Source organism: Lampris incognitus, chromosome 16, assembly GCF_029633865.1.
Source record: "Lampris incognitus isolate fLamInc1 chromosome 16, fLamInc1.hap2, whole genome shotgun sequence".
Lineage (NCBI taxonomy): Eukaryota > Metazoa > Chordata > Actinopteri > Lampriformes > Lampridae > Lampris > Lampris incognitus.
In genome coordinates, this window is record NC_079226.1 from 36,918,506 (window position 1) to 37,036,374 (window position 117,869).

The 117,869-nt window shown below is 45.1% G+C and overlaps 4 protein-coding genes across 5 annotated transcripts in view; 3 read left to right on the plus strand and 1 right to left on the minus strand.

Annotated features, from left to right (window-relative positions):
* Nucleotides 1-1,791: 1,791 nt before the first annotated feature.
* On the minus strand, nucleotides 1,792-33,279 carry ganc (glucosidase, alpha; neutral C). The gene is made up of 25 exons (XM_056295814.1): nucleotides 33,199-33,279; nucleotides 32,847-32,909; nucleotides 32,173-32,275; nucleotides 31,495-31,622; nucleotides 30,453-30,629; nucleotides 29,426-29,447; nucleotides 29,245-29,305; nucleotides 28,369-28,465; nucleotides 25,463-25,646; nucleotides 22,937-23,081; nucleotides 21,235-21,470; nucleotides 19,696-19,822; nucleotides 15,979-16,058; nucleotides 14,860-15,003; nucleotides 13,761-13,857; nucleotides 12,905-13,006; nucleotides 11,875-12,049; nucleotides 11,094-11,162; nucleotides 9,909-9,973; nucleotides 9,733-9,809; nucleotides 9,554-9,628; nucleotides 9,192-9,305; nucleotides 7,153-7,265; nucleotides 3,977-4,080; nucleotides 1,792-2,853 (listed from the first exon to the last, which is right to left on the minus strand). The coding sequence occupies exons 1-25, from the start codon at nucleotides 33,225-33,227 to the stop codon at nucleotides 2,741-2,743; spliced, it is 2,700 nt and encodes an 899-aa protein (XP_056151789.1). The 5' UTR covers nucleotides 33,228-33,279; the 3' UTR covers nucleotides 1,792-2,740.
* Nucleotides 33,280-33,439: 160 nt separating this feature from the next.
* LOC130126078 (transmembrane protein 87A-like) lies at nucleotides 33,440-66,517 on the plus strand. The gene is made up of 20 exons (XM_056295443.1): nucleotides 33,440-33,544; nucleotides 34,914-34,971; nucleotides 37,708-37,805; nucleotides 38,190-38,306; nucleotides 42,491-42,538; nucleotides 42,695-42,736; nucleotides 43,028-43,154; nucleotides 47,249-47,310; nucleotides 47,820-48,003; nucleotides 48,120-48,219; nucleotides 48,937-49,030; nucleotides 51,599-51,670; nucleotides 53,531-53,639; nucleotides 54,902-54,960; nucleotides 55,130-55,233; nucleotides 57,125-57,201; nucleotides 59,328-59,392; nucleotides 59,568-59,620; nucleotides 61,942-61,972; nucleotides 62,123-66,517. The coding sequence occupies exons 1-20, from the start codon at nucleotides 33,440-33,442 to the stop codon at nucleotides 62,162-62,164; spliced, it is 1,647 nt and encodes a 548-aa protein (XP_056151418.1). The 3' UTR covers nucleotides 62,165-66,517.
* A 146-nt stretch (nucleotides 66,518-66,663) lies between these two features.
* Nucleotides 66,664-108,002, plus strand: vps39 (VPS39 subunit of HOPS complex). Of its 2 annotated transcripts, none has more exons than XM_056295657.1 (24): nucleotides 66,664-67,217; nucleotides 67,389-67,454; nucleotides 67,576-67,640; nucleotides 68,158-68,200; nucleotides 68,711-68,805; nucleotides 69,239-69,337; nucleotides 69,467-69,559; nucleotides 70,517-70,700; nucleotides 73,213-73,333; nucleotides 74,166-74,286; nucleotides 74,574-74,703; nucleotides 76,029-76,171; nucleotides 78,898-79,038; nucleotides 80,013-80,154; nucleotides 82,065-82,151; nucleotides 82,810-82,883; nucleotides 83,291-83,507; nucleotides 89,929-90,057; nucleotides 91,514-91,616; nucleotides 92,131-92,176; nucleotides 92,899-93,048; nucleotides 99,899-100,033; nucleotides 105,831-105,922; nucleotides 106,289-108,002. In XM_056295657.1, the coding sequence occupies exons 1-24, from the start codon at nucleotides 67,145-67,147 to the stop codon at nucleotides 106,368-106,370; spliced, it is 2,631 nt and encodes an 876-aa protein (XP_056151632.1). In that variant the 5' UTR covers nucleotides 66,664-67,144; the 3' UTR covers nucleotides 106,371-108,002. The 2 variants fall into 2 exon arrangements, with proteins under 2 accessions (XP_056151632.1, XP_056151633.1); XM_056295658.1 differs by having other exon boundaries at nucleotides 74,577-74,703.
* A 7,344-nt stretch (nucleotides 108,003-115,346) lies between these two features.
* galnt16 (UDP-N-acetyl-alpha-D-galactosamine:polypeptide N-acetylgalactosaminyltransferase 16) overlaps nucleotides 115,347-117,869 on the plus strand; it is a 14,584-nt gene continuing 12,061 nt past the window's right edge. The window contains 2 exon segments of the mRNA XM_056295444.1: nucleotides 115,347-115,565; nucleotides 115,653-115,833. Of these exon segments, the coding sequence (XP_056151419.1) occupies nucleotides 115,347-115,565; nucleotides 115,653-115,833 (400 nt within the window).

Consider the following 117,869-nt stretch of genomic DNA (forward strand, 5'->3'; position numbering starts at 1 on the left):
GTCTATTATTCTGTCACCTACCAACACAGGGATCACCGGTTCGAATCCCCGTTACCTCCGGCTTGGTCAGGCGTCCCCACAGACACGATTGTCCGTGTCTGCGGGTGGGAAGCCGGATGCGGCTTGTGTCCTGGTCGCTGCACTAGCGCCTCCTCTGGTCAGTCGGGGCGTCTGTTCAGGGGGGAGGGGGAACTGGGGGGAAGAGCGTGATCCTCCCACGCACTGCGTCCCCCTGGCAAAACTCCTCACTGTCAGGTGAAAAGAAGCGGCTGGTGACTCAGAAGAGTGGGGTAATTGGCGAGATACAATTGGGGAGAAAAAGGGGGTGGGGGAGTCTCTAAAACAACCATGATATATCTCCTTTTCAAAAAGAGCAAGTCTACATGGGTTAACTTACAGAAAGATAACTAGCTAGCTAGTAACTTACCAGTGACAAAATGCTTTTCCCTCATTCTTCTACGTACCTCCATTGGCGCCTCTCTCCTCCAATCTGGATCAACATTTTTCTTCTCATTGGCTCCCTTGTTTTGCCTGGGAGTACAAAACAATTAATTTTGGGATTTTACGTTAGTAAGCCGTGGAGTCGACTGAACAACAGCTTTTAGGCTGTTGGTAAAACATCACATAATTTGTGAGTTCAGTTCCACGGAGTGAATGGCGTGAGCCGTGAGGGATGATGGAATTATATTCCTAGGTACGTCACACTGTGCAGTGTCGCATGAGATGACACACTGCGTAGTGAACGAGGCCCCATAGGAAATGAGTAAGACGCCTTTAGAGAGACAGGTATGTGGGGAAACATCTTACGTATTCATTATCCGATCTCTTGGCGGGGAGAAAAATCACAGCATACAACGTAGGATCTGCTAGTCCAGTTTAAAAACGGAATCAGGAACCATTTATTGTCATTTTTTTCGCGTACTTGCGTACACAGAAGAAACAAAATTCCGTTTCCCCCAGCCCACAGCAGTGCGACACAGACAACAAAAACACATCCCAAATTTCCCAAAAACATACAAAAACAGGGAACAAAGCAACAAACAAAAAAAACACAAACAGTTAACAACACAGACCACTCAGTGCAACACAGTCCACAAAATTCCACAGTCCAGACAACGAACGCCAGCCAGGATGACTGTTGGAACTGCCAGTCTGCATGGGCTAGCAGTTAGCTTAGCCTGCCCCACTCCCGGGTCCTGTCAGAACGCCCTCAGTGTTTCCTCCTCGGGCGCAGCTCCGGCAGGGCTGTGATCCCTGGGCCCACAGGATGCAGCAGACCAGACTCTCCCAGCCGATCCAACGCCAGCTGTCTCAGCCGGACACCTACGACACATCTCCCTCCACTCCACACGACGATACTAAAACACAATCCAGCTACGCAAGGCCACCCTCGGTGCTATCGGAACTGCTGCTCTGCATGGGCTAGCAGTTAGCTTAGCCTGCCCTGCTTCCGCATCCTGTCAGACCGCCCTTGGTGTTACCTCTTCGGGCTCAGCTCTGATCAGGGCCGTGGTCCCTGGGCCCACAGGACGCAGCAGGCCAAGCTCCCCCAGCCATTAAACGAAGACAAAACAAACTTAGATGCAGACGTGGACAAAGACACTGCATGGATGGTACCGGGTGAGGCCGCCGCAAATGTAAGTTCACGCCGCCATCTTCCCACACTGGAATTGGGTGAGGCCGCTGCAAACGTGAATTCGCGTCACCATCTTCCCACACCGGAAGCGGAATCATTAAACCTCTGGTCTAGGAAAAAGTTTGCTCAAGTCTATAGTTGTTGTTGGAAAAAAATGTATATGTGTTTGTCACTGCACAGCAATTTATGGGTAAATGTATTAAGGCTCTCTAATAACTTGCTACTTTTGAAGCAGATCATCAATGTACCTTTTATTTCCAAGCCATGGCTCTAAAGTATGAGAGACAGCCGTCACACAGCTACATTCAGAATCCAAACAAGGTGTTGATGGACATTTAGATGGATACACAACAAAATTTCACAAAAAATAGTCCTCTTTCAAATAAAAGCATAAAATTAGACTGCAGCACAATAAAATATTGCAATGTAGTCAGTAAACTCAGATTTGACTACACCCTGATAAAACAATACAGAACTTCATGAAACATCCAGTGGATGGACTGCTGAGCTGCAATTCTTCAGCTTCTCTTGCCCACAGCGACACAGGTATATTAATATACAGAACATTCAATTGAATTTTGCAATATATGGCTCATAGTTTATCCTTCACTGCTCCATTGTTTTTTACAGTCAGATGTCCTGTTGTTCATGTACAATGTGTATCAATGAGCACGTAGACAAGGAAACCAATAAAACGATTACTGGGAGTAATCGGTGAAAGGCAGTATTTCAGTTACAGGGTTAACATGGCTTGAAATAACCAGATTTCTCTGAAGCCCAGGAATAGCTGTTTGATATTCAAGTCTATGGCATGTCAGTTGTTGCAAGTTCCTGTTGTCACTGTATGATTGTATCAGTGACAGTCCTTGAGCAAGACTGTCCAATCATTTTTTCCAAAGTCTGTCTTGTTTTCATCCTTTTTCCATGTTACTACAAAACATCATAACACGAGTATTCCTACTTGCTAGGGCAGCGTCGCCATGATGGCTTCTCGAACGTTGACCACGCTTGGTGGTTTACCGTGATCCGACTTCTGACCGTGTCAACCTGACCGTTTCCTTCCATGAAGACCAACTCTTAAAGGGAAGGCAGTGAGTGATGTAACTAATATTCTAATTGAATCTGCCAGTCTGTTAGAACCTGAAGGTTGAGGTTCCCCACCATCAGTGCCTGGAGAGCCTCCTCATAGTGAAGGGCAGTAGCGATCTTCTTAGTACCTGCAAAGGGCAACAAAAGTTTTGACATCAGGGTACAATGTAATGGTGATTTCCCAAAATCTCTTTTTGTAATTATCGTAAATCAGCATGCCTACATGCCTTTTGTAGTGCTCTCTATTTCTTAGATGTAGTAACTCTGATACATTTACATGTGAGCTAATGCATATCATCTTATTGCATCCATCCATCCATCATCTTAACCACTTATCCTGCTCTCAGGGTCTTGGGGATGCTGGAGCCTATCCCAGCAGTCATTGGGCAGCAGGCGGGGAGATAACCTGGACAGGCCGCCAGGTCATCACAGGGCCCACACACACACACACACACCCACACACACTTTCACACCTAGGGACAATTTAGTACAGCCGATTCACCTGACCTACATGTGTTTGGACTGTGGGAGGAAACCGGAGCACCCAGACGAAACTCACGCAGACACGAGGAGAACATGCAAACTCCACACAGAGGACGACCCGGGACGACCCCCAAGGTTGGACTACCCCAGGGCTCGAACCCAGAACCTTCTTGCTGTGAGGCCACCGCGCTAACCACTGTGCCACCGTGCTGCCCAAATCCATTCCAATCCAATCAAATTGAATAGGAGAATGTAGAGGACTTGAAAATATTGGGTTATAAAAACAGACACCCCACTATTTCATTTTTTTAATTACTATTATTGATTATAATTATTATTATAAAATAATATATAAATGATATTATAGTATTCAATATAAAATATAACAGAAATCATGGCAATAATCATCTTATGATACATGTTAATGTGGGTGAATGTGTTTGATTTGATACATGTGATTGTAGGCTAACATGCAATACAATGCATGTGCTTGTATGTGTTTACAATTAGTACTTAATGTATGACGCATGCCAAATTTTGCTCTTTTCCCATAGGAGAACTTGTGTACGCATGTGTACATACTATACAATAGAAACCCACTATTTGCACAATGTGTCCGACTTGCAAACCTGTAGGGTATTTTTCCACTTTGTTAAGAAGAGAGCTATTCCTTATATATCTTTACCTCCGTCGCCTGCTTTGATCTTAATATTCTGGTAGCACATAGTGTATGTGAATGTAGCCTGTTTGGATGACATTGTTGCTCACCACTGTAGTGCACTGATATGGCGGACGGTTTGCTGGTTAATCCCAGAATAGTGACAGACTGCACCGCCCAGTCGCTCTCATACTCCCCCTCCTCACTGGCTCCCCTAAGGAAACACCAATAACAATAACATCAGCAACAGATAAAGGGATAGAGAAAGGCAGTGGTTCAGGGATATTCGTTTCTGGAGTCAGACTTTAGCTGGCCGACCTGATCTTGGCAGTGCCTGGGTTGTGCCATATTTTGTTCCATTAATTTAGAGCGGACTTCACAGTGCCCCTAGGAGGGTTCAAAGCTTTGCCAATCTTCTTACTGCTCCATCTTTTTGCTCTGTCTTTTTTACTCTGAGAAACTTCATCTCCATTTCCTTGGTATTCATGACAGCAGGACTGATCTAATCTGAGCCAATCTGCTGTTTTAGTGGTGAGCTCTCACAAAGTAGTGATATTTATTGTGCAATATGCAAATGAAGAAACGTGGACTCGGAATAGGTTCACTTTGTTAAATGTATTTAGTGTGAGGAATATACACCTGGCCCAGTCTAAGCTGTTAATTATCATTATCAATTATTATTATCAATTAAAGTGGCTATCAGCGATGTTAATTTAAAACACTTCATAACATTTGGTCAAATGGGCATCCGGGTGGCGTGGCTGTCTATTCTGTTGCCTACCAACATGGGGATCGCAGGTTGAAATCCCTGTATTACCTCCGGCTCGGTTGGGCGTCTCTACATGTGGGTATGTGTCCTGATCGCTGCAATAGATGAATATCACTTGTTTTTATATATTTGAAGTGTTTTTTCCGTTCGGGAACCGTCAATGGCGTTGATAAAAGTCCTCAACAAATGAGGAGCAGAATATTAAGATGGATTATATATATAAAATTATACATACACACACACACACAGATATATATATATATATATATATCTGTGTGTGTGTGTGTGTAATTTGGGTTTATTTTCTCCTTTATCTTCCTTGTCTTATGAAAACTAAGCCATATCACACTAGTGTATGTTCTTAGTCTGTTAATGATAGTGTTTGTGTATACTTGGATGCAATCCATCCGTCCATCCATCCACGTATGAGTGTTCTTGATATGTGTGTGTGTGTGTGTGTGTGTGTGTGTGTGCGTGTGTGTGTCTTGTGACTATGACTGACTCATTGTACTGCTGTAACATGGGTGTTTATGGGATGCATTGTTGTCGGGTGCTGTGCTGAACTGTGTCTCCGTCTCTTGCCATGTCTGGATGTATTGATAGATACGTACAAGTTGTGCACACCACATTGCTGTAAGAGGTTCCTGTAGCATGCTGCCTGGAGAATGCCACTTTTCAAGCTCTTTGAGAGTTTGTGGGCAATTCTCCTTCACATTCTCTTTCCAATTATATATTCTATCTTTCTTTTTTAAAATTTTCATATGTGTAAATAAAGAAACAAATACATACACACATACACACAGAAAAACCTGTGTCTTTCCTGCCATTATAAGACATTTGCGCAGTGCCCGAGTCGATTGAACGGGAAATATGTGTTACGATGTCTCCCAGTCAGTCATTTTACTGTCTCCCAGTTTAATTCAGTCAGTTATTTTCGGCAGTAGTTGTCTCCCACAGTTTGAGTCAGTTAGCCTGTTACATCCATCACTGTCTGTTGTAGCAGTGGTTAACCTGGACCTTGTTGCTCTTGCCTGCCCCTCGTCAGATCTGCTCGCCTGTTTGGACTGAAAACCCCGGTAGCTAGAACCTGACCTTTGTTTTAGCGTGGGAGGATCATGCAATTCCCCCCAGTTCCCCCTCCACCTGAACAGGTGCCCCGACCGACCAGAGGAAGTGCCTGATGTGTCTGTAGGGACGCCCGACCAAGCCAGAGGTAACACGGGGATTTGAACCGGCGGTTGGTAGGCAGTGGAATAGACCGCCACGCCATCTGGACGCCCACTAGAACTTGACCTTTGAACCTGTTTTGCCTGTCTGCCTGTCCCTTGTCAATCTGGTCACCTGTTGGACCCCTGCCTGCCCATGACCGTTAAACCGAGTGTTACTGTAAGTTCCCTGTCTTTGTGTCGTGTGTTTGGGTTCTTACCTGTCCGTTTCCCTTGGAAACGCAACAATATGGAGAAAAGTTGGCAGCGCTCAAGCTAAAAAAATCTACCTAATAAAATAAACGTTACCTGCCGGTTTGTGGACCCTCGCAAGAATGCAACCACTACGAAATTGCACTTTCCAAAAAGAAAAAAGTTCGCTATGCGATTATTTTGGTCTCACCCTGTCTTTATTTCTATAATAGGAAGTCCCCGGATTACAAACGAGCTGTTTTGGAGCCGGTTCATAAGTCGAATTTGTACGTAAGTCGAATTTGTACATAAGTCGAATTTGTACGTAAGTCGGAACAGATACATATAGTTCACATCTAGCGTCAATTAGTCAAACGTCTGTCTTAGTGTATAATATATATTTTACCTAAAACATAAATATAATAATGCAGTATTAATAGTAAATGTAACTACAGTAAAGTATTTATAATTGAGAGAGAGAACGTGTGATTTACACTTTAAAGCCACGATTACGAGGGTAAACACACGACCATTTTAAGTCAAAACACGAAACAACATTTACGCGAGCGGACGCAAAATGGTGACGTCGGCGTGGCGTTCTTCTCCTTCGGTCCGACGAACCGCCTAAAACGCGCAGCGTTCTGAGCGTCGCGCAAAGTAGTCCATCCGTTTGGTAGTACGGACTGTTGTGTGTAACTCGGGTTTTTTTTGTTTTTTTTAAATAATAGGCTCTACAAAGGTCGGTTCGTAAGTACGGGCGTTTGTAACCCGGGTCGTTCCGTATAACAAAGCTAGGTAAACCATTTACACGTCTACATTTGATTCAGATCAGACAGCGACAGAGGGCAGCGTTGGTCGAGCGAGCTAGAGGGTGAATGAGGAGAGAGAGCAGCAGCAGAGAGAACACACGTTTTTCAAAGGTTCTGAATCACCGCAACCACGAGAGAGAGAGGTTCTTCATCGTGCACTCATGACTGCACGAAAAAAAATTAGGCTGAGAGACCCAGTAGTTTATGAGATTAGCTGCGGACACACACACACACACACACACACAAACACACTATCCACCTGGCGGGGATAAAAAACGTGACTTTCTTTGGGCGCTGTGGGTTTGACTCACCGGCAGAGCAGCTGGCCTGCCAGCATGTGGAACTGGCGCAGGCGGAAGGCCTTTCGGTCTCGGTAACTGAGTGAGTGGCCGTCGTCCAAGTACAACTCACCAGCCGCAAGGCCCTGAGGAGCAAAGCCAGTGCAGTCAGGATGAATGTGACGACAGGTTTCAAAACTGCTGATGTAGTAGATGTCCTTCACGTGTCACACTCTGAAAGAGGATTCTTGACTTGATGATTCTTGAATCATTTTTAGAGATTTATTTCAAATTTTAGTTTAGGTAGTTTAATAGACAGGGTAGTGGGGAGAGATAGGACATATAGGGTGAAGAGAGAAAAAGGAAGACATGAAGAAAAGGTGTGGCGTAAGATTCAAAGGCCGAAGCCCATGTTGATATGTGCCCATGTGATATGTGCCTATGTGATATGTACCTATGTGATATGTGCCTGTGTGATATGTCTCCATGTGATATGTCTATGTGATATGTGCCCATGTGATATATCCCTATGTGATATGTGCCCATGTGATATGTGCCCATGTGATATGTGCCTATGTGATATGTGCCCATGTGATGTGTCTATGTGATATGTGTCTATGTGATATGTGATATGTGCCCATGTGATATGTCCCTATGTGATATGTGCCTTTGTGATATGTGTCCATGTGATATGTGCCTATGTGATATGTGCCCATGTGATATGTGTCTATGTGATATGTGCCTATGTGATATGTGCCCATGTGATATGTGCCTATGTGATATGTGCCTATGTGATATGTGCCTATGTGATATGTGCCCATGTGATATGTGCCTATGTGATATGTGCCCATGTGATATGTGCCTATGTGGCTGAGCCATCGGGACACCCCTCAATCACATGTCTGGATGAACTGTTGTGCAATAAAAAGCAACACATTGCAACGAAAAAAATCATCACATATCTATGTGACTTTTTCTGGGTAATAAATGAATTTTTACATTGAGGAAGGGCTAAATGGGAAATTAAGTAAAATGCTGTGAATTATACTTACATATATTCTTTATCACCCAGTTTACATTAACGTCAATGTCTGTATGTGTTGGGATGGGGAAAACAATGTGAACAAAGACTCCTTATTCAGCATTCTCTCTCCATCTCCCACACTGTATAATGTTCTGTAAGACCAACCAGTTTTACAGCAGCTGGATAGAAATGAAGACTGTTGATACGAGTATGTTTTAAAAAAAAATGTGTGATCTGGTTGGCATTTTGCTGAGGTTTTTTTGTACTTAATATTTTGTTTGGATTTTAGTTCATTGTTTGGTATATAAAACTGCAATGATGAGAGTAACTAAGTTAGTTTGTAAAGAAGGACATTATGTGGAATATGTAGGTCAACCCCGTTAAACCTGTCAGCCCATCTCTGGTAGGTGGAGTCAAATCCCCCTCCCCCTTTTTTTCTCTCCAATTGTACTTGGCCAATTACCCCATTCTTCTGAGCCGTCCCAGACGCTGCTCCAACCCCTCTGCCGATCTGGGGAGGGCTGCAGACTACCACATGCCTCCTCCAATACATGTGGAGTCGCCAGCCGCTTCTTTTCACCTGACAGTGAGGAGTTTCACCAGGGGGAGGCGCTAGTGCAGCGACCAGGACTTATACCCACATCTGGCTTCCCACCCGCAGAGACAGCCAATTGTGTCTGTAGGGACGCCCGACCAAGCCGGCGGTCACATGGGGATTCGAACCACCGATCCCTGTGTTGGTATGCAATGGAATAGACCGCTATGTTATCCGGACGGCCGAAAAGCCAATTTAAACAATAAATAACTTCCCTAGTTTTGCTAAATTACACCATGTGTAGGAGATTAATCTATATGTTTTACGTTGTTTTATGTGTGTGTACATTTGTATATATTTTTTTTCACATACTTGTTTTATTTTATTCTCTGTACCAACACTGCCAAGCTGAATTCCTAGTGCATGTAATGCACACGGCCATAAAAAGAATTTCTGATTCTGATTTCCCCTCTCCCGCCATAACAAACACAACCCTGCCCTGCAAGTGCTTACATCTGAGTCCAGAGCCACAGTGAGGGAGAGGGGAAATTGCTGGAGCTCGGCCGTACAGGAGCCACATCCTGTTGTCCTGGGGACCACCGTGCCCCCCCGCTGGAACACAGGCACCTGTAAACAGGAACAATACAGCAACCCTCTCAATGTGAATATCCACGACACAGACAACAAATATGGACTAAGTGAGGATAACTTGACTGGCGGTGCACCGATATGTGAGTTCCCACAAGGACAAATATTCAGTGGACACACTGTTATGATCATATTCACGGTCCACTTATTTGACCAGCTGTGATTAAACTGGGACGGCAGCTGTTCCATATCTCTCTCTACTGGTTGAACTAGGGTATAACACAAACTGTTTCCAGCGCCACAGGAAGACTCAGCGTCTGTCCTCCTTCATAAGCCCTCCAGGAATGGATGTCATACCACTTCTGCAACACAGAGACACGACAATATTACAACATGGGACAACCGCGGTCGTGTATCATAATGAGTATAAGCATGCTGAAAATATTTCTTAGTACTTGGGGCTCACCTGGCTAGATCCAGGAAGTAAAATGTTGACCTCTTCAGCCCCGGGTTCAGTTACAGGACAGGCCAACAAGGCTCCTCCTGCATACAATGAGAGGTGTACAGTGAAGACCAGCAGCAGTTATAAAGTGACATAGTAATATAAGTGATTACACGGTGGGAGTGGAATATGTTCATTACCGATCATAAACTGGGTGTCCACAGTAAAGGTGCTCTGTTCTCCCGGGAACTCTACCCACAGTGGTCTATAAAACCAATTAGAGAAATTACTCCATCACATCAGTTTTTCAATAAGCTGCCAGATAACAAGAACTATTGTACTATGAACAGTTTCAGATAGATAGCCTTATCTAGTCAAATATATATATATATATGTGTGTGTGTGTGTGTGTGTATATTTATTTATATATATGTATATATGTGTGTGTGTGTATATATATATATGTGTGTGTGTGTATACGTGTGTGTGTGTGTGTATATATATATATATATATATATGTGTGTATACGTGTGTGTGTGTGTGTATATATATATAGCGTTTTTTCCCGAAACCGTCAATGGTGTTGTTAGAAGTGCTCGACTAATGAGGAGCAGAATATCAGCTTGATATATATATATATATATATATATATATATGCCCATCCATCCATTATCCAAACCGCTTATCCTGCTCTCAGGGTCGAGGGGATGCTGGAGCCTATCCCAGCAGTCATTGGGCAGCAGGCAGGTAGACACCCTGGACAGGCTGCCAGTCCATCAAAGGGCCCACACACACACACACACACATTCACACCTAGGGACAATTTAGTACGGCCGATTCACCTGACCTACATGTCTTTGGACTGTGGGATGAAACCGGAGCACCCGGAGGAAATCCACGCAGACATAGGGAGAACATGCAAACTCCACACAGAGGACGACCCGGGACGACCCCAGGACCTTCTTGCTGTGAGGCGACCGCGCTAACCACTGCGCCACCGTGTCTATATCTACCCATCTTTCTAAACTGTATTTCACCTGGTCGGTCAAGAAAATAATGTTTTACAACAGAGTACATTGTATATTATTACATATATATCTAATATTGTGTATTACATAAGTCGTCATCATCATCATCAGTTCCGTAACCTCTGGAGGTCATAGAGCACAGCTGATGCCTCGACAAGAGGTTGAGTCATCATTGTGTTTCAGTAGGGGGAGTACCTGGTGGTCCCTATCTCCTTGACAGGTTTCGTTTTTTTAACATAAATAAAGCATGCATAACACTGCCCTTCCTCACATGACGAATTGACAGCTCATTCAGGACAATGTGGAGCGAAGCCAGAATTATTCTGAATTATTCTGATGGTATTTGGCAACACAAACCTGAGAGGGGTCAAGGCCGAGACATGAGCCTGGTAGAAGACGGAGTACCAGTAGGGCAGCAGGCAGTACCTGAGACACACAGGAGGCCTGTCAGGAACCACAACTCTTTAGGACCTCTCAGATGTTGAGATTACCCACTAAACAGACCAGTATTGCATCACAACGGCTTATTAACAAGACAGCCATGACCAAATCAGCAGCCAGCTTAGACGGACATCACAGTGAAACACCTCATTCACTTTGAGGGGTGGTGGGTTTGTATGGCAAATGGGCCGAGTGTGGATTTTTTCTTTCATCGCCAATGAAAAAAGGCACATAAAATGTTTTATATTGTGTTTAAAACAAGCGCGGTTTTTAACATGTGGGATTCATTTCAGTTCAAATAAAATTTATTTATTGAGCGCTTTTTCTTTTTTCTTTTTCTTTTTTACAAATGTGCGGAGTTTACAGAGTGGCTTCACAGAAAAGGACACAAAAAATAAAAAACAGGCTATTTGCACCATGGCAAATTAGCACCAACTGCCACTTAACTGCTATTAAATTGGGCCTGTGGCTGGCATGCGAGTGACCGGTGTTGGCAGGTTCATTTGCTAAACAATTTAACGGGCAGTGCGACAATTGCTGATGAATTCTGACACCCAGAAGGCGCCGTGGGCCAACAGCCATTCTCTTGCACAGCCAGTTAACACCAGCACCAAGTACCCCACCCCTCCTCCCGCTGCACTGCCGTCTGCCCGCCAAATGAACCCGGATTACGAAGCTGAAAGGTCCCTGGCAGTACCTCTGCTGGATGGCAGTGCGGATGGCGGCGGTCACCTCCTCTCCGAACAGCCAGGGCTCCCGGCGCTTGGTCACTTTGGCAGAGTGGCCCCGGAAGAAAGGCTGCAGGGCGCCGGCCTGGTACCAGCGAACCAACAACTCTGGCTCCGGGTCTTGCATAAAGCCCCCAACGTCCGCTGGAACGAAGACAGAAGCTGGTGATGTGGGTGGAATCTGAGGCGGGGTAGGACTGGGTGGCCTTCATCTTGTTAACTCATGTTACAGAATGCATTCAACTTACTGGCTCTGACCCGTTCAGCGAAAACAACACCTTTAGCATCAGTAAACAAAAATTCCCCCCTCCCCTTTTCTCCCCAACTGTACCCAGCTAATTACCCCACTCCTCCGAGCCGTCCTGGTCTCCGCTCCACCCCCTCTGCCGATCCGGGGAGGGCTGCAGACTACCACATGCCTCCTCTGATACATGTGGAGTCGCCAGCCGTTTCTTTTCCCCTGTCAGTGAGGAGTTTCGCCGCGGGGACGTAGCGCGTGGGAAGATCACGCTATTCCCCTCAGTTCCCCCTCCCCCCTGAACAGGTGCCCCTGACCGACCAGAGGAGGCGCTAGAGCAGGCAACCAGGACACATTCCCACATCCGGCTTCCAAACCCGCAGACACGGCCAACTGTGTCTGTAGGGACGCATGACCAAGCCGGAGGTTACACGGGGATTCGAACCACCGATTCCCATGTTGGTAGGCAACAGAATAGACCGCATAACCCCCCATTTTTAAAGGTACACAAACCATCAACTTAATATCTTAGCTGTAAGGTAGAAGATAGTATTTATTAACAGGCTTGTTCAGCAGCGCCCCCACAACATGTATCGAGATTCATTGTATGTGACAAGTCAAGTCAACAGCCACCGAGAGTGTGACTAAAATACTGAAAAAAGTTCCAACTTCTAGAGTTTAACTCTTGTGGACCTACAGGTACGTATATATTCATGTTCCTAACTTTCAATCACTAACGTCCCCCCATGTTGTACACACACCTCCACAGAAAGATATCCCACACAGACTGAGGCTCAGGAGCATTGGGATGGAGATCTTCAGGTACTCCCAGCTGGCAACGTTGTCCCCGGTCCACACAGCTCCTGCGCCACACATCGGACAAGTCAACAGCACACGCCAGTGAAAAAGCAGAAATGTGGCATAGACCTGCACTACTCGACGTAGGTTTGACTAAGATAAGGGGTTAGTTTGGAGATTTCTAAAACTTGTTTCCAAAACTAATATATCACACAAGGAACACATGGGCTGTTCTTATTCATTCATCCATCCATTATCCAAACCGCTTATCCTGGAGCCTATCCCAGCAGTCACTGGGCGGCAGGCGGGGAGACACCCTGGACAGGCCGCCAGTCCATCACAGGGCCCACACACACACACACACACATTCACACCTAGGGACAAGTCAGTACGGCCGATTCACCTGACCTATATGTCTTTGGACTGTGGGAGGAAACCGGAGCCTCCGGAGGAAACCCACGCAGACACAGGGAGAAGATGCAAACTCCACACAGAGGACAACACGGGACGACCCCCATGGTTGGACTACCCCGGGGCTCGAACCCAGGACCTTCTTGCTGTGGGGCAACCGCGCTAACCACTGCCCCACCGTGCCGCTATTCTTATCGGTTCAGACAAAATATGAATTTCACATAAATCCATTTTCTTGTGCGGTTAAAAAAAACAAAGAAACAAAAATGGGGGGACCGTTTTAAAATATAAACCACCTTAAATCAAATGATTGACAATGAAATATAAACCAACACACTGAGGGAAAGCTCTCATGAAAGGCTCTCGTGTTGTACATGGGTCGAAAAGAGAGGGAAAAAAACAACATACCGAGTCTCTGTGATCCAGCAAAGAAGGAGCGGGACAGAACAAAAGGTCTCTCCGAGCCGCCTGAGCGGGTGATCAGCCCCTCCACCGTAGCCATGTGCTGCCAGTCCACACACACGAAACCCCAACTCAGTTATTCCACTAGTCACACACTGACACCACAATGCCTACATCACTGCACTGACTGCATATGCAGTTGTTCTAAAACCACGATATATCTCGTTTTAGATATTATAATAATAATAATAATAATAATAATTACATTTATATAGTGCTTTTCTAGACACCCCAAAGTGCTTCACATTGAAGGGGGTAACTCACTGGGTGATGCACGGCAGCCATTTTGCACCAGAACGCTCAACACACATCAGCTTGAGGTGGAAAGGGAAGAACCATTGAGCCAATTACGTGGGGGGATGATGAGGTGGCCAGATGGAGAGAGCCAGGTTGGGAATTTTGTCAGGACACTGGGAAACCCCCTACTCTTTGCTGTAAGTGCCATGGGATCTTTAACGACCACAGTGCGTTAGGCTCTTGGTTTAACGTCTCAGCTGAAGGACGGCATCTCCTACAGCACAGTGCCCCCATCACTACAGTGGGGCATTGGGACCCCACCTGCCGCCCAGTGACTGCTGGGATGGGCTCTAGCATCCCCGCGACCCTGAGAGCAGGATAAGCGGTTTGGATGATGGACGGATGGATGTTTTTATTAGGACCAGAAACAAGACTGCCCCCTACTGGCCCACCAACAACACTTCCAGTAGCGACTCAAGGAGGTCTCCCATCCACGTACTAGCCAAGCCCATACCTGCTTAGTTTCCATCATTTGGCAGAGCCAGGGTACATACTGGTATGGCTGCCGGCATATCACATGTATCTTCATTTAGAATGTGTTTTGAACCAAACCCGCAATATATCAACTAACGGCTAAGTACTTTATCAAGGTGTCAGTCAACTCTCCTGATGTATTTGTATGTGCTGTGGTTCACGTATGTGTCAAAAATAAAAAGTTAGCATGTGCAGACGTTTACCACCTCATTGTCTCTCAGGGATGAATGAAGTTTACTGAATTTCACGGATGTGAACTAAATCCCCATCTTACCTGGTAAAAGCCATACAGGTTGTGTAAATCCCGGTGTTCCCAGCCTCCAGAATGCACCACGTCCTTTGGCATGGTCTGCTCTGGGCCCCCGAACACTGACGGTTCATTCATATCATTCCACACAAACAACGCCGGAGTTGATCCCTGAATAAAACATAAACATCAGAAACAACAACTGTGTCTAACAAAAAATACCCAGTGAATAATCATATATATATATATATATATATATATATATAATTTTTTTAAGATGATAATGTGGTCCATCTTAGTGTACAGAAGTACAGATCAATATTGGAGCTGAATAGGAAATGAAGAGTATTGTAAGATAAGATACTGCATATCTGTGTACACCATTTGAAATGTACTCCTCTGGCAAAAGTACTTGCAAGGAAGTAAAACCCAATTAACCACCTAAATTAAGTTCTGTCAAAATGATTCAAAAACGATGTACAAAAAACATTTTAGGAGATGCAAAGGCTGTAATTTTTATTTCATTATTTTCCCCTCTCTTTTTTCTCCCCAGTTGTACTTGGCCAATTACCCCGCTCTTCCGAGCTGTCCCGGTCGCTGCTCCACCCCCTCTGCCGATCCGGGGAGGGCTGCAGACTACCACATGCCTCCTCCCATACATGTGGAATCGCCAGCCACTTCTTTTCACCTGACAGTGAGGAGTTTCGCTAGGGGGGTGTACCACGTGGGAGACTCGTGCTATTCCCCTCAGCCCCCCCCCCCGAACAGGTTCCCCGACCAACCAGAGGAGGCGCTAGTGCAGTGACCAGTACACATACCCACATCCGGCTTCCCACCTGCAGACACGGCCAATTGTGTCTGTAGGGATGCCCGACCAAGCTGGAGGCAACACGGGGATTCGAACCGCCAACCATGTTGGTAGGCAATGGAATAGACCGCCACGCCACCGGACACCCCAAAGGCTTTAAATTTTGAAATGCTGAGCAAGCTTAACACAATTTGCCTTGCTCAGACTGTAAAATGGCGGTATAGTCACTTAGAATGAATCCCTGAGATGTCCAAACCCATGCGCAGCCAATGTAAGGGACTGGATAAATAAATTCACTATGTTGTATACATACATACATACATACATACAATACTCACTTTGTATTTATCCAGGGTGAAAAGTCTGGAGTACCAGGCGCGAGTGGCCGAGCTGCTGTAGTCGAGATAGCAGGACTCACCTGCGAAAGGTCAACAATTCACAACAAGCCATGGTGTACAGAGCAAAGCAATACACAACTGTTAAGGGACCGTCTCCATACCACAGGTATATGGGACTTAAATTACAGCTGCTATCTGCCACAGAGCTAGCTAGATCTGTTTTAAAACAATTAATCTATAAATAAGAGAAGTAAAGTCATTAAGATTTTCTCTATGAATTCATTGATTCAAGAAAGCTGAAAACTTCATCTCAGGAAAAAAAAAACCCATCTCAATTCTGATTTACTTATTTTCCCATCCTGTTTCTCTTACATGTTGTGGCCAGGTTGTTACAGGGATCAGAATCAGAATCAGAGTACTTTATTAACACCCGAGGGGAAACTGGCTCCTACTACACACACTCACGCTCTAGTAAAGAAAAATAACAAGATAAAAGATAACAAGAAAATAGAAATAGCAGATAAAATCCATCCATCCATCCAAACCGGTTTTCCTGCTCTCAGGGTCGTGGGGATGCTGGAGCCTATCCCAGCAGTCATTGGGCGGCAAGCGGGGAGACACCTTGGACAGGCCGTCAGGCCACCACAGGGCCGACACACACACACACACACACACACACACTTTGGATAATGGATGTATGTGCACCATGCTCCAGCACATAACACCCTATCTATACGCAAGGGTCAGCGTTGTTGGTTTTTACCGATTTTCCCCCGAAAAATACCCAGATTTTTAAACTGATTTTCACCCAGATTTTACGTTTCCACAGATCCAAAAGTTGTTCCTGTTTGTGTGAGGTTATGTAACAGTGTCCTCTTGTGGCGAAATTTGGCATGATGGGTGGCTTTGAAAAATAAAAACAAAACGCTGAGCCTTGTCTACACTGTATTACTGCAGCATGAAGCAAGCAGCACAAACCAACACCTGACCAGATAAAATATGTTGAAGGGCCAATCTAATGTCTATTGACTTGGAGTGTCTGACACTCTTGAGGGAGGAGTGGTAAAGTTTGATGGCCACAGGCAGGAATGACCACCTGTGGTGCTCTGTAGTGCATTTCAGCAGAATGAGTCTGTCACTAAAAATACTCCTGTGCCCGACAAGCACATCACGGAGTGGGTGGGAGACATTGTCCATGATGGCACACAACTTCAACAGCGTCCTCTCAGAAACCGCTGCCAGAGAGTCCAGCTCCACCCCCACAAAGTCACCGGCCTTGTGGATCAGCTTATTGAGCCTGTTTGCATCTGCTACCCTCAACCTTTACAGCGCAAACACATCCATAAAGTTTTGCAGCTGAGTGCAATTTGCCCTTGTTTTGCATCTTACTGCAACTATCCATTTGGCAAAGTATAAATGGTGGCTTTGCGGGTTCAACATCATCCTTGACGTCATCACGTATAGCAAGAATTGCTTGACCCGGCAACCTGAAGCCTATCTGCAAATGATTTGGGTCTCAGTTAAATCAAAAAGTGACATTCTTCTTTGAAATACCTGCTCACGAGCACGCCTGGTATGATGATGCCTTCGCCTGGCTGCAATCACTGCTGCCGTGATCTGTCTGGGCATCAGTTACCAGCATCTCCTTGAAGACGCTAATCGTTTTCACTCTAACTGCGTGTGGCTGTTAGCGCTGGTGTTTGCAGTGAGGCTCATTTCCATAGAAAGGGGCCAATGGACTGCAAGAGAGGGGCGGAAGGTGTTGGAGCATAACTTGTAGCAGGACTCCCATCACTTACCCGAACCTTAACCTCCCAACCTGATGTGGGCATGTGTTGCACTTTGGGGGCATGTCCTGTGTGTTACGCCCCTGTCTTGCAGTCTGCAGATGGATACGGGCAGCACGGTGGCCCAGTGGTTAGCACTATCACCTCACAGCAAGAAGGTCCTGGGTTTGAACCCCGGGGTTGTCCAACCTTGGGGGTCATCCCAGGTCGTCTTCTGTGTGGAGTTTGCATGTTCTCCCTGTGTCTGAAGTGGGTTTTCTCCGGGTGCTCCGGTTTCCCCCACCATCAAAAAGACATGCATGCTAGGGTTAACGCTCCTGTCTGTGCCCCTGACCAAGGCATGGCAAGACAAACTGGAGTTGGTCCCCGGGTGCTGCACGGTGGCTGCCCACTGCTCCTAGCTACACAGCTAGGATGGGTTAAATGCAGAGTGTAATTTCCCTACAGGGATCAATAAAGTATCTCAAAATCAAAAAAAATCAAAATTACCTAATTTAAATACATGCAAATAGCAGCAGAGCACCGAGATGCCATTCTCCAGGCATTGCAATTAGGGGTGCACTTCATCCTTTGTGGGTGCTTTGAGAAATAAACGGTTTGTTTTTGTCTTATTTGTGCAGGTTTAGTGGCTGCAAAGGCCGCACAACCCTTTTGTGAATTCCACAATGAGTGTTTTGTCAGAGTGAGTGTTATTTGGGGTGACACACAGGGTTCATCTGGACACGACGTTTACTGAGAGAGAAATGTTTCATCACTCATCTAAGATCCACTCCACCTTAGATGAGCGATGAAACAGTTCTCTCTCAGTAAACGTTGTTTCCAGATGAACCGATTCAACTTCCTGTGATTTTCTTACCTGGAGTATTGACAAGGCTCAGCGTTTTTGGTTTTTACCAATTTTCACAGAAAAATGCCCAGATTTTTAAACTGATTTTCACCCGGATTTTATGTTTCCACGGATCCAAAAGTTGTTCCTGTTTGTGTGAGCTTATGTAACAGTGTCCTCTTGTGGCGAAATTCAGCATCCTGGATGGCCTTGAAAAATAAAAACCGAAAACGCTGAGCCTCGAGTATTAAGCATGCATAAAGACATTATTTGGGGGGCTTTAACTACACACTCCCCCTCATGCCTCTCGGCATTCGCCCGACCAACTGTGTCGCTTAAGTGACATGGCTGGTCACCAGATCCAGCAGCCCAATCATGTGAAAGTGATCACTCAGTTAGTCACTTTAACCATGATCACTCAGTCAGCCAGTCAGTTAGTCAGTCAGTCAGTCAGGGACATTCGTGTTTGTAGGGCTGGCCTACCAGCCAGTCCACCCTACCAGGGTTGTAGGGAAAAGTGGGTTGATTAGGGGATGGAGGGGGAATGGTTGCGGTGGTGGAGAAGAGGGGCAGGCTGAGGCAGAGGGCAGACAGGCAGGTGAGTGAGGGAGTTGGCTGGCCGGCTAAGGCAGGGGGCAAATAGATGAGTGAGGGTGGAAAAAGGAGACACACTGGGGAAGAAGGCACCAGGGATCCTGGACACGGGAGAACACTGTTAGCGTACGGCACAAGGAAACACTGGGAATAAACTCGAGTACATAAAATACCAGAGTGGCCGAGAGAGCGATTACCATGGAGGTCAGCGGAACAATCTGGCGAGGAGTTGGTGAAGAGCCGGGGTTCTTATACTGCTGGGTTGATGAGCAAATTGAGAACAGGTGCGGAGGTGAAGCAGAAGCCAGGAGAGCGAGAGGGAGAGCCACACCTCACACACACACACACACTCTGACTGGCACAGAGAGACAGACAGGGGAGGTGGAGACACGAGGGAGGCAGGGAACACAGAAGAACACAAAGGAAAACCGGAGTGATGGCCGGTGCCGTGACAACTGTAGGCCGTTCACAAACATACATGTAAAATACAATAACCTCTTAAACACCTACCAGGCCAGCATAACCCGCGGTAGAGCTTCCCTTCTCTGTCTTTGACAAAATGGCCACCATCCCTGGCTTCACAATAGAGGGGCCATTCTGGATCAACCTTGATGTGGGGATCACTGATGACCACCATCTGTAAGACATGAATGATAAACAACCATAATTTGCAAAGACGGCAGCAGAAGTGTCTCTGTAAGTATACAGAGTAGTGTTAATACTGTCTTTATTGTAGACATGTTATATTACTGCTCATGAAAACAGAGTTTACTGTACATGTGCCAATATCATATGTATACAGAAATACACATAGCAGTGTATACAATCTATATTATACACATAGAATTCCCAACTAATTCTAACTCCAATTTTAGATCTTGGGGATTTTACACTTTAATCCAAATATCTGTACACAGCACACATTATAACCCCGTTATGCATTAAAATACCATTAACATGTACTATATGTATCAAAATCATAACATGATATCAAAGTTTCCGGTAAACAGCATGCCCACAAAAATTCTTTGGAGGTGAAATGCTTTCTCCACCAACTGTATGTGTAACACCGATCATGTAACAGTCAGACCAGATAAATAATGGGTAATGCTTTACATTAAGTGCATGTAATAAGTGTTAGTTAAAAGGTAATAAGGCCCTTACAAGTCCTTGTACAACGCTTGTGATGTGTTAATAAGACTATAATAAGCATTAGTTAATAGGTAATAAGGACCTTACAAGTCATAACGTTTGCATTTTGTGGACTATAAAAATTCTTTCAATAACTTTTAATCATGAGGGTCCTTAGATGCTACGTGCAAAGTTTTATGCAGATTGGACTTACAACCTAAGATAAGTGTGAAAAAGTAGGTTTTGCATATTTTGCACGCGCCACCTAGTGGCCAAACACGTTTATGACGCTATTATTAACACTTGTATAGTCTTTATTAACACATGATGATGTTAATAAGCATTTTATAAGGACTTATAAGGGCCTTATTACCTATCAATTAACACTTATTACACGCATTTAACATAAAATGTGTTATGATCCATGTCATCAGTCAATATAATGCACAGAATTCCAATAGGTGACTAAAATGTAAGAATGAAGCATCTGAATGCAAAATGCTTGTAAGTGAATATTTTAATGCTGCTTCATCTTTATTATTATCATTATTCCATCCATCCATCCATCCATCCATCCATCCATCCATCCATCCATCCATCCATCCATCCATCCATCCATCCATCCATTTTCCAAACCGCTTATCCTGCTCTCAGGGTAGCAGGGATGCTGGAGCCTATCCCAGCAGTCATTGGGCGGCAGGCGGGGAGACACCCGGGACAGGCCACCTGACCATCACAGGGCCAGGTAAAAAGTCTAAGAGCTCAAAACCCCATTTTAAGCAAACATTGCAAATAAATTGTTGACACACGGCACTGTGTAATTATAAATACTGAGAACACGGATCTGAATCTCACTGTGAAAAGTGTTAAAAGGACTAAAACGGATTAAGTTTGGGTTTGGTAAACCCAGCAACTTGCCTTCCTCTTCTTCTGCTCTAGGTGGCGCTGCAGGCCAACTGGATCAGGGAAGGAGACCGGGTCCCAGGTGAAGTAACGCTTCCCATCCGTGTGTTCGATGTCCAGCCAGATGACGTCATAAGGGATGCGGTGAAGGTCAAACCCCGCATCCACAGCCCTCACGTCGGCTTCGTCATCATAGTTCCACCGGCACTGGTGGTAGCCCAGGGAAAAGAGAGGGGGAAGGGCTTGATAGCCTGGCGTTACAAGAAAAGAGGAAGATTACTGTAGTGTGTAGTGTGTGTTGTACTGAAATATCACCCATATGCATGTTATCAGACTCACTAGCAGCCAGGGGCTGAACATGGGAGGAAAATTGACTATTGGACCAAGAGGAGATTAGTAACAAACCAATATCACTGTTCTTTTTATGTTTACATCAGATTTTAGATTGAATTTCTTCCTGTTGCCTAGGAGAAGGCTCTCATTTCTTGACTGACAGTTGGAGCGAGTTGATAACCACATTCATCAAGCTAGTTATCTGTGACAGCCAGTGATTGCTTTTTGTATAGCCGGGCTGCAGAGATAAGAAGAAGAAAGAAAGAAAGAAAGAAAGAAAGAAAGAAAGAAAGAAAGAAAGAAAGAAAGAAAGAAAGAAAGAAAGAAAGAAAGAAAGAAAGAAAGAAAGAAAGAAAGAAAGAAAGCCACTTTATTTCATCATTTTTGGTTACAATGAAACTTGTTTTCTGCATTTAACCCATCCTATTGTATAGGAGCAGTGGGCAGCTGCAACGCCCGGGGACCAACTCCAGTTCTTCTTTCCATTGCCTTGCTCAGGGGCACAGGCAGGAGTATTAACCCTAACATGTATGTCTTTGTGATGGTGGTAGGACATCAGAGCACTCAGAGGAAACCCACACAGATACGGGGAGAACATGCAAACTCCACACAGAAAGGACCTGGGACGGCCTGGGGTTCAAACCCAGGACCTTCTTGCTGTGAGGCAACAGTGCTAACCACTGGCTCACCGTGCCAATAACCTGACTGTGTGAAACTTCCTTTGTGAAATAGACCTTGGATCTAATCTTCATAAAGATCAGAATCTTTTTTTTGGCCCCTCTTTTTCTCCCCAGTTGTATCTGGCCAATCACCCCACTCTTCCAAGCCATCCCGCTCGCTAGCTCCACCCCCTCTGCCAATCTGGGGAGGGCTGCATATTACCACATGCCTCCTCCGATACATGTGGAGTCACCAGCTGCTACTTTCACCTGACAGTGAGGAGTTTCGCCAGGGGGGTGTAGTGCATGGGAAGATCATGCTATTTCCCCCAGTCCCCCCCCCCCCGAACAGGTGCTCCGACTGACCAGAGGAGGCACTAGTGCAGCGACCAGGACACATACCCACATCCGGCCTCCCACCCGCAGACTGTGTCTGTAGGGACACCCGATCAAGCCGGAGGTTAACACAGGGATTCGAACCAGCGATCCCTGTGTTGGTAGGCAAAGGAATAGATTGCTATGCTACCTGGACGCTCGGGAATCTATTTTATTAAATGGAGCCAGTTTACACGAGCATGTGGTTGTGGGTTTCTCACATATAAGACACAGTCACAACATGTAAGGTAAGTAGTAGGATCTCTAAGTAGACGAGGGGAGTGATGAAATTTGCATATTATTGTATTTTATCATAATGTGCAAATGAATGAAATCGTATGGACACAAACCCGTCAGCTGGGCGTACTGGGTGAAGAGCTGCTGAGGAGTGGGGCCAAGCAGAACCATGCAGTCAATCACGCCGCTCTCCGACAGCCATTGGACGTCCGTATAAGGAGGGACCCGTCTCCTTTTTGCAGGGGGTGAAGGGTTATCCTACAAGGGTTGGGTGAGGAGACAGGAGTGCAATGTGGTGATACCTGTGCATTTTTTGTCTTTCTGCAAATTTTTTTTTTTTTTGCATCTACTATTCATTCATTCATTCCTCCATTATACCCTCTGAATCCATTTCAGGGCCATGGAGAGGAAGGACGGGGGACACTTTAGACAAGTCTGCAGTCCATCACAGGGCCAACACACACACACAATCATTAACAGATCACTCATTCAGGGTTAACTGAGAGCCTCAAAACCAACATGAACACGGTGACAAAATACAAAGTTCAACAAACAGGAGCACTGGGATGAAACCAGGAATCTCTTATTAAGCCACCTTGCCGCTCCCTTCGTATAGTCATTATGTATCAAAGAAGGGCTTGTCTGAGCAAATATGCCCTTTTTCAGCACCATCACACTCCAAATGTGTCCAGTTACACACTTTATAACTGAGTATAATACAGTCATCTACTGCTGGCCACTGAGCAGCTCCATTACAACAAGTCTGTGTTAAGCGTCTTACACAAGGCAATCTCACTTATTAGGGACTGAAGAGTGTTTTGTCATTCAATATCCCGGCCAAATTTTCCTGAATCAGGCCTGGGAATTCAAACTCCCAAACTAATAATTTTTGTCTATTATTTTCATGTAAATTTGAAGTTGTATATATAACAAACGTTGACTAGAAAAACCGTATGAAATAAAAATCCTAAAATATGCTTGTGAAAACATGCAAGTGCTAGAAAAAGAAAAAGTTCTCCTTTATTTGATTTGAAATGAAAAATGATGCAGTCCATCCATCCATTATCCAAACCACTTATCCTGCTTAGGGTCACAGGATGGTGGAGCCTATCCCAGCAATCATTGGACAGCTGGCGGGAAGATACCCTGGACAGGCTGCCAGTCCATCACATGGCCGACCCATTCACATCTCAGGACAATTTAGTACCGTCGATTCACCTGACCTACATGTCTTTGGACTGTGAGAGGAAACCGGAGCACCTGGTAGAAACCCACGCAGACATGGGGAGAACATGCAAACTCCACACAGAGGACGACCCGGGATGACCCCCAGGGTTGGACTACCCCGGGGCTCGAACCCAGGACCTTCTTACTATAAGGCGACCGGACTAACCACTGCACCACCGTGCCACCCCGAGAACTTTTTGTCTTTTAAAATCTGAAACATAGCATGAAGTGTTGCCTCCGGCTTGGTCGGGCGTCCCTACAGACACAATTGGCCGTGTCTGCGGATGGGAAGCCGGATGTGGGTATGTGTCCTGGCTGCACTAGCGCCTCCTCTGGTCAGTCGGGGCACCTGTTCGGGGGGGAGGGGGAACTGGTGGGAATAGCGTGATCCTTCCACGTGCTACGTCCCCCTGGTGACACTCCTCACTGTCAGGTGAAAAGAAGCGGCTGGTGACTCCACGTGTATCGGAGGAGGCATGTGGTAGTCTGCAGCCCTCCCCGGATCAGCAGAGGGGGTGGAGCAGTGACCGGGACGGCTCGGAAGATTGGGGTAATTGGCCCGATACAATTAGGGAGAAAAAGGGGGGGGAAATCCACAAAAAACAAAAACAAAAAACAAAACTTTTTTTTACAAAAGGTTTTTACATTCACCCGAGGTGGAAAATAAATGGTGAAGTGATAAAGAGGTAATGTGATGAACTGATACTGGAAACTCAATTTTCCAACAAGAAACAAGAAATTCTTGGCAATTCTTCTCCAATCTCCACGTGGATGTTTCCGATTATGTTGATTTCACACATTTGAATCAGGGCGTTTTTGGTTTTTTTTACTCTCAATAAAACTGAAAAACTTAATGTCCTGATTCCCATTTTGATTTTTTCTTTTACTCTTACCAAATGTCTGCTTAACATCTGATATCATTCGAAATAGAAACATAGCCTCTGATGTGGCTCCACTCACAGACAAGATAAATCCATCCATCCATTATCCAAACCACTTATCCTGCTTAGGGCTGCCGGATGCTGGAGCCTATCCCAGCAGTCATTAGGCAGCTAGCGGGGAGACGCCCTGGACAGACCGCCAGTCCACCACAGGGCCGACCCATTCACACCTAGGGACAATTTAGTAAGGCCGATTCACTTGACCTACATGTCTTTGGACTGTGGGAGGAAACCGGATCACCCGGAGGAAACCCATGCAGACACGGGGAGAACATGCAAACTCCACACAGCGGACGACCCGGGACGACCCCCAAGGTTGGACTACCCTGGGGCTCGAACCCAGGACCTTCTTGCTGTGAGGCGACTGCGCTAACCACTGCGCCACCCACTAGATAAATCAACAGAGCAAATAAAACAGGAAAATTGAAAACAGCGTGAGATGTAGGGAGATATGACTATAATATGGATTACCTGCTCGTCGTGGTGGCTGTAATAAACATTCACAAACGTCTCTGATGCATTGAGCCAGAACACACCCACAGACCAGTCAGGTCTGTGGGCCACTAGTAGTGGCACAGACCCATACAAGCCATTGCGACTGTAAATGTCATAGGCAAACACATCCAGGTTGTACAGCCGATAAGGTCCGCCATCTCTGGGGGAGGAAATGGGAAAATAAGGTTAACATCTCTCCCTGCAAAATCATCCGTGAAACGAACCACAAATGTCAAGTTAACAATGTGCTTTGGAAAGCGAACAGAAAGCAAACATACCTCAAAATGAATTACAACCCGAAAAACCATGCGGCAAAAGATTACAGACATTAGGAAAATTAGATAAAAACAGCAGAATAGCGCAACATATACTGTAGCAAATTCCAGGGGTCAGCCCGGCCAGACCGTCACAGCCGGGACGCGAACCCGGGTCTTCCACACCATGGGCGACAACGTTAACCAGTCGACTAAAGGGTCCGACCCGTTAGCTAAGGGCTAACGTGTTAAATGGGCTAACGTTTTAAATGCAGCAAATTCAGGGGGGGCAGCTCAGGACGCCGCATCCAGGACGCAAACCTGTGACTCCCACACCGCAAGTGACTATGTTAACTAGTCGACTAAAGGGTCCAACCCATTAGCCAACGGCTACCGAGCCTATTCATCCGTGTGATCGTTACAATACCATGTCATATCAATATGATATGATATATTTTCACTAAACTTGTACGCTAAACTTAGTTTAGCAAGGAAGTTTAGTTTCCGCATCTGTCTGACAGGAGGCGGAAGTGGGGCAGGCTAAGCTAACTGCTAGCCCATTCAGAATGGCAGTGCTGGCAGTCAATCCTGGCTGGCGTTCACTGTTGGACCAGCGGCGTCGTAGTGGGGAGAGGGGGACCCACCAGGGCCCAGAAGGGGCGAGGGGTGGGAAGCCTGTTAAAAGTTTGTTTTGGTTTGCAAATTTTTATTTCTAACTAATTAGTGTCATAACTTCGTTTAAAATTTGCTCAGTCCATCGGTTGAGGGACTTAAAGAAAATAGTGGAGGCTCTCTGAGGCCCCTCTCACCCCTTACAAAAGGTGCAAAATGGTTTAGTCCACCTCTCACGAACATCTCTCAATGCAGCTCATCTAGACGTGTCGCGAGTGACTGCTGGTACAAGCACAAGCACAGAACCACGTCTTTCCCAAAGAAATCAGAATCTGGGTTCCAGAAAAGGAAAAGAAAAAAGGAAAGGGAGAGAAGGCAAAATAAGGGAAAACAACTTGAGTAATTTCTTCCTAAGGAAAGGTGAGCCAGGAGCTTCTAAAAGAAAGGTGGCTAGCTAAAGAGGAAAGCTATGATAGCGAACTGGCTGAAGAGGAAAGGGGCCTACAGAGCCTGCTTATGTATAGGGCCCAGAATTTTGCGCTACACGCCTGTCTTGGACAGTGAATTTTTTTAATGCATGTTGGATATATGTGTTTTTTTAGTTTTTTTAAATTTTTTGTAGTGCCTTACTTTGTAGTTTGGATATATGTGTTCTTGTAGGTTTTGGATGTGTTTTTGTCTTTGTGTTGCACTACTGTGGGCTCGGGGAAATGATATTTCGTTTCACTTCGTTGTACACAAGCACATGAAATGAACTTACAAATAAACGTTCCTGATTCCTGATAAACAAATCCGCGTAAGAGTGAGAAGCAGAGGAGGGTGTAGTTGCAGCTTGTGTCATATTTCGCAGCTACTCAGGGTATAAGTGCGTGTAGAAATTCTGCTCTTACTAAAGTTTATTTTGTCACCATTATCTAAAGTTCTCTAAAGTGATGTCTTCCATTAACTCCATTCACGTGGTTTTAAAGTCCATCCGGGAGATGTTAGGGTTGCATGGTTTGAATCGGTAAAATTGGGTCTACTGAACTTTGTCGAAGCGTCAGGGCCCTTTTCACATAAGCATCTACCATAGGGGGCGCTATTTTGGAAACCCTAATGACATGCCAAATCTCTTTACTCAAACACTGGGAGCAAATACCCTTACAAGGACCGGAACTCTCTACCATCATCCTAACACTATCGTCATGTGCTACAAAGTGCATCTGTAAACAAGAACAGTGGTATAATGTCAGATAAACCATCATAATAAAGGTAATTATTAATATTATCTTGAATTGTGCAGCAGTAGCTAGAATCAAAGAATTAAACAGAAAATGAGACAAACAGCAATAACAAACCACTTTGCAAACTATATAAAGTGTAGGAGTATGAGGGCATCCTTCAGACATAATGTCCTCACTGTTTAAGTAATGAACAAAACAGGAACAAATAAAAAAAATAAGGGTGTTCAGGTGGCGTGGCAGTCTATTCTGTTGCCTACCAACACGGGGGTCGCCAGTTCAAATCCCTGTGTTGCTTCTGGCTTGGTCGGGTGTCCCTACAGACACAATTGGCCGTGTCTGCGTGTGGGAAGCCGGATGTGGGTATGCGTCCTGGTCGCTGCACTAGTGTTTCCTCTGGTCGGTCGGGGCACCTGTTCAGAGGGGAGGGGGAACTGGGGGGAATAGCGTGATCCTCCCATGCACTTCGTCACCCTGAGGAAACTCCTCAGTCAGGTGAAAAGAAGCGGTTGGCGACTCCACATGTATCGGAGGAGGTACTATGTGGTAGTCTGCAGCCCTCCCTGGATCGGCAGAGGGGGGTGGAGCAGCGACCGGGACAGCTCGGAAGAGTGGGGTGATTGGTCGGATACAGTTGGGGTCAAAAAGGGAGAAAAATCCCCCCCAAAAATAAATAAATAAACAGACAAACACACAAAACTGAGAGCAAGAAGGTGATCTGGCTGGTCCCTGAATTATAGTTTCTATCTCTCTTCTATATTCATCACTCACACAAGAAATGTGTGCTTCTAGATACCTGGTGTCCTTGAGGAGAAGGCTGTCGGCGTGCTCTGGAAGGCCGTACACATGGCTAAACCCATGGAGACAGAGGTCTGCCCCTATACTGCTGGGACCTATAGGAATAGAACAAAAGGCTCGGGGTCAAGAACTATTTTCATGATCATGATATTACTCCTATTAGACAGCGCTGCACTATTCCTGTTCTGCTGAGTGGGCGTTCACGGAGCCAACCATGTGACACCGTGTTACCGCTGCCTGTCAAGGCCCACTTTGTGACTGCTGTGTTGAGTGCAACGCAAAGGAATAAATAATCATGGTAACTGCAAGGAAAATTCATTTTGTACGCCTCATCATAGACACAAGCAGCCATGGTACCCCGGTGTGCCATGATGCATAATTTTCCTAGCGATACACAAATGTAGTTCACCTATGACCTGGCTTGTCACTGACATCACGTTAATGAAAAAAAGAAAGATTCCAGCAACTCTTGCAGTTGTATTGAGAACAAAAGAAGTGCTGAATTGGTGGTCTCTACTGAGTCATGTTATTACCATAATGTCGTCCTATTGGCTGCTTTTTTAATTGCCCTGCAAATTCCATTGGTAGTGGTTATGCAGTGTTTCTTTTGAAATGAACTGTGATTTGTATTTCCTATTACCCCGATGAAGGCTTACAAGCTGAAACGTGTTAGTTCTTTACTAAAATAATAAAAAAATATTGTTCTCAATACAACTGCAGGAGTTGTTGGGAGCCGTTCCTCTTTTCATGGGCCTTGTTTCTTTCAAGTGTTGTGTCGGTTTGTGAGGTTGGGCCGGAAACAGCGGCCATCAAGTTTGCCAGAATCGCTTAGAAAAAAAGTTATAATTTGAAATATCCATTAGGAGAAACGTACCGTTCACTTTGACATCCACAAACTGCCGGAAAGTCTCTTTCCACAAGCCCGAGGGATCCTCCTGAGGTTGTAAGCAGTCGGCAAAAACAAAGCAAAAACCAGAGGTGGGTGTTTACAGACACAGAGAGACAGGAGTTAGAGCAATGTGTTGCTGCAGAGCTGTGAGAGCTGGTGTTCTTACCTCACCACCATTAAACGTGTCTCTGAAAGAAAAGGAAAGATATCTGAATCCAAAACTGCAGACTGGGGTCGGGTCACACCTCAACCCCTTCCTCTTACCCCAACCTGTCCTCATTTCCTGTCCTGACCCTTCCCATGAGCACACTCACATGGCATGGTTACTACAAACAGGGTACATGATAAGGACATCTCACATAGTGTAAGAACAACAAACCAGCAGCCAATAGAGTAAAACAAGGGGGCGTCCGGCTGGTATGGCGGTCTATTCTGTTGCCTAACAAAACGGGATCGCCGGTTCGAATCCCTGTGTTACCTCCGGCTTGGTCGGGCATCCCTACGGACACAATTGGCTGTGTCTGCGGGTGGGAAGCCGGATGTGGGTATGTGTCCTGGTCGCTGCACTAGCACCTCCTCTGGTCTCCTGGGAAGCCTGTTCAGGGGGGAGGGGGAACTTGGGGGAAAGCGTGATCCTCCCACGCGCTACGTCCCCCTGGAGAAACTCCTCACTGTCAGGTGTAAAGAAGCGGCTGGTGACTCCACATGTATCGGAGGAGGCATGTGGTAGTCTGCAGCCCTCCCCGGATCGGCAGAGGGGGTGGAGCAGCGACCGGGACGGCTCGGAAGAGTGGGGTAATTGGCCAAGTACAATTGGGGAGAAAAAAAAAGGGGGGGGGGTAAAAAACAAAAAAACAAAAAACCAAAGAAACGGTACAGTGGTTGGGCTGAGTGAGGTGTCGGTTAAGGGTGGTGAGAGAACCAAGTGCAGACTGGAGTGAGTGTAGCATGTATTGCATGCAGAAGACTGCATTATTAAATATGCCACATAAATAATATTTACCTTCCACACACACACACACACTAAAACATGCACACTTTTTTATTCTGTAAAGGTAAAAGATGACTTGTCTCCATGTAAAGAAAGGGTAACCAAGTGTGCTATGTAAAAAAAAAAAAGTTTGATTGATTGATCTCTTAACATGTTCTCAGCTAGTTTTTTTCAGGACGAAACCCTCTCCTGTCTTTCTCACCTGGGTGGATCCTGCAGTGTCTCAAACCAAAGCTTGCCTTGGGAGTTGAACGTGGCCATCACTTCCTCCCCACACAGGATGTCCAGACGGAAGGGGGAGTGCCACACGTGAATCCGGTAAGCTCCCGAGGACCAAGAGAGAGTGACCGAGTCCTCGCTCTGCCTCTCCACTCTCAACCTGATGGATGACAACACAGGTCAATTACTGTCACACCAACTTTAGCGACTGCTTCCAGTTTATTTTTATTTTTTCAAATACATAAAATACTTTTCTTTTTAAAAGTGATTCCCTTCCTTTGAATGAGGTGATTCAAACAAACAAACGTCACTGCAAAGAAGTGAAAAATTTCTGACTAAGATTGAAACTGGACCTTAAGCTCTTTACTCATGCAATAGTAACACTTATTTGAAAGGAATATCTGTGTTCTGCAGATAATTTGCAAATTAAAGGCAGTATATTCTCTCTTCCATGGTGGAGAAGTGACGTTTTAAAATGAAATCCTTCGAATGCAGTGAAAACTTAATGACCTAAGTATAAAACTGATTTTTCGCAGGGGGCCATGTATTTCCTGTTTCAGTAGAGCGAAAACCCGCTCATAGAACAGGTATCGCCCAACTGACAATTATCCAAGCTTTTATTGATTCCAGGGATGAGCGATTCATTGGGAGTCACATGGTCACAAAGTGCTTTGCTCACAGCTGGGAATCTTTTTGTGGCAAATTAACTCTTGTGCAATACAACAACCAGGCGTTAAGTGTAAGGGTGAAAGAGACAATGAGGTAGAGAACGATATCAATCCAAGCTTCTGAAATTTAGATACTCTTCCTTTTAGTCATTTTTGGATGCTCCTAGTCTTCGTCCTACTTTTAAGAACACTATATCATATCCTTGTGCTTTATTTTTTCAATGTGAGCATCCCACTAAGCCAAATTCCACATCGGTGCAAGCTTACAAATGACAACACTTAACTTGAAACTAAGTGATTTTTCATCGAACACCTTTTTTTTATTTGACATCAAGGGAACATAAGCGCAGCTCTAACCGTTCAGACTGTGGCTGTCCGGTCAGCACATCTGGAACCCGGTACCGTGCTTTAACAGGTCGAAGCTCGTCGATTAAAATCCTCACAATCCCACTTTTGCAGGGGGACACACATAACAGCAGTCTCACCTACAAAAAACAGATTCCACAAAGGTAGTTTACAAGAAGCCCGTTTGGTTTATCATGAACTTCAGTCATTTCATCCATCCATCCATCCATCCATTATCCAAACTGCTTATCCTGCTCTCAGGGTCACGGGGATGCTGGAGCCTACCCCAGCATTAATTCCAGTCCACCCAAAACCACTTTCACTCATCCTTTTTTTAGACTATAATATTAAGAAACATTTGAGTGCATTTGTTCGCACGATTTGTGCAGCTCAAAGGGGCTGGAGTTGAATTCACTGAGTAACTACATTTCTACTGTTTCTATTAAGTTAACTTTGATGTGTAAAAGCTCTTCAATTTGCATCAAACAGCTGTAGTGTGACCCTTTTTTTAAGTAAGTGATTACTAGCCCCACTGGAACTAGAAAAAACTCAGTCAATATGTTTCCTTTATCTCAAAAATCAAAAAATTTTGAAATGGCCTTAAGGGACTCTCAGTTTATGAGCTGTCAAGCTATGTCAAGCATTTCATTTAAAACGAAGTAGAAGCCCCATTCAAACAGTCATCCACACCTGAGTATCATGTTCTGACACTTCAAACAGGGCCCCCGTCTCTGAGAGCACCATGGTGTCCAGCAGGGCTTTGTACTGCAAGTTGGGAGTCTGGATCCTGCGCCTGGAAAGTGACAGTATTTTCCATCAATGATACTCTCCTTCAAGTGATGATTTGCATTTATGTAATTAGGTTAACAGACACACACATTCACACAGTATTTATTCATACTGTTTTTATTTTCACTCTTACGTATTTGGTCTTATTCTTAATTTTGCCTTGTCTGGTTTAATGTCTTTGTAAAGCACTTTGTAACATTGTTTTAGAAAAGTGCTATATAAACATTTATTATTATTATTATTATTGTCATACTGTACACACAGATAATGTAATAGTCACAGGCAAATTGCAGTCACTGTGATGTGAAAGTGATTACCATTATCGCTTTATGATCATGTATGCATCATATTCATACAGTTCATTTTTCATTTCATACTCTATATTCATTTATTGACACTCCATATTACCTCTATAATTTGCATGTATTATGCCTTGCACTTTACTATACTGTTTTGCACTTTCTGGTTAGATGCCAAACTGCATTTCATTGTCTTTATACTTGTACTCTTTGCAGTGTCAATAGAATCTAATCTAATAAATCTATTATAAGTGTTCCACACACACACACACACACCTGTAAAATGCCACTTGGTCACATGTCTTGAACTTTTCTGCACCCTCGTCATCAGGGACAACACTGTAAGACCATCAGGTGAATGTTAGCAAAGAGAGTAGACTCATGTTTTACTGTTAAGACAGCACGGGCAACCAACTCCCAAGTCATGGGGAGGAGGGCAAGAGCAAACAGCTTTTCATTCCAGTCAAACACCAAACCTGCTGATTTGATAATTTGTGGGTATGGCTGGGTTAGCACTGAAATATATGAAACATATGCATGACTGGGTTGTGTGGGGTGGAGGCCTGAGTGCATGGACAGGTTACAAGAGACAGACAGACAGACAGACTTGAATGGTAAAGCAATGTACCTAACAATCGTCTGGCCTTCTCCTGCCATGTCGGAGGGTGGATGTTTGCAGCCACAGTCGTTTTTTTCCCCCTTGTACAAAAACCAGGGCAGGCTTTGACGTCAACGCAGCCGAACCAGCGGGCCGGATGTAAAAACACGGAACTCGTCGGGCGTTTCGAGCTCAAGTGCTGCCCTCTAGCGGCCGCGTTGGAGGCGCATCCGCGACTGGATCCGGATCACGTTAGCTTGCGCGAACGAAGATGCCACACGCCAGGGTTTATTGGTCATGTTTGCTATTTGCCGCTTTAATCCCCCGCCTCGGGACGGCGGCGGGGGCCTCCGTGTGGAACGTAGACGTCAGCTCGGTGAGTGTCCGGCATTTTTGACTCGCAACGCGCCCAGTTTACACGGCCCCTTAGCAACCGAGTTAGCTAGCCGGAGCGGCTAGCGTGAGGTTAGCCCTGTTTAGGAGCAGGGGTTAAGAGAGCCTTCGCAGCTCACCGGAGGCGGTCACCATTTACCTTTCCGCCGACGACGGCGTGTAAGAGGTGTATCCATTGTGTGTCGTCTGCACACTTCGAGGTGTGCACGACACAGATAGTATTAGCGTTGTTATGTCGCGGCTACCTGCCTGTGTAAATTCATGGACGTGTCTTAAGACAGTGTTTCTCAACCGGGGGTCCGCGGACCCCTAGTGGTCCGTGGTGTAATTGCAAGGGGTCCGTGAAAATAAAATATCTTTTAAAAAAAGATCCTATGACATTTATAGAAATAGGATTATTTTACTCAAATGTGACTTGAGGCCTTTATCTACCTAAACTATAAAGGGTAACAGGACTTTTTTCTCTAATTACATCTGTTTCACAAGTGTAATTTGTTGTATTTTCATAAGAGATCTCGCTCCCGTTTGCATTGTTAAAAGTTACTGCATAAAAATTCTGTTGTTACATATATCTGAAAGTTACTGAATACATATTCTGTTTTGTTACATACATCTGAAAGTTACTGCATAAGAATTCTGTTGTTACATCTATCTGAAAGTTACTGAATACATATTCTGTTTTGTTACATATATCTGAAAGTTACTGAATACATATTCTGTTTTGTTACATATATCTGAAAGTTACTGAACACATATTCTGTTTTGTTACATATATCTGAAAGTTACTGAACACATATTCTGTTTTGTTACATATATCTGAAAGTTACTGAATACATATTCTGTTTTGTTACATATATCTGAAAGTTACTGAATACATATTCTGTTTTGTTACACATATCTGAAAGTTACTGAATACATATTCTGTTTTGTTACATATATCTGAAAGTTACTGCATAAGAATTCTGTTTTGTTAACTATATCTAAGTTACAACTGAAAGCTCTTATTTTTGCCCCAAAGAGTGAATAAATGCTATAATACAATTTAAAATGCAGTTTCTACTGTTTCTATCAAATTGCAACCCCCCTCCCCCAAGATCAGGTGGAGGGGTCCTCAGGGTAGATCAAAAATACGCAGGGGGTCCAGGACCCCAAACAGGTTGAGAACCACTGTCTTAAGAGACCCGAGCGCCGTTATCGCCAATGACGCGGTGACGTTGAGGTGTCCGTTGAGCTTAGCAGACGAGCGTAGCGATCTTAACACTGGCTCGGGGGAATGAACCAACAACGGCACCTCACTGAGACGCAGGTCGGTTCATATAGGCCTCTAATTAGTAAGTCTCTTGCATTTCCAGAGGCCTGAAGCTGCATTCCGGAATGTCCTCTACGCCAACACTACTATCTTCATGACGTGTAAGTAGTCTGACTTGCCATATTTGCCAGCAGGAAACCCCCCCCCCACAGAGGTTTATTCCTCACATTTGTTGAGTCGTTTTAACACGTTTTTCAGGTTTTCCCCGCTGTAAACATTTTAAAGGGGGGGGGGTTTCCCCACTTTTTTTGACATTGGTGTAACAGCTATGCATGTGCGACTTTTTCTTCCACTAAATGTTGATTAAAGTTGATTGGTTGCTAGTGCTCCACGCCCCACCTCTCATAAAGTCATTATTCATGAGTCGCTACTCTGGTTGGCTGGCAGTGTCGCTGGCCCCGCCTCTCCCTTGACAGAAACGATGGCGGCCCAACCAGAGGCTACCTTGCTCCCTGTGTTGATCGTTCCCGGCTTGACGTCACCCCAAGGGGACGTTCGAATGGCTTGTTGAAATGGTGCCGTTTCATCACATAAAAAAAGGCTGCTGGAACAAAGGTTTTACTTAAATACTCCAGTCGGTGGTAATGGTAGAAGTAATGTTACTCCTCGCTGACAGCAAAATGCACCCCAAGACCAGACAAATCTTGTTTTTCACAATACCCCCATCTCTCTCTTTTCTAATCTCTTCCTGTCTCCACACAAAGCTTGAACCCAGTGGTATTGCCGCACACTTAGAATTTGTTTTAACCTACATTCAATGATAGGTACCATGGCAACCTATGGCGACAGGCATGGGCGCAAGTCCATGAATACTGGGATGGCATCCAGCGCTTTACCTGTGCCCCCAGTCCATAGGGTTAGTGGTTGTGTCAGGAAGGGCATCCGATGTAGAATTTTGCCAAATTATTATGTGGATCGACAAGACCGCCATCGGTGCTGTGCCCTCACAGGGTACCGATGGAAACTATCAAATCCGCTGTGGTGACCCCTGGGAAACGGGGAACACGCTGAAAGAAGAAGAAGAAATCATAGGTACCATAGATTGGGCAAACCCTAAATTACTGCAAAGTCAGCTGTTAGACACAGGAAAGTATCATTAATTGACTTCTAATTATACTGTGCTATTACCTTCAAAACCTCTAACTGCTGCTCTTTGTCTTATCTTGCTCAGCTGAACCCTCACCCGTCTGGCACTGAGAGTAATTTCAAACAAATCACCGAGAGTAATATAGTTAATCTAATCCATGTCAGATCCTGACACGGGTGTTCATCAGCACAATGCAAGCAAACAAGTTGCGGATGTACAAAAAAGCCCCAACGTTTCTTCTGAAATGTTCAACAGCTGCGGGGCACGGGGGTCTTTTTCATTTTAGTTTTGCGTCTGTTTTGGTTTTGGACACAGTCATGGCTCTGGTTGGTTCCAGTTCAATGATGTGCCTCTTTGTGTACTTGATTATGATGTAAAACAGCAGTTCTTAACCTAGGGCTTGCAAGTCTTTCACATTTACTGAAGAATTTGGTTAAACGGATTGAATGTTACATGTTACTATGTTTTTGTGGTTATGTTGATATTTTTTACAATTTCCAATCAGATTTTTTAGTTGGAATGAGTTTATTGAGGCTCGTGGACTGAAAAGGCTCTAATATTTGGTTCAACATCTACCAGAGAAGTAGCACTGTCTTCATATTCACACCAAACAAGTTTACCACTCTGTCTCTGGCTGACTCCCAAATAGAGGAGACCTGTACTGAGAACAAAAGTGTCTTTATTTTGGATTTTCAAACAACCTCGGAAAGAACAATATGCTATTTATTATTTCTAGTTCACCTGTGAAAGTTTCTCTTCTCTTTCTTTGAACAGTGTCTCTCGTACATTCCCTCCAAGCGACTTGTCGGAGCGTGGTAATCTGGTCACGTAACATGATATTGCATTTGTTGGATGATTTTTATCCACAGTTTTATAGCTGGACTCGCTAAGATGTGAAACCCCTATTTCCGTCAGTTTTTGTTCCATTTTTATTTCATCTTCCTTGAACTTTGAAGTCACTTTGAGGTGAATAATCTCTTTTGGTGGGAAACCAAGCCAAGGAGCGGTGGCACAGGCAACAAACCTGCAAGTTTCTGTCAAGCAACATAAAAGCTTTGCACAGCAGGTTTAACTGGAGTCAAATTCCATGTTTGTGCAAAACTACATGGCCAATAAACATGATTCTGATTCTGATACATGAAATAGAACGAGCTATAAAACTGTACAATAGTCTTACTCAGTTAAAAAACTGGATAAAGGGGCATCTGGGTAACGTAGTGGTCTATTCCGTTGCCTACCAACACTGGGATCGTCAGGTCGAATCCCCGTGTTGCGTCCGGCATGGTCGGGCGTCCCTACATACAATTGGCCGTGTCTGCGGGTGGGAAGCCAGATGTGGGTATGTGTCCTGGTCGCTGCACTAGCAGCTCCTCTGGTCGGTCGGGGCGCCTGTTCGGGGGGGGGGGGGGGGGGACTTAGAGGGGAATAGCGTGATCCTCCCATGCGCTACGTTCCCCCGGCAAAACTCCTCATTGTCAGGTGAAAAGAAGCGGCTGGCGACTCCACGTGTGTCGGAGGAGGCATGTGGTAGTCTGCAGCCCCCCCCCCCCGGATCAGTAGAGGGGGTGGAGCAGCGACCGGGACGGCTCGGAAGAGTGGGGTAATTGGCCAAGTACAATGGGGAAGAAAAGAGGCAAAATCTTTAAAAAAAAAAACTGAATAAAAACAATATGGGGTGGTGTTAATGTCGTGTTTGACCCACTGAGCTATGTAGAACTCTTTATTTATCTATTTATTTGTCTCAATGCAGTCCAAGGTGATGCGGCATCGTGCAAGGGAAACCCGGCCTTCAATATCAGCTGGTACCTGCGCTCCTCCATCTGCTACAATGAAGTCTTCAAGACACCGGTGAGGATGGCGTTCTCCTTTGGTTTCCACGACAACAATGAAAGAGAACGGAATACGGCCACATCGTGCACACCTTTTCTTTTACGGTTCCGTTTTAGGAGTTTAAAGCACACGTTCTCAGCCATCAGTAACACAAATGGAGACATGCACTCTCACACACCCCTGTAGTAATTATATAAGACTTTGCTTCTATTTACTTTGGATGTCATTACACAAAAAAGTGGCTTTGTAAAAGATAGTGTTTAAAGTAAGTACAACAGACTACACATGAAGTTTTTCTTTCCAAAGTATTAGAAATACCGATCATTTCATCCTCTCAGCAGTGGCAGCCTTTTAAGGGTTTATTAATTATGTTTTTCGTTTGTTTTGTTTTTTCGTTTCAAGGATGACAGAGCCATGAGCATGTTTGGTCTGGATCACATGATGAAAGACGGCTGGAGGGGCTTCTACAGCCAGGGCTACATGTACTTCGACAACTGCTCCTCTCTTTTCGTACCAAAGGTATGTGACACAGCACACAGGCCCGCTGCTCCAGCACACAGACTGGGAAGTAGGGGCGGGCATCCAGCCAGGGAATTTTCTGTTTGTTTCATTGCAGTAAGGTAATGCTGGACGGCATGGTGGCTTAGTGGGAAGTACTGTCGCCCCACAGCAAGACTGTCCTTGGTTTAATCGCCATCCTTTTTGCATAGAGCTTGCAACCCCCTTTTTTTTTTTTCTGGTTAACTCAAACAAACCAACGAAATGCGTGATAAGTGAATTTGAGCCTCTGCCCACAGATATGAATGATGTGAGGCAGACTGTGGTGTGTGTGTGTGTGTGTGTGTGGGGGGGGGGGGCTGTGATGGATTGGTGATCTGTCAAGGGTCTCCTCCTGCCTTTGTTTGCTTTAGCCCCTCATAAGCTATAATTTTATTAATTTGGCATGAAAAATTAATAAACTTTAAATCTGGAGAGACAACCATTTTTTTAAAAACAAGAACTATTTTAGGTAGTTCTCAGACAACGGGGTCCCTGTGGATCCTTAAAACGTTTTAAAATATCTTGAATTTCTTTTTTTTAATTCAGGGTCTGAAAATGTTTTGAATTTTGGGAAGGGAGGCATTAAATTTACTCTGGGGCAGAAGAAATGAATGTATATCTGTTCAGTTTTTATGTTTTGTTTTATTTCATATTATATGCCACAATTCAGGATGCTGGCGCCTATCCCAGCAGTTATTGGGCGGCAGGCGGGGAGACAGGCCGCCAGTCCATCACAGGGCTGACACACACACACACATTCATACCTTGGGACAATTTAGTACGGCTGATTCACCTGACCTACATGTCTTTGGACTGTGGGAGGAAACCGGAGCCCCCGGAGGTAACCCACATACACACGGAGAGAACATGCAAACTCCACACAGAGGACGACCCGGGATGACTTCCCAAGGTTGGACTACCCCGGGTTTCAAACCCAGGACCTTCTTGCTGTGAGGCGACTGCGCTAACCACTGCACCGCCGTGCCCAGGTGGCCAATGAGAATGACAAATAATGTGTTTGCGTTTGGTTTGAGAAGGACTTTATTTGTGTTTGCTTTTACTCATAGTGGTCTCTTAAGAGTTCCTAAATGGAAGGGTTGAGAATTTGCACTGTGTTCATCGGCACTATATTTTAGCTTTTAATTTATTTTTAAAAAGTCAGTGAAACATAACTTGTTTTGGCTTTGGGAACATGCTGTTGGAGTTTATGGGTTCACAAAAATAATATTGTTCAGGAACAGATGTGTGACTATTTTTTATAATCCAGAAATTAGTGATGACTGTCAGGGGGGGTTGAATATGTCTGTGAATGTTCTCATTCATCCAGGTCATGGTTATCCAAAGGACTTGAATCAAGTGCAACTGGACTTGGTATATATCTGTGAAGACGTTTCGCCTCTCATCCAAGAGGCTTCCTCAGTTCGTGCCTTTCTGACTAGACCAAGCTAGTCTGACTGGCTGGTGATGAGACTCAGTATTTATCCTCTAGGAGTCGTTGTCAGAGCTGTTGATATGCGTGGCTCTTTGTGATCCGATGTTTACCAACGCCTGTCACTAACAGAGCCATAGATATGAGTGGCTCTTTTGTCTACCGATGTTTGGCCGCGCCCGTCGTTATCGGAGCTATCGATATGCGTGGCTCTCCTGTGCTCCGATGTCCAGCCACGCCCGTCGCCATCGTAGCTATTGATTTGCATTTGTTTAGCAGCGACGGTCGTTGGGGGGGGTTAGTTTCGACTTCATTATTCGGTGGTCATGAGAGTCGTTGGAGCCGTTAGTGACCGACTGTTGTTCTTGGAGGCTAGGCTTCTTGAGTCTCCTGGGTAGAGGTGAAAGGACGGCATTGTAAGTGGGAGATAGGTGGTGACGCAGACCTCCTCCTCTGTTGAGGGATGGTTTTTCCAGTTTCGCATAGATGGCTTCCTTCACCCCTCTTTCAAACCATCTATCTTCTCTGTCCAAAATGTGTACGTTGCTGTCCTGGAAGGAGTGTGTCTTCTCCTTTAGGTGTAGATAGACTGCTGAGTCTTGCCCTGAGGAGTTTGGCCTTCTGTGTTGGGCCATCCGTTTGTGTAGTGGTTGTTTGGTTTCTCCTATGTATAGGTCAGTGCAATGGACCTTTGTGAAAACTGCAACATGTTCCAAAAAGACCAACCAGGTGAGCGATGAGGAGAAGAGGAACAGAAGGAATAGCACAGTCATCCCGAAGCACAGGAGAGCACAGGGGAAGCACGGAGAGCCACGCATATCAATAGCTCCGATAACGATGGGCGCAGCCATAACATCAGTACACAAAAGAGCCACGCATATCTATGGCTCTGTTAGCGACGGGCGTTGGTAAGCATCTGATCACAAAGAGCCATCCATATCAATAGCTCTGACAACGACTCCTAGAGGATAAATACTGAGTCTCATCACCAGCCAGTCAGACTAGCTTGGTCTAGTCAGAAAGGCACGAACTGAGGAAGCCTCTTGGATGAGAGGCGAAATGTCTTCACGGATATATACCAAGTCCAGTTGCACTTGATTCAACTCCTTTGGATAACCATGACCTGGATGAATGAGAACGTTCACAGACTTGTAACCACTAGTAGGATCACCGGGAGGGGGTTGAATACATTTGCAAGGCACTGTAAATGAAAAAAAAAACAACAACAACAACAATTGATAAGAATAAAACCAGAATTCAACAAAAGAATTCTCTAGAGAATCCAACAAATATGATACGTTGGAAAAGGAGCAGGAAGAAGTTACTACTTATCATTTCTTGCCCCCTCTCTAACGCTCAGTTAATAAAGCTAAATAATAAAATTAGCTTTTCTACACATCAGAGTATGTCATTCTCAATATCTATCTCAGAATGAGATAGATATTGAAATAAAGCAATTAAAGAAATAAAATAAAAGGACAGCATCAACCATGGGTGTCACGGTTATGAGAGAAGCAAAACCTACTCCTCATCCTTGTACCTCTTTAAAACATTTTTTTGTCGGATCCTTGGTCACCATAATAACTTCTTCCAAACTGGGCAAATCCCAAGCATTTGGCATCTAATTTTTTTCCCCCAGCATCATTTATTCCAAACATTTTAAAATCCCGGAAAAACAATGACGTTTCCACTCATATCTGATTTTTCATATGTTTTGCAGCAGCATCTTGAATTTTCCCCATGTAATATTTCAGCTCTCCTGAAGCGCAGTAAGACTGGTAACTTCCAGCAGGGTGGTAGTGACTGAGACAAAGTGTGCGACTCTCGCACTTCTCAGGTTTCTTAAAAACACAGAAGCTGTGCAGGTCGGGTGATTTTGTTGTTGTTTGAAAGGCCCATGATGCCCTGCCTGTCAAGACTTGGCTTGCACTCGCAGTTCTCGGCGAACTACGCATTGATCACAGCAATCTGATATCTGCTGAAGAGGATTAAAGACGCCACATGTCAGCAATCATGCTGTGTATCCACTGCCTTTCTAAGTGAATGTGCTTGTCTTGTCCATCGTTATTTGTAGTTGTTATTCACATTGCAGAATGATGGAGCACTCCAATTATAATAATACGTACTTCCTTTTAAGATATTTTGTCCACTGGGTAGCGTAGCGGTCTATTCCATTGCCTACCAACACGGGGATCTCCGGTTCGAATCCCCGTGTTACCTCCGGCTTGGTCGGGCATCCCTACAGACACAATCTGCGGGAGGGAAGCCGGATATGGGTATGTGTCCTGGTCGCTGCACTAGCGCCTCCTCTGGTCGGTCGGGGGCGCCTGTTCAGGGGTGAAGGGGAACTGGGAGGAATAGCGTGATCCTCCCACGTGCCATGTCCCCCTGGCAAAACTCCTCACTCAGGTGAAAAGAAGCAGCCGGCGACTCCACATGTATCGGAGGAGGCATGTGGTAGTCTGCAGCCCTCCCCGGATCGGCAGAGGGGGTGGAGCTGCGATCGGGACGGCTCGGAAGAGTGGGGTTATTGGCCGGATACAATTGGGGAGAAAAAGGGGGAAACCCCCCCCCCCAAAAAAAAATATTTTGTCCATACAGACATTTTGTCGTTTCAACTAATCGTTAATTTCCAAGGAATATGGATGATACTCTGCTGTATATAACAGTTTTGTCTTATACAATCTTGTTGATGTTTGTATTGTTTAGCCCTATTCCATCTTCCCTCCAATAGATTTACTATGCAGATTTCAACCCGTTCCTGCCCCTCTCGAGCTCAAAGGTGAGTCACTGATCTAGCTGTTACACTCGAGAATATTGAGGCCCTTGTGAAAACACCCACATGTGTTCTTTAGGCCAGAAATCCACTAAATAGTTCAAAGCAATGATTTCTTTTTAGCAATCAGTTTGTTTACTTAAAGCTGTGTTGTTTTTGCAGAGTGACCTGTCGAATCAGACCTCGAGTTGGCCAGAGAAGCCGGTAAGACGCTAGAATATAATTTGTTGTGTGTGCATAGATGGACATCTGGGTTTTCGCTGTTTTTTTTAACTTTTTTTTTTACGTTTAGATAAGGAAAATTAGACATTTATCTTTCTAAAGCTACACAGATCCTTCCATGACCAGTTATGTTCTTCAAACTGATTGCATCGGGTTAAGATTAAATCTAAGGTGGTGTGGATTCTGCTTTATGGAAATGAGGCTTGTATCTCAAAGCCCTTCTGAAGAGAGATGGACGCTTGCCTTTTTGAGCTAGCTTTATCCCACTTGCAGGGCGTAGGTGCGGTGGCCAAGGCATGGGATGACAGTCCATACCTGTTCCTAGTGAGGGTGCAGCCTCTGCGCCAAGGAGTCGACGACGAAGACATGGTGGTTGGGCCTCTCAACTTTGCTTTCACAAGTGAGAAATGAGACCATTTCCCTGTTCAGAAAGTTGTATTATCTGTCATACTTGTTTGGTGGGTGTTAGAACTTGAGTTTGGCACTGTCACCTCAAAGCAAAGATGTTCCTGGGTTTGATCCTGGTCCTTCTGTGTGGAATTTGCATGTTCACCACATGTTCATGCTTTCCTCCACCAGTCCATACACATGGGTCTCAGGCTGAGAGGTCAAAGTGATGGCGCGACACGTGCCAGGCACTGCATGTGTGTGTGTGCGTGCATGTGTCATTGGCTGGCCCGAAGATAGTTCTCTGCTGACTCAGAGCTCTAACATAGAAGAGTTCCCGTGCTTTTTTGCATGTTTTTCTGCACATGTGTGTGTGTTTGTATGTGCTCAATGCTCGGGTTTTCCACTTGGATAAGTGAAGGTGTCCAAACAGAAAGAGCACAGCTTCACAAAGTGAGCATCTCCTGAAACGATGACCTGGATGAGCAAGAAAGACAGGAAAGCCCAAAGAGGGGAAGAGGTAGAAATTGAAAGTAGAATAAAGAAAGCTTTGTGTTTTTAGACCAGCAATAACAGGACAGAGTTACTTCCCCTCAGGGTCCGTTAGTTCCCATGAGTGAGATGAATGACAGGAAGAAGAAGACAAAGTAGATTAACATGGTACGGTAGATGAAACGGAGACTTTAAATTGCACATAGGAATGAATACTTCTTCTTTTTCTTCTTTCAGCTGCTCCCGTTAGGGGTCACCAAAGCAGATCGTCTGTTTCCATCTCTTCCTGTCCTCTGCGTCTTCCTCTGTCACTCCTACCACCTGCATATCCTCCCTCACCACATCGTAAACAACCTCTTTGGCCTTCTTCTTTTCCTCATGCCTGACAGCTCCATCTTCAGCATCCTTCTACCAATATACCCAGCATCTCTCCTCTGGACCTGTCCAAACCATCTCATTCTCGCCTTGCTTGCTTTGTTTCCAAACTGCCCAACCTGAGCTGTCCCTCTAATATACTCATACTCACTCCATCTTCGTCACTCCCAACGAAAATCTTAGCATCTTCAACTCTGCCACCTCCAGCTCTGCCTCCTGTCTTTTTGTCAGTGCCACTGTCTCCAAACCATATAACATATCTGGTCTCACTACCATCTTGTAAAACTTCCCTCTCACTCTTGATGCAATTGTTCTGTCGTGAATCACTCCTGACACTCTTCTCCACCCACTCCACTCTGCCTGCACTTTTCTTCACCTCTTCTGCGCTACCTGTTACTTTGAACAGTTGACCCCAAGTATTTAAACTCATCCACCTTTGCCACCTCTCCTCCTTGCATCCTCACTATTCTGCTGTCCACCCTCTGGTTCACGCATATGTATTCTGTCTTGTTCCTGACTTTCATTCTTCTGTCCAGTGCATACCTCCACCTCTCCAGGCTCTCCTCAACCTGTTCCCTACTCTTACTACAGATCATAGTCCACAGAGACTTCTGCCTGATCTTGTCGGTCAACTTATACATCACCATTGCAAACAAGAAAAGACTCAGAGCCGATCCTTGATGTAATCCCACCTCCACGTTGAACCCATCCATCACTCCTACCGCACGCCTCACCACTGTCACACTGCCCTCATACATATCCTGCTTCACTCCTACATACTTCTCTGCCACTCCCGACTTCCTCGTACAATACCACACCTCCTCTCTCAGCACCCTGTCAAATGCTTTCTCTAAAGACACAATGTAACTCCTTCTTACCTTCTCTATACTTCTCCATCAACATTCTCAAAGCAAACATTGCATCTGTAGTGCTCTTTCCTGGCATAAAGCCATACTGCTGCTTGCTTATCATCACCTTTCCTCTTAACCTAACTTCCACTACTCTTTCCTATATCTTCATGCTGTGGCTGATCAACTTTATACCTCTGTAGTTGCGACAGCTCTGCACATCACCCTTATTCTTGAAAATCGGGATCAGTATGCTTCTTCTCCACTCCTCAGACATCCTCTCACTTTCCAAGATTGTGTTAAACAATCTAGTTAAAAACTCCACTGCCATCTCTCCTTAACACCTCCATGCCTCCACAGGTATGTCATCTGGACAAACTGCCTTTCCACTCTTCATCTTCTTCATAGCTGCCCTCACTTCTTCCTTGCTAATCCACCGCACTTCCTGATTCACTATCCCCACATCATCCAACCTTCTCTCTTTCTCATTTTCTTCATTCATCAGCCCCTCAGAGTACTCCTTCCACCTTCTCAACACACTCTCCTCGCTTGTCAGCACATTTCCTTGCTGCTGCACATCCTTCCCAGCTAGGTCCCTCTGTCTAGCCAATCGGTACAGTTCCTTTTCTCCTTCCTTAGCGTCCAACCTCTCATACAACTCACTATGCACCTTTTCCTTTGCCTTCGCCACCTGTCTCCTTGTCTTATGCCGCATCTCCTTGTCTTATGCCGCATCTCCTTGTACTCCTGTCTACTTTCTTCATCTCTGACTATCCCACTTCTTCGCCAACCTCTTCCTCTGTATATTTCCCTGTACTTCTTCATTCCACTACCAAGTCTGCTCATCTCCCTTCCTCAGTCCAGATGACACACCAAATACCTTCCTAGCTGTCCTTCACCATTTCTACAGTAGTTGCCCAGCCGTCCAGCAACTCTTCACTACCACCCAGTGCTTGTCTTAGCTCCTCCCTGAACTCCACATAACAGTCTTTCTTCTTCATCTTCCACCATTCGATCCTTGGCTCTGCCTTCACTCTCTTCCTCTTCTTGATCTCCAAAGTCATCCTACAGACCACTATGCGAAGCTGCCTAGCGACATTCTCTCTTTTTACCACCTTGCAGTAATCTCTTTCAGATTGCACCCCCTGCATAAGTTTTAGTCCACCTGTGTGCACCTTCCTCCACTCTTATGCGTCACCCTGTGTTCCTCCCTCTTCTTGAAATATGTATTCGCCACAGCCATTTCCACTCTTTTTGCAAAATCCACCACCATCTGTCCTTTCACATTCCTCTCCTTGACACCATACCCATCCATCACCTCCTCACCCCCTTGGTTCCCTTCACCAACAGGCCCACTGAAGTCCGCTCCAATCACCACTCTCCCCCTGGGGTACACTGTCCACTACTTCATCCAACTCACTCCAGAATTCTTTCTCTTCCATCTCACACCTAACTTGCGAGGGATATGCGCTGATAACATTCATCATCACTTCTTAGATTTCCAGCTTCATACTCATCACTCTTTCTGACACTCTTATCCCTCTAACACACTCTTGACATACTCTTCCTTCAGGATTACCCCACCCCATTCCCCCCATTCGCATCATGTTAGAAGAGTTTAAACCACCTCCGATGCTCCTGGCCTTAAGTCAAGTCAAGTCCATTTTATTTGTATAGCCCAATATCACAACTTACAAATTTGCCTCCCGCCTGGTGTCTTGCACACACAGTATACCTACCTTCCTTCTCTCCATTGTATCAGCCAGCTCTCTCCCTTTACTAGTCATAGTGCCAAAATTCAAAGTTCTGACTCTCACCTCCACACTCCTACCCTTCCTCTTCTCCTGCTGCCTCTGGACATGCCTTCCCCCTCTTCTTCTCCTTCGCCCAACAGTAACATAGTTTCCACCGGCACTCTGCTGTCCAGCAGTACTGGTGGCAGTCGTTGGTAACCCAGGCCTCGACCAGTCTGGTATGGAAATCTGATTTATGATCTGTATATTTGATTTGGTGAAAGTTTTATGGTGGATACCATTCCTGACCCAACCCTCCATATTTTTCCGGGCTTGGGTCCGGCACTAAGAATGGACTGGCTTGTGCATTCCCCAGTGGCTGGGTTATGGGAATGAATACTGTGCAAGGGATTTTCTGTGTATGTTTGGACCATGTGATGAAACGGCAATCTGCTGGGACCGGCCCCAGTCCCCCTGAGACCCTGAATAGGATTAAGCAGGCATAGTGAATGAGTAAATGAGTATTTACACAGGAGAGAAAAGCACAATAACAGATGAAAACTGATGAATATTCACATGTCATTGTTATAGTATCTTTCATGCTGCTGTAACACATTCCTCTCCTTGTAGAAAAAGTGACCTCTGTTGTTTCTTTTCAGTGAAAGTGGAGATGAAGGGATCATACGACTATGCCTCCCCAACAGACTGGCCGCTAATGATGGTTTGTGGTACAATTTTTGTAAAATTTTGGGCTCATTGAGTCCAAACCGAAGTTAGAACTCAGGAAGAATGTACGCTGCTGTCAAAATTGGTGTTTGCATTGACTTTTCATTGATTTTTAGTGAAATATTGAAAACCTTGTCCAAGCTATAAAGCCATGATAATATTAATTTCTCCAACACCATTAGCAAACCACATGTATCCTGATTCTAAAGGAAGAAACATGCCTGCAGTTTCTCGGAACAAAACCGAATAGTTTTTTTTTTCCTTTTACATAATTTAATTAATTGTAAGTAATCGAGGTAGTAATCGAGAAATCAGGGTTTTATGTTTCCACAATTTGGTTATATTGAAGTGTTTCAGTTATATTTTTAATGCATCTTAGTCTCTCCGTCATGCCTTAACAATATCATGTTTGAGTCCAAAACGTGCAGCCTTGCCAGTGTAAGAAACGTAGCTACCAGGTGTGCTGAGGTTGAGACTGAGCGTGTTTCCTCTTGCCCCTCGCAGTTCTTCATGGTCATGTGCATTGTGTATGTGTTCTTCGGGGCACTTTGGCTCCTCTGGTGTGCCTGTTACTGGAGAGACCTGCTGCGGATCCAGTTCTGGATCGGCGCCGTCATCATCCTGGGAATGTTGGAGAAAGCTGTGTTCTACTCTGAGTACCAGAACATCTGCTACAGGGGAGACAACGGTCGGGCAATATGTTGTTTTGGTTTTTCTTAGATACTTCAATTTAATGCATGCCATTTTTTTTTGTATAACTTCAAAGTTTGCAAGCAACTTTTTTGCTTCTTTGGCTGTCCACAGTTCAAGGTGCTTTGATATTTGCTGAGCTTCTCTCTGCACTTAAGAGGTCCCTAGCTCGAGTCCTGGTCCTCATCGTCAGCCTCGGTTATGGCATTGTCAAGTAAGCTCATGATTGCCGAACTACCTCTTTTTCCGGAAAGTCTTTTTCATACTGATCTCTTAGCATATGGCAATAACATCATTATCGATGACCTAAAGGAATACTTAAAGGAAAACTCCATTATTTTTTAACCTATGCCCAATTTTCCTATCAGAAGGAGTCAAATCGAGCGATGGCTACTATAATCTTTGGAACTGATTCAGTATTGAGCAAGCTAGCGTCGGTCAGCTGCTGTGTACTTAGCTGAAATATAATTCTTCAGTGTGATCGCTAAACAACATCCACTACAAGCACCCTTTTTTTGGCACTAACATTTTGAGACGTTTTTTTTTTTTTTCAGCCATTTTTCCCAGATCGGGCATTTTTCTTCTGAAAGATTGGCCAGATTTTTGATGGCCTTGTTACTATTGTTAGCATTTCTTGTTCAAAACAATGGTCACAGCTACAGTAGGTACAAGCTTCCTTTCCGTTCACTTGGTAGAGGGGTAAGATAGTTGAGCATTTTCCCCCCTAACAAACAAAACAAAAGTCAAAATGCCAAAATATTTCTTTAGCGTTATAATATTTTTTTACATCATCACATTGTCTGGATGTTGAACCAGTGTTATTGATCAAGAAATCGTAATCCTGGACATTCAACGTGATGTGAATGTTGTGTGTGTTAAATATGTTGTGAGGTGTTTTTGAAAGACCTATCATTGTCTTTAACCCCTGTAGGCCCAGGCTGGGTACCTCAGTGCATCGGTTGGTAGCTGTAGGGCTACTGTACCTTCTCTTTTCCTCTGTAGAAGGCGTCCTGAATGTCACAGGTGTAAGTTACAGCAGTAAACACACACACACACACCCCAACGCAAACAAGTAGTCACTCACTATGGCTTAAGTCAATTTGCATATATTAGCTCATTGCACAAAGTGCAATATTTATCCCCGCAAGGCGGATAGGGTTTGTGTGTGTGTGTGTGTGTGTGTGTGTGTCCGCAGCAAAATCTCGCAAACTAATCAGCGTAAAATTCTTTGTTCACAGTTATGACTATGATGAACAACCTCGTATTTGCAGTGATTCAAAACCTTCAAAAAAAAAATTGTTCTTGCTATCACCGCTCCTTCTCTTCATTCACTCTCTGCCTTGCTCAGTGAACTCTGCTCTCCGTCATCGCAGGTCTAAGTCAACTGTGTGCATGTGTGCGCATGCGCGGCTCGCATCTGGTGGACTCGGATTAGGCAGCGACATGATCAAAAGTTACTAGAAGAATTTGGACAATCCAAAAAGTGTCTTATAAAGGAGCAACTTCCCGTAGGTTGCAGTAGGGCTGGACCCAAATATTCAGCTGTCCGGATAGTCAGTCATCGGTTAGGTTTTCGGTTTCAATTTTGGGATTCGGATTTTCAGGTTTTTTTTTTCTTTTTTGCTAAATATGGGCTGTCAGTAAAGGGGAACTGCGAAAATACATCTTGTCGGCACATTCTTGTACTATATTTATACTTTTTAATTGCACTGTTAAAATGTGGGCATATATATACCGTCTCAGCGTGGGCGCCTGACCTCCCTCTCAGTCACAGCAGCGACGTCACACTTCAGTTCACGTTGGCCATTAAAGGGCAGACAAAATGCCGCAAGAGCTCAGCTGTGCTGCTGCTGTTATAAATGCCCTACCTTGTTTTTGTCTTGTGCGACACACAAGACAAAAAACACACATCCCAAATTCCCCAAAACGACACCACCAAAAACATACAAAAACAGAGAGAACGAAGCAAAAAAGGGAAAAAAAAGAAACAAAAACACACACACACACACACACACACACAAACGGTTAACAACACAGTCCACCCATTGCAACACAGTCCAACGCTACGAACGCCAGCCAGGATGACTGTCGGACCTGCCGGTCTACATGGGCTAGCAGTTAGCGTAGCCTGCCCTGCTTCCGCGTCCTGTCAGACCGCCCTCGGCGTTTCCTCCTCGGGCCTGAGTTCTGAGTGATTTGTGCTTTCTTTGTCAGAAAAATGTCGGGAGTATTACACTGCTAAGCCTGCTGTTAGGGCTATCTCATTAAGAGTATTGTTGTAACAAAAATAAGCGTGTTTTGCATCTCTGTTTGGCTCTCGTTGGGTTCAGGCTGTAAAACGTTACAGATTTGGGCTAACAGCTGATGGAATGTGGAGCTGGAATTGGCCCCGCCCACTGCTCCTAGTGTGTAGGAAGGGTTCAATGTGAAGGACAATATTCACGAGTACTGAGAAATGACAATAAAGAAATCATAAGTAAATATAAATCTTATAAATGTAAATCTCAGATCTTAAATTTGGTGGCGCTAGTGTGCTGTTCCTGCGCTTCTGTTTCACGGTGCTTTGTCTCAGATTCAGAGCCTATTACAATGAGCGTTTACGTAGAGCTATAATTTATGATAAGAAAAAAATATAACAAGCTGTTATTATGTCTCAAGAAGTGCATTGATAGGACCTCATTCAACCAAACGCCTCGGGATTACAACCATGCACCAAAAACACCGAACCTTTTGGAAAATATTTTTATTAACGAACAACAAAACAACAGTACTGTAGACCAACACAATCCTTAACCGTTGATGCCTTTAATTAAACTAAAAGACACGTGTTACACCGTTTTGCCGTTCACATCAGCCAAGAACGGAGAAATGTCTGGCTGAGTCCTTCCCGAGTCATGCCGCAATCCCCCCACCCCCCACGGCCAAAGCTCTGAATATTCGCTGTTGATTAAGGCTGAAGCTGCGGACCCCAAAAAAATGGCATTCGGGATTGTTGTCGCTGGCCGATCTGAATAAACCATAGATGTGAGTCATGCATGCGTAACCGTAAATGGCCTACCCAGCTTTACTGTATTATGAAAATGAAGACAGGGATGGGGTTAGACCAAAATGGTTGCATAACAAACTTTTTTTTTTTTTTTTTGGAAAGTGCAAGCTTATTTTGGTCGCATTCCTGCGAGGGTCCGCCAGAGCTGATAGAGTTGGGAAGCGGCGCCAAAGATTGGAAAATTTACATGTTATATACCAGGTCCTGGCACAAGCTTATGCTGAAAGATTACTCTTTTGCTTTTACTCTCTTTCCCACTTTCTTTCACTCAACTGTCTTTCACTTTTATCCTGTCTCACTTTTACATTCACATTCCCTTTTTCTGCCTCACTCACATTTTCACCACAGCTCCTGTTTCCATCTCAGTCTTTCATTTTCACTTTTATTCTCTTCTGCTCTATCTTTCAGTGTCACTGCTGTTTTTTAAGCCAGCCTCTGAGAACTGTCAAATATTTCAGAAGACAGGATGATGATTAGGCTAGTGCTTCCATTTTATTCTATTGCTCTCTCTCTCTAAATCTGTCTTTCTCGTCCTCTCTCCATCCAGGGATCCTACAGAACGGTTTCCCTGGTGGCGCAGATCAGCCTCTCCCTCATCGACTCCTGTGTCATGTGGTGGATATCCTTTTATTTCAAAGGTTGTCAGGGCAACCGGGTAGTGTTGCGGTCTATTCTGTTGCCTACCAACACGGGGATCGCCAGTTCGAATCCCTGTGTTACCTCCGGCTTGGTCGGGCGTCCCTACAGACACAATTGGCCGTGTCTGCGGGAGGGAAGTCGGATGTGGGTGTGTGTCCTGGTCGCTGCACTAGCGCCTCCTCTGGTCGGTCGGGGCGCACATTCGGGGGGGGGGGACTGGCGGGAATAGCGTGATCCTCCCACGCGCTACATTCCCCTGGTGAAACTCTTCACTGTCGGGTGAAAAGAAGCGGCTGGCGACTCCACATGTATCGGAGGAGGCATGTGGTAGTCTGCAGCCCTCCCCGGATCGGCAGAGGGGGTGGAGCAGCGACCGGGATGGCTCAGAAGAGTGAGGTAATTGGACAGGTACAATTGGGGTGTCTGCCTGCCTGCCACCCAATGACTACTGGGATAGGCTCCAGCATCTCCGCGACCCTGAGAGCAGGATAAGCGGCTTGGATAATGGATGGATGGATGGACAATTGGGGAGAAAAAAAAGGGGGGGGGGGGTGTCCGAAAAAAAAAGTTGTCAAAGACATGGCCAAGAGAGTGGTTCCATCCATCAGGTCTCAGGCAAATAAGGGAAATATTTAAATTCATCATAACAACAATACTTAACGTACTATTCATGATATTCATTCATTCTCTGTACTGGCCTAATCCATTTCCAAGTTTGCAGAGGCTTAAGTGTGTCTCAGCAGGCTATTGGCAACAGTCATATCACAGGACACACAAAGAAAAATTCTCTTAGTTAGTACTCATACTTCACATCTATGAGGGATACTGAACCCAGAGGCAACTGTGTGGCTCAGCCACTTTGCCGCCTGTTTAATATCAATATAATTTGATGCATTTGAAATGATAGCTCTCTTTTTTTTTTCCCTCCTCTTTTTCACCCCAATTGTATCTGGCCAATTACCCCACTCTTCCGAGCCGTCCCGGTCGCTGCTCCACCCCCGCTGCTGATCCGGGGAGGGCTGCAGACTACCACATGCCTCCGATACATGTGGAGTCACCAGCTGCTTCTTTTCACCTGACAGTGAGGAGTTTCACCAGGGGGATGTAGCACGTGGGCGGATCACACTATTCTCCCCAGTTCCCCCTACCCCCTGAACAGGCGCCCCAACCGACCAGATGAGGTGCTAGTGCAGTGGCCAGGACACATACCCACATCCGGCTTCCCACCCGCTAATTGTGTCTGTGGGGAAACTCCTCACTGTCAGGTGAAAAGAAGCGGCTGGTGACTCCACATGTATCGGAGGAGGCATGTGGTAGTCTGCAGGCCCCACCCCCCGATCGGCAGAGGGGGTGGAGCAGTGACCAGGACGGCTCGGAAGAGTGGGGTAAATTGGCCAGGTATGATTGGGGAGAAAAAAAGGGGGGGCATTACTCAGACCAAAGGGAGCAGATTGATAGAGAGTTAAAAAACTTAAGGCGGTTCGAATCACATTCTGGCTGTGATTTAAGAAAAAGAAAAAAAACCCAGGGCATTTCCGTTAGATTGACATGTGTCAGAGCCTTAAAGGCCCTCTGTATCTTAAATTATCAGGCTTATTTTGTGTCTTCTAGAGGTAAAGGTTATGACTTAGTATTATGAAATGCTTCGAATAAATAGACCATCCTTGCCTACACCCATGATTCTGTAATCAGGACACAAGAAAAATGGTGAAATGAGCATGACCCATGGGGGCTTGGTCGGCTGTCGTTTGATGATCAGTATTTGTGTGAGAAACTTGATAGATATGAGCCTTGGAATGTGTTATTTGAACAAACGTGTTTTTCCTTAACTTGTGTCTACATCTTCATCAGTCTGTCGCAGACCACTCGACTGCTGAGGCTCCGCAGGAATGTGGTCAAGCTCTCTTTGTATCAACACTTCACCAACACGCTCGTCTTCTCTGTTGTGGGTGAGTCTCTTGTTAACCCTAAAACCATTTAGATGTGGCTGTTTCCCTCTTTTCCAGTCAACGTGGCACACATCATGTATGCAGATTAGACAGTGATGAAAGAGGCCTCACACGCCCTAGTTAGACGAGTATGTTCACGATCATTAAGCCATTGGGAGAAGTTGAAAATGTGCAGATCTTTCCGCCCATTGGTACCTTGATGTCCATGGGCTAACACAGCCATATTTTTAAAAAAAAAAGATTTAGCGTAGCGGTCTATTCCATTGCCTACCAACATGGGGATCGCCGGTTCGAGATCCCGTGTTGTCTCAGGCTTGGTCGGGCGTTCCTACAAACACAATTGGCCGTGTCTGCGGGTGGGAAGCCAGATGTGGGTATGTGTCCTGGTCACCGCGCTAGCGCCTCCTCTGGTCAGTCAGGTCGCCTGTTCAGGGGGGAGGGGGGAATAGCATGATCCTCCCACGCGCTACGTCCCCTTGGCAAAACTCTTCACTGTCAGGTGAAAAGAAGCGGCTGGCCACGCCACATGTATCAGAGGAGCAAGAAGGCTCAGCGTTTTGGGTTTTTACCGATTTTCACCGAAAAATACCCAGATTTTTAAACTGATTTTCACTCGGATTTTATGTTTCCACGGATCCAAAAGTTGGTCCTGTTCATGTGAGGTTATATAACAGCGTCCTCTTGTGGCGAAAATCGGCATTCTGGATGGCTTTGAAAAATAAAAACCAAAAACGCTGAGCCTTGCAGAGGAGGCATCTCCAGCAGTCTGCAGCCCTCCCCAGATCAGCAGAGTGGGTGGAGCAGCGACCGGGAGGGCTCGGAACAGTGGGATAATTGGCCGCATACAATCGGGGAGAAAAAGGGGTGAAATTCCAAAAAAAAAAAAAAAAAAAAAGACTTGTGGCTTGCTTTTTTCTGCTTTATTTAGCAAGGTAGTAGAGAGTGACAGGGAAGAAGATCACAAAAGGGATTGGGATGCAGCACAGGTCCTCTGCCAGACACAGACCTAGGACAATGCTGTTAGGTCTGAGACCATACAGCATGCATACTTATTTGCTTGAGCCACAGGGATGCCACAGCACGTCTATCCAGGGCTTTAGTACCTCATCATGTTTGTTTACTTGCCTTCTCCATAACTGTGTAAAACCTTCGTTCATTGTCTTACATCTTCTGTAACTGGTGGACAGCAGCTCTTCACCTTTGCTTGTGAGTGTTGTTGACTTACAGCAAAATCCAACTGCAGTTTGCTTGTGTGTCCACAGCCTCCATCGTGTTCATCCTCTGGACCAACACACTCTTTCAAGAGGTGGAGTGTCAGACGGTAAGCTCCTTCGCTGCCAAAATGTCATTTTTTGCAGTGTATTCTGCCCTAGTTGTTCCATGAATTTTCTGTTTATATAAGTTAAAAGTTGTGTTTCCAACTGAGTGAGACAAACTATTTTAATTCTGTTTCATTCTTTTGTTAACCCCCCCCCCCCCAAAAAAATCAGGGTTGGAGGGACCTGTGGGTGGATGATGCCTTCTGGCGCCTCCTCTTCTCCACCATACTGCTGGTCATCATGGTGTTGCTTAGGCCTTCTGCGAACAGCCAAAGGTCAGGGGACAAATGCAAACCACAGCGTGTAGTTTGGGTTTTTTGACACAAGATGGTACGACTTACTCACCTGGTCGAGGTGTCAGTGCACAGACATCGACCTTGTCAGTGACACCCTCACTGAAGTCGGCAGCCTGTCAGAGAAAACTAAACTGTAGCAGACAGATTCGCTAACAACATCATTTCAGACAACACAACATCCAAAAAAGGTTTTAACCACCCACAGCAGAACACATATTTCATGTATTACCAAAGCTTTTTTTTCCCTCACCGACCGACACTATATCTTGGATCTGTTTTGTTTGTTGAAGAACGCCAGTGTATCACTAGTATACTATACACATGAATTGTTAAGATACATTTTCATAAATTATTCTGGAATAGGGATAGGTTGATACCACTATCTGCTGACCCCAATCTGATACTTTTTTTTCTCCTCCCGCTTAACACCAGAACGACCAGGATTTCACTCACTCCTACCTAAAACGACCATGGGCGGTCAAAATGACCACCGGTTTTTTAAACTCTATATTCTGTCAAGATAAATACCCAATTGAGATATAATGCATTGCATATGTTAGTATGTCTGTTAGGAAACGACTGACACAAAAATTAAAATTTTAACAACTGTAATACTATTTTTAAACTTCATAGACACACAGTCGAACTTGAATAGCAAAATTGAAAAAGTGAAAATATTACCTGAAAAACAAAACGGAAAACACAAATTGCCAATCTAACAAACGTAACAAGGCCTATAAAACGTGAAATGTAAAAAAAAAAAAACTGAAAATAACCACTGAAACAGTCCCAAACAACGACCGCAACTTAAAACTACTAGAATGACCGTGGGCGGTCATTTTGACGGCCACCATGTTTAAACTCTATATTCTGTCAAGATAAATACCCAATTGAGATATTAATGCATTACATATGTTAGTATGTCTGTTATGAAACTAACTGACACCAAAATTAACATTTCAACAAGGTGACTTATTTTTCAAACAATTTAAAATGGCCGCTGTCCAACACCTGTAAATACTGCAACGTGGTAAATACTGTGGTAGTCATGGTGCATCTGAAACCTCGTCTGTAACCAGACATGTTGGAAATAATCAAAAATCAAGTTTAGACTATTTCCCTGCACTGGAAAACACTAGTGTGTTTCTAGGACAGAGCAATGAATGTCACGAAGGAAATGACGCGAAACACACGTCCTAAATAGTGACATGATGCGCACGATGATGCGAAATTACGAGCGGTCATTTTGACCGGTCATGGTCTTTTTAGGTAGATCCTAACATGACTTTTTTTTTGTGCAATTGGTCTAAAATTCATTTTAATGCAAATTTATGCAGTTTTAGGAGCATTCAGGGAGCAGCAGGTCTGTATCTTTTTTTTTCACAAAGTCATTAAACTTTGAAAATCCAGAACGGTCATAATGACCATTTTAGCTGTGAATAAGACATTTGTAAGGCTGTACTTATCTTAAGATAGCAATCTAAAAAAACATTATGGTCAAACTGTTAATCATACTCTGTTCCCCTAAAGGAACAAATACACAACCAACGACATGACTCACAATACTGCTGCTGCTTTTTGACTGCAGGCAGCTCTCCTTCACGTGCTCCACGGGGTGGCTGCTGTTGTCATGTGACACGTGCTGCTACTTCTCCAACTATTGGATCAGCACCATCCCTTATTCTGGCACCTGGCCTAAACCTTACCAATGAAATGAAAATGTCACCTCATTTTAATGTTAATTAGACCTGGTTTAAATGTGTCAGTAACTGTGACCCAAAACACAGACATTCATAATGAAGTGTTTTCTGAGACATGTCAGGGTGGACAAGGTTGGTTGGATCTGACTCACTGTTCTGTTTACCCACAGGTTTTCTCATTCTCCCCTGATCGATGATGATGACGAGGACGAGGATGCAAAGGAGCCTATGCTAAATGAAGCTTTCGGTATGACCTGTTAGCCCCCCACCCCCAACCCCCTTTCAACTGAGGTACCATCCAAAGCTTAGCTAGGACGTGCCTTTTGCTCAGCAGGCTTGGGTCCAATGGTAGCAGGATCATTGTATAAACTCATTTTCGGTGCTGTGTGGGAGGGATTTTTACCACATTAGGGCAGTTTGGATGGTGTTAGAAGCAGACAGAGGAAAGTGTTCTGTGTTCTGTTCCAAAATGTTTTCTCTGATCATCCAAATGTTCTTATTGGATAGTCCTGTGGTAAATATTCCCCCGTCTGGGAACATTCTGACCTGATCTGTTCCATCTGACTCACCTTATATCTTTCAAAGAGGATCTTGTCATTTGGGCAGGGCTGGCATCACAATAATCTGATGCCATTGAGGCCACAAAATTAAACTATCAGAATCAAGTTTATTGGCCATGTAGGTTTGCACTACATGGAATTTGACTCCAGTTTCATGACTCTCTCAGTGTACTTAACATAGAATAACAACACAACAATCTTTAGATACATGCACAAGGACTGGCTATGTACAGGCGAAATAAGAGGCGATAAAGTGCAGTGGTGCATAGAATATGTCAGAGATGCTGAAATAGATGTTAGCAGGTTACTTGCATACATGCTTGAGAAAGATGTACCTGACAGAACATACCAGAATACGTGCAATGTACAGTACAGTATATACAAAATGGTTGGATTTATTTGACAATGTTAAGCGATCATGTCAGCCCACAAAAGAAACTGTTTTTATATCTGGTTGTTTTGGTGTGCAGTGCTCTGTAGCCCCTACCAGAGGGGAGGAGTTGGAACTGGTTGTGACCAGGGTGTGTGATGGGTCTGCAGTGATGTTGCCTGCCCGTCCTGAATGGAGGGCAGGTTGGTACCAATGATTTTCTCTGCAGACTTAACTGTCTGTTGTAGTCTGTCCCGTTCCTGTTTGGTGGCCGATCCAAAAGAGACAGTGATGGATGTGCAGAGGACAGACTGGATTATTGCAGTGTAGAACTGAATCAGCAGTTCCTGAGTCAGGTTGAACTTCCTGAGCTGGCGGAGAAAGCACATCCTCTGCTGGGCCTTTTTAATGATTGTGTCTATGTTGGATGCCCACCCTGTGTCCTGGGAGATTGTGGAACCCAGAAATCTGTAGGTTTTTTACCACAGACACCGTGCTGTTGAGTATGGTGATGGGGGGGCAGTGTTGGGGGGCTCCTCCACTGTTATCTCCATTGTTTTTAGCGTGTTCAGCTCCAGGTTGTTATGGCCACACCAGAGGGCCACTGATCAACCTCCCGTCTATATGCAGACTCATTGCCATCCCGGATAAGGCCAATGATGGTTGTGTCATCATCCACAAACTTCAGGAGTTTAACAAACGGGTCTCCTGGGGGGCCTCGAAGTGAGGGAGGGTGTCATGATTTCTTCAGCACTGTGACATCTGTACACCAACCTTCGTTTATGTAAAGCATATGCCACCACACCATTTTTTCCCGATAGCTCTGTTTCACGATCTGCTCGGAGGTGTTGGAACTGCAGCAGATGAAGTGTACTTTCCGGTATATGCTCACTAAGCCAGGTTTCAGTAAGGCACAGGGGGGCAGCTCTGGAAAAGTCTGAGTTTTTTCCATTTATGAATTGAAGTTCGTCCATCTTGTTGGCCAGAGAGCGGACATTCACCTGGTAAATTGACGGGAGCGCGGTTCTAAATCCCCGCTGTCACTGTTTAACGAGCGCTCCGGCTTGCTTACCTCTTCAGCATCTTCGTCATGTTCAGTTAAAGTCAGTAAAAAAGTCTGTTCAATTTGTCCAGTGGACAGTTGGAGGCTTAAAAGTGCTTCCCAGCTGTATGTCATCAGTGAGTGTGGGTGCTGGAAATTAAACAAATAAACAAAAACAGAAAAAGTACAAGACAGCACAGAACTGAGGCTACCATCTGCGGTGCCATCTTGATCCAGTATGAAGCAGATTCATACGGCTGTGGAATAGTAATGGCCATCAAGGAAAGTCATCATCTCATAGTCTGATTACAGTGCAAATGGAAGGTTTATGATCAAGTGGTTTTCTGATATGAGGGGATAAAAGATGACGTTTATCTGATATGTGGGTTCATATCTTTCAGAGGGGATGAAGATGAGAGGCTCAAAGCCTGACACAAATGGCTCCCAGAAACTCCTGAGTAAAGAGGTACGGCGATTGAATTTTTCAGTCTTCACTCTTTCCCCAGAGAACCATGTTATTGCAGTTCTCCACAATGTCACGTCATAATTAATCTTTCATACAGGATTAACGTCACACCCATTTAGCTTTTTTCATCCATCAATAAATCTTTTAAATATGACATGTTCTCTGCCGTTTGCAGGATGAAGACCTGAAATGGGTGGAAGAAAACATTCCTACGACCGTTGCTGATGTGTGAGTATAAAACTTAATGAACGCCATGTCTTGATGCCTGCTTAATAATCCAGGTAAGGAAATCACAGGAGGTTGAATCAGTGCATGTAGACACAACTTTTATTGGGAAAAACGTTTCATCACTCATCTAAGTGACTTTTTCAGTCTCAGCTGACTGCTAAGATACATAACAGGATGTGCCATTATGGCCTAATGTTAGTATAATTAACTTAGTGATCTATAATATCTCTCAAGTTTCTTGCATCTATTCTTAACCCGTTGGTAGGCAGTAATGAACATCACATTCAGAACACTATGGATTTTATGGATAATGTGAGGGACATCATTATGGAGGGGGATGAAACAATGCTCTTTTATGATGTTGTGTCTCTCTTCATATGCATTGCTGTTGACGAAGCAGTGCAGGTAGTCCATATGAAATTACAAAATGACCCCACCCTTAGCATTAGCACCACCCTTAACACTGACCAAGTGTGTCTGCTCCTGAAACTGTCTTCAGTCCACGTACTTCACTTGCAGGGGGCAGTACTATAGGCAGAGGAATGGGTGTGCAATGGGTTCCCCAGTCTCACCTGTAGTGGCCAAGTTGTGTATGGAGGAAGTGGAAAAGAGGGCTCTGATGTCCTATCCAGGGACACCACCTAGCCATTGGTTCAGATTTGTGGACGACACCTGGGTTAAAATTAAATCTCAGGATGTACCACGTTTCACTGACCACATTAACTCTGTGGACACCACATCAAGTTCACCAGGGAGGATGTGGAAGATGACAGGTTACCCTTCTTAGACTGTGAAATTGCAATTGGTGATGGGGGATATTGTATTGTTGACGTTTACCGTAAACCAACACATACTGATCAGTACTTAAGGTTTGACTCTCATCATCCACTGGAACACAAACTAGGAGTCATCAGGACGCTGTACCACCGAGCTGACAACGTCCCCACTGACACATTAGCTGTGGAAAGAGAGAAATCCCTTTCACACTTAACCAGGCCCTGTTTAAGTGTGGTTAGCCTAACTGGGCGGAAGACGCCCAAACAGTGCACTAGCCAATCGAAGAGAGGAGAAGGACAACAGCTGCCTAAGCATAAACCAATGGTGAGACACGTATTTTCCAAACACCGTATCTCAGTTGCTTTCAAACCCCGAAACACGCTGTGCCAGGAGTTGGTCCACCCACAGGGTCGGGTCCCCCAGCACAAACGGAGCAATATAGTGTACGCTGTTTAGTACTAGGAGGATTGTCGTGACTTGTACATCGGGGAAACTGAACAGACGCTGGCAAAGAGGATGGCGCAACACAGGAGGGCTAACACGTCAGGCCAGGACTCCACAGTCTACACCATCTACAGACCAGTGGCCACTCTTTCAAGGACGAGGATGTGCACATTCTTGATCGGGAGCAACACTGGTTTGAACGGGGAGTCAAAGAGGCCATCTATGTGACAAGGGAATGACCATCTCTGAACTGAGGGGGGGTGGGGGTGGGGCTACGAGTACATCTGTCACCATCTTACAATGCTGTGATTGCAACTATTCCCCAGTCCTCTGTGAATAGTACACATGGCCATTTTAACTCTGGTTAATGGTCATGGCAATTTTCATATGGAACTGATCATTGGTTTTGGCCGTTATGCCACTGTATTGTTTATAAGGGGTGGGGATACCTGCAGGCAGTTGAGACTGAAGAGGTCACTTAGATGAGTGATGAAACGTTTCTGTCAATAAACGTGTCCAGATGAACTGATTCAACGCTCTGTGATTAATGAACACCAGTTTTATCATTCAGACTTGGGTCACGTGGCGTCACATTGGATTTTTATCTGATTCAGGAATGCACGTGAAAGTAGCCTGAATTGGAATTGAACAGATGTGTTTCTGTGTGGGTTTTATTTTATGTCAGCACTTCTTTGTAGCTTAGTTTAGGGAGAAAGGGACAGTTGAGTCAGCTTTTAGATGCAGTCTTAACATTGCTTCAGACCTGATATATGGTTGTAGATTTATGCACATTGGCTGCTATTAAGATTGAACCTGTAGTCTTGCTAATACAGGATGGTCCCTGTAAGCACTAGGCTTCATCTTAGTGTTATTTTAGTTCATTTTGTGATTTTCCAGATACGGTGCTTTTTTTTTTCTAGGAGTTTTGTTGCACTGATCAATGCAAGCTTCCAATTAGCTTTCAAGCAGCTTGAAACAAACCTTTGGAAGTTTCTGAACATATGCAGATATTCTTTTGTTCATGTTTGGTTACATATAGATATGCACCAACTCTCCCCCTCGCTGATCTCTCTCTCTCTCTCTGATCTGTTCCTCTACAGAGCTCTCCCTGTAATGCTAGATGAAGAAGAGGTAAGGTGCCCCCCCCCCCATCCCCCTTGTAGTCCCATGATTTCCAGTCACATTTTCATCTATTTAAGACTCAGGATAACAAGCCCCAAGTGAGTGTTGTTCCACTGACAAGTCCCCGCAGACACATTAATCTCCTTCCTCTCCCTCCAGGAAATCTTGAAAACCAAGATGGAGAGGTCCAAAATGGAGTAGCAGCACCTTCCATAAACTTGTAAAGAACGGGGGGGAGGAGCGATTTCACAGAGGAAGCAACAAATTGAGTTGCGGTCACGTGACGTGACAACCAAAACATTGTGGACACAGATTGCTGTCACCACTAGATTTTTTTTTAATTTATTTATAAGTTTTATATTTCTTGGCACAGGTATTCTGTAACTCGTTAAGTGAAACGGGAGAGGTATGTAATGAGCCGGTAGGAGAATGTTGTTAAAGAGTGGGCTGGCCTGGATGAGAGTGGTAAGTTCTTCTCATCATGTCATGTGAAGATTTGCACTTTGGGCCCTGGAGGGAAGTTGAATGGATCAGAGAAGAGGACGGCACTCTGGCAAGTTATTTTAGTTTTTGCACAGAGGTTCATATGTCCAGAAGCCTTTTCTTTAGCCTTGTCATAAATGCATATTTGAAGGATATCCGGCCCTTTGCAGAAAACGGAATATCAGTCGAGCGTTGTCCTTTCTTCTTAAATTACTTGAACCTCCAGCAAAGAACTCGCCACCCAGTTTGGATTAAAGAATTTGAGTGACGCGTGTCATCTCCTGATTCCACGGGGGACGTCAGAATGATGAGAAAGATGGTTTTCCAGATGCCTTGAAATTCCAGAAATGACCACAAGTCCTATGCATATGTCCACCCTCCTAAGTTAATGCTCTTACAACCCTCGCTAATCTACTTGATGCTCAGTGGTCCCAGCTGCCAAGAGAAGGAACCAAGTGGGTGGTCATTGTTAATTCCTCTACGCACTCAGATGAATGTGCATTTTGTTTGTGCGTTTGTTTGTTGTCTTTTTTTTTCTTTCTTTTTTTTTCACCCAGGGAAGATGTGCTGAGCCTGTATGCTTTTTTTTTTGTGTGCTTTTTTCCACATGTGGAACCTGCCATTGATTATGGCAGTAGATAAATAGCTGTGGTAGATAGCACTAGAGGCCTGTCCAGCTGGGCAGTGAGCCGCTCCAGTGGAGTAACTGCAAGTTTCATGTTTTGCTAAAAGGGAAATCTCAGAATTAGTTTTTGAGGAAGGGAAGAGCATGTCTTTTTTTTTTTTTTATCAAAAAATTATTTAATTTTTCTCAAACAGCAATCTATAGGAGAAAACAGAATTGAAATATTAAATATGAAAAAGAGTAGTAATCCCACAAGACCAGCCCCCCTCCACCACCACCACCACCAGACTAGGGCCATAAAAATATCAAGAGGGGGGGAAAAGGGGGGGGTATGCTTGGTGAAATAGACACAAAATTTACACACATTAGTACAAAATTTACATGCATTTACAAACATTAGTACAAAATTTACATGCATTTACAAACATTAGTACAAAATTTACATATATTTACACACAAGATTTTCACACATTAGTACAAAATGTACATACATTTACACACATTTACATACATTTACACAAAATTTACACAGTACAAAATTTACATACAAAATTTACACAGTACAAAATTTACGTACATTTATACACAAAATTTACACACGGTACAAAATTTACACACATTAGTACATAAAAATTCAGCTGTACATGTCTACAAGATGCATGTGTGCAGATGTCAGACATCTCGTCGTCAACCCACAACAGTAAAGTATTTCCCATGTGGCTCCTAAAACCAGATCAGCATTTATCAAAGAGGTTTCCTTTTGAGATTGAGCAATCTTGATGCTTTTTTCTGATGCTTTTTTTTTCTGATGCCATGTACAAGGAAAATTCTTTAAGCCACGTGGAGACAAGGGGAGGATGTGCACGCTTTCATAAAAAGCAATATATTTATCAGCAGCAATGATGGTCAGTTTGATAAACCACACCTTGTTTCCTTTGTCAAGAGGGATGTCAGATATGTCTCCTAGTAAGGCTAGTTCAGGTTAACAGGGGATCTCAAACCCAATAATCTCTTAAGAATCTCCAAAACTGAACCCCAATGTTTTAATTTACTACATTTCCAGAATAAGGTTACCTGTCTCTGTTTTGCATCTAGGGCTAAGATCTGAAGTTTATTCATTTTTCCTATGGAGTGTTTCTGGTGTAAAATATGTTCTGTGGATAATGTTGAAATGCTAAATCTTACGGCGGCTGTTCTATGAGAAGGTTAGCGTCTCCTCACATAGTAATTCCCATTCGCTGTCTTCAAAAGTACAGTCCAGGTCTTGCTCCCATTTGGTCCTAGTGTTTAGGGGTTTAGTCTCTGTGAAGGCCAAAATTCTTTTAAACGTCAAGGACAAAATGCCTCGGGTCTGTAAGAGTTTTGTCGGTTGGGGGGCATTTAAGGAAGTGGAGTTTCTGCCCCCGAAATGTACTTATGAAGAGTCTGACCTGTAAATATTTGAAGAAATTTGTAGTTGGGAGGTGGAAGAACTTACATAACTGTTCAAAAGGACATAAATGTTAATCTCATAAAGGTCCCCACGTTTCTTGATTCCCTGATTGTGCCACATCTTGGTTATGCCATCTGTTAAGTAATGTGATAAAGCGGGGTTGGTGTGAAAGGAAGGTAGTATTACTGTGAAGTGCACCAACACAGTCGGTAAGAGCATGTCTTGTTCACATCCCCCACCCAAAATCTCCCTAGAGAGATTCGAACTGGCAACCCTCCTACCAGTTTCAGTTCTCCAGCTAGCTGCTAACACTGCTGCGTGTTGATGGCCTTTTGAGCAAGTTATCAGACAAAAACATGGATGTTGATTCCCAGACATACGAACGTCTTGCAGCCACATCACCTGGATCAGTTTGGACCGTACTCTAGTGGTTACTCACAGCAGCCTGTCTTACACAGCACTCCTGCTTATATAAGTAGCCTCACTTTCAGCTCGGTTTCAGTACTTGAATCATATGACCGTTGTTGGGTGTAATCCTGTTACTCTAATTTTAGCAATGCTGAGGGGGGAGGGGGGTTTTGTTATATTTTTACACTTACGGGCACGTGAAACCATTTAAAAACCCAGTGTATAAATGCATAGACACAATATCAAACTTAAATAAGACTGTTTTGCAAATACCTTAAAAGTGTAAAGTGTCGATCAAGCTTTAAACCAGAGTGGAGATATAGGCTGAGATCCCCGTGTAGCTGTAACCTCAGTTCTTGGCGGTTTTGGAGGAACTGAAAGACTGCATGCTCACAGAAAAAGATTTACAACTCACCGTTTCATAAAACTCTTTTAAAAAGCCATTTAATGATACTGAAGGAATCCAGTTGTCAATATGGAACTAGGGGTGTTTTTTTTTTTTTACATTTTTTTTTTTTTGCACTTAAGGTACAAAAAAAAAGACCCAAGTGTAGACCCGGATTGTTCTGGAGTATTCTTTGCTTCATCAAGCGTCACACTTGTTAAAACCACAATGACATTGCTGCTTGAGCACCCCCTCCCCCTCCCCCTCCTGTTTGTTTGGTTTTTTTTCTTCTTCTTCTCTTACGTCTGTCCGGGCGAGTAGCTTAGTTTAGTAGCATACTGCCCGGGGGCCAGTGTTTCTCAACCCAGTCCTCAAGGACCCCCTATCCTGCAGGTTTTCATTGTAACCCTGCATAGGTAGCCCTGCTTGTACTTACTCGACCAATCATCTCGCAGCACTTAATTATGCAAGGTGTGCAACGTCTGACAAAATGCATTGCTGTTTGGTTGAATAACTACAAACAGGTGCCTATTCAGGGTTGCAAAGACAATATGCAGGATAGGGGGGTTCCTTGAGGACTGGGTTGAGAAACACTGGTTTAGACCACATGCACTGGCGAATGAAGGCCTCAGAGGAGCACTGCCGTGCTCTCCGGGGCCCCCTCCAAATAAACACGGTTCCGCCTGAGCCGGCAGAATCGCAACCCTGTGCTCGTGCAATCTACTGCGATGTGTGTGTGGATGTTTTGGGTTCATTCGTTTGACTTTGTTTTAATCGCCACTCGCTGATGGATGAAGGAGATGTTTTAGTTCAGAGAGACGAGACTGCCTCTGGTCGCCGGTCTAAACTGTAAGTGTTTCTCAACCCAGTCCTCAAGGACCCCCTATCCTGCAGATTTTCTTTGCAACCCTGACTAGGCACCTGTTTGTAGTTATTCAACCAATCAGCAATGAGTTTTGTCAGACGTTGCACACCTTGCATAATTAAATGCTGCGAGGTGATTGGTCGAGTAAGTATAAGCAGGGCTACCTATGCAGGGTTACCATGAAAACCTGCAGGATAGGGGGTGGGGGTCCTTGAGGACTGGGTTGAGAAACGCTGCGCAACGTGAATTCTGTGTTACTGTATGGGCTGTTGTGCGTTTCTCCTACAATTAAAATTTATACTGAAAGGTTGTTATCGTCTTGTTTTCTTCGGCTCTGTCCAGTGGTCCAGCGTCTGTCTGTTGCTTTTGTGTCAGTGGACAATGGCGGAAACGTTCCTCTCTTAATTGGTCCCTGCGCCTTTAATGCGTTCCGCGTGAGCGCGCTGACAAGCGTCACGTGCCTTGTCAACGGCTTCCACCCCCCCCCCCCCCTCAGCGCGGCTAAGGAACTAGCATGAGGGGCGACGCCGAAGCTCATTAACTATAGTCGTTAGTGTCGTCTGTTTTGAGTCGGTGGCGCTCGGCGTTATCGGCAGAGAACCCGGCGACGTTGGGTCGCGTCCCAATGGGCACAGGACGAGGAGAAGTGATGTTTGTACCCGTCCCTCGCTAACGTCCGAGTTAGCTTTTTGGCTAGCCGTCAGCTGTTGTTTTGGCCGGTTCGTGGCTAGCTGGCTAACGAACCAGGCTGCTTAGCTTCGCGGCTAGTTGCCCACTCCCTCCGGCCGCGACCGTGTTCGCTGCGAGTTGGGGCAGATTGGTTTCCCTCGTTCCCCGGCGAGCCGGCAAAGCGGTCGGTGGATGGCGACTTGACGCGAAGGCTTGTCGCCGTTAAAGACAAGTCAGCAGTCGGTCAGCTGTTCTATGTCGGGCTCCGGCGCAGTGTGAGATCGATCCACCGGCTAAGCTCTTAATATTTCGAGATGCATGACGCATACGAACCAATGCCTATTTTGGAGAAGCTGCCTCTCCAGATTGACTGCCTTGCGGCCTGGGGTAGGTTTTTTATTAAAAGCACCATCATAAATACACAGGGTCGCTTTTCCAGTGCTGGGCAGACTTCGGTTCAGAACTGACTTTGATTGATGACATGAGTCTGAAAAGGCATTGCCCTCTGTGAACTAGATGTTAACTCGATTTGTGTTGTTGTTGTTATTACACCCACAGAGGACTGGCTGCTTGTTGGAACAAAGCCAGGACATCTCCTCCTTTACAGAATTAAGAAGGATCCAGGCAAGTTGGGGGTTGGGGTGGGGGGGGGCGCAGGGCAAAAGGACAACCTACTTTCTAACACCTTCTATTCTTTTGCCACATGCAAAGTAACAAGTTTTATCACACGTTCTGTTTCCCGCAGGCACTAACAGATCTGAGGTTACTCTGGAAAAATCCAACAAGAACTTCTCAAAGAAGATTCAGCAGGTAGGGATGTATAGTATGCCGGAGTTGGAAGTTTTCATTGTTGGCCAGGTATGTTTCCGTGCAAGAGGAATTTGACTTTGTGGAATGCTCAGCATAAAAAAAAACATTATAAAGTAACACACTACAGTAATAAGAATCTCTCATGGATGTTTATAAGAGGGTAGCTGCGTACCTTAGGTTTGGCAAGTAAGTAAAGGAATGAGGGAGTGACCAGCATCTCTCTATACACAGTGCAGAAAAATAGGAACCTATGGGGAATATCCCACATTTAGCAGCACCTTACTATACGTTATTCACACATTCAGTGTCAAACCGTTAAGGAATATATTGCAATACAAAACAAAAACATCTGCATGAACGTGTTTAGTTAGCAGTATTGCTTGGCTTTTTTTTTTAATCATGAAGTTGAAATTGTTTGTGAATTAACTATCCCTACATGTCAGCATTAATGTCTGGTAGATTGGGGATTCATTTTGCCTCAACGTCTTGTTGCTGTGCTTTTTCCTAATTTCTGCAGCTTTACGTGGTCGCGCAATACAAGATTCTCGTCAGTCTTCTTGGTAAGCCTTTTTTTTCCTCTGCAGAAATATCATTAATTATCGATAAATGTGCAGTTGACAAGAGAAAGGGGTGCTACATATATTTGTAGCCTGATTTCTACTGGGAATGTGTTTAAACATCCAATGAAAACACAGCAGTACCAAGACACTCTGCCTCAGGTACATTTAAAAGCCTTCATTGCAGAGGGCAAGACCTGATAATTGTGCTTCATCGTTGGTGAGTAGCAGGGTTTCCTAAAGTGTTTCAGCCTTGAACATGAATTTATGACATTAAGTGTAACCCTGAATCTCAGTGTGAGATCGTTGTTGGCTGTTTTCAAAACAGGACTGAATAAGAACAGGCCTGTAAACCAGTTTTGCGTTCAAATGCTCCATAGCAAACCACTGTTATATTGTTGATGCTCTTAATTGAAGCATTTAAGCATTTTATGGCTGCAATTGATTTCTTCCCACATAATCTCTTATTCTCCCCATAGGTCAATAACATAATCTCTTGATTCTTCTCCACAGAGAACAACATCCATGTCCATGACCTACTGACCTTCCAGCAGATCACTGTAGTTTCCAAGGCCAGAGGAGCTACACTCTTTGCCTGTGACCTGCAGGTCAGCCGCCACTTTCCAGTTGACTGCACCCCAGGATTTTGGGCACTAGCCAGATACATAGTTTTGCCATCTCTTTGCCTTCTCTTCTAATTCTGACCAGCAAGAATGAATTGGCATTTGCATGGTTTGAAAATTAGGAAACGCAGGCCAGTGGAGTGGAATTTTTTTAATCCTGCTGCTTTCCTAGAAACAAAAGTATTTAAATGTCTTAATGGTGGATTAACTGATCTTTGGGAAGAGGGAGTTTTGAGGGAGCTGGCTGATGTTTTCAGTAAAATCAGGTCAAGTATGCTATTAATCATTTGTAAGCCTTGAAACATTTTTTGACTGACTATCTTACTGCTTCTCATTTTAGCATAGCAGCAGTTATCTCCTTGACATGAGCAACTCTAAAATTGTATTTATTTATTTTGGTCTTTTCCTTTGTTATCAGCAATCTGGTACAGGGGAGGCAAGGTTGAGAATGTGTGTTGCAGTGAAAAAGAAACTTCAGATGTATTACTGGAAGGATAGAGAGTTCCACGAGTTACAGGTGAGATGAGATACACGAGTGAAAAATGGATACATGAGATACAAGAGAAAAATATGGTGCAGCTCTGATAAGTTCTTTGTGTTTTCTAATCTGATGCTCACAGTTTTTTTTTCTCCCCTTTTCTTTCAGGGGGATTTTGGTGCTCCAGATATCCCAAAGTCCATGGCCTGGTGTGAAAACTCCATATGTGTCGGTTTCAAACGAGATTATTACCTCATCCGGGTAAGTGTGACCGAGTTGCAGGTGCACTCAGGTTTGTTTATCGCTACCCAGCTGCAAGTCAATGAGGAGTCAGGTCATGCCTTAAACCACTTATGACGCAACATATTACCCATTTTATTCTCACAATATGCCGTTTTATTTTTCTTTAACCTTTTAAAATGGCAGGTTTACTTTTGATCTTAATTTCTTGGATGTTTTATCAGCTGTAAGCCACTGTGTACATCTGTTGGAAAGTGATTATATTTTGTTATTAAGAGGATCCATTTTCTCACCCATCTGCATTTTTCCTCCGTCACAATAGGTGTTACCGACATAGGGGGCATGGGGGACGTGTTCTCCACTTTCCCTAAAACTGAAATCTGTCCCCCACACCAATTTTTATTGAGCAAATGCTATGGGGGGAAAAAGCAAAACAATGTTGACTTTTCATGGACAGTGAAAGTTAGCTGCATCAGGTGATGAGAGCTTTAGTGATTAGTACATTATTGCCATGACAACACTATGTTCCCTGGTTGCCCATGTGGGGTTTTTTTCTGGCGTTGAGCATATCGATGAATAATGTGTTATTAGCCTAATTATAGATAGTTGAAATCGGAGCCTTTTTGGCTTTTGTTCAGTGACACTTATTTCCACACAAGTGATAAATATAGCACATTGAGTTGTTGTGTTATTGAGCTAAATAAGACCTACGAAACCCATCTCCGTGCTTTCTTGCTGTACACCAGTTTATCCACTAGTTCAGTACATGATCTTAATAGGAGACACTAAAGTAAAATCAAACCTCTTTGTGTACATAGTGTAGATAGGCCTGCATTGTCTTCTACTTGTTTGTGTTTATGTAAAAATTGAATGGTAGTGAGTCATTCAATGAAACTGTTAGAAATGTATATTGTTCCTAAAAATTCTGTCCCTTTCACTTATGACCTGACGCTGACGGCCACATCACTGTCATCTTAGATGGATGGTCGAGGCTCCATCAAGGAGCTCTTCCACACTGGCAAGCAGTTGGAGCCACTGGTCGCCCCACTGGCTGATGGGAAGGTGGCTGTCGGACAGGATGACCTGACCGTGGTGTTGAACGAAGAGGGCGCTTGCACCCAGAAGTGTGCTCTGAATTGGACAGATATCCCGATCGCCATGGGTAAAGAAAATCAACTTCCTTTCAACAGTTACAGTAATGTCACGACTTTCCACATGTAGAAATGTTCATTTAATTGCCTTCCTCTGCAGTGTCTATTGTGTCTGTAGTAAGTATTCAGTTTGTTGATCCATTTCATCTCCTCTTGTGATGAAAGGCTGTTATACAGTACGGATAAATGAACATTAAGTACATTAGTCCAGACAGAGGTATGCATAAACCTGTCTCTAGTTTAGCAAGTCCACTTGCTAAGTGCCATAGAATTTGTAAGTTCAATTTTTGAGATTGATGAAGATACATAGATGACTGACATTTTGCGTGAATGCCACTGTTTATTGTCAATAGTAGTTGTCATCCAGTCAGTCTTTTTTTTTTCTCTTCTCTCCTTCAATTTTCCTTCACTTGTTCTCCATGTAGTGTGTTTTCTTTTCCACCAAGTGTGAGTCATGAATAGTAGTGGAGCTCTATTCTATCTGAAGTCGGGTGGACAAAAACAAACCTAGCTATATATTTTTTTCTCCTCAATTGTACTTGGCCAATTACCCCACTCTTCCAAGCCATCTCAGTCGCTGCTCCACCCCCCTCTGGCGATCCGGGGAGGGCTGCGGACTACCACATGCCTCCTCTGATACATGTGGAGTCACCAGCCTGTTCTTTTCATCTGACAGTGAGGGGGGGTGTAGTGCGGGGGAGGATAACGCTATTCCCCCCAGTTCCCCCCTCCCCCCCGAACAGGCGCCTCGAATGACCAGAGGAGACGCTAGTGCAGCGACCAGGACACATATCCACATCTGGTTTCCCACCCGCAGACACGGCCAATTGTGTCTGTAGGGACGCCCGACCAAGCCGGGAGTAACACAGGGATTCGAACCAGCAATTCCCGTGTTGGTAGGCAACAGAATAGACCGCCACGCCACCCGGACACCCACTATATTTGTTTTTAACCTGTATTTAACCATGTATGCCACGTTGAAATCAGATGGTGTAGCGCATGAAAACAGGACAAATACTCTTGAGCTCATTTAATAAAACTGAATGTAAAGTAATAAACAGAAAAGGGATTGAGACAGAGACAAAGGAGATACGATTACAAAGCCATGGCCATATTTTGTCATCAGTTTTGAAAGTTTCCAGTGTTTCTGCAGATTATCCTAAGCGGTGGGATTAGAGATCTTGAAGGCTTTTTGTTCTCCAACTCTATTGAAGCTTTGGATAACGCCGGCAAACAAGGGTTCTGGGACCTTAGACTATAATGAGCTCAACGTTTCTGAAGTTGGCCAACATATCTTGTAATTTGGACAAGACGGAACACAGTGATTTTACCATTGAACTTCGTATGGGGGAAAATAGGAAGCACATCAGTTCTCTCATTGTTTTAAAGGCCCTTCTTTCTGTGCTCTTTGGAGTGCCAAAGGAACCATGGGAATGTGAAATGAACCCTCAAAGCAAGAGTTTCAAACAGTTTGCAATTTCCTCGTCTAGATAAACTGGCATGTGGCAGAACAGGATGAGGACCAGCTGGTCTTAAAACCTACTCTCTGATGCACAACCGCGTCTCAGCGCTATCTTGCAACGGCAGGGGTGAAGTACCTGGGCTCTCCCCTCTGGGGGAAGTCTGTCCCCATATCCAGAGTCCCAACCCAGTCTCGGCTAGATAGCTGGCTCCAGATGGATTTCCTGCCCCACATGCCTGAAGGTCTCTCCTCAGCAATCAAAAGCAGGGAAATCTTATTTTTTCAGCACTGTCTGTGCTCAGTGCATATCCCAGATGGCAAAAGAAAACAATTTAAAAAAAGCACTCCATCTTTGTCCCCCTGAAAAGTCAAATTTAGATTCGATTAAATGTTGGTAGCCTGTAGCTGGATTTGCTAGAAAATGCGGTGGTCGAGTTCATTTCTGGGACAACAAAAATCTACTTTGTAAACAAGACTCTTCACGGGGATCCAACATTAAACATCTGAAATATGTATTAGATTAATGTTGCTTAGTCACTGACCGTGTGGCGTCGTGTGTATGCACTACAGGTTTGCTTTCCAACACAATACTATACCGGCTGTGTGTTACTAAGTGAAATCGGCTAGCGTTGTGTTCGGTTGGAAAGAAAACCTACATACAAAAGCTCCTCCATAGCAGATGATTGAGTACCACTGTACTGGATAATCATGTGTTTATTGATGTGTTTATTATTTGTGTAGCGAAGTCTTTACCTACCAATCACCATCCCCCTATAAGTGTATCCAAATTGTTTCAAATTTAATCTCATCAACTGTTTGGCAAAAAGGGACCCCTTTTTATTTTTTCCTCAGGCTGGATGTCTTATAAATTTTTGAATGTGTTTGGAGAGGCAGGCAGAAACTAATTCATCAGGCAGGTCTTTACCCTCAGATGTTTGTCAGTGTGTCACATTTGTGTGGTACGTCAGTAGCGATTCAATTTCAGGTGACGCACTGTGAAAAAATGTGACTTTCTTTTCATCTATTCTTTTTCTTTTCTTTTTTTTTAAACTGTTCCTCAGAACACCAACCTCCCTACATCATAGCAGTCCTGCCCCGGTACGTGGAGATCCGGACCTTTGAGCCGAGGCTGCTGGTTCAGAATGTGGAGCTGCAGAGGCCTCGTTTCATCACCTCAGGCGGGTAAGGCAAAGTTAAACCGGTAACCTAGAGCTTCGAGAACTGCGCTCATGGTCACGCTGTCGTCTGTTTGAATCTGGTTCAGAGACTCTGGTCTGGGGAAAGTCGATGAGAATTACTCTTCCCCTCCCCTCAAAAGCTAGTGCTACTTAGCGAGGCGATAACTGTAGTTCTAGTGGAGCTGCTCAACAGCCAAGAGTGGATGAGTGTATAGTTACCTTTTGTTGTGCTGTCCAGATATAATCTTGGCATTGTAAAAACAACATATGTCAGGGGGCGTCCGGGTAGCGTAGCGGTCTATTCCGTTGCCTACCAACACAGGGATCACCGGTTCGAATCCCCGTGTTACCTCCGGCTTGGTCGGGTGTCCCTACAGACACAATTGGCCATGTCTGCGGGTGGGAAGCCGGATGTGGGTATTTGTCCTGGTTGCTGCACTAGCGCCTCCTCTGGTTGGTCGGGGTGCCTGATCGAGGGGGAGTGGGAACTGGGGGCAGTAGCGTGATCCTTCCATACGCTACATTCCCCTGGCAAAACTCCTCACTGTCGGATGAAAAGAAGTGGCTGGCGACTCCACATGTATCGGAGGAGACGTGATAGTCTGCAGAGGGGGTGGAGCAGCGACCGGGACGGCTCGGAAGAGTGGGGTAATTGGACGGGTACAACTGGGGAGAAAAAGGAAGAAAATCCCCCCCCCCCCAAAAAAATGTCCTTTATTGTTTCCATCAGTACTGTCTTGATAGTGAACTGAATTCCTGTTTGACTACAGAGGTCACTTTCTGAGATCACGCTCCCTACTAACCTTATTCATTATTCTCTCTGTTATTTATCACAGGCCAAACATTGTGTACGTTGCCAGCAACCACTTTGTGTGGCGCCTGGTTCCGGTGTCGATAGCCAGCCAGATCCGACAGCTTCTTCAGGACAAGCAGTTTGAGCTGGCTCTTCAGCTGGCGGTGAGCACTCACTTCAGAGACGACCATTAAACCATGTTATTGAAATCAGATTATTCAATTGTAAAATTAAGAGGACTCGATGTAAAAGTCCTTAACTAGATTAGGTGCAGAGCATGAAGACAAAAAAGTGTTCTCTGCTTCCAAACCTGTGACCTTGACTATTCTAGCCCCCCCCCCCCCCACTGGCATTTCCAAGACAGAAAATGGTCATTCATGTAGTCATCACAATCCCCGGAGGCAAAGATGCTTCATAGTCAGGTGATTAAATTCGCTTTCTTTCCAACCAGAAGATGAAGGATGATTCGGACGGGGATAAGAAGCAGCAGATTCACCATATCCAGAACCTGTACGCCTTCAATCTGTTCTGCCAGAAGAGGTTCGATGACTCCATGCAGGTCTTTGCCAAACTTGGCACAGGTAGGGTTCTTTTTTGAGTGTTTTTTTTTTTGTTTTTGTTTTTTTGGCATTGGCCATCAGACCTCTGGAGCTTGTTCAGAAAGCTGCAGCTCGTCTGGTGTTCAACCGCCCTAAGTTCTCCCACACAACTCCCCTTCTCATGTCCCTACACTGGCTCCCAGTAGCTGCTCGCATCCAGTTTAAGACTCTGGTGCTAGCCTACAGGGCAGTGAAAGGAACAGCTCCTTCCTATCTCCAGGCCATGGTCAAGCCCTACACCCCCGCCCGACCACTTCACTCTGCTGCCTTGGAACGCCTGGTTGCCCCGTCGCTCAGAGGCCCTTGCTGCCGATTGACCCGGTCACGGCTCTTTTCTGTCCTGTCCCCACAGTGGTGGAATGAACTCCCCACTGATGTCAGGACAGTGGAGTCGCTGCCCATCTTTCGGCACAGGTTGAAAACTCACCTCTTTAAGAACTACTACCCTGTTACTTGTTCTTAGCACTTATTGTATTCACTCATTTAAAAAAAAAAATCTCTTTCTTGCACTTTTACTTTAGCACTGGTTTTGCTCTTAGATGCTTGTTTAGACGCACTTATGACCTCTGATGTCTAGTAGTTCTCCTGATTTCCTAAGTTAAATGCACTTATTGTAAGTCTCTTTGGATAAAAGCGTTGGCTTAATGACTAATGTAATGTAATGTGTTGTAAGTGTAATTTTAATCCTAAACTGTTTCACCCAGCCAAATTTCTCTTAAGGGACAATTATTTTTATTTTATTTTTTTGAAGATAATCATGTTGTCAAGCACTCCAGTTTCTAATATGGGCATTCAAGCTGTCAAGTCAAATTTATTTGTCCAGCCCTAACTCACAGTTGGGTTTCAGACAGCTTTATATTATACCCTTCAACATATGTAAACAGAATAAATGACAGTCACAACACCACCTACCCTTAGACCCTTGATTTGGACAAGGAAGAACTCCACAGAAGAAAAAAAAAACCTTATCAGGACAAAAACAGGGTTACCATTACAGCGATCCTTTTTCCAGGCTAGATAGACCTGTAAAAGGCAGACAGAAGTCTCAAAGGCTAAAGTCCTGGGTCGGTGGGAAACAGAATGCAGTGCAGACACAAGCCTTGTGCCTATAGTCGCTGCACAGCCGCTAGCAGCAGAACCTCCAGTAATGAAAGAGAATATGATCCAGAGATGATGAGGCGAGGTATTTTTGTGCTGCGACTGTGTGTGACACACAGTCTTTAGCAAAAACACACACCACCAGTCAAACTCAAATAATTGTACCACTTGATAAAATGCAATGAGTGTGCCTCTTCTGCAATTCACAGATCCTACCCATGTGATCGGCCTGTACCCTGATCTGCTCCCTTCAGACTACCGCAAGCAGCTACACTACCCCAACCCCCTGCCTACTCTGTCAGGGGCCGAGCTCGAGAAGGCCCATCTTGCTCTTATCGATTATCTCACACAGGTACTGTGTGTGTGTGTGCGTGTGCGTGTGTGTGTGTGTGTGTGTGTGTGTGTGGAGAGATCCCCACAAGAATAATGTTCAAGGCAATCTGAAGTAGAGACATTTTGTAGGACTTGATTTTTAATAAAGGAATATAAGGATCAGTTTAAGGCAGTGGTTTTCAGTGACATCTCGGGACACAGGACAGACATTCCAACCAAAATGAGGAATAGTTTTAGTCTTCAAAACGAGAATTACATTCCCAAATGTCAAGGATGTGAAAGAATATGTACTCATCCTCGTTTTCACTTTCCCATACGTGTTGTTGACAAGTATACATTTCAATGCTCAATAGGAGCAAAAATCTTCCCGTTGGCAGATGCCGGGGTGAAAATCTTACCACATTTTTGAGGGTATTTGTCACTTGTTTTAATGATGTGCATCTGGCTGTGGGTCCTTCACATGAAAAGGATCCAAAACACCTGGTTTAATGCTGGGGTAAATCTCGGTAAGTTGGAACAATATGGAGTTTAGGTCAGTCGGGGTTAATGAGATGTCCTCTCATTTCAAACGATATTAAAGTCTGTGGTTGTGTGCATGTGAGTTGGCTTTAACATTATGTAGTAATGGAGTGATGAGTGTAATGAGATGATCCAATAATGAAGTAGAGGAGTGCACTCTGCAGATCTCTGCCAGGTGTATGTATCTGTCCTTCGTACATGAACACACGGACAGAAAAACCAGTGTTTTTCGTGCCATTGTAAGACTTCTTCACAGCGCCCCAGTTGATTGAACAGGAAATATGGGGATAAAAACAGCTAAAAGAAAAAAAATCTACCTTATAATCAAGCTTAAAAATCTACCTAATATAAACGTTTTGCCTGTCAGTCTGTGGATGTGCAGCCTCCTCGGCGGCGCCTTGCACGAATGCGACCAAGTGTAATATAAAATGAGAGATCAGGCTATCATAATTTCAAAGCCCTTATTAAAACACGTGAAATGTGTTTAACCATCGTGGTTTTTATGATGTAAAATGAAGGAAGGCGGGCGTCCAGGTAGCGTGGTGGTCTATTTTGTTGCCAACCAACACGGGGATCAGTGGTTCAAATCCCCGTGTTACCTCCGGCTTGGTCGGGCATCCCTACAGGCACAATTGTCTGTGTCTGCGGGTGGGAAGCCGGATATGGGTATGTGTCCTGGTCGCTGCACTAGCGCCTCCTCTGGTCAGTCAGGGCGCCTGTTCAGGGGGCAGGGGGAACTGGGAGGAATAGTGTGATCCTCCCACATGCTACATCCCCCTGGCGAAACTTCTCACTGTCAGGTGAAAAGAAGTGGCTGGCGACATGTATCGGAGGAGGCATGTGGTAGTCTGCAGCCCTCCCCGGATTGGCAGAGGGGGTGGAGCAGCAACCAGGATGGCTTGGAAGAGTGGGGTAATTAGACAGATACAATTGGGGGGAAAAAAGAAAATGTGATGAGGGGGATGCCAAGCAGTGTCCAGGTGGCGACCACCATCACCATGGAAACCTAGGAGGAGGACAGACTGCACGTACACACAAGGGAGACTCGCATCACAACATTCACACACAGAAAAAGAGAAAGGAGAAGACATCATTCAGCGAGAGAGAAGAGACGTGAGAGAAGAGAACAGTTTGCAATAGTCTAAATCTATATGCTATAATCTCGCGGGCAGGTGAGAAATGGGACAAATTATTTTGGGTTCCTTCAGTTCTCCTGTGCCGAGATCAGCAGTGAATGATTATGCTGGCTTGCAAAATATGATCAACTTCTCATTTACTTTCAAGACTCATACCCAAATACATAATGTTTTGGTTTTGACACTATCGCTGCCCGATCTCACTCAACCGTAGATGTGAGTCGCGCATGCGCACGGTTGACTCAACGGGGAGCGTTGGAAAGCAGCATTGGTCAAGCAAGCTAGAGAGTGAATGAACAAAGTGAGCGGCGGTAGTGAGAACAAACGTTTTTTGTTCTTCATCACCACAACCACGAGAGGTTCCTCATCATGCAGTCATAATTGTGCACAAAACATTTTCACCTGGTGTCCAGGTGGCGTAGCAGTCTATTCCGTTGCCTACCAACACGGGGATTGACGGTTTGAATCCCCGTGTTACCTCCGGCTTGGCCGGGCGTCCCTACAGACACAATTGGCCATGTCTGTGGGTTGTGGCTAGATGGGGTACAGCCATGGAAGGAAGTGACGCAAAATCTTGCCAGGCGTATTTCATTGCTATGGCGATAGCTAGCCTAGCTAACCTCCTAAGAGACATGGCGGCAAATTCAGAAGAAGCCCATGTGGGCTTCTTCTGATTTTGCGTCACTATGTGTCCTGGTCGCTGCACTTGCGCCTCCTCTGGTCGGTCGGGGCACCTGTTCGGGGAGGAGGGGTAACTGGGGGGAATAGCGTGATCCTCCCACGTGCTACATCACCCTGGTGAAACTCCTCACTGTCAGGTGAAAAGAAGCGGCTGGCGACTCCACATGTATCGGAGGAGGCAGTTGGTAGTCTGTGGTCCTCCCCGGATCGGCAGAGGGGGTGGAGCAGAGTTCAGGATGGCTTGGAAGAGTGGGGTAATTGGCCGGATTTTTTTTCGCCTGATAGGTCCGGTAGTTTGCGAGATTAGCCACAGACACACACTTGCACACACACACATGACCAAACATATCATCCCTTGCGGAGATAACTAATATAAGTGAGTCAAACCTTTTCTTTCTTTTTTTGACAGAAACGCAGCCATCTTGTCAAGCAGCTGAATGACTCGGACCCCTCCACTACATCTCCGCTCATGGAAGGCACACCCACCATCAAAAGTCGCAAGAAACTGTTGCAGATCATCGACACCACCTTGCTGAAGTGCTACCTGCATGTACGGGCCAGTATTTTCCTCCATTTCTGACTCCCTGCTCAGTCTTGTTCTTACTGTGACCTAAAGGATAATTCTACTTTTTTTTGCTTATATTTGAAGTACTGTACTTACTATCCTTAATGGGTTTTTTTGAAGGGATGAGTCACCAAGTCTTAGAAGTTAACCTTGATAAGGCAATGGTGGATGAGCAATGGCAGCGTTGTCTCACGGCAAAAGGGTCCTGGGTTCAACCCCGGCCTTTCTGTGTAGAGTTTGCATCTTACCATCAAAAAGACATGCATGTTAGGGTTAGTACTCCTGTCTGTGCCCCTGACCGAGGCAAGGCAAGACGAACTGGAGTTGGTCCCCGGGCGCTGCACGACGGCTGCCCAAATCCTCTAGTTTGAAAGACATGCTAAGTTAGCTAAATAGCACAATAGTGATGAACATAGACAGATGGATACAAACTTAGAATAGTGCGTGTATGAATTTGTATGATTTTGTGTTGGCCCTGCAATGGATTTTGGACTTGTCTAGGGTATCTACCCAGTGCCTCGTGGGATTGGATCCTCCCTGATGCAACCGTAAAATTGGATTAAGTGGATATGAACAACACATAAATGAATGAATAGAATCAGAATTGGTTTTATTTCGCAGGATCTTTTTAGATACCCGGGGTTTGCTTCCTTGCCTCCTCACTTCCTGGTTGTTCACACTGGACATAATACACTTTTTAAAGATACTATAAATTTGTCTGGAATTCTTCTTAGAAATCCATTTTGTGTCCACATGGTTCGAGAAACATTTCTTTTGAGAATACTCCTGGGTATTTTGCAGTAATTTCCATCTTGTGTGCTTTCTTTTGGTCTTTCCCCCACTTTCCCCTCACATGTTGGGCTTTGATTATGTGTGAAAAACACGGGTTTAAAAGAAAGGACTAAGCTGAGAACAGTCGAGTTATGTTCCATTCACCCCTTGGCCTTTTACCCTTTCAGACTAACGTGGCCCTGGTGTCCCCCCTCCTACGTTTGGAGAACAACCACTGCCACATCGAGGAGAGCGAGTACGTCCTGAAGAAAGCACACAAATACAGCGAGCTCATTATTCTGTACGAGAAAAAGGGTCTGCATCAGAAAGGTGAGAGAATGGGCTTCTGGGTAAACTGGCACTACGCCATCTTCATAAGTCATTCATCGAATAACGAGTCCCAAAATCTAATTTTCTTCCTACAAATAAATTGTGATCAGCATCTTGTTAGATTTCTAAAATGTATTATTCTTTCTGTAATGAGTTTAAATAATTTATTTTCGACTGTGTTGATGCTCTGAGTCAATCATTTAACTCAAATCTGAAGATTTCCCCCTGGCGAAACTCCTCACTGTCAGGTGAAAAGAAGTGGCTGGCGACTCCACATGTATCAGAGGAGGCATGTGGTAGACGGCAGCCCTTCCCAGATCGGCAGCGGGGGTTCAGCAGCGACTGGGACAGCTCGGAAGAGTGGGTTAATTTGCCAAGTACTATTGGGGAGGAAAAGGATGGACTTTTTTTTTTTTTTTAAACAAAACTTCATGGTGCCTACGGCCACTCAGGTGGTAATTGTAATTCAAACTGTGAATAAATGTCTGCTGTGCCACCTGAGCACACCCCACAGCAGTGCTCTAAACTGCATCTCCAAAAGCAATTTAATCCTCTTGAGTCCTAAATCCTATACTACTACTTTCAGCTGCTCCCGTTAGGGGTCGCCACAGCGGATCATCCATTTCCATCTCCTCCTGTCCTCTGCATCTTCCTCTGTCACACCAGCCACCTACATGTCCTCTCTCGTCACATCCATAAACCTCCTCTTTGGCCTTCCTCTTTTCCTCTTCCCTGGCAGCTCCATATTCAGCATCCTTCTCCCAACATACCCAGCATCTCTCCTCCACACATGTCCAAGCCATCTCAATCTTGCCTCTCTTGGTTTGTCTCTAAACCGTCCAGCCTGAGTCGTCCCTCTAATATACTCACTCCAAATCCTGCCCTCCTTCGTCACTCCCAGTGAAAATCTTAGCATCTTCAGCTCTGCCACCTCCAGCTCCGCCTCCTGTCTTTTCATCAGTGCCACTGTCTCCAAACCATATAACATAGCTGGTCTCACTACCATCTTGTAAACCTTCCCTTTAACTCTTGCTGGTGCCCTTCTGTCGCAAATCACTCTCGACACTCTTCTCCACCCTGCCTGTACTCTCTTCTGCACTCCCCGTTACTTTGGACAGTTGACCCCAAGTATTTAAACTCATGTGCCTTCAGTGCTGCTGCACTATTCAAGTTAATTGGTCATATCCTGGTTTATCTGTCACAAGGTGAAAATAAATGCTCAGCACTAAAGTGAAATGAAACATCTTGACTTGGTTTCTCATTCAAAACTGGTTTGTTGGCTTTTGGCAACACTGTGTTGTTGTCATGACGACCGCCTACGCTGCTTTGATGCCAGACCAGTGTCCACCTCAGCATTTTCCTTTCCGTACGCAATAGCTGTCATTGTTGGAATTGTTACATCATGCTCAAGTTCTGTGGATATTGGTAACGGGTTTGTAACAACATTGTACATGGCGGGCATGGGGTGGAACAGCTTTGTCAGGCCACAGAACTCGTCCAGAGGAGGATTCCCTGCATGTGGTGGAACAGTCATCCTCCCAGATCAGAGCGCCCTTAATGTTATTTGGGCCGTGTTGGTGTTCTGGGCTGCTCTCGCCGCGAGTACAGCTGTCTTTAATCAGCAAGATTTGTTGCTGTGATGTAATGCTGGCGAAGTCGCTCTCTCGTTCCTTCGTGAGCCATGCCAATCCAAACCAGCTGGCCCCAGCCCCCAATTAACACGATACATCTGCCTCGTCTAATTTATTTTGATGGAGGAATTAAGTAACACAGCATCACCCAAAGTAAATGACATCTTTCCACAATCCTAACTAATCTTACTCTCTGTAACCCCACCCACCCCTGTCTAAACCCCCCCTTCCTTTTCCCTTTTCCTCCCATCTCTCTTCACCTCATTTGCCCTCTTCTAGCCCTCCAGGTGCTGTTGGATCAGTCTACTAAGGCCAACTCTCCCCTGAAGGGCCACGAGCGAACAGTGCAGTACCTCCAAAGACTAGGTACAGCTGCACTGCTGGCGCTGTCACGTATCTCACAAGTCTTTTGTGATTTGGTGTCAGAGTTTGTTTTATTTGTCCAGTAAATTTTCACATACCATAACTTTGGTCATGATTTGTGATTGTAGTGACTGTAGACAGTATTCACTTCGAATAATATTGTGCCAAAGAAATATTGAGAATATGCAGGTCCTCTACTGTCTATAGAGCTGTGTGTATGTGGGAGGTGTGGAATTTGGCGTCAAAGCTGCAATCTAAAGTAGATATTTAAACCAGATAGAAAGTAGAGAAATATTTTCTGTTTTGATCCAGATTGAATGTTGAATGTGTACTTTATATGTTGGAAGACAGTCATGTCTATCCTGTACTGGTCCTTCTGGGACTGACTGCGAGGTCCTTTATGACTTTGAACCGTATGTCAGTTTTTTTGCTATTAGTCGGCAATACCTCTCTGCACCAGTGATACTGAGACGGAGTTCTTTGTAATAATTGTGCATGTTAGTTTTGTAGAATTCCAACTCTGACTTTTAATTTCCAATTCAGGAATGACTTGGTCCTGTAACGGGCCTCAATTCTTAGTTTCTGGACTTCCTTAGTGCTGCTCTCAGGGTTTGAACCCTACCTTTCTGATTTAAACTCCGCCACATGTTGCCTCTCACAGGGATGGAGAATTTGGGAATAATCTTCGAGTTCTCCCCCTGGGTGCTGAAGATCTGTGCTGAAGATGGGCTGAAGGTGAGGGGACATGATGAAGGGGACATAGGAACTATACCCTGTACCTGGATCACAGTTAGCTGTTATCGAGCAATCAAACTTTGTTGAAACGCAACACAACGGTGAACGTACTTATGCCATTTACTTTCATAGTCCACCTGCATACATTATCAATCTTTTAAATGTTCATATTTTTATTTGTCATGAAGATTACCATATATTCTGTCTGGCTGTGGTTATACTCTTGCTTTTTTGTTTTTCTTCTTACTCCATAGCGTGTTCGAGTCACCAGATATCCCACACATTTAGAGAGAGAACTAGAAAAGGAAAAGTGACGGGTGCCCGCTCACTTTCTTTATCTCATCTGGCTGAAGCTTTTATCCATCCTCCCTGTTTATAACAACAAAAAAACTCTCTCCCTTCTCCAGATCTTCACAGAGGACTTGACGGAGGTGGAGACTCTGCCTCGAGACAAGGTGCTGAACTTCCTGAGGGAGGGCTTCAAGGAACTGGCAATCCCCTACCTGGAGCACATCATCTACACGTGGGAGGAGACGGGCCCAGCGTTCCACAATGTTCTGATCCAGCTCTACCAGGAGAGGGTGCAGGGCTTGATGAAGCAGTACCTTAACTCTCTACCAGAGGGTAAGAGCTCAGCGGGAAGAAATTATGAAAGTCAGTTTTCTGAATTTATTTGTGTGCACATATAAAATGACAAAAAGAGGGGAAATTAAGTTTTTGCAGGAGAAGGTGTTGATTATTTTTTGCAAGCAAGTTTGCTTATTTAATTGGATGGGGTGGATCAATGGCCCCAGGCTGGATTCAAACCTAGTGTGTTTTCATTTGGTCTAAGCCAAGATGGTATGGTTTAATTGTCTGAGCTGGAATGGTATGGTTTGATGGCGCTAACGAGCTTTGTTTTAACTGTCTGAGGCAACACTATCACGTAACTGTCCAGGTCAGTGTACTGCGGTTTAACTTTGGGCCGAAAGAGCGCTCTGGTTTGTGCACTTTACAGATGACCTGCCACTGTGCTTCGCTCATCCTCCTGGTACGAGATAAGATCTAATGACAAATCAGTACACGCTGACATCTTTTGTGCTGTTTGAGTTTAAGATTACATTAGATAATTCTATTGGGAAATTTAGTTGTCACAGCAGCAGAAGGATGAAATGATAAAGACAATAAACAACAGAGACATAGAATGTAAAAAGATAAAGCTTATAGCATTTTATCAAGTGACAGCAACAACTGTATGTGCAAGCTGTGCTAACGTCTGAAGAATGCAGGGGAAATTGAACATTTGTAGTATTTCTGTCGGGTACAAACAGCAGTACAAACACTGCAAATGACTGTGCAAGTAGAATGTAGAAAGAAAATGCAAAAAAACTACCAACCCTTCCAACATTAATACACATCTACTCATATTGTAGATTGAAAACCGATCTTTTTAAGATGTACATCATCGTACCCACACACACACACACACACACACTAAATCCTCTCTCCTCTACTACCTGGAATTGTGAGTAACCATGTCCCTTTAATTGTTAATATTCTCTTGACAATTGCATCATCTAAAGGCCTATAGTGTAAACCTAGTGATGGTCTGGGGTCAGTTTCACTACTGCTGGTTAAGGTTAGAAAAAAGGAATATTATATTTGATCCTTTGCTGGATAATGGGCTGATGCTGTGGAAATGTAAACAATACACTCATGCACACTCTATGATAGTTATATTAACTGATAAAAAAAGGTAATTGCAGTCAAATTATCCAGAGCGTATGCGTTGTTAATGTACATAGAGGTGACTGCATAGTGATTTATTTGCATGCTAAGTTGTTAGCTAGCTTGCCAACACTGATTCAGTGCATGAGGTAAAACTGACCATTCCTCAAATGCGATTCGTTGCAGAGGAAGTGACAAAGAAATTTTGCTCCAAAAATATATCTAAATTATTTCAGCTTGTTTTCTTTTTGTTTTTGTTTTTTTATCCCCCCCCCAAGCGAAATTCCTGTGTGGTCGCTTTATTCATAATGACTAAGTTTTGCGAAATCGCACCACAAATACCCAGCATGAAGATGAACTGCAGCAAGTGATCCAGCTGCTCTGTTATGACAGACTTATTCCCTGTCGTCACCTGCCATGGTAGGCTGGGTGACAGGGTTAGCAGTCAGAGAAAATAGCCGGTTGCAGAATGTTGCAAGTTGCATCTTTGCAGCTTGTCAATAACTCCATGAACAGTCACGAGGTCTCTCAAATATTCCTTGGGCAAGGCACTCAGAATCCACCTAATCAATTCCTCTGAGTTGCTTTAGATTGAGAATATTATCTTAACGCCTGAAATGTATGTCATCGCCTGTTGCCCTGACAACCAACTCCTTAGACCCTACAACATTGACTCTACAATGATTATGTCACTGCAGATGGAGCTCACTGTACATCTGGTTGGTGATCCAGAGAGTTGTCTGTCCCAGCTCTACTAGTACAGTCTGTCAGGCCCCATAATGAAGTCCATCTGTCTCTTTCCGTTTGGCTCTTTTAATGTGTGTCCAGAGACTGCGTGTGTGGAAATGGGACCTTTTGGATAACTGTTTCACATTTACAGTGATGCTGATTAATTTGTACTCTGCCATGGAAATAAACTAATATAAATAATCACGTAATTACATAAAGTTGTCCTTGGGGCTGAGTATTGCCAAGAACCTCAACACTTATCTGATCACATTATGGTATCGTTCATCAATACCATCATATGATGATCATACGATGGCATCGTTGCCCTGCGTTTTTCGTGATTCTCTGCAATAAATTGCAGCTTTGCATCCTGAAGTCTTCAAAGTTGTGTAGTGATTGAACCAAGGAATGTTCAAATACAATTCAATTCAATTCAATTTTTTTGTCATTAAAAACAATGTGCAGGCACATGTTAAAAAAATGAAATGAGGGCTGTGGCTTCACCAAACAGTGCAAGACAGACACAGACAAACACAGCAAACATAGTATAAGATATACACACATGAAGACAAAAGCTAAGAATAAGTTAAAAAAGAGCTGGAGTACAAAATATTTAAAAATATCTACAGACATTCAGTGGGTAGCCAGGTTCAGGTGGGCAACAGCTTATGGAAAGAAGCTGTTTTTGAGCCTGGTAGTGCGGGCTCTGAGGCTCCTGTAGCGCCTCCCAGAGCGCAGGGGGGAGAACAGTCCATGGTTGGGGTGGGTGGGATCTCTGCTGATGCTCAGACCCTTCGAAGGCAGCGTTTGTGATAAATGTCTTTTCTGGCTGGGAGCTGGGTACCGGTGATATGCTGGGCCGCCTTGACGATCCGCTGCAGAGCTTTCTGGTCTACAGAGGTGCAGTTGCCGTACCAAACTGAGATGCAGATGGTCGGGATGCTCTCTGTGGTGCAGTGGTAGAAGTTGGTGAGAATTTTGGGGGGTGGACAGGCGCTCCTCAGCCTCCTCAGGAAATGCAGGCGTTGTTGGGCCTTTTTCACAAGGGCCTGGGTGTTTCATGTCCACGAAAATTCCTCGCTGATGTGGACTCCAAGGAATTTAAAGCTGGAAACACGCTCCACTTCCACCCCATTGATGTGTATGGGGGAGTGGCTGCAGCTTCGAGACCTCCTGAAGTCCACAATCAGCTCCTTTGTCTTCTGCACATTAAGGACAAGATTGTTGGTAGTACAGCATGATGTGAGGTGCTCAACTCGTCTCTGTAGGCCATCTCGTCATTGTTGGTGATACGGCCAATAACTGTGGTGTCATCTGCAAACTTAACTATAACATTTGAGGGGTAAGTTGGCAGGCAGTCGTGGGTGAAGAGGGTGAAAAGGAGGGGGCTCAGAACACAGCCTTGAGGGGCACCTTTGCTGAGGGTCAGGGTGGAGGAGGAGTGGTCACCTAACCTAACAGACTGAGGTCTGTTGGTCAGGAAGTCCAGGATCCAGTTACAGAGGGAGGAGTTGAGGCCAAGGGAGAGGAGTTTGGTGGTTAATTTGGCAGGGATGATAGTGTTGAAGGCAGAGCTGTAATCTATAAACAGCATCTGGATGTATTTGTTGTTAAGTTCAAGGTGGGTCAGAGCAATGTGTAGGGCAGTGGCAAGGGCATCCTCAGTAGACCTTTTGGGACGGTAGGCGAACTGATGTGGGTCGAATGTGGGGGGGATAATGTTTTTGATGTGAGCCAGAACCAGTCTTTCAAAGCACTTCATGGCAATGGGGGTGAGTGCTATGGTTCAGTAGTCATAAAGACATGTGGATGTTGGTTTCTTGGAGGCAGGAATGATAGAGGTGGTCTTAAAGCAAATGGAAAGGTTTTTCTATCTTGAAAAAGCAAAGATTGTTTTGAGTAAAGATTTTGCTCTACAAACGTCAAAGTACTATCAGTGTTGGTACAAGCTCACAATTCTAATCTGTTTTATTTGCAAAGTTTTGACATACAAAGAATATGACTTGGTAGGTTAGTCACAGACACTTACACCGATCAGCCAAAATATTAAAACCACTGACAGGTAAGTGAACATTGATTATCTTGTTACAATGGCACCTGTCAAGGGGTGGATATACTAGGCAGCAAGTGAAGAGTCATTTCTTGAAACTGATGTGTTGGGAGCAGGAAAAATGGGCAAGCTTAAGGATCTGAGCGACTTTGACAAGGGCAAAATTGTGATGGCTAGACGACTGGGTCAGAGCATCTCAAAAACGGCAGGACTTGTGGGATGTTCCTGGTATGCAGTGGTCAGTACCTACCAGAAGTGGTCAAGGGAAGGACAAATGCTGAACCGGGGACAGGGTCATGGGTGCTCATTGAGGCATGCGGGGAGCAAAGGCTAGCCCGTCTTGTCCGAGCCCCCAGAAGAGCTACTGTAGCTCAAATTGCTGAAAAAGATAATAATAGACAGGTGTTGGAACACACAGTGCATCGCAGCTTGCTGCGTATGGGGCTGCTTAGCTGCAGACTGGTCAGAGCACCCATGCTGACCCCCGTTTGCTGCCAGAAGCGTCTACAATTGGCACGTGAGTGTCAGAATTGGACCATGGAGCAGTAGAAGAAGCTTTCCTGGTCTGATGAATCATTATTTTCTTGTACATCATGTGTATGGCCGGGTGCGTGTGTGTCCTTTACCTGGGGAAGAGATGGCACCAGGATGCCCTATGCGAAGAAGGCAAGCCGGCGGTGGCAGTGGGATGCTCTGGGCAATGTTCTGCTGGGAAACCTTGGGTCATGGCACTCATGTGGATGTTACTTTGACACGTGCCACCTACCTAAACATTGTTGCAGACCAAGTACACCCCTTCATGGCAACGGTATTCCCTGATGGCAGTGGCCTCTTTCAGCAGGATAATGCACCCTGCTACACTGCAAATGTGTTTAGGAATAGTTTGAGGAACATGACAAAGAGTTCACTGTGTTGCCTTGGCCTCCAAATTCCCCAGATTTCAATCCAATCGAGCATCTGTGGGATGTGCTGGAAACACAAGTCTGATCCATGGAGGTCCCCCACCTTGCACTTTACAGGACTTACAGGATCTGCTGCTAATGTCTTGGTGCAAGATAACAGAGAACACCTTCACAGGTCTTGTGGAGTCCATGCCTCAATGGGTCAGAACTGTTGTGGCGGCACGAGGTGAACCTATACAATATTAGGCAGGTGGTTTATTATATTTTGGCTAACTGGTGTATATGGTTTCTCTATTATAAAGCTGCACCATGAAAATCAGTTTAGGATTAATTTCCATTACACTAGACTACTAGGTTCTGGGAACCAATCGTGAAGGATTTCAGTTTTCTGTTTTATATCTGGTTCTGGCCCTTTAAGAAACAACTGAATTTGTTGAAGCTGAACATTACAGGCCAGTAAATATTTGATTAAAGCTGCAGTAGGTAACATTGGACATCCAATGCAAATCCTACCGCCTCTCTGTCTGCTGCCTCGTATCACTCCGCTAAGCCCCTCCCACCAAGTGGACCACATCGCTCTTCAGCCCCTTGCAAGACTCTTGAAACTTATATCGTAGTTGATAATCCATCCATGTTTTTAAAAGAAAATTCAGCTAATCTCCTAGTTACACTAACATTGTTCATGTGACGCAGCCGTTTCGAGTTGGTCCTGTTGATTTTTAGGTTTAGGGTTACAACCACAAGCGACTGGCGGGGCAGAGTGGATGCAAATTTATCGAATACATGCACATCTGCATTTGTAGAACAGTGAATAGGAAAGCCTTCTCTCTGAAATGACCCTTGATTGGCTAAACTCTTCTGTCCTGGGCTAGATTTTTTTTAAAGCCTGAATATAGAGCCAAGGGGAGGTGCAGAAGTCTAGTTTTCTCTGTTTTCTGTCTTGAATTATAATATGCTGAAAGGTTACTATGGAATTTTTGCCCAGTGATGCCATAAAAAAACCAGCCACCCCAGCTTTAATCAACACAGTTACATAATTAAATTGGAGCTTTGGGCTAATGGCAGCTAGCATGTTCTAAATTTAGCTAGTGGTTCTCATTAGCATAATGGACAGCAGAAACAGCTGAGTAGCCTCCTTTCAGTTCCTGTAGTAACACCATGGCAGTAAATTCAGCCCCATTACCTCTGTATGTAATGGAAATGTGTCAAGAACCAACATTATTATTATTATTATATTATTGGGCTTGGCCCTGATACTCCCTACATGGCACAGTCCTCAGTAGTGGAGATGGGCATTTAAACGTAATTTAGCACAATATTTAGATTTTTTTTATTTTTTTTTTATGATTATATAGACATGTTTGCTATCTCTGTACATAAAAAAACGGGATATTCATGTATTGAAAATTAGTGCAAATACTAACATAACAAAGTGAAATACGCCTTTTGTTTATGAAAGGTTGTGTGACAGGCTTACAGTTGCAAACGAAGTGTATTTGTATCTGTAAGGTAGTATGACTCGTTTACAAAGGCACCAAAATTACTCTTTGTTTATAATATATTTATTTAAAAGCTAATATGGATAGCTATACTGTATGTTTCATCATGATGTTTCATATCTTAATATTTTATCACACCACTATGTGACCTGTCACAGGCATGCCAGCAGTGGCTGCAGGTATGGAGGAGGGTGACCTGGGCGAGTATCGAACCAAGCTGCTGTCATTCCTGGATATTTCCACCAGCTACGAACCAGAAACGCTCATCAGTGACTTCCCTTTCGATGGTAAGAACCAGGTCTCCGCTTAAATAATGTCAGACAAACATGAAAGCTGTCCATTAACTGTAAATAACCTATTATTTACATCACAAATGTACTGTTTTATTTTCCTGTGAAGAAAAGGCAATTTTTTATCATTGTTTTTAACATCCCACGCGCCGAAGAGACTTGTGAGAATCTTCACGCTTCCGGATCCCGCTGCTGCCGCCAATGTAATCGAGCATACTTCCGCCCGCTGCGGGATTCGATCCAGGGGTGTACTGCATCACGAGGCGACATCGCTAACCACTCGACTAATGGGGGCCATAGGGTGTCGGGGCTCTGCCTTAGAGATAGGGTGAGGAGCTTGGACATCTGGAGGGAGCTCGGAATAGAGCTGCTGCTCCTTCGCATCGAAGTTGAGGTGGTTCGGGCATCTGATTAGGATACCTCCTGGGCGCCTTCCTTTGGAGATTTACCAGGCACGTCCAACTGGGAGGAGACCCCGGGGTAGACCCAGAACTCGCTGGAGGGACTACATGTCCAATCTGGCCTGGGAACGTCTTGGGATCCCTCAGGAGGAGCTGGAGGGCGTTGCTGGGGAGATGGATGTCTGGAGTGCCCTACTTAGCATGCTGCCACCGCGACTCGACCCCAGAAAAGCGGCTGAAGATGAATGAATATTATTAATATAAGCTATTATTGAGACATAAATACAGGTCTCATTTTATAAAATGTCTTATCCTTTCATAGAATAAGATATAAAATCACTTGAAAATAATCTGTGTGTGGGAAAGATGCTAATTTCAGCTTTTGATATCCTAAAAAAAATCAAGAGAATAGACACAACCTACTGATGCTGATTTACTTATTTGATTTTTTATAATTGAGAATTTTGATTAAGTTTTGCATATTGTGTTCACTTCAAAAGTTTTATGATAAAGAGTTACCAAATTCAAGATATATGGTGTGTCTATAGTCAAGGGTCCAGCTCTTAGTAAAGTTCCCCTAATGTGGCGTCCGGGTGGCATAGTGGTCTATTCCGTTGCCTACCAACATGTTACCCCATGTTACCTCCAGCTTGGTCGGGCGTCCCTACAGACACAATTGGCCGTGTTTGTGGGTGGGAAGCCGGATGTGGGTATGTGTTCTGGTCGCTGCACTAGCGCCTCCTCTGAACGGTTGGGGTGCCTGTTCGGGGGGGCGGAGCTGGGGGGAATAGCGTGATCCTCCCACGTGCTAATTCCCCCTGGAGAAACTCCTCACTGTCAGGTGAAGAGAAGCGGCTGGTGACTCCACATGTATCGGAGGAGACGTGGTAGTCTGCAGCCCTCCCTGGATTGGCAGAGGGGGTGGAGCAGCGACCGGGACAACTCAGAAGAGTGGGGTAATTGGCTGGATACAATTGGGGAGGGAAAAAAAAAGGGGGCGAATAAAAAAAAAAAAAGTTTCCCTAATGCCCACCTTGTATTTTGTGTTCAAGGCCTGCTGGAGGAGCGGGCCTTGCTCCTAGGCCGGATGGGTAAGCACGAGCAGGCACTCTTCATCTATGTGCACATCCTGAAAGACACCCGCATGGCAGAAGAGTAAGTACTTCCTGCCTTGCATACAGACTCCTATTCTCACTGTTGTCTTTCTTCTCTCTCACCTTAACTTGCCATCTCTATGTACACAATTCCCACTTTAAATAAAGTTTATTTGATTCGTTGGTGAATACGAGCAAATTTTGGCACATTTGAGCCGCCGTTGCAGTAGGTTTGTCAACTTTGGCAGCCATTTTGGCAGGTGGAGCACGTCTCATTTTTCGGCCTTTTTTGCAAACCAGTTTAATATGTGAAAAGGGAGAGGTAGCGAGAGTTTTTGTGTACATCCACCCATGATGTCATGTGATGAAAAGTGTGTATTTCCTGCACTGCATTTGTAAGTGTCTACTTATTTGACTTTCTGCCAGATAATTTTAAGTTTGTTTCAAGTTATCTCAACACACTTTACGTTAAAAAGAGAAGATCAATTAATTAATAAGTCACCAAAATGAGTATTGAACGCTGTCTAACATAATGTAAACATTCATAAACAATCCTTTTCGGTCATTCTCTGTAGGTACTGTCACCGGCATTATGACAAACTGACAGAAGGAAACAAAGATGTAAGTAGCTTCAATGTCTCATTTTTCAAATTCTTTTTTTATTTTTTGTTAGTTGAGCTTTCTTTTGTTCCTGCTGTTGATGATTAAAACCACTTTTTACACCTTTATATGTTTACTTTGTTGCCTGTTATCATCTGCTTGTTCTCAAAATGTAAGATCCAAATGAAGCAACTAACAGACAGATACCATGTGATAGACGTGTTGCCAGTGCCCTGCAAAATGAGCTCATATTTCCAGTTCTCTCCCTTTTTTTAATTTTATGATTATAGCTAGCTGAAATGACTCATGAAGAAAAGGCTGCCTCAACTGGAGACCAAGCCGGATGATAGTGAAACACTAAAAATCACTCATTCACAGGAATCAAAGGGAAAACTAGTCCCTCTCCCAGTTTTTGAAAAGGCAATACATGCAGTTTCCTCACACGAGACTAGGAGACTAGATGATCAACATATATTTCTAAAGTGATTATTTGCAGTCAACCTCCTGTCATGAAATTCCCTCATATTTACACACTCACTCTACCCATTTTATGTGGGGAACTGGCGTCCATGTACTATGGGATGTAGTATGTACTTGTCAGAACATTTCTACACCAGTGTCAATGAGAGAGAAAAATTCCTGTGTTCATTGATAAATTATATGGATTCTGATGCATGCCAATACATGATTCAGACAATACATACATGATTCAGACAGTACATCCATGCTGTGTGCCTCCACAGGTATACTTGTCTCTGCTGCGGATGTACTTGTCTCCCCCTGATGTCCACTGCCTGGGGCCCATCAAGATGGAGCTGTCGGAGCCCCAGGCCAACCTCCAGGCCTCTCTGCAGGTTCTGGAGCTTCACCACAGCAAGCTCGACACCACCAAGGTATGCCATGCGCACGCCACATCAGAAACATGCTAAGAATGATTCCAAATGTGTGTTAAGTGTTTGTTTTCATCTCCCAGGGGTTCAAATGGGAGGGGCTTTCGGGATCAGGACAGTTTATGGTCCAGGTTATGTTGAATAAGATTTCAGTTGTAGAAAAGTATCCCGATTGGACTTTGAAATAATTTCCTGTGGTTGTCTAAGCTTTCTTGCTAAGCGGTCCTAGTGGCAAACCCCTTTTCTGGTACTTCCAGGTGTTTAACATAAAAACGTTCGCAATTATTTGCCAATACTGTTTTACCTGGGTTTGATCATTGGTGGACCCCGAGATGACCAAACCCAGATAAAACACTATCAGCAAGTAATTGTGAACACTTGTGTTAAACAACTGGGTTTGATCATCTCGGGGTCCATCAATGATCAAACCCAGGTGTTTTAACACATGGTAAGACTGTTATGTGACGTTAGACTTTGCGCCACGCCCAAGTCAATTAAACGGGAAATATGAGGGGAGAAAAAGTTTTTAATATGTAGTGCATGAATGCGGCCAATATGAACTTGCACTTTTCAAAAAGAAAAGGTTCGCAACCATTTTGGTCTAACCCTCACCCTGTCTTTATTTTCATAATATGATAAAGCTGGGTACCAACATGGGGATCGCTGTTTCGAATCCCCGTGTTACCTCCGGCTTGGTCGAGCGTCCCTATAGACACAATTGGTCATGTCTGCGGGTGGGAAGCCAGATGTGGGTGTGTGTCCTGGTCGCTGCACTAGCGCCTCCTCTGGTCAGTCGGGGTCCCTGTTCAGGGGGGAGGGGGAACTGGGGGGAATGGCATGATCCTTCCATGCGCTACAGCCCCCTGGCGAAATTCCTCACTGTCAGGTGAAAAGAAGCAGCTAGCGACTCCACATTTATCGGAGGAGGCATGTGGTAGTCTGCAGCCCTCCCCGAATCAGCAGAGGGGGTAGAGCAGCGATCAGGACGGCTCGGAAGAGTGGGGTAATTGGCCAGATACAATTGGGGAGAAAGAGGGGGGGGGGGGTCCAAAAAAAATAAAATCACGGTGTCAACCTCGAATTGAATGCCAGTGAGAAGAGGTAGGTCTTTAACAAAGATTTAAAAGTTTCTAGGGTCTGAGCAGATCTTATGTGTACTGGTAGATTGTTCTAGACATCAGGGGCAGCCACTGCAAAGCCTGTGTGGCCCCTATTCTTCAGCCTGGATCATGGAACATGTAAGAGCATCTGGTTTGTTGACCTGAGTGCTCTGACTGGTGTATGATGATGTATTAGCTCAGATAAATAAGGTGGTGCCCGCCCATTTAAAGACTTAAAAACAAGTAAAGTGTTGGTGGAGCAAGCTAGAGAGTGGATTAGGAAAAGGAGCAGCGATAGTGAAAACAAATGTTTTTTAAGGTTTTGAATCACCGCAACCACAAGAGGTTCTTCATCATACAGTCGTAACTGCACAAAAAATTTTAGGCTGATAGGTCCAGTAGGTCCAGTAGTAGCCTGGCGGCCTGTCCAGGGTGTCTCCCCGCCTGCCGCCCAATGACTGCTGGGATAGGCTCCAGCATCCCTGCGACCCTGACAGCAGGATAAGTGGTTTGGATAATGGATGGATGGATGAAGGTCCAGTAGTTTGCGAGATTATCCACAGACAGACACACACACACACACACACACACACCACACGCACGTGTAACCAAACACATAATCCCCTCCAAGCTATCCACCTGGTTGGGATAATTAGTATGTCTCAGTGAACTTCCCAGTATGGTACAGAAAGCGATCGATCAGCTGACCTGCAGTTTGCTTCCCTCTTTACTTTATAGTTAAGAGCTAGAACCCATGGCCTGTGAAGGACTTCCACTGTCAATATTTTAGCTACAAAGGTGTGCAGGTTTAACTGTGTATCTCTGATCCCTGCTCCAGTGGATTCTTCTGGAAGCGGGTGTGTTGTATTGCCGATTTCAAACTGGACTTTGATTCTGTGTGTGTGTGTGTGTGTGTGTGTGTGTGTGTGTGTGTGTGTGTGTGTGTGTGTGTGTGTGTGTGTGTGTGTGAGGATAGTGCCGGTAATCTGTGTCAAACTGCAGACATTTCAAATATGGTTGGATCTGCCAGTGGGTGCTCTCTGTCTTGTCATGTTGCACCACTCCTCCGCTCCCTGCCCACTCCATTCACTTTAACGGTATTTTGCTTTCATTCTGCTTTCATTTCCTCCTGGCCCCACTCCCAGTAGCCACCTTGTCAAGAGCACATAAAGTTGAGTGGAGAGAGAGAGACAAACACAACTTTGCAATGCTGTGAGCAACACGTCTGACGCGAGTATTATGGACAGATGTGCATGGTGCATTCATTACAGACACACACTGAGATAGACCTCTACACATTTATGTTTGTTTGTTAGATTTGTCAGAGAAAGTCCCAGTTTATTTGTGCTGTACTTGGCTGTTGTACAAGGGATTTGTGATGGTGAGTCACAAGGCCATAAACCTTTTAAAGTATTAAAAAAGAAAATCCGTGTCCAGCAATATTTACAGTATGTCGGGGTATTCACGTACTGAATGTTGAATTATTTAAGCAACTACACTGATGAGTAAAGAAACTTAGGACGTATCTGTGCAGTTTGCACAAACAATAACAAATAACAGTTGTGCTGAAGTCGGCATATAACATGCCTTTCTGCACAGTATTCACGAAGTTAACTGACTAGTTCTGTGCACTGATATCAACGACCCATTTCATGCTCACGCAAGCCTGCGTAATAACACTTGGGAGCAAGTTTTAATACGTCGTAGCTACTAGCTTTCATAACACAACAGGTTTAACGTGTGCGGCTCAAAGGCATCTCAGTAATGAATGTTGACAGTGAGCAAGAGATTTTCTTATTCACTTACCTCGACCACACTCTCGGCTTTCTTTTCCAAACAAGAGACCAGACTAGACTGTCCCAACACCACTCGGTTCTCTGCTTGTAAAATTGAAGCTAAATGTGCCTTTATGCGTGCCTAATAATCCAGATAAGGAAATCGCTGAGCTCGAAATCTGGGTATAATCACAGATGGCGATCTAAATTTTAGGAGCTATATCATCGCACAAGATCAGCCATCTTAAAAACATCTGCCGCCATCTTACAATGCTGTGACTGCAACAGTTCCTCAATCCTCTGTGACTAGTACACGTGGCCATTGTAACTCTAGAAAATGGTCACGCAGGAGAACGTACCCCGAGGAGGGACAGGGAATGACCATAAAGCATATCTTATTTTCGTTGCAGTTGCAGCCTATGACAAGAGAGACAGAAGGAGAAGGTGAATAGAAATAGGGGTGGGCATGAAGGAAGGTCCCGAGTCAGACTCAACATCAGGATGCTGCCATCAGGCCTGAGACTATGTGGTACACACCCATCTGGTTGAGCTTTCAGGACACCCCCAAGCTAGAGTCAGACTTTGTTAGATTTAACATCACAATATTAATAAATATGAAAGTGAAGGTATTTCTAGCACTGACAGCTACATGGGGACCAAAACCTGTCTGTTGTGGAATTAAAACTTCAAATTACTCCTTAGCGATATAAGAGACCAAACTCTGAAAGCAGTTGGAAAGCTGAAACCATCCGGGCATCTGATGAAGACAATTGACCTTTGGCAAGATAAAGAACGACCCAGCAGTTACTCAAACGCTGCTTAGCAACTCTTCTACTTCCTCAGACGTTGTACTCCGACTACCAGGCAAGATAACACTAACGGAAAGCAGCATCGATGCACATACTGTAGAGGTTGCTAGATTAGAACTGTAGGGACCGGTGCTGCCCACGGACTACAGTACCCATAACTCCCCGCTCAACCTTACAGATGATCTCCACCCACTGTCTAGCCTTACAATGTAATAATATTGGTTCCAGTAATACTTTATCTGGTGACGCAACTTCGCCCTTAAAACTGGCTCTCTCTCGTGTAGAGCCATGCACACTCTACATTTAGAGAGACCCTCTCCTGCAGAGCAACGAGACCAAAGGACCACATATCTTCATATTACTGCTGACCCCGGTTTTATTGGACGATAACCTAGTCTTGTTCATCAGCTAACTGGCTGTGATTACTGATGAACGTTTCCTGCAAGCCGCGCAGTTCCCACAGAAAGAGAAGGCGACCAGATCCGTCGACACAGTCGCAACTAATGCCGGGATCAGTCTACACAAATTGAGCCCAATTTTGACAATATTTTTTTGTCGCTGACAAATTTCCAGTGTCAGGCCCAGTAATGAACATCGGGAACAACGAACAGTGTCTTTACCCCGTGTAGTGTGACATAATCGAAGAACAGCGATTTGGCGTCTTGGACACCCCATGACACCCTGACAAAAAGTCTCGCATGTCAGATTTTTTTGTATTTTCCTGCCTGGTCTGACAACTCCTACGATGTGTTTCTTGATGTTGACCAATAGGATGACAGAGTTCTCTCTGGTATAGGTAAACATATGTAAATATGGCAAAGAGAGAGATGGATGCTGCTGTCAGGTGGAACGACGAACCCGAGGAAGGGTTCATTGAGCAGTGGCAACAATACCCCTGCCTTGTTGATGTTTCCTCGAGGGAGCACCATGACAGTCAAAAAAGATAGGCTAAATGTTAGCACTAGCATCCACAACTGTTTTTTTCTTTCTTTTATTTTTCTTTTCAGAACACAAGACCGCCAGCATCACACACAGTGCTTCTGTAGCTATGATTGACAATTTCTTGACCCGCCTCCAGGACAACCTATGAACTCGCGAAAGATGGTGAAAGGCAGCATACGATGTCGGTCGGGGTCATACGTGTAGTGTTGCCAGTCTCCCGGCCAAGACACGGCAGGAATTTATGGCACTATGATGGCCTCATCTGACATGATGTCCATCGTGAAAGACAAAAGTATCGTGTAGTCTGATCCCGGCATAAGACTCTTTCAAGATCATCAGTCAACAGACAGACCCATAGAGGATTTTCAGCTGATGAGCTACTAAAAGAAAAGAAACTTTGCTTTCGTGACGCCGCGCTTTGACGCTGGAAAAAGGACGCACCACTGATCGCCACGGAAGAGCGCTCTCCAATAAGGCTGGTATCTGGGCATAGTCTCAATGGTGTTGTTGCAAGATTTAGCCTTAGTAGTTTAGTGGCAGAGTTAGTTTTAGTTGTTGGTCTAATTATCTCACATGAGAGAAGTGTTGTTAATTGAGATCATCCATGATCTAGAAATACACACTGTGGTTCACATAGGAAGTGTCACATAGGCCGGTTGTTGGTTTTAATTTTTTTTGTTTGTACCTTCCCTTTTTACTTGAGCAAAGTACTATAACAAGCATGATGAGTCGACTCGCTAGCCGGTTGGCTAACGGGTCGGATCCTTTAGTCAACTGGTTAACATAGTTGCCCGTGGTGCGGAAGACCTGGGTTCACGTCCTGGCAGCGGCGGTTCCCGGCTGCCCCCCGAATTTGCTACAGTACTGTTGGTCGAATTCATTCGCTATTCGGTTGCGTACACTGAACCACATAGAGTTGGTAGACGGTTGGATGGCCAACATGATGGTGCCCAACAGCTCATAACTGAAAGCACATTGAATATGTGCCCAGTGTTTTCAACTGCTCACTTTGTTAAACGAACACTGATGAGCCGGGCCCATGCTCACCAATCAGAGACTGCTAGGAGAAGTACTGATCTTTACGCAACCGGTACAGGGAGCTATTTAGAATGGATCGTACAGCACTACCATTGTCATGTAATAAACACAACAAAAAAAGAAATATCTATTTAAATACTTGTTACACTGAATTATTGATCATGTACACCGGTGACATCTGTTGGGGCCAGGCCCCACTGGCCCCTAATATAGAGACACTGTTGCCACACACACACACACACACACGCACCTTAGTTACACACCCATACAATATTTGCACAGCCTGGCTACCACATATCATCCTTTGTGCCTTGGTCATTAGTCATTACGTTGCTGCTCATCATGGCTGTACTTGTTCAGTATTAGTTAGATAATTAGTGGGATTGTTTTCATCGAAACAAGCTGTTGTCCTGCCTGTTTTGTGACAGTACTACTCACCGTTGTCATCCTCTGCCAGTTAAAGTGCTCCAAATAGTGCTACACTGATTATTCCATCAACTTGAATTGTTCGATGCTGAAAACCAAAATTAATTGTTGAAAAATTTACGAGACTGATTTTGTGAGACTGATTTAACGACTGATTTGATTGTTCTGTTAATTCTAGTAGTTAAGTTATAAAATATTAAACACCAAAAGTAATGGTTGATAAATTTATGAGACCGATTTGATAACCCGGTTGCACTCACAGAACAAAGGAAGAGGAAATGGTGAAAAAGTATCGGGGAAACTGTAAAACGGATCTATTATCTCAAGCGACTGAAGGGCCATGTGTTTTTTGTTTTTTGTTTTTATTATTCTTTTACCTAAATCTGGCCTTTAGAACTGCCCTCTGTGTGTTAATGGAGTGAACTTTGCGTAAGACAACGCTTAACACTTAATAAAGAAGTCATCAACATGCAAACTTGCAGCTGGTCAAAGATAAGGTTGGTACAGTCAGCTTACTCTGTTTACCACCCTGATGTGACACTGAATGTTAAAGTAAACCATGATGGTAGTGGCGTCGATCCTGAAAGCTTGTTGGACATTGCAGCAGTAACAAAGGGAGTTGGGACTTGGAGACATTTTGCAAACGGTCAGTTCATTTGTGTAATGAATTGACCATGAAGTCACACTTTTCTTTTATTCCCACCAACACACTGGTACATATGCAAAATTAAAAGTTTAACAAAGATCATCTCTGTGTTGCCAGGCAATCAACCTGCTGCCGGCAAACACCAAGATCCATGAGATCCGGGTCTTCCTGGAGAGTGTCCTGGAGGAGAAGGCCCAAAGGAAGCGCTTCGACCAGGTTCTGAAGAGCCTCCTGCAGGCAGAGTTCCTCAGGGTGAGTTCTGGAGTGGGCGGTTTGTGATTTTAGATAGTATCAGTGTGAGTTGACTGCAGGGTTTTTGTTATAAAACTATTCTAAGGGTATTTTCAGCATGCTAGAATGGCTTTGGGAAATTCAAATCCACCCTGCTTTTGTTTTTACAGAGGAATCACCCTCCCCGTCCCTCGTTGTTAATAATATGAGCCTTATCTGATCTCACTGGGGAGATTCTCTTCTCTCTTGTGTACCTCCCTCTGTCAGATCAGATGAGCTGCTCGCCGTCACCCTTGGAGCCGCTAGGGATTCAGTGTCTTGATATTTTCACTCCTTTTGAACCCAGGCCTCATTAAAACGTTGGCTGCCATCATTTAGAAATCAGTGTCGCTGATCGCTTCAGTTCTGAGAAACCCACCGCTTTGCTGAATCTTCTGAACGGGCTTCAACACAGTCCAAAGGGGCAATTGTTTAAGCCTTCAAAAAACCATGACTTGTCTTCTTTTGGAAAACGGGAAGCTCGCCTGACAGTAACGCATATCTTCATTTATTTTTTTTATTTTTTATTTTTTCAGATTGTTTTAAAAACGAGCAAATTCGATTTGAAATGGGTCATCTTTCTGCAGTTGAAGCAGTGCTTCCCAGCCATCTGAAAACTCCTCACTTCAGAGAGCAGGAAGTCCTTTTGCTTGGCAGTACCATAGAAGAAGGGGGAAAAAATCACATGGACGTAGCAAGGAAAACTTACTTGTGGAAGTACAGGATAGTCATTTGGACTTGACAGAAAGCATGATTTGTGACAGTTTTATTTTTTCTCCAGTGGAACATATTAAGCGATGTCTGACTATTGTGAACTTCCCATTTTCAAAAAGCAGATATATCACTGTTTTTGAGGGTTTAAACAATTGCCCCACTGATCCGTGTTAAGGCCCAGTGAGAAGATTCAGAAAAAGTGATCAGTTTTTCCAAAACTGAAGCAGTCAGTCAGGTTTTTGTCTGTAGGATGCTAAATGATGCCTTATAATGTTTTAATTAGGTCTGGGCTCAAACAAAAGTGAACGTATTCTTTCTGGTAAGGCAGTTTTTTTCTCCTGCCACGAGGCATTGAACCTTAATCCATTGGTTGGAGAACAGCCCTACGAAAATCTACATATTAAATATGGATGCAGCAGTCGCAACAGTGCAAGAAAAAGATGGGTAACACAACTATGGTATAGGCTATACACAGTATTATATGGGCAAGGATAGGCTTGGAAAAATAACGCCCTCTCTTATCTGAGTGCAGAACAGGCAGGGCACTAGTATCTAAAATTGTCCTTCAAAGCTGCAGTGTGACATTTCTCCATAAATAAATCATGATTTTATTCATTTGGACCATGGAGTCAGGTTGCATGATGCTGTCATGCTTGGAGACACTCTCCAGTATCAGTATATTGCTGTTCGGACCGGGTAGGACTAACACTGGTATGTGTTGGAAAAAACTCCAGCAAGAAAAAAGATTGAAATGTGATGCCGATGTGGCAATTATTCTGCCAGACAGATGATCGATAGAAGTGTACAACAATGCGATGGTGTAGTTTGATGACGTTTAGACTGCCTGCATGAGCTTTGGTCCAAGGATCACATTCTAACAAGGGCACGGACTATTTACTGGTGAGCTGATGGCACACGAGACACAATGGCTGCTACATCTTGTTTGTAGTCCAAGAAAACCAGTTGGATCAGGTCTACTCTTTGGCTCTGACATTGAATTATATTGGAACGCTGTTCTGCTCTAATATGATGTAATATGACTGATGGTCTTAACAGAATCACCACACTGTCATCACATTTAACATGTGTAAAACTAGAGGAGTCTACTCAGTAGACTGCAGATCTCCACCAAGCGTACGTATCTCCCCTTCTCCAGTGTTAAAACTTGGCAAAAAAAAAAACAACCTTCTTTCGCCTACCGGGAGAAGGGAAACACGCACACACAGACAGAAAAACCAGTGTTTTTCCTGCCATTATAAGACTTTTGTGCAGTACCCATGAATGAATGGGAAATAGTCATTCATTCTAAAGCAATAACACAACGGTAAGAAAACTAGGGTAGGGTATCGTTTTGATTTTAACGATTCAGATTCTGCTTATCGATTGTGTTTCTTAACGATTCTCGATTCCAATTCTTTCAAGGCTGGAGTCAAAACAGATCACACGCTTATTTCACAGGAAAAAAATCTATCTTTAAAAACCTTTACACAAGTCATATTCATATTCAAAATTGATTTCATACGGTTTATGGAATCTTTAAATTAATTTCACCCGGTTTAATTTGGTAGCTGTTATTAAATGATATGGTTCAATAATAGTCCGTTCATTCTCCCTTCATTCACTCTACTGTTCTACTGTAACCAACACTGAAACCCGCCGGCATGACAAAATGGCAACAGTCTAAAAACCAGTTAATTGGACATCCAGGTAGCGTAGCGGTCTACTCCATCGCCTACCAACACAGGGCTCTCTGGTTCGAAGCCCCGCGTTACCTCCGGCTTGGTCTGGTGTCTCTACAGGCACAATTGGCATCATCCAGCGTCAGCTCTCCCAGCCATCAGAGGACAAAACTAAGACACATACGTGGACAAAGACACTGCATGGACGGTACTGGGTGAGGCCGCTGCAAATGTGAATTCACACCGCCATCTTCCCACACCGGAAGCGGAAGATGGGTTCAGAATTATAAATACTGTACTGTAGTTAGATGTATTATTATTATTACTGCATTATTATATTTATGATGTTTTAGGTAAAATACTATATACTAAGACATACATTTGACTAATTGACGCTAGATGTGAAATTTACGTAACTGTTCCGACTTACATACAAATTCGACATAAGAACAGACTCAAAAACAGAACTCGTTCGTACTCCGGGGACTACCTGTATAGGCACAGCCGCGCAGATGGATAGCCAGGTCCTGGTACTGAAACAACCTTGTGTGACTATTGATTAGGAACCAATAAGTAGAATTGAAAATAAAACTTCTCAATGATTCCTTTGGAACCGGCTCTAACTTGGAACCGGATTTCGATGCCCAACCCTAAAGAAAACATAGCTCAGCCATGGGAACCGTTTTATTGGAACTACTGAGATGATTTCCAGCTGTGACTGTGATTAATCCCACTCTTGAAATTGTATTATTATTGGAGTGTATGGCACTTCTGCATGGCGGTGAGGTGAATAAGCTGAATTATTTTTGGTTCCTCCAGTGTTCGTCCAGTTCCCCTGTGCTGAGCTCAGCAGTGAATGGTTTACTGGCTCGGGAACACGATCGACTTCTCATTTACTTTGAAGATTCATACCCCAATACATAATGTTTTGGTTCTGACACTGTCGCCGCCCAATCTGACTCGACTGTAGATGTGAGTCATGCATGCGCACAGTTGACTCAGGTCAGGCAGCGACAGAGAGCAGCGTCGGTCGAGCGAGCTGGGGAGTGAATGAAGAGAGAGAGCAGCGATAGTGAGAACAAAGGTTTTTCGAAGGTTTTCAATCACCGCAACTACAAGAGCTTCTACATCATATAGTCATAATGTGCACAAAAACAACTTTAGTCTGTAAGGTCCAGTAGTTTTCAGGGTTAGCTGCAGACACAGAAACCCCCCTCACACATAACTCCCAAACATCATCATCGTCATCCTTCGACTGCAGTCGAGCACTCGTGCTTGTCGTTTGCTGATAGACTGAGGCTGCAACTTCGATACCCAATTTCCTTCTGGGTTGGTCCCATAGCCTTTACCCCTCCCAGGGCATCTACAAAGCAGTCGTTTTTTGTTTTTTTGTTATTTAACCCATAACTGGGATAACCTTGACTCAATTACAAGGAAAGGTCCACGTTCAAGTGGGCCATAGTAATTGGTCTATGGGGGGTTACTCCTCTGGAGGTTTTCTGTCAGGGTTTGCCCCGCCCTTAGCCTTTGGCTAAATAGCCTATCTCACAAGGCAGGAGGGAGCCGGTTAGTTTCTAGGTCGCCGACAATTCGCCCATAGCCAGAGCCCCGTTAGTGGTATCAGTCTGGACCACGAGAAGGTGGGGTTGACTTGCCTGGGAGAAGCTTTGTGTTGCGCTACACATGTGTGTTTTTGACACACGCCACACCAGACCGGTTCAGACCAAACTCCCAAACAACTCCTGTGAATAAATTCTACTGATCCTTTGACCTAGTACCGCTGGCATTTTTAAGTCCATAACATTTTTAAGTTGCTGAGGGAGTAAAGGTATTGAAAAAATGAGTATCTTTGTACAAAGTGCAAAATCAGGAAACTTAACAAGTGTGCGCCGATGAGAACTAAAGTAATAAGTAGTTGGCCATCACTGCGTCAGCATATGAGTAGGAGACAAGGAAGAAAAGAAATGATCTCACACATTTGGGATTTCCCCTGCACGGCAAATGTTGCCATGAGTTATGGCTGGCGGGAAAGACTGAAGACGAAAGAGTCTGTGTCATTTCACTGACAGTACTGCAGAAAGTGCGAGATACCATCTCGTCCATTAGAGAGATCTCTGGTGTAGTCAGACAAAATTTGCATCCAAGACCAAAAGTGTATTTGACACCCAGAGCTAAAATTGACCATCTTCCTTATGAGGGGTTTTTAAGGAAGAACAAGCGTTTCATTTCCCAATCAGATCAGTTGCCATGGTGACTGGATCATGCCTGTGGCAGGAGTAGAGGCAAAGAGCTGCTGGCTTGAGTCATGTGACTTTTTCTTTCTTGTTTTTCAAAACTTATGTAACTTTTGGTTCAGGTTTAAACAATCTTTGTGTTTAATTTTGGCTTTCTCCCCCCCCCCTTTTCTCCCCAATTGCACTTGGCCAATTACCCCAGTCTTCCTAGCCATCACGGTCACTGCTCCACCCCCTCTGCTGATCCGGGGAGGGCTGCAGACTACCACATGCCTCCTCTGATACATGTGGAGTCGCCAGCCACTTCTTTTCACCTGACAGTGAGGAGTTTCTCCAGGGGGACATAGCGCGTGGGAGGATCACGCTGTTCCCCCCAGTCCCCCCCCCCAAACAGGCGTCCCATGCGACCAGAGGAGGCGCTAGTGCAGCGACCAGGACACATACCCACATCCGGCTTCCCACCCACAGACACGGCCAATTGTGTCTGTAGGGATGCCCGACCAACCCGGAGGTAACACGGGGATTCGAACCGGCGATCCCCGTGTTGGTAGGCAACGGAATAGACCGCTACACTACCCGAACACCTCATAATTTTGGCTTTCATGAAGAATAACGTGACTCACTGCCTACCCACCCACTTCCCAAATTTGCACATTCAAAAACACAGGAGCCGGGCCAGCCGAGTGGCTTGTTTGAAAGCCCATGATGCCCCGTCCCCTCTAAAGACACATACTGCACTCACAGTCCTCATCCAGCTATACAGATACTTCTACCAGCTGATATCTGCTGAAGGTATTAAAAGTCAGCAGATGTCTGTAAATGTGCTGCTACCTTTCATTTTGAATTCGGCTTTCTTGTTGACTTTGGTTTTTAGCTGTTATTCACACGCTGAATGAAGGAGGGGACCTCTCGGGTAACACGTAGCCCCTTTCAGGTTTAAGGTGAAGTCACTGTGATGATCTGTGGGTTTGATGGTCTGCACTCCATTGGGAATGGAGACGGTAGATCCCTAGACAGTATTCAGGAGTCTTTGCGCGTGTGTATTCAGGAGTGCTTGCCTGCGTGTGTGTGCGTACACAAGCTTTGTGGGTCTTTTGACGTTTGTGTGCCATATCATTTCACCTTCACCGAGTGTGTGCTTTCCGTTGGCAGGTGCAAGAGGAGCGCATCTTCCACCAGCAGGTGAAGTGTGTCATCACAGAGGAGAAGACCTGCAGGGTGTGCAAAAAGAAGATCGGAAACAGGTAACACGTTCCCCCTGGGTGGGAACTGAAGTAGTTGGAGGTGTGTTTGTGGGTGGGGTGGGGGTGTTACATATGTTCTTCTTTACATTGCTTTTCATCAGTTGTCCAATCAATTTCATCCAAGTTTTCACATTAATAGATGATATGTCAATACTTAAATATTTCACAAGTATTTCAAGTGAATTCTCTGCTCTTTTTCTGAGCCTGTAGAGGGTTTTTTTTATCAATCTACATATCTATTGATTATAAATTATAGATATTGTAAAGCGACTGAGTGTTAAAAAAGTGCCATATAAGTTTATTATTATTATTATTCAGCACATAGTAGCAGATATCACCCCTGCTGACAATCCTCTCTCTGTCCAGTGCTTTTGCAAGGTATCCTAACGGAGTGGTGGTGCACTACTTCTGCTGCAAAGACCGCACCACGTGTCCCACCGAGCAGTGACCCCCCCTCTCCGTCTGAGGCGAGGCTCGCAGACACGAACCCCATGACCACTGTTTACTAACAGCTTCCCCCCTCCACCGCCACCCCCCTTCTTCGTGGACTCCCATGTTCAGCCATCCTTGAGGCATGGAAACGTGTTGGCACGGGCGGAAAAGGCGCCACCTGTAGCCGAGCCGCAGAACGAGTCTCCACTTCCACGTTGCACGACATGCTCTGTTCGGTGGACGCTTTCATCCAACAGCCATGAGCAAATATTTCCTTTTGGGATTTTTTTCTCTCTCGTGTTTTAAAATATGGCTGGCATCCAAGTGGGAATCAAACCCCTCGGCTTCTGTCAGCGTCCATGCCACAGGCTTAGACACAGGGGCTCCTTCTGGAAGTGTGGTTGCTTTCTCTCCCTCTGGGCATGAAATAACAGGTGAAATGTTTGGGGAAGAGAGAAAGAGACGGACAGGATTTACTCTCTCTCTCTCCTCGGCCACAGGAAAGAACAACCACTATTGACAAGGTGCTCTGCCGAGGAAGGAAGTATGTCATATAAAATTTTAGTCCGGGGGGCGATTAGAAACCCTCTGCGGGTTGTCGTTCTCTCTCCCTGCCTGCTGTCATCTCTTTCTGCTCCTGGCAATCCATATACTGTAACGGTCACGCCACATAGACTCTCACAGATATCCTTCAATGCCTTGTGTGACTTTTAAGATTGTATTTATGGTGACCTCAACAGTCCGTCTGCCATGCTTCTTTTATGTGCTTGGCATGAGTTGGCACAAATATACTGGAATAGGCTCAGCAAAGCAATAGTCATCTCGTGACTTTCTTTTTTCCACTGATTTTCTTTTGTTATTATGTTATAGCAGCATTTGAGTGGGCCGCGCTTCTTTGGATGTAACACAATGCCATTTTTTTTACTAAGTTTTGTTTTCCTCATTTACTGTTGTAACTTGTCTGCGCTTGGATTGTCGCCAGAGAATCAAACCCACTTTTTTCCGAAGATGTTACAAGACCAACATACCCATTTCCGACATAATCAATTTTTGTTTTTCCATCATAGTGAAGGAAATTAACAAGTGACTTATCAACATTTTTAACATTTCAAGACACAAAAGTACTGCACTTTAAAAGCTAATAGATTTTCCTGTTTATTTATTGTTACACCGTATGAAAGCATGATTATATATAAACTGGAAAATTGTGATATATCCGAGGTACGACCATTGTTCTGTGCTTCATCGCGGCAATATCGTAATCAAAAACATGCGTCAGCCGTCCACCCAGGAGTTAAATCATCGATCAGGATTACCCCATTAGCCCTGTAAATGAAGGAGGTTTTCCTGAGACGTATTTTTAACAATTTGAGGCATTTTGGTGACCTGCGTGTATCGGCATGTTGACTGACTGAGCAGCAGGCGTCTTGTTAACACACTTTAACGTCAAGCTGACAGACTGGCCTGTAGCACGGATCCAGTTGGATACATGTTGATCTCTGTAACTGCCAAACTACTGCCTTTGTGAAGGATTCGAATAATTTGCCAGCCTAAGCTTGCTGATTTAATTAGTTCTAAAGTGTTGTTGCAGCACAGTACCAACCAAATTTGGAAAAGTTGTATTGTGATTAAAATATCTTAAACTGAATAGTCCTGCTTATTGATGTTACATGCCCCCACTCTTGGAAGGGTTTGCACAGGTTCTCTCGACCGATTTGTTGTGCTTTAATTTTAACATTGTGGTTCTGTGCAGAGGACGAGATGAGTGTTGATGAAGTGTTTTTCTCGTTGACGTTATTTCTGTCTGAGGGCCTTCAAGTTCAACTTTATTATTACGTGTATTGGAATACAATGAAATTCTTATGCTTTGGCTCTCCACTTTAACACAAAAGACAAAGGACACGCCATCCCTACATCAGACATACATAGACTATGTACACGGTGAATTCATAGTTTATATACACAATATAGAAAAGTACACGATAACACAACAATGTAAGTTGCACATGGGTGCGTCAGCTGTTAAGCAACCTGAGACAGGTGGTGTGTGATTTGATGCTCCAGTAACGTTTTGTAGATGGAAGGAGTGAGAACAGAACATGAACGGGGTGGCTCGTGTTCTTAATGATGTTCTGGGATTTCCTTTAGCGAATGGTGTAAATATTATGAAGTTGTGGTTGTTCCATGCCAGTGATTTCTGCTGCTGTCTTTACAGTCCTTTGCAGCAGTCTGCAGTCCTGAGCAGTAAGGTTGCCAAACTCCACTGTGATGCAGCCTGTCAAGATATTCTCCATGGTACTGAGATAAACGTTCATCAGAGTTTTGGTACTCATACCAAATTTCTTGAGACGCCTCAGAAAGTACAGTGTCTACTGTGCCTTCTTGAGGATGCAGTTGGTGTTGAGGGACGATGTGAGGGTGTCTGTGATGTGTACAATGAAAAATCTAAATCTGTCCACAATTTCAACAGATGACCCATTGATGGAAACGGGAATGTGATTTTTCTCTGCTCTTTCTAAAGTCAACAATGATTTCTTTTGTCTCATTAATATTTAGAGAGAGGTTGCTATCATGGCACCATATGGTTAAAACTTCCACTTCCCTCCTATAGGCCCTCACATCACTATAAATTATTAGTCCAATCACTGTGCTGTCATTTGCAAATTTAATGATGCTGTTGTTGGCATATTTGGCAACACAGTCGTGTGTAAACACGCTGTACAATAGGGGACTGAGACAGGAGCCCTGAGGTGCACCGGTCCTAAGAACTAATGTGGATGAGTATGTTTTACCTGTTCTCCCTGTCTGGAACCTGTCTGTCAGGAAATCAAATAGCCAGTTACAGAAAGAGTTGCCCTGACCAAGACCTCCGAGTTTCAACACCAGTTTGGATGATACAGTTGTATTACAAGCAGAACTATAATCAATAAACAACATTCTGACATAGGTATTTTTCTTTTCAAGGTGTACTAAAGCAGTATGCGGAGAAATTGAGGTAGCATCATCTGCAGATCTGTTGGAACAGTAAGCAAACTGTAATGGGTCAAGGGTAGCAGGAATGTTACGTTTTATGTATGACATAACCAATTTTTCCAGATGCTTCATAATAACAGAGGTCAAAGCAACAGGTTGGTAATCACTAAGGCAAGAGACAGGTGTTTTTTGGAGGTGGTTTTCTTAAAACACAGTCAAATCACACACTCTTGACAGGGGCAGGTTAAAAATGTCAGTAAAAACCGGAGATGGCTGAGTGTAACATGCCTTGAGGACACGGGGAAGGGATGCTGTCTGGGCCAGCAGCTTTACGAGCCTTAACCCTTTTAAACAGTGTTTCTCAACCCAGTCCTCAAGGACCCCCTATCCTGCATATTTTCTTTGCAACCCTGAATAGGTACCTGTTTGTAGTTATTCAACCAATCAGCGATGAATTTTGTCAGATGTTGCACACCTTGCATAATTAAGTGCTGCGAGATGATTGGTCGAGTAAGTACAAGCAGGGCTACCTATGCAGGGTTACAATGAAAATCTGCAGGATAGGGGGTCCTTGAGGACTGGGTTGAGAAACACTGCTTTTAAAAGTTTTACTCGCATCAGCCTCTGTCACCTATAGAATATATAACTAAGTCCAGTTGCACTTCATTCAACTCCTTTGGATAACCATGACCTGGATGAATGAGAACATTCACAGACACCTGTAGAACGACTTCATTGGGTGGGCACTGTGCTGCTGTCGCTGGGTCCAGGTTGTGAGCTTCAACGTGGGCGTAAAAGTTTTTAAGCTCATCCAGAAGAGAGGCAGAAGTGTCGACAACCACACTGGGTTTATATTTATAGTCCCTAATCGCCTGCAGCCTCCTCCCACATGTGCTGCGAGTCACAGCCACTGAAGTTCCAGTTTGTCCCTATATTGCCTTTTATCAGCTTTGATGGCTCGTCATAAGTCAGTGTCTTTATTGTCCCTTGCGGGGAAATTAGTTTGCAGCCAGTATAATAAAAACTCTAACACAAAAACAAAGCATGCAAACGCCAAGGCGGAATTGACAACAGGACATAGCGGGCAAGGAGAACCAAAGGAGTTCAAATATACAGACCAAGGAAACGAGCGATCTGCAGACAACAGATGAATACTATCTACCATCTAACAATTGGATGGCAGTGGGGACAAAGGAAGCCTCGTATCTCTTAGTCCTAATACAGGGCTTCCTCAACCGACGACCTGAGGGCAACGGCTCAAACTCAGGCCGAAGGGGGTGACCTTGGCACTCGGAGGGGAAGCAGCCTTTCTGAACACCTTCCTACTATAAAGGTCGGTCAGCTGGGCTTGGCTTCTCCCTGAAATCTTACTAGCCCGTTTGATGAGTCTATCGAGCCGTTATGCATTGGCCAGAGTCAAATTGCCAAACCAAAATCATACCTGGTAACATCCCTTGTCCCCAGACTTAAAAGCAGTGGTGCATCCCCTCACCCTTCAGGCGAATGTCGCTGTTAATCCAGGACTTCTGCTTGGGGTAGGAGCAAATGGACCATACTGGGACACAGTTATCCACAAAGAAGCCGCCATAGCCGGTGACCGGTTCAGCATCCTCGTCCAACCTCGAGGCTGAACCCTCAAAGATTGACCAGCAGAGCAGTTAATGTAGGCTGTGGCTGTAGGGCTTTAAGCCACATCCAACATGCGTTTCCTGTCCAGCCTGGGTCTCCGTAATGAAAACCCCAGTGGTTTTTAAGAGTGTCTTGACTAATATTGTTAACACGGCGTACAGTATGTGTGTTCGCTGCGATTGCTTTTTTGTGCGCGCTGTATACAGTAGTAACCTCATTTATGTGAGGAGGTTGTAGGTTGTGTAGATGCACCAGTAAGCATTAGGGGCCGTAAAAGCATCCAGTCAGAAATCATAGCGACATTTAAGCTTCGTTCCAATATGAGACGCCAACGACTTCAAAACAGGTGACACGCACGCTTATGAAACGACTCACAAATCAGATTAACAACCTTTTTTGGGGGGGGGGGTGGTGAATTTAAGTCAGTTAATGGAAAAGCTGGTCCTGGGTTCGAGCCTCGGGGTAGTCCAAACCTTGGTGGGTCGTCCTCTGTGTGGAGTTTGCATGTTCTCCCCGTGTCTGCGTGGGTTTCCTCCGGGTGCCCCGGTTTCCTCCCACGGTCCGAAGACACGTAGGTCAGGTGGATCGGCCGTACTAAACTGTCCCGAGGTGTGGATGTGTGTGTGTGGGCCCTGTGATGGCCTGGCGGCCTGTCCAGGGTGTCTCGCCCCGCCTGCCGCCCAACGACTGCTGGGATAGGCTCCAGCATCCCCGCGGCCCTGAGAGCAGGATTCGGGTGATGGGTGGCTGGGTGGAAAAGCTAACACTTTTACCTGCTTGCCCATGAATATTTCAGGGGTGGCCTATTGAAGGATAGAATCCCTTGTCCCAGGAGTCAAGAGCAATCCCTTCCCCTCTGAAACGAGCGGGGTGGCTCTCTTATCTATTCATGGCCAACATCTCCATCTCCTCCGCAACCGCTTCCCAGATAGGGTCCATTATGGGGGGGGGGGGCTGAGGCAACAGAAAACACCGGGCTGTTGCCCCCCCCCCCATACTAATGGGCTTTCCACGCTCGGCCATGCACTGGAGTTAAGTCACACCGAGCCTGCCGACTGGACGGGATTTAAGGAGAGAGCCGGAGGGGGATAGGTGACAAGAGTCGAAGGGTTCCTTCGGAGATGGGTCATCCGGACGTACAGCACGAGGACTGCGTGGTTTCTGAAAGGAGACGAGCGAGCGGTGCCGAATGATTCACGGGGGCCCCCGTGCTCCGGCCCGCTGCCGGTCTCTCCTTTGGTCCGTTGCACCGGGATGCTGTCATGTCTTGGAAAGGGTGCGCAGTGCGCAGATGGAAAAGTTGTGAGGCAAACGGGAGCTGGTCCAGAAAACACTCTGGACGTGGTTTTTATGTTCTGCAGAGCCAGCGGACATGTGCAGAAATACAGTACAAGATGAGGTGCGGAGATAAAAAAAAGTGTGGGTCGGTTCTTGCCGGCCCCTCGTGTGTGCAAAGCAAACACTAGGAGGTGGCCCTGTGGTGGCAGGTGGGTCTCCGAGACTGTAAGTTGTAGCGATCCGGTTTCCTCGTACCTCGTTGGAGAGCGGCCTTGCACACGGTTTGGCCGAGTAGTGGGACACCTTTCATCACACGTGCTGTTGCCCAGTCTTAAACAAGCACGCGAACTTCACACCAAGGCCAACATGCAGGCCTGAACATGGAGACGCTGGCCTGGCGGATGACTCCTGGGTACGGCCCAACAGGAGCGGGGGAACCATGACCGACTTCATGGAAGAAGACTACCTGGGCTGTGGTGCGCTCGCAGACCTGTTTCTCTGAATCCTGGATCATATCCGATGATGTCACGCGCCATCCACTTCAGCTATTCCCTCTTTCGTCTTGTTTCCCAGCGCAGAGGACAGGGATTAAGTGCGGGAGTTACACACCACCACCACCACCACCACCACCACCACCCACAGGAAGCAGGATAGAGCGACAGTACAACGAATGGGGAACTTCAAAATCAGCACTACAACCCCACGTTGCCTTCTAATGACCACGTAAAGCAAACCTGACGGTGACGTCTACACTGCAAACTGGGGAGACCTGCGCTCGACACCGCCATCATTCATATACGTAGTACTACATATCAGCCATCCTTCATATACGTAGTACTACATAAGCCATCATTCATATACGTAGTACTACATATAAGCCATCATTCATATACGTAGTACTACATATCAGCCATCATTCATATATGTAGGACTACATAAGCCATCATTCATATACGTAGTACTACATATCAGCCATCATTCATATATGTAGTACTACATATAAGCCATCATTCATATACGTAGTACTACATATAAGCCATCATTCATATACGCAGTACTACATATCAGCCATCATTCATATACGCAGTACTACATATCAGCCATCATTCATATACGTAGTACTACATAAGCCATCATTCATATATGTAGTACTACATATCAGCCATCATTCATATATGTAGTACTACATATCAGCCATCATTCATATAGGTAGTACTACATATCAGCCATCATTCATATACGTAGTAGTACTACATATAAGCCATCATTCATATATGTAGTACTACATATCAGCCATCATTCATATACGTAGTACTACATATCAGCCATCTTTCATATACATAGTACTACATATCAGCCATCATTCGTATACGTAGTACTACATAAGCCATCATTCATATACGTAGTACTACATATAAGCCATCATTCATATACGTAGTACTACATATCAGCCATCATTCGTATACGTAGTACTACATAAGCCATCATTCATATACGTAGTACTACACAAGCCATCATTCATATACGTAGCACTACATATCAGCCATCATTCATATACGTAGTACTACATAAGCCATCATTCATATACGTAGTACTACATATAAGCCATCATTCATATACGTAGTACTACATAAGCCATCATTCATATACGTAGTACTACATAAGCCACCATTCATATATGTAGTACATAGTATAAGCCACCATCATTACATATACTACTGTGACGTGGTGTGTGTGCGTGTGTGTGTGTGTGTGTGTGTGTGTGTGACGGCCTGGCGGCCTGTCCAGGGGTGTCTCCCCACCTGCCGCCCAGTGACCAGCATCCCCGCGACCCTGATTGATAGTGGACCCACAATCCCCTTCTGCTAACACAATATGGGGGGGCGGGCGGGGGGTTAACTGGGCGGCTACGCTTGTTTCATGCACAAGCTTTCCTCACATCCACTGTGATCTGGTTTGAAACTGGCAGCACAACCAGCCTTAGTCCCCCCCCCACCCCCGCCCCCCCCCAGGTGGCCCCGTCGAAGCAGAGCTAAAAGCGCTCCGCTAATGGGTCCCAGGACAGTAGCTGTTGAGGATTACACCCCCCCCCCCCGACTACCTCGTCACATCCGGTCATGGGGTTCAAACTTGCTCCCCCTCCCCCCAACGTGTGTGGGGGGGGAGGGGGAGTGTTTTTAGTACCGCAGACTTGTGCTTCTTCTCGGTTGAAAAGGCTCAGAGGAGGAAAGCATAACACGGGCCCGGCTCCTTTCTCTCCCCCATAATCCCCCGTGTGCCTTGCGACAACAGGCGCGGCTCCCGCCAGCCCTGCAGCCTCACTGCGCGCGCCTCCGGGCGGCTTTCGTGCGCGTTAACCCCGTGGCCACGTCCGAGTAATCCGCCAGGAATTCAAACAGCGAGAGAACTCGGGGGTGGGGGCGTTTTTGGGGGTGGGGGTTCCTCCGGGTACCACTTACGCGAAAATACCCATTAGTCTCTTCTGTTCTGTGTGACTGGCGCTGACCTTCTGGGGTCGGATACTTTGTTTCCTCCTTGCTGCATAATGACATAAAAGGTGACGATCGTTTGCAAAGTTGTGTCCCCCCCCCCCCCCTAAAAAGCTGTGCCCCTGATGCGTTGCCACGGCCGACTGAACACCTCAACCCCGAGTCTACCTACCCACAATCCCCTTCTGCCGTCTTAAAGGGGCAGCCTCTGGTACACATGTCTAACCTGCCTGAAGTAGGTCACTATCCCCCCCCCCTCACCCCTCCCAGAATTCACCACGACAAAAAGAAAAGAAATCAAGGTGGCGGGGGACGAATAATGCAGCCAAAACGGCTCCTCTTGAAGGGTGTAGGGGCAGGGGGGGGGCTCCACGCCGCGGGGGCTGGGCCAGTTGAACCGGCCGGTCCAAATCCAGGGGAGCTGGCTTGAGGCAGTCCACCGAGACCCGCTCGGGCTTACCACCCACGTCCACCACAACGTTCTTAGCCCCCGCCACCAGGACACAGAAGAGGCCGTCGTGGGGGGGGGGGCGGCGGCACAGGGGGATACGGTGGGCGTCGTGCCGGATGAAGGCGTACCCGGCCAACTGCAGGTCCCTAGGGACGTAAGGCCGAGGGAAGCCATGCTGCGAAGTTGGGACCGGAGTGAAAACGCCGGTGCTGTCCCGGCACACAGCCCGTTGGCGGGCAGCGGATCAGGGTGCCGCGCCGTCCGGGAGAAATTCCCCCGAGACCCGCAATGGCTGGCTATGAGCCAGCAAAACCGACAAGGACTGGAGGTCTTCCTTAGGGGCGGACCGCGGGGCACGCATGACCCACGGGAGCAGGTCGACCCAGCTGCGGTCTGTGAGGCTGGCCCGAAGAGCGGCCTTCATAGGACGATGACACCGCTCACCTAACCGCTGCCCCCTGCGGGTTGTACCTTGCAGGGCATGCTTCCGCTGCCCCCTGCGGGTTGTACCTTGCAGGGCATGGTCCAGCTGCCCCCTGCGGGTTGTACCCTGCAGGGCATGCTTCGGCTGCCCCCTGCGGGTTGTACGCTGCAGGGCATGCTTCAGCTGCCCCCTGCGGGTTGTACCCTGCAGGGCATGGTCCAGCTGCCCCCTGCGGGTTGTACCCTGCAGGGCATGCTTCCGCGACTGCAGTCCAGAGCTCGGACGTGAACTGCGGGCCCCGGTCAGAAGTGAGACCAGACGGCGTGCCAAACCGGGCCACCCAGGGGTGCCGCCACGACGTAGTAGTACCGGGTCTCATCCACGGTGACGTTCCTAACAGCGAACTGGACTGAGCGAACCATGCTGCCGCAGCCGTCTCCCGGAAGTCGTGCACTGCGCTGGTGGCTTACGTCACCAATGTGGAGGATGACGGGGGACGAGACCCCGTCTCCTTTCAACAAGTCCTCCAACCCATACGACCGCATAGGTCGTACACCATCTAATACGACCCACAGGAGCGTTTCCCAAATTAGCGCCCCCTACCGGCGGCAGGAGATACGCCACAGGGTACTTCTCGCCTCTGTGCATTGTGGGTTTTCTCTACTTGTTGACGTCGTTTCTATGACGCCTCGTAGGCAGGTCAATAAAGGTAAGTAGTCAGTAAATAGTGATAAAAACTATTTGATAACAACAGAATAGATAGTGCGTTTTTGTGTTGTTTCGCCGTCTAGTATAGTAGGTAAGAGTGGTATTGGCAGCGCGGCCACTAGAGGTCGCTCTACTTTAAAACGTAACCGTAGGTTGTAATAAGCCGCTTGTTGTGGATGACAGTCTCTCCTTGTGACCGCACAGCCGTGGGAGCGTTTATTTCCTCCGCCAAACTTAAAGGGCACAGCTCAAAATGATCAACTCGGGCTGCTCGACACGCTAGCTCACAACCACCAGACACCTCGACCCCACGGCTACCCACAATCCCCTTCTGCTAACCCCTGAACCCGCCCGTCTTAAAGGGGCCGTCTCTGGTAACCACGGGGGAACGTCTAACCTGCCTAAAGTAGGTCACCGCAGAACCTGCGTGATGAGCTTCGGGCGATAGTTTTAAAATCTCGCATGTAAATGAGCCCTCCTCGCGCATTCTGACCCAGATACGCCGAGGGTGGCGTGGGAGCCTTGGGTGAACCAGATCACCAATCGGTCGCCCTGAAACCAGGACAGGAGCCCAGGAGGATCCCTGCTCGCTCCGCGTCCGCCCGCTGACATGCGGCGCTCGCAAAGCAGCCACACAGCCGAGGCGCCTCCATTATTATCACCGCGAGATTCCCTACACGCTGGCAGGGCTGCTATGTCCTCGTGTGTGCGTGTGTGTGTGCACGTGCGTGCGTGAGAGTTTCCCTAGACGCTTTCAGGGTGGTATGTCCGCTTGTGTGTGCGTGGGTGTGTGTGTGTGCACGTGCGTGCGTGAGCGTTTCCCGAGACGCTTTCAGGGTGGTATGTCCTCGTGTGCGCACGTGCGTGCGTGAGAGTTTCCCCAGACGCTTTCAGGGGTGGTATGTCCTCGTGCGCGCGCGCGCGCGAACCACTTGTGAGTGCGTGTGTGCTCGTGTACAAGCTTGTGTGTATGTGCACGTGTGACTAAAACAGATGTGTATGTGCGCGCGCGTGCGTGCGAGAGAGATTCCCTAGACGCTTTCAGAGGTTGTATGTCCGTTTGTGTGGGTGTGCATATGTGCGTGCAGGTGGCACTGTGTGTTAGTCTGTATAGCTATGTGTACATACTGTGTGTTAGTCTGTATGGCTATGTGTACATACTGTGAGTGTGTAGTATCTTTGTGTGTGTGTGTGTGTGTGTGAACCAACATACATGTGTAACCATGATCTCAGTGCATCTTGGTTAGGTTCCCGTGTCTCTGGGAGCTGCCATGTTGGTGCAGTTGTGTGAAATGCCAGCAGCCTCCCCCTCTCAGCGGAACCGAGAGGGCTGCTCACGGTCGTTAGGAAGCGCTCCAACAAGCCTGATGTCAAACACGCAAGGGAATGAATGTGATGGGCTCCCATGTCAAGCACGCCAGCTGTTAGACTACTGCTACCGCAACTGAGTGGTACAAGTAGGGGTCGTAATAGTAGTAGTAGTGAGAAGAAGGCCAATAATAACAACAATGATGATAATTAATCATGTGATTCTTTGTTCATCACTGCTTTCTATAGTTTGTA

What these genes read in the sequence shown, in the direction of transcription:
- ganc (XM_056295814.1), bottom strand. Translation starts at nt 33,227, where the DNA reads ATGGCAGGAGAAGGCCAGACGATTGTTAG. An exon ending in GAAGGCCAGACGATTGTTAG is followed by an intron (nt 32,910 to 33,198) that starts GTACATTGCTTT and finishes ATGGTCTTACAG; the next exon opens with TGTTGTCCCTGATGACGAGG. An exon ending in CGCACTGCCATCCAGCAGAG is followed by an intron (nt 11,163 to 11,874) that starts GTACTGCCAGGG and finishes TGTGTGTCTCAG; the next exon opens with GTACTGCCTGCTGCCCTACT.
- LOC130126078 (XM_056295443.1), top strand. Translation starts at nt 33,440, where the DNA reads ATGCCACACGCCAGGGTTTATTGGTCATGTTTGCTATTTGCCGCTTTA. An exon ending in CGAGTTGGCCAGAGAAGCCG is followed by an intron (nt 42,737 to 43,027) that starts GTAAGACGCTAG and finishes TCCCACTTGCAG; the next exon opens with GGCGTAGGTGCGGTGGCCAA. An exon ending in CCTTCTGCGAACAGCCAAAG is followed by an intron (nt 55,234 to 57,124) that starts GTCAGGGGACAA and finishes GTTTACCCACAG; the next exon opens with GTTTTCTCATTCTCCCCTGA.
- vps39 (XM_056295657.1), top strand. Translation starts at nt 67,145, where the DNA reads ATGCATGACGCATACGAACCAATGCCTATTTTGGAGAAGCTGCCTCTC. An exon ending in TCTCAAAGAAGATTCAGCAG is followed by an intron (nt 67,641 to 68,157) that starts GTAGGGATGTAT and finishes TAATTTCTGCAG; the next exon opens with CTTTACGTGGTCGCGCAATA. An exon ending in GTGCTGAAGATGGGCTGAAG is followed by an intron (nt 82,884 to 83,290) that starts GTGAGGGGACAT and finishes TCCCTTCTCCAG; the next exon opens with ATCTTCACAGAGGACTTGAC.